Source organism: Tursiops truncatus, chromosome 4, assembly GCF_011762595.2.
Source record: "Tursiops truncatus isolate mTurTru1 chromosome 4, mTurTru1.mat.Y, whole genome shotgun sequence".
Lineage (NCBI taxonomy): Eukaryota > Metazoa > Chordata > Mammalia > Artiodactyla > Delphinidae > Tursiops > Tursiops truncatus.
In genome coordinates, this window is record NC_047037.1 from 85,400,332 (window position 1) to 85,529,384 (window position 129,053).

The 129,053-nt window shown below is 36.7% G+C and overlaps 1 protein-coding gene and 1 non-coding gene across 2 annotated transcripts; both read left to right on the plus strand.

Annotated features, from left to right (window-relative positions):
• Positions 1-19,261: 19,261 nt before the first annotated feature.
• On the plus strand, positions 19,262-121,392 carry SLC9C1 (solute carrier family 9 member C1). Its single transcript, XM_073804229.1, has 29 exons — positions 19,262-19,324; positions 24,069-24,271; positions 25,427-25,527; positions 28,268-28,396; positions 37,893-38,058; positions 40,865-40,993; positions 45,926-46,087; positions 50,606-50,705; positions 54,696-54,839; positions 56,482-56,656; positions 69,516-69,597; positions 72,024-72,190; positions 74,063-74,188; positions 77,605-77,699; positions 81,003-81,122; positions 89,704-89,899; positions 93,359-93,547; positions 94,606-94,755; positions 96,670-96,721; positions 97,945-98,093; positions 101,796-101,921; positions 103,058-103,156; positions 103,685-103,858; positions 106,667-106,798; positions 106,932-107,117; positions 108,589-108,712; positions 116,893-116,942; positions 119,167-119,254; positions 121,247-121,392. Exons 2-28 carry the CDS (start codon positions 24,112-24,114, stop codon positions 119,245-119,247), a joined length of 3,564 nt encoding a protein of 1,187 aa, XP_073660330.1. The 5' UTR covers positions 19,262-19,324; positions 24,069-24,111; the 3' UTR covers positions 119,248-119,254; positions 121,247-121,392.
• On the plus strand, positions 76,132-76,204 carry TRNAR-CCG (transfer RNA arginine (anticodon CCG)). The gene has a single exon. It is a non-coding gene; the product is annotated as a tRNA-Arg (tRNA).
• Positions 121,393-129,053: the final 7,661 nt, after the last annotated feature.

Consider the following 129,053-nt stretch of genomic DNA (forward strand, 5'->3'; position numbering starts at 1 on the left):
CTCCTATTCCCATTTTCTTAATTGTTCGGGGTTTGTTATTGTAGGTCTTTTCCTTCTTTTGTGTTTCTTGCCTAGAGAAGTTCCTTTAGCATTTGTTGTAAAGCAGGTTTGGTGGTGCTGAACTCTCTCAGCTTTTGCTTGTCTGTAAAGGTTTTAATTTCTCCATCAAATCTGAATGAGATCCTGGCTTGGTAAAGTAATCTTGGTTGTAGGTTTCTCTCCTTCATCACTTTAAATATGTCCTGCCAGTCCCTGCTGGCTTGCAGGGTTTCTGCTGAAAGATCAGCTGTTAATCTTATGGGGATTCCCTTGTGTGTTATTTGTTGTTTTTCCCTTGCTGCTTTTAATATGTTTTCTTTGTATTTAATTTTTGACAGTTTGATTAATATGTGTCTTGGCGTATTTCTTCTTGGATTTATCCTGTATGGGACTCTCTGTGATTCCTGGACTTGGTTAACTATTTCCTTTTCCATATTAGGGAAGTTTTCAACTATAATCTCTTCAAATATTTTCTCAGTCACTTTCTTTTTCTCTTCTTCTTCTGGAACCCATATAATTCAAATATTGGTGCGTTTAACATTGTCCCAGTGGTCTCTGAGACTGTTCTCAGTTCTTTTCATTCTTTTCTCTTTATTCTGCTCTACAGTAGTTATTTCCACTATTTTATCTTCCAGGTCACTTATCTGTTCTTCTGCCTCAGTTATTCTGCTATTGATCCCATGTAGAGTATTTTTAATTTCATTTATTGTGTTGTTCATCGTTGCTTGCTTCATCTTTAGTTCTTCTAGGTCCTGGTTAAATGTTTCTTGCATGTTGTCTATTCTATTTCTAAGATTTTGGATCATCTTTACTGTCATTATTCTGAATTATTTTTCAGGTAGACTGCCTATTTCCTCTTCATTTGTTAGATCTGGTGGGTTTTTATCTTCCTCCTTCATCTGCTGTGTGTTTTTCTGTCTTCTCATGCTGCTTACCTTACTGTGTTTGGGGTCTCCTTTCTGCTGGCTGTAGGTTTGTAGTTCCCATTGTTTTTGGTGTCTGTCCCCAGTGGTTAAAGTTGGTTCACTGGGTTGTGTAGGGTTCCTGGTGGAGGGGACTAGTGACTGTTCTGGTGGATGAAGCTGGATCTTGTCTTTCTGGTGGGCAGGTCCATGTCTGGTGATGTGTTTTGGGGTGTCTGTGGACTTATTATGATTTTAGGCAGCCTCTCTGCTAATGGATGGGGTTGTGTTCCTCTCTTGCTAGTTGTTTGGCATATGGTGTACAGCACTGTAGCTTGCTGGACGTTGAGTGAAGCTGGGTGCTGGTGTTGAGATGGAGATATCTGGGAGATATTTGCCGTTTGATACTATGTGGAGCTGGGAGGTCTCTTGTGGACCAGTGTCCTTATGTTGGTGCTCCCACATCAGAGGCACAGCACTGACTCCTGGCTGCAGCACCAAGAACGTTTCACCCACACGGATCTGAATAAAAGGATGAAAAAATAGAAAGAAAGAAGGAAAGAAAGAAAGAAAGAAGATAAAATAAAACAAAGTAAGATAAAATAAAATAAAGTTATTAAAATAAAAAATAATTATTAAGAAAAAAAATTTTTTTAAAAGAAAGAAAAAAAAATTGGACGGATAGAACCCTAGGACAAATGGTGAAAGCAAAGGTATACAGAGAAAATCACACACAGAAGCATACACATACACACTCACAAAAAGAAGCAAAGGGGAAAAAATAATACATCTTGCTCTCAAAGTCCACCTCCTCAATTTGGGATGATTCATTGTCTATTCATGTATTCCACAGATGCAAGGTACATCAAGTTTATTGTGAAGCTTTAATCCACTGCTTCTGAGGCTGCTGGGAGAGATTTCCCTTTCTCTTCTTTATTCACACAGCTCCCGGGGCTCAGCTTTGGATTTGGCCCCGCCTCTGTATGTAGGTCTCCAGAGGGCATCTGTTCTTCGCTCAGACAGGACAGGGTTAAAGTAGCAGCTGATTCGGGGGCTCTGGCTCACTCAGGCCGGGGGGAGGGAGGGGTGCGGATGCGGTGTGAGCCTGCGGCGGCAGAGGCCGGCAGGACGTTGCACCAGCCTGAGGCTCACCATACGTTCTCCTTGGGAAGTTGTCCCTGGATCCTGGGACCCTGGCAGTGGCGGGCTGCACAGGCTCCCCAGAAGGGAGGTGTGGATAGTGACCTGTGCTCGCACACAGGTTTCTTGGTGGCGACAGCAGCAGCCTTAGTGTCTCATTCCCATCTCTGGGGTCCGCGCTGTTAGCTGCGGCTCACGCCCATCTCTGGAGCTCCTTTAAGTGGCTCTCATAATCCCCTCTCCTCGTGCACCAGGAAGCAAAGAGGGAAGAAAAACTCTCTTGCCTCTTCAGCAGGTCCAGTCTTTTCTCTGGACTCCCTCCCGGCTAGCCGTGGTGCACTAACCCCCATAGGCTGTGTTTACGTCGCCAACCCCAGCCCTTTCCCTGCGCTCTGACTGAAGCCCAAAGCCTCAGCTCCCTGCTCCGGCCGCCCCGGTGGGTGAGCCGACAAGCCTCTCGGGTTGGTGAGTGCTTGTTGGCACCGATCCTCGGTGCGGGAATCTCTCCGCTTTGCCCTCCGCACCACAGTTGCTGCGCTCTCCTCTGTGGCTCCAAAGCTTCTCCCCTCTGCCACCCGCAGTCTCTGCCTGTGAAGGGCTCCCTCTTTTTCTTGATGAATCTGGCTAATGATTTATTTATTTTGTTTATCTTCTCAAAGAACCAGCTTTTAGTTTTATTGATCCTTGCTATTGTTTTCTTTGTTTCTATTTCATTTGTTTCTGCTCTGATCTTTATGATTTCTTTCCTTCTGCTAACTTTGGGTTTTTTTTGTTCTTCTTTCCCTAGTTCCTTTAGGTGTAAGGTTAGATTGTTTATTTGAGATTTTTCTTGTTTCTTCAGGTAGGCTTGTATAGCTATAAATTTCCCTCTTAGAACAGCTTTTGTTGCATCCCATAGGTTTTGGATTGTCCTGTTTTCATTGTCCTTTGTCTCTAGGTATTTTTTGATTCCCTCTTTCATTTCTTCAGTGATCTCTTGGTTATTTAGTAACATATTGTTTAGCCTTCATGTGTTTGTGTTTTTTACATTTTTTCCCTGTAATTCATTTCTAATCTCATAGTGTTGTGGTCAGAAAAGATGCTTGATATGATTTCAATTTTCTTAAGTTTACTGAGGCTTGATTTGTGACCCAAGATGTGATCTATCCTGGAGAATGGTCTGTGCGCACTTCAGAAGAAAGTGTAATCTGCTGTTTCTGGGTGGAATGTCCTATAAATACCAAATAAATCTATGTGGTCTATTGTGTCATTTAAAGCTTGTGTTTCCTCATTAATTTTCATTTTGGATGATCTGTCCATGGTGTAAGTGAGGTGTTAATATTCCCCACCATTATTTTGTTATTGTCGATTTCCTCTTTTATAGCTGTTAGCAGTTGCCTTATGGATGGAGGTGCCCCTATGTGTGGTGCATATATATTTATAATTGTTATATCTTCTTCTTAGATTGATCCCTTGATCATTATGTAGTGTCTTTCCTTGTCTCTTGTAACGTTCTTTATTTTAAAGTCTATTTTATCTAATATGAGTATTGTTACTCCAGCTTTCTTTTGATTTTCATTTGCATGGAATATCTTTTTCCATCCCCTCACTTTCAGTCTGAATGTGTCCCTAGGTCTGAAGTGGGTGTCTTGTAGACAGCATATAGATGGGTCTTGTTTTTGTATCCATTCAGTAAGCCTGTGTCTTTTGGTTGGAGCATTTAATCCCTTCACATTTAAGGTAATTATTGATATGCGTGTTCCTGTGACCATTTTGTTAATTGTTTGGGGTTTGTTTTTGTAGGTCCTTTTCTTCTCTTGTGTTTCCCACTTATAGAAGTTCCTTTAACATTTGTTGTAGAGCTGGTTTGGTGGTACTGAATTCTCTTAGCTTTTGCTTGTCTGTAAAGCTTTTGATTTCTCCATAGAATCTGAATGAGATCCTTGCTGGGTACAGTAATCTTGGTTATAGGTTCTTCCCTTTCATCACTTTAAGTATATTATGCCACTCCCTTCTGGCTTGTAGAGTTTCTGCTGAGAAATCAGCTGGTAACCTTATGGGTGTTCCCTTGTATGTTATTTGTTGTTTTTCTCTTGTTGCTTTCAATAATTTTTCTTTGTCTTTAATTTTTGCCAGTTTGATTACTATGTGTTTTGGCATGTTTCTCCTTGGGTTTTCCTGTATGGGACTCTCTGTGCTTCCTTGACTTGGGTGGCTATTTCCTTTCCCATTTTAGGGAAGTTTTCAACTATAATCTCTTCAAATATTTTCTCAGGTCATTTCTCTCTCTCTTCTCCTTCTGGGACCCCTATAATGTGAATGTTGTTGCATTTAATGTCCCAGAAGTCTCTTAGACTGTTTTCATTTCTTTTCATTCTTTTTTCTTTATTCTCTTCCACAGCAGTGAATTCCACCATTCTCCTTTCCACGTCACTTATCCGTTTTTCTGCCTCAGTTATTCTGCTAGTGATTCCGTCTAGCGTAGTTTTCATTTCATTTATTGTATTGTTCATCTCTGTTTGTTCTTTAATTCTTCTAGGTCTTTGTTAAACATTTCTTGCATCTTCTCCATCTTTGCCTCCATTCTTTTTCCGAGATCCTGCATCATCTTCAGTATCATTATTCTGAATTCTTTTTCTGGAAGGTTGCCTATCTCCACTTCATTGAGTTATTTTTCTGGGGGTTTATCTTGTTCCTTCATCTGGTACATAGCCCTCTGCCTTTTCATCTTGTCTATCTTTCTGTGAATGTGGTTTTTGTTCCACAGGCTGCAGGATTGTAGTTCTTCTTGCTTCTGCTCAAAATATCTTTTCAATAATATTTTTGATCAATGGCCTTTAATAATATTTTGATATGATTTGTCTCCTTGGAAAAAATCCCCTCTATATTCCCAAGTTGATACCTCTGGTCCTTATCTGCTCTGTAAATTACAGATTCATAAATCTGGATCCTTCTACTCCCTTGCTTTAATTACTTCAATGGATTGATATTGCAGACACTTAAAAGCCCAAATGTCTTTCCAGGCCTATGGGCCTTACCTGTTCTGGCCCTCACTGCAATCTCAAAATTATTGTTCTACTCATGTTGACTTTCTCATTTTTCTTTGGACACACCAAGCTCATTCCCACCTTGGGACTTATAGTAACTCTTCCTTTTTGTCTGGACTACTCTTTGCCAAGAACTTTACTCACAACTTTTTTTTTACCCATTTCTCATTTTAAAATTCACCTCCTCAAAGAGACCACTCAACATAAATTGGCCCCATCATCTCTTTCAATTATATCATTCTACTTTATTTTCCAAATAGTACTTATCACTACCCAGTATTTTCTCATTTCCTTGTATCTTTCCTTGATTGCCTCTCCCCACTGGGACATAAGTTTCTGAAGGCAAAGAACTTGTCGGTTTTAGTTTTGACTCTGTCTCCCACACTGAGAACAATGCATAGCAATGTATAGGCATTCAGGAAGTATTTGTTGAATAACTGAATCAATATTTTATTATATTAGTCTTGTAAAGTAAGACCACTGTCATCTTACTGTGGCTTTGTCAGGTACATTTATCTCAAGTTCCCAATCTCAACCTTTTTGTGTGTGTGTGTGTGTGTGTGTGTGGTACGTGGGCCTCTCACTATTGTGGCCTCTCTCGTTGTGGAGCACAGGCTCCAGACGTGCAGGCTCAGTGCCCATGGTTCATGGGCCCAGCCGCTCCACGGCATGTGGGATCTTCTCAGACCGGGGCACAAACCCGTGTCCCCTGCATCGGCAGGTGGACTCTCAACCACTGCGCCACCAGGGAAGCCCCAATCTCAACCTTTTTTTACCACCCAGAGGTCAGCCTCCCACCAGTTGTCTGAAGTCCATATGCTCTCTCCTATCAAAATCTGTCCTCAAGAAAGAATCTTAAACTCAATTTATCATAAGCATGAATGATTACTAATAGCCTACCTCTATTACAATCCCAAGTAGCATATCATTTTAATAAGAATAAACCCTTGAGTGCAAAAATTACCAGGGATATACAAAGGAGTTTTCCATGATGATTCTTTCCATGATGAATTCTTCCAGAGCCCTTGGAATTTTTCTGTGGTTTTTATTTTTCAGATTTGAAACTATATGTGTTTAATCCATCTTTTCTATCAAAGCAGGTAGTAATACAACTTACTTTTTCTTTCTCTGAACAATACAAATGATGATAAATAACATACATGGAACAGTAATGAATGCACCAACTATACACAGCCAACTATAAGAAAAACCAGCAGTACCTAAAAAACACAAATCAGAAACATGTTTTTTGGGACTATACTTCTTTATGTACACTGTACTGACATTTTGGCACCTTTAATCTGTAATGCTCTTTTGATTTACCATTGCTTTGTTGACATGCAAATTGATACGGTAAGATTATTTGTCACATTTCATTTTGTAAAATAATATACTAATATATGTTAAAATTGAAGACAGACAATATTTATTTTCATCCTGCTACTCTCAGGAATTTAAAAAAGTATAGCCACCTAAATATCCACTTATATATAATCACTTAAAAGTGATTAACCAAACTATAATATAGTCACTTGATGAAATATTATCCAATTACTAAATGGAATTTCCAAAGAGCCTGTAATAACCTTAGAAAACAAAAATAATTAGTATTTAAGATTAATGTTCTAAGTAATGTGATAAACTTTTTATAAGGCTTATGTAGGGGAGCAGTATTTGCCACACCAAAATATATCTCTTTCACCTAAGGATTATTTCAGGCTGATTTTTTTAAGAAGCTGCAAACACAGGAGAAACATTGAAAACCAAGTGGAAGTTACCCTTTTGTAAGAGACATGTTCATGTATAAGAGAGATCTCCATTTGTACCAGGAAGAGGGAGATGACTCTAAATCTCTAGAAACTCTTATCAATTGAGAAAACAACAACTTAAATCTGCATAACAACCTTACCCTTGTTTACTGTGCTTTTTCTGGTAACCTCCCGTAACTGACTCTCCACCCCTAACATCTTCTTTCTTTAAAAAGCTGAAGATGGTACTTAAGGTGATGGCTTCAATATTTTTAAAGATTCAGTTTTTGTGGGTCTCTCCCATGTATACATATATTAAACTTCTGCTTGTTTTTCTCCTGTTAATCTGTCATACCATTTTAATTATTAGACTAACCAATCAACCTAAAAGGGAAGAAGGGACAAATTTTCCACCCCTATAATTATTTACATCAACTAGGTGAGCACAATTATTTGTTACGAGATGGAAAATGGGGGCTCTGAGATGTAAGAAAATTGCCCAAAACTATATGGTGTTTTGTTGGCAAAACTTGGAAGCAAGTGCAGTTCTGTCTGAATCCAGGGCCTGCACTCTTAAGAAAAACACAAATGGTAAAATTTTTAATAACAATGAAAAACAGATCTCCAGGCTGGAGGCAGGAGGTCAGTGAGAAGCCTGCTGCATAATCCAGGCAAGAAGTGGAAGTGGATCAGAACAGGATAGTAACATGCTGAGAACACACAGAGAGCAGACAGCAGAAGCAGGGAGAAGTACAATCCTGCAGCTTGTGGAACAAAAATCACATTCACAGAAAGACAAAATGAAAGGCAGAGGGCTATGTACGAGAGGAAGGAACAAGATAAAACCGCAGAAAAACAACTAAATGAAGTGGAGATAGACAACCTACCACAAAAAGAATTCGGAATAATGATAGTGAAGATGATCCAGGACCTTGGAAAAAGAATGGAAGCAAAGAACGAGTAGATGGAAGAAATATTTAACAAAGATCTAGAAGAATTACAGAACAAACAAAAAGACACAAACAACACAATAACTGAAATGAAAAATACACGAGAAGGAATAAATAGAAGAATAACTAGGGAGAAGAACGGATAAGTGACCTGGAAGACAGAATGGTGGAATTCACTGCTGCAGAACAGAATAAAGAAAAAAGAATGAAAAGAAATGAAGAGAGTCTAAGAGACAACTGGGACAGCATTAAATGCAACAACATTCACATTATAGGGGTCCCAAAAGGAGAAGAGAGAGAGAAAGGATCCAAGAAAATATTTGAAGAGATTATAGTTGAAAACTTCCCTAACATGGGAAATGAAATAGCCACCCAAGTCCAGGAAGTGCAGAGAGTCCAATACAGCATAAACCCAAGGAGAAACATGCCAAGACACATAGCAATGAAATTGGCAAAAATTAAAGACAAAGAAAAATTATTGAAAGCAGCAAGGGAAAAATGACAAATAATATACAAGGGAACACCCATAAGGTTACCAGCTGATTTCTCAGCAGAAACTCTACAAGCCAGAAGGGAGTGGCATAATATACTTAAAGTGATGAAAAGAAAGAACCTACAACTGAGATTATTCTACCCGGCAAGGATCTCATTCAGATTAGATGGAGAAATCAAAAGCATTACAGACAAGCAAAAGCTAAGAGAATTCAGCACTACCAAACCAGCTCTACAGCAAATGTTAAAGGAACTTGTCTAAGTGGGAAACACAACAGAAGAAAAGGACCTAAAAAACAAACTGAAAACAATTAAGAAAATGGTCATAGGAACATGCATATCAATAATTACCTTAAATGTGAAGGGATTGAATGCTCCAACCAAATGACATAGACTGACTGAATGGATACAAAAACAAGACCCATCTATATGCTGTCTACAAGACACCCACTTCAGACCTAGGGACACATTCAGACTGAAAGTGAGGGGATGGAAAAAGATATTCCATGCAAATGAAAATCAAAAGAAAGCTGGAGTAACAATACTCATATTAGATAAAATAGACTTTAAAATAAAGAATATTACAAGATACAAGGAAGGACACTACATAATGATCAAGGGATCAATCTAAGAAGAAGATATAACAATTATAAATATATATGCATTCCAAATAGGAGCACCTCCATCCATAAGGCAACTGCTAACAGCTATAAAAGGGGAAATCGACAGTAACAGAGTAATAGTGGGAGACCTTAACACCTCACTTAAACCAGTGGACATATCAACCAAACAGAAAATTAACAAGGAAACACAAGCTTTAAATGACACAATAGACCAGAGAGATTTAGTTGATATTTATAGGACATTCCATCCAAAAACAGAAGATTACACTTTCTTCTCAAGTGCACATGGAATATTCTCCAGGATAGATCACATCTTGGGTAACAAATCAAGCCTCAGTAAATTTAAGAAAATTGAAATCATATCAAGCATCTTTTCTGACCACAGCACTATGAGATTAGAAATGAATACAGGGGAAAAAATGTTAAAAAAAAAAACACATGGAGGCTAAACAATACGTTACTAAATAACCAAGAGATCACTGAAGAAATCAAAAAATACCTAGAGAAAAATGACAATTAAAACACGACAATCCAAAACCTATGGGATGCAGCAAAGGCAGTTCTAAGAAGGAAGTTTATAGCTATACAAGCCTACCTGAAGAAACAAGAAAAATCTGAAATAAAAAATCTAACCCTACACCTACAGGAACTAGAGAAAGAAGAACAAACAAACTGCAAAGTTTGCAGAAGGAAAGAAATCATAAAGATCAGAGTAGAAATAAATGAAATAGAAACAAAGAAATCAATAGCAAAGATCAATAAAACTAAAAGCTTGTTTTTTGAGCAGATAAATAAAATTGATAAACCTTTAGACAGACTCATAAAGAAAAAGAGGGCGAGGACTGAAATCAATAAAATTAGAAATGAAGAAGGAGAAGTTACAACAGACACCACAGAAATACAAAGCATCCTATGAAGCTACTACAAGCAACTCTATGCCAATAAAATGGACAAACTGGAATAAATGGACAAATTCTTAGAAAGGTATAGCCTTCCAAGACTGAACCAGGAAGAAATAGAAAATATGAACATTTATGATAAAAACTCTCCAGAAAGTGGGCATAGAGGGAACCTACCTCAACATAAAAAAGGCCATATATGAAAAACCCACAGCAAACAGCATTCTCAATGGTGAAAAACTGAAACCATTTCCAGTAAGATCAGGAAGAAGACAAGGATGTCCACTCCTGCCACTATTATTCAACATAGTTTTGGAAGTCCTAGCCACAGCAATCAGAGAAGAAAAAGAAATAAAAGGAATACAAATTGGAAAAGAAGAAGTAAAACTGTCACTCTTTTTAGATGACATGATACTATACATAGAGAATCCTAAAGATGCCACTAGAAAACTTCTAGGGCTAATCAATGAATTTGGTAAAGTTTCAGGATACAAAATTAATGCACAGATATCTCTTGCATTCCCATACACTAATGATGAAAAATCTGAAAGAGAAATTAAGGAAACACTCCCATTTACCAATGCAACAAAAAGAATAAAACACCTAGGAATAAACCTACCTAGGGAGAAAAAAGACCTGTATGCAGAAAACTATAAGATACTAATGAAAGAAATGAAAGATGATACCAACAGATGAAGAGATATACCATGTTCTTGGATTGGAACAATCAATATTGTGAAAATGACTATACTACCCAAAGCCATCTACAGATTCAATGCAATCCCTATCAATTTACCAATGGCATTTAATACAGAAGTAGAACAAAAAATCTTAAAATTTGTATGGAGACACAAAAGACCCCAAATAAACAAAGCAGACTTGAGGGAAAAAATGGAGCTGGAGGAATCAGACTCCCTGGCTTCAGACTATAATACAAAGCTACAGTAATCAAGACAATATGGTACTGGCACAAAACAGAAATATAGATTAATGGAACAGGATAGAAAGCCCAGAGGTAAACCCACGTACCTATGGACAACTAATCTATGAAAAAGGAGGCAAAGATATCAGTGGAGAAAAGACAGTCTCTTCAATAAGTGTTGCTGGGAAAACTGGACAGCTACATGTAAAAGAATGAAATGAGAACACTCCCTAACACCATACACAAAAATAAATTCAACATTGATTAGAGACTGAAATGTAAGACCAGACACTATAAAACTCTTATTGGAGGGGCTTCCCTGGTGGCACAGTGGTTGAGAGTCCACCTGCTGATGCAGGGGACACGGGTTCGTGCCCTGGTCCGGGAAGATCTCACATGCCGCTGAGCGGCTGGGCCCGTGAGCCATGGCCGTTGAACCTGCACGTCTGGAGCCTGTGCTCCACAACAGGAGAGGCCACAACAGTGAGAGGCCCGCGTATCGCAAAAAAAAAACCCAAAACAACAACAACAAAAAAAACCTCTTAGAGGAAAACATAGGAAGAACACTGTTTGACATAAATCACAGCAAAATCTTTTTTGATCCACCTCCCTGAGTAACGGAAATAAAAATAAACAAATGGGACCAAATGAAACTTAAAAGCTTTTGCAAAACAAAGGAAACTACAAACTAGACGAAAAGACAACCCTCAGAATGGGAGAAAATATTTGCCAACGAATCAACAGACAAAGGATTAATGTCCAAAATATATAAACAGCTCATGCATCTCAATATTATAAAAACAAAAACCCAATCAAAAAATGGGCAGAAGACCTAAAGAGACATTTCTCCAAAGAAGATATACAGATTGCCAACAAACATGAAAGTATGCTCAACATCACCAATTATTAGAGAAATGTAAATCAACACTACAATGAGGTATCACCTCACACCAGTTAAAATGGGCATCATCAGAAAATCTACAAACAACAAAGCCTGGAGAGGGTGTGGAGAAAAGGGAACCCTCTTGCACTGTTGGTGGGAATGTAAATTGGTAGAGCCGCTATGGAGAACAGTATGGAGGTTCCTTAAAAATCTAAAAATGGAATTACCATATGAACCAGCAATCCCACTACTGGGCATATACCCAGAGAAAACCACAATTCAAAAAGACACATGCACTCCAATGTTCATTGCTGCACTATTTACAATAGCCAGGCCATGGAAGCAACCTAAATGCCAATCGACAGACGAATGCATAAAGAAGATGTGGTACATATATAGAATGGAATATTACTCAGCCATAAAAGGAACGAAATTGGGTCATTTGTAGAGACGTGGGTGAATCTAGAGACTGTCATACAGAGTGAAGTAAGTCAGGAAGAGAAAAACAAATATCTTATATTAACGCATATATGTGGAACCTAGAAAAATGGTACAGATGAACCGGCTTGCAGGTCAGAAACAGAAACACAGATGTAGAGAAGAAACATACAGACACCAAGGGGGGAAAGCAGCTGGGGGTGGTGGTGGTGGTGTGATGAATTTGGAGATTGGGATTGACATGTATACACTGATGTGTATAAAATGGATGACTAATAAGAACCTTCTGTAGAAAAAAATAAAATAAAATTCAAAAAAAATTTTTTTAATATTAACACTTTTTACAGCAGGTATTATGACCACAGTGTACTTAAATTGTACTATAAATGTCACTTCTTTCTACATAGTCTTCTGAATATAATTTATATTTTACGTTGCAACTTCAATTCAAAAAATGGCCATCATTATGATTATCAATGATAGTTCTTAGGTGTAACATAAAAGTGAACCTATACCTTGTGGATGGACCTTAAGGAAATTTGCACTTATATTAAGTGGCATGAACTACTGTGCATTTTGCATTCTTAGGTCTTCTCGTGAATGGTTGTTTTTGTCCTCTTTCTGATTGTCAGATTGATGTCATTTGTCTGCTCACTGTAACCTCTTTTTCCTTTTTAATTTGCTGCTTTAATTTTCCATTATCATTGAAGAAAAAGATAAATTCTTGTTAGCAATTACTTCTTCCCTGAGATACTATTAGAAAGTCCATATTTAATTGAAAAACTTTGTGCTATTTATTTTTGACTGTTCAGGTATCACTTTGCCTCAGTTTCTACTTTTAACTATGTTCTTTTTCAACGAGATATTACATAGCTCATTCAAAATGTGTGGAGGAAGTTGAATGGGAAGAATTTGGCACAAAAATGTGAACACAGCCGTGAAGTCAATGGCAACAGAAAAAGGGAGGAGGGAGGGAGCTCTATATAAGATTTCAGCAAAATCAGGGATTTATATCCCAAATACTTGTTATGAAGCTAAGCAAGGAAGAATCCTCTTTTGAATTGATGTTACTTCTTTACAGACGTTTGTATCTCAGTGATAAGTGAAGTTAACCATAATAATCTACCCAATAGATTGAGAGGACACACATATACTATTCAATTGCCATAATTCAATCTCATGATTTGGGGAAACTTACCAGGGGAAAAAAGCTGATTAACTTTCGTTTTAAGAGATACATGTGGGCTTCCCTGGTGGCGCAGTGGTTGAGAGTCCACCTGCCGATGCAGTGGACACGGGTTCGTGCCCCGGTCCGAGAAGATCCCACATGCCGCGGAGTGGCTGGGCCCGTGAGCCATGGCCGCTGAGCCTGTGCGTCCGGAGCCTGTGCTCCGCAACGGGAGAGGCCACAACAGTGAGCGGCCCGCGTACAGCAAAAAAAAAAAAAAAAGAGAGAGATACATGTAACAGAAATACTTACCTCTATTCTTTCCTGAAACTCCATTAAAGTAACAGTAACAAAAATAAAATGATTAAATGAAAAATAACAAGTAGACAGAAGAGAGACCTTCATTAGCAAGAAGTTTAAACAAACTTATGAAAGGTGTAAAAAGGTTAGAAGAATAGCCTATGAAGGTGCCGGATGAAAGAAGCTGAAGGTTCATTTATGTACAAAGCAGACTATTTCTGCAGAGAGAGCCCTGCAGAACCTGGAGAGGCCGAGGATTCAGACAACAAAGGAAGGAATATTCTGAATCACAGAATAAAAGAGTCGAAAGCATCCACTTCCATGGACATAGAAACTGTCATACAGACTGAAGTAGGTCAGAAAGAGAAAAACAAATATCTTATATTAACATATATATGTGGAATCTAGAAAAATGGTACAGATGAACCGGTTTGCAAGGCAGAAATAGAGACACAGTTGTAGGGAACAAACATATGGACACCACTGGGGGGGAGCAGGTAGTGGTGGTGGGATGAATTGGAAGATTGGGATTGACATGTATACATTAATACATATAAAATAGGTAACTAATAAGAACCTGCTGTATTTAAAAAATGAATAAATAAAATAAAATTCAATAAATAAATAAATAAGCATCCACTTCCATAACCCAAAGCACAACTTTGGACAGCCAAGTGCTTTTGCCAACCACTCAGGCAAAAAACATGAGGTGGTAGTTCAAGTAATTTATTAAACATACAAAATAACCAGGGTAGAGGGGGTCAGAGCACCAGAGTAAAGGCCTCTGCATTCCAGCTTTTAGACTCTCCTGGCTAATTGCTACCTACTCTCTACAAAAAAAAAGTTTGTCTCTTCACAAGATGCAATAAACCAAATAAGGATTCTTTAAACTCCCAGTGAAGGCTCACTAGACTTTGAAGAAAGCCTGTAATCAAAGTGAAAAATACTGAGTAAAAGAAATACAAAATTAAAATGATGGTAGCGGAGGTGAGGAAGGGACTGGTGAAGATAACTAAAGATAATTATAGCACCTCTAAATTATTATTCCTAGATAGATTTGAGGGGATATTTTTTCCTTAAAATAAGAAGATAAGGGTATGAATTAAAGCAATTTTAAATTGTAAAATTAATTTTAAATTGTAAAAGCAATTCAGAATTATAAACCTGATTATCAAAAGAAGGAAACATTTAATGAAAGAGTTTGAAGACAAATTTTTGAAACTCAGATAGTCTGAAAAAAAGAAAAAGAAATGTGAATATTAAAGAAAAATAAAATAAAATCCAATCTAAATACTTTAGTGACCACTTAATCAAAGTTTATCAAAAGAGAATGTTAGATGAACAAAGGGGAAAGTCTCAAAGATATGAGAAGATAGTCAGAGTTGAAGGATTTGAGTCTCTAGATTGAATGAACTCACCAAATGCCCATCACATTAAAGGATTAAAAACAAGACAACTAAAAATAGCACCAGGAAGTTTCAAAACTCTAATAATAAAGAGAAGATACAATGTTACCACTGAGAAGTAATATTTACTATTACAATTATCAGATTGACATTTGGCTTCTTATTAATAATAATAGATAGTCAGGGTAATGGAGAAATACTCTAGAAGTTCTGAGGGCAGAAGGATGATTAAACTAAAGTTGTATAACAAGCAAGCTATCAATCACATGTGAAAGCATTCTAAGACCATAGGATAGATCCTGTGGCCTGGTAGCATGACCACCAGAGTCACCAGGGAAATTGCTAGTTTCCCTACAGCACTGAGTTTTGAACTCTACTTGAACCAGGTTGTGTAGCCTGGAGAGGCTGAAAATGACAGAAGAGGGTAGTTTTTGGTGGTCTGAGTGTATTATGTTTTACAACCATCTCATTTGGTGCTAGCCTTCATTTTGTGCTTTATTTAGATTAGCCCAGAGGTTAATTCAGAGATTGATGAGATTTCCTAAATGAGGTTATGTTTAGCCCATCTGGACTGCTTACTAGACTACTCATTCCAATACTCCTGTAGTTGGCTATGTACAAAAACTGTTATATTTCCAAAAGACGTGATGTCTCCTTCACTCATTCAAAATTTATCATTCAACATCACTGAAGGCTAGTGATGCTTTTTGTTTCTTGGATGAATGTGACAACTTATGGAGATACTTTAATCTTCTCATCGTTTTCCTGAGTTTATAAAAACCAAAAGTATAGATATCTTAATAAAAGATATCTTTAAAGATATCTTAATAAAATAGGATAAGTTAAAGATATCTTAATAAAATAGGATAAGTGGGCTGACTAACATGACTTACTTAATGTTCTCACCAACTCTGAACATAGCAATTTTATGAAAACTGTCAAAATATAAGACTGGGAATTAAGATACCCTAAGTTCTACTGAAAGCTGTCCCATCAAATAAGATTCTGGAAAAGTCATTAGATTGTGCTTTCTGCAAAAGATATGCAGAGGTACTCTAGTCTTATTTCTAAAATGATCTGTAACTAATGACTTGCCTTCTCAATGTGTATTTTGGGGAAAGAAAATATTTCACTCTCATTATAAAGTCTAGGATTTGAAGCATTACTATCTGAATACTAAGCACCTACAGTAGATATCTTCTGCAGGAAGAGATGGAACCTCCAGTTGGCAGATAAGCCAAGAGCTCTTCTCTATTTCTATAAAAACTATTTAAGGCTGTGTAATGAGGGCAAGAAACTGTACTTTCTTGAATTTCTGAAAACTGGGTCAAAGCACATTAATTACTGAACATGGTTAGAAGAGCCCTGTTGACAAGGAAGCTATGGAAATGCAGTTACAAAAGATGAAAAGATGGGACTTCCCTGGTGGCTCAGTGGTTAAGAATCTGCCTGCCAATGCAGGGAACACGGGTTCAAGCCCTGGTCCGGGAAGATCCCACTTGCCACGGAGCAACTAAGCCTGTGCACCACAACTACTGAAGCTGCGTGCCTATAGTCCATGCTCCGCAGCAAGAGCAGCCACCGCAATGAGAAACCTGTGCACCGCAACGAAGAGTAGCCCCCGCTCGCCTCAACTAGAGAAAGCCTGCGCACAGTAATGAAGACCCAATGCAGCCAAAAATAAATAAATAAAATAAATAAATTTTTTACAATACCCTAAAACTTTCCAGATTTGATTAAAAATATCATTAGTCTACATATCCAAGAACATTTATTCTGTAGAATAAATACAGAAAGATCCACACCGGGGCTTCCCTGGTGGCGCAGTGGTTGAGAATCAGCCTGCTAATCAGGGGACATGGGTTCGAGCCCTAGTCTGGGAAGATCCCACATGCCGCAGAGCAACTGTGCCCGTGAGCCACAACTACTGAGCCTGCGTGTCTGGAGTCTGTGCTCCGCAATAAGAGAGGCTGCGATAGTGAGAAGTCCATGCACCGCAATGAAGAGTGGCCCTCTCTTGCCACAACTAGAGAAAGCCCTTGCCCAGAAATGAAGATCCAACACAGCCAAAAAAAAAAAAGATCCACACCAAGGCACATCATAATCAAACATAATCAAAGACAAACTTGAAAGTAGAAAAGGATTTTCAATAACATTAACAGCTAATTTTTATCAAAAACCTTTGCAAGGCAGAAATAGAGACACAGATGTAGAGAACAAACATATGGACACCAAGGGGGGAAAGCCAGGGGTGGGATGAATTGGGAGATTGGGATTGACATATATACACCAATATGTATAAAATAGGTAACTACTGAGAACCTGCTGTTAGAGCACAGGGAACCCTACTTCAATTTGTTGTACAGTAGAAACTAACACAACATTGTAAAACAACGATACCCCAATTAAGATGAAAAAGTGCTAAGAGGAGTGGCCAAGATGGAGGACTATGAAGACCCTGAGCTCACCTTCTCTCATGGGTACACCAAAATTACAATTATTCACACATAAATTATTGATGAGAAAAAACTGGAAGACTAGCAGAAAATATCTTGCACAACTAAAGATATAAAGAAGGAGCCACAATGAGACGTATAGGAGAGGTGGAAATGTGGTACAGTCAATGTGGTACCCCTGGGTGGGTAACCCACAAATGTGAGGATAATTACAATTGCAGAGGTTCTCCCAAAGAAGCAAGGGGTTCGAGACCCAAATTGGGCTCCCCAGCCTGGAGGTACTGCACCAGGAAGATGGTTCCTCCAGAACATTTGGCTTTGAAGGCAGGCAGGGCTTGCTTTCAGGAGAGCCAGAGGGCTATAGGAGATAAAGGGCACACACAGAATCTCACATGCTTCGGGAACCAGGGCAGAAGCAGTCATTTGAAAGAAGCCTGGATCAGAGCAACATGCTGATCTTGGAGAGCCTCCTGGAGAGGCAGAAGGCAGCAGGGGGCTTGCCCCAGGGACATAGACACTGGTGGCAGCCATTTGGGGAGCTCATTCTGCCATGTGGCCCGGGTGCTGGCAAGACCCATTTTGGAGTCCTGCCTCTAGCTTATAAGTGCCAGGACTCAGCCCCATCCATCAGCCTGTGGGCTGGGACACCTTAGGACAAGCAATGAGCTGAGTGGAGACACAGCTGTACCCACCAGTAGGCTTGCTGCCTTAATACCGCACAGCCCGCACCTGCCTCAGGACCTGGCCCTGTCCACCAGAGGACCCTGGACCCAGGGGTCCTCTGGCACTATCACTGAACGGAAGGTAAATACCAGATCTGAGACAACTTGGACACCTCAGCCAGCCACCATGGGATCTACCCCACTCACCAGTGGGCCAACACCAGCTTTGGGACAGCCCAAACCCAACAGCGAGCCATGTCAAAAACCAGTCCTACCCACCAGCAAGCCAACTCTAGATCTGAGGCTGCCAGCCCCACATTCACCCACTGCAGCACACATCTCTGCCCACCAGTAGACCAGAACTACACCAGGACCTCCTGAGGCCATGTGGCCAGCAGGTGACCTGAGCCTGTCTTCCAGTGGCTGGGAGCCTCCTTGCAAGGCAAGGCATGGCAACCAACCAAACCAGAGGCCAGAAGGACCCATATAGGCAAAATAGGGAGCACCTCTAGAGCATAGAGCCAAATAAGAATCTAGATTTCAAAATCATTATAGAATTCCTTCCCAAACATTTTATGATGAGAGTGGGAACATGAAAATTGGCTCTATGGTAGTATCACTAAGTAATTTCAATGAAAATATCCTTTTCACATTATGTTTAGAAAAAAGAAATGAGTCTATCATTATTCCAAAAAATTTCCCTAGATAAAGGACTCAGAAGATAAAATCTATCTTGCCTGTCTTGATTGCATTCTCCTACATGGTTAGAATAGCCATTGTCTCCCTCTGTCTCTTTTTTGTTTCCTAACCCAGCAACCTGTATCCTCATATTTCAAAATCTCTATCACTCTATCTTATGTAGGAGTCTCATTCCCACCAGAATTCTGGGAAAACAGTGTCTATTGGCTCTTTGCCAGAAATCCACTGTTCCTAAGTTTTAAATTAATAGAGCAATACAATTTCTGGAGGTTCCTTTTCATCCTTGTTTATTTATTTATTTATTTATTTAAACGTCCTTAAGGCTTCAAGGGTTGCCGTAGATGTGCAGGGGCAATGATGCCGTGTAGCACCTTCTAGGACTGTATTTCATCAGCCAATCAAGTCAGGGGTTGTGAAGCTGAAGCCAATGGGTTCAGACCAGGGGCGGGGCTTACAGCAAGTAACTGTCAGTGAGATAGCAGTTAGTTGCGGCTGTTCTAGGGTGAACGGATTAGGTAGCCTCCACTTCTCACCTACATACCACACGATACTCCTCCTGAGGCTCTAGATGGTGAGTCCTCCCTTGGCTTCCCCTTCAGGAAGTTGCCCTTCTCCTTGGGTACTTTCTTCCGCAAAGAAGAACAAATGCTCCCACAGTATTCCAGCTACAGATTCAGCCAGCCACTCCCTCTTGTAGTTTCCAACTTTCCTATGGCAGCCAATCAAACACTTTTCCGAAGATCAACCAGCCTTTCAGTGTGAATTTCTGTCCCTTAGCCCCTGCCCCTCCTCCATTACACTTCCCATATCAACTTTCCAGACTGTGGTTCACCTGCCTGGTGATTGTTCCCTTTTGCCTTATGAGCACCAAGAGGAAAGCACACTGATGCCGTGGTGAATCTCCTCAGGTGTATGCAGCAGAGCCGAGAGGGAGGAGGGGCTCGTTCTGAGTGAAGAAGCCTTAGGAGGGCAACAGACTGCCCACCTTCGGAGTCTGTGAGTAAGGCCCCGCTGTATTGTGTGGAGAGTCTTCTGAAGAGACAATCCAACCCCAGTTCTGTATCTGCCATAAATCAATGAGAGCTTTACAGCTAATGAAGATTACTGGGATCCCACAGCTCTCTTTTCAGGATAATTTTGTCACCAAATTCCTGCAAAATGTGGTGATTAAAAGGAAGAAAGATTTCCCATTTTCAAGTACAGAGTGAATCAGTACGATTTCCACTCCATGAGAGAGAATTTCTCAAGGCTAAGTGATGTTCAGGACAAATCCATATGCCATTTTTGAGAGGACAGTTATTAACTCCACACAGAAAGAGATTTGAGGCATTATTTAATTTATTGATAAGTTACTATAGGAAACCTATGTGGCAATTTCAAGGCAAATCAATATTTTTTACCTAATGAGGCATTAACTCACAAACTTATTCAAAATTGTCAAAAGTCAATTTAAGCTGAAGAGGAGTTTTAATTACATTGAAAATCTGTTTAATCTAAACTGCTACTTCTTTACCCATATCCTTTAAAGTATCAAACTAGAATGATATTAGCATTTACATGCTAACTTAACATGAGATCATTTTGGTCAGGGGAAAGGTTTGTTAGGAGAATTTGGAGTAGAGATTGAAGAAGCCAAATTGAGTATTTACAGCCAAACAGGGAAATTCTGTTGCACTTGATCATATATGTCCCTAAAGTTCAAGAATAATTAAGATTTGCAGTAATTTTATTCTTTTATGAAAGAGATTTATTAGGATTGAATGTATAAACACTTATTAAGGTTTTCTTTTTTAATTTATTTTTTTATTGGGGTATAGTTGTTTTACAATGCTGTGTTAGATTCTACTGTACAGTGAAGTGGAGTTCCCTGTGCTATACAGTAGGTTCTCATTAGTAATCTATTTTTTACATATTAGTGTATATATGTCAATCCCAATCTCCCGATTCATCCCACACCCCCTTTCCCCTTTTGGTGTCCATACATTTGTTCTCTATGCCTGTGTCTCTATTTCTGCCTTGCAAACAGGTTCATCTGTACCATTTTCCTAGATTCCACATATATGCGTTAATAATATATGATATTTGTTTTTCTCTTTCTGACTTACTTCACTCTGTATGACAGCCTCTAGGTCCATCCACATCTCTACAAATGACCCCATTTCATTCCTTTTTATGGCTGAGTAATATTCCATTATATGTATGTACCACATCTTCTTTATCAATTCATATGTCGATGGGCATTTAGGTTGCTTCCATGACCTGGCTATTGTAAATAGCGCCACAATGAACATTGGGGTACATGTGTCTTTTTGAGTCATGGCTATTAAGGTTTCAAATAAACAATTTTAGAAATGAGAAAATGCTTATGGGAACATGTGTCCCTGCTTTTAGTTTGGAAAACAATAATTTCCTTAACTGTATTAAATTCTGAGAGCCTATAGGAATGTATAACTATGATGCAGAAAATAGTTTTCCTTTTTTGGTCAAACCCATTTGCTCCAGAACATTTAGTCCAGGAGTAACAGTGAGAAAATTAATAGGTGAAATTGACAATGTTTTCCTAAATAGTTTGATGCTGGGAGCAGATACCATCAGTCTATCACAATGTTCTTCCCTAATGGCACAGATTTCTCCTAGAGCAGTGCTTCTAAATAATGGCTGATTATTAGAATCACTGGGAAGTTTTTAGGTTCCTAATACTCAGGTTGCACCTTAGACCAATTAAATTAACCTCTGTGGTACCACCCAGGTATCTGTATTTTTAAAACTCTCTGATTCCAATATGCAGTCAAGGTTGAAAATCTCTGTCTTAGAGGGATAACTGAGCTTGCTCTCCTCTATCACTTAAATTACTATCAAGAGCCCTTGGTCTACTTTCAGTTCTTAACATGTTAAAGTGAGGTTAAGGAATTTAGAAATCCTTTGAGGAAAAATGAAACAAATCAAAAATAAGCAGCCCCAAACATCAGGGAACTGGTCTGACACCCAGAGCTAGGTGTCACCTAGTATTACTACAAGCTGGTCTGATGCTCACAGCTAGTCCATGCTGTTCTCCTACCGGACATATAATCTCACAGAACATCAAAATCAGATGAGTTCACTAGGAGACCGTAAATAAAGTTGGACAAAAAGAAGTCACCATGCAACCCATACAGTACCAAACATCCCCTCCCTCATCTAAAATGAGTGGCTGCTGCTTCTGTACTCATCACAGCTTTATCCCCATTCTAGTCTGCTTTCTCTATACGTAAGATTTATTGAGATACCCAATCACAGAATTGTCCTTGCTTTTTTTTTTTCGCGGTATGCGGCTTCTCACTGTTGTGGCCTCTCCCGTTGCGGAGCACAGGCTATGGACGCGCAGACTCAGCGGCCATGGCTCACGGGCCCAGCCGCTCCGCGGCACGTGGGATCTTCCCGGACCGGGGCACGAACCCATATCCCCTGCATCGGCAGGCGGACTCCCAACCACTGCGCCACCAGGGAAGCCCTGTCCTTGCTTTGTGACAGCACCCAAGTTATAGCAAACTTTCACTTCCTTAGACCTTCTCCAAAATTACCCAGATCCACAATTAGTTCTTTCTAACATCCTTTTACTGAACCTCCCAACAGTTCCCCAGGGTGAATGGCCTCCCTCACTGAGACACATTATAAACCAAACTTGTCAACTACAGTTGTGTTTCTGGGGTCTTCACCAGAAGGGCATTGATACCCTTTCTCAAAATATCTGACTCAAGAATATTGAAAATAAGCTGGCTTTGAGACTGAAAACTGAGCAATGTTGCCTTTGAATTGGGTGAATCACAGTGGTTACTACCATTGGCTACACATTAAAATTGCCTGGGGAGCCCAAGCTGCCACCTAGACTGATTTAAATAGGAATCGCTGAGGATAAGACTCAGGCAATAGTATCGTTATAGCTCCCCAGGTGATTTCAAATAAAATTATAAATACAGGGAGAGGAATTACATAGACTGGGAAACTATACAGATTAGAAAACTGAGGCCAACAGCAAGTTGCTCAGAGTCTTTTGCCCTGCAAGCAGCAGCCCATCAGATCTTTGCGTGCAGAGAGTCGCAATCTGACCAGAGAATCGACACTTTTACATCGGTGCTAATATGGTACAACGTTTGTAAACAGTGTTCACAAGGCCCTTTGATGCTGGTGTTACAATACCATGTGGAAAGAAGTAGAAGGTATAATTATATAAGGATGAACAGAACTATATAAATAAAATATATAAAAGCCACTAGATGACATGACTGTGCATATTTTTTTTTGTTTTTGAAATGCTTCTTTACATATTTATTTCAAAAATATTCACAATAAGCATGTACTCATTTAATTTTCTTTCAAAAGGTTGTTTTTATAGTCAGTAAAGAGCATATTATAAAACATATGTATGTGAAATATGAAACTGAAAAAGACATTGCTGGATTGTGAGAGGAAGTTTAGTAATAACTGATTGCTTAGCGGGGCAGCCAGATGAGATGCTAATAGACATGAGAAAAGGTTAAGCTAATATTATGAGAGAATTGGAAGAGTTCCCTGCATGAAGTTTAAGACCCCGACGTAAAACTTTCCTCACCATGGGAAGCAAGTGGGATTGGCAGACTGCAGCTATTACCTATTTCTTCAAACCAAGACACACCATGGCCTTTGTTCCTTTTCCAAGAAGTAACAGTAGAAACATGTAACAACTCCCTTGTTTTAAATCATCTTGTTTTCAATATTTTTCTTAGGTCCTTGGTTGCTATAAAAATATTTAAAAGTTAGAGAAAACATGGCCTATCAATGTCTCAGAGGAGATAAAAGAAGGCTGTTATTAAACATCATCATAGTCTATTCATTTCTGTCTGGATAGAACAACAAAAGAGATCAGAATATTCTCACCACCACCACTTCTTACTTTGGAATAGCTGCCGGAACATGCTTCCAGAGGCTCAGATAAGCTGAGAGCAGACCCCTGGTTGTCCATCCTCAGAACTAAGTAACCTGCACCAGCTTGTGGTCCTGGTGACTGGTTAGATGAAAAATCCTCTTTTCAGCTGGATAGATACAGGACGAAAATAGCTGAGTAGTGCTTGGCATCATAAGAACACAGGATGACACTGGCTCGTCTCTATCACTTGGGGTTGTAATTCTTCTACCATCTAAATTGAAAACATCATAGAAGAGGGAGGCATCCCTAATTTGGGCACACCTTAAGAAATCACTAGAAATAACTAAAGAGAAATATAGGCTTTTTATTTATTTTTTAAGAAAAGCTGTAGAAGGCCACCAAGAAGGAAAATCTTATGTTCTTTTGGTCCTAGGTGAGTTTTGCAGAGAGTCCTAAGAGTTGGATTCAGACGGCCTATGAGAAACCACAGGATGAGTGGCCCTGTTTCTAATTTCACTTTTCTTAACAAAGGATTTACCAACATATGGCTGGATATTTTTAGGACAACATTCACAAAAACTTCTCAGGACCTCCCTGATATCATTCTAATATTGTCTTTGATCTGTACAATTGGAGGTAGGTGTAATTCTTTTTATTTAAGTGTGTTTTGTGCTTGTATTTTGTAAATGTCATCATAGAGAATTAAGAAAAGTAGCAATAATAGGAAATTAGATTTTTTTTTCTAAATTCATACCTCTATACCAAGATTTTCAATCAAATGAATCCAACGGTAATCTGCCCCTGAGGAGAGACCATGTAGATCTGATCCACATTCTTCACCTCTATTGAGTTCAGAGTATTCATACCTTCTTACTTGCTAGGTCGTGGTTAGATTTAAGTGATGTGGAGAATTGAACCAGATAAGCAGAAAATCAAAGGTTAGGGATTTTATTGTTACCTGCATCATCATAAACTAGAGTTTCATTCATATTTTAAAATTAGGTGTCCCACAGATTTCTTCACTTGGAAAAAGAATTTTCAAAGTGATAGGTCTTCTGAATGATTCAGTTACTTTTTAACCCCTTGGTAGGTGCTCCCTTAGGTTTTGTCCAAATGGTAAATTATGCCCAGCTTTTATGAGAAGAAAAGAACACTGTAGAAATCAAAAGAAAGCACATTTTTTGCATGTGCTTTTGACCTGATTAGGAATTGTATTACAAAGAATTAGAAACATTAAACTGAAGGAAATGCTGTGATACTACTTATTGCACCTTGAAAAAAATTATAAACAAAGTTAAATATTCATTTTATAGGCTTTCTAATGGGTAGTAGGTAATTAGTAATAGGTAGCTAGTTTTTCTCATTATTAAATTATTATACTAATTCCTCATTGCTATCTTGGGAATCAGCCAGGATATTTCATTTAAGGTTAGTAATTTATTAATCCCTCATTGCAGGATTGCTAAAGAAATGAATATCTGATTTATAGCATGTACATAAACTGCTGCAAATATTTTAGTAGGAACACAAGAACGAACAATTACTAGCAATATTTAATAAAGATTCTAAGAAAATGATAGACTTTGTAAAAGAAGTAAAGCATGAATTTAGTGGATGACCAATTATACTGATTCTATATGCTTAAGTGTGAGGGAGGGTTTCGGTTACAGGAATATAGCAAGTAAGGAGTGGTGCAGTATTTCATTGTCCTCAGTATTAAGAAGTCATGTCCAATTAAAGTTCTATAAATGTGGTATTTCACTGCCTTTCAATAGACATATTTTTTTGCAGCATTTTTGAACCTACACTTGAAAGACTTTCCAATTCCTCTCCCTGTGATATTATTTTTATTTGGATGCAGTTTTGAAATGTTCAGTTTTACATCTGACCAGGTGTGTATAGTAAATATGAGTAAATATAGTAAATATTTTATATATCTGACTATATCTAAGATTCATATAAATACAAAGATGGCTTAAGAAAATTTGTAAACATATTTCTTCACTGCTGTGCCGGTTGATAGAGGCTTATGATGTGGATAACGTCATATCAGCTGTGTAGAAGAAGGAACCAGGCATGAAAGAGCTGAAATCCAGGTAACATAGTCAAAACAGAGCCTAGGTCTGAAACTAGGTAGGCAATTCAGAATGAGTACATGTACAGCTGCTAAGAATGTGAGTAGCTGAGTATTTAATCATAATTCAAAACCTTAGACAAGAAATTGGTAAAGAAGATAGAAGCCCAGAGAGACTTTGAGCTACTGATACAGGACTCTAGTGGCAAGAGAATTCTGACATTGAACAAATCTATTGCCTTGGGAATGTTTCATAGTGTTCCCATTAGAATAGAGGCTACTCTCTAAGTGCACCTGCCTTAGAATATTTCAAGAAACATACACTGAACCTCTTACATGGAGCTGGAAGTGAGGAACAAGACAAATTATATAGTCAAGGCATATACAGTATTACTAAATAGTTGGGAACAGCCGGAGTCAGGTAAAGGAGAGACAATATGCTTACTACAAGGAATATAGAATGCATTATTGACACATTAAATAGTCCTCTAGCCCAGGGGTTGGCGGCAAAGTGTTTTCTGTAAAAGGCCATATAGTACATATTTTAGACTATGAAGGCCATATGATCTCTGTCACAACTACTCAACTCTGCCATTGTAGTTTAAAAGCAGCCATAGACGATACATAAGTAAATTGGTATGGCTGTATTCCAATAATACTTTACTTATGAAAACAGGCATTGAGCCAGATTTGTTCCCAGGGCCCATAGTTTGCCAACACTTGCCCTAGTTAATCAGTATATAAACACGAACATGTGTGAAAATGATTGACTTTCCCAAACAAATTTAACCAGTGATGTTAAAAACCATAATGGAAACCATGTATCCATGCCAGAACCAGAAGCAGATTACTCCTTCATTTGTCATGAACAGGTTTTATAATCATCTGATTTTTGACATAAGTGCAATTTTAAGTACTTCTATAAACTTTACTATTTGTCAACAACTCTTTAAAGGAAGAGACCATATGTTGAGAACTGTGAACGGTCTAAGATTTTACTCAACTTTCAATCTAATAATTTTGCTTGCCACAGTTTCATCATCCTGGCAAAAGACACGGGACTCCTGGGCTAGAAACAAAGGACTTTATTACTCATAGCAATAACAGAAGCCAGAGTCTCCGCATTTTCTTGCCCCTGTTCCATGAGCCCCACAGGGAGAAGTAAAGAGGGCAAGGTGAAACCTGCATACACAATGGGTTGCATTATAGGAGAAGAAATCTGAGCTTAGAGAACTTGAATATTTTATGATGGGCAGTGAGCTCATCTGCCCTCTTGCTCCAGAGAGAGATAATATCTTTATAACACTGGACAGTATAGTAAACCTGCCTTTTTCTCTGGAGGGAGACACTTGCTTTATCTTCCAAAGCTGTTAGCCATACAAATATTCTTGAAAGAAAATATTCCTGGAAGAAAAGCAGTCAGTGCCCCCATCCATAGCATACAGAGAAACACAAGAGACCCATGAAGAATCATTTCCCAAATGCAAGGAGAGAGCCTAACACAGTAGGTACTCAGTGTTTCCTTAATGAGTGAATGTTGAATGGATGTGTTAACGAACCAAACTGGGTCTGCTTGCCCACGGGCAGTAAAGCCAATCTACTGACAGTGGGTTGTGGTGAAGGAAAGTGCAGCGTTTATTGTAAGGTGCCGTACAAGGAATATGGGACAGCTAGTGCTCAAAAAGCCTGAACTCCCCGATGGGTTTCAGCAAAGCATTTTTAAAAGCAAGGCCAAGGAAGGGAGTCCCAGGGTATATGATGAGCTCATGCACAATTCTCTGACTGGTTGATGGTGAGGTAAAGTAGAAAGATCAAAAATTGTTGCAAATATTTCCTGGTTCCAGCCAGACTCCTGAAGGGATGTGTTAATTTCTTTCATTTGGTGCGGCTGGCGGGGGGGGGGTTTGCATCTGTAAAACAACTCAGGAAATGTGCATGAGATACTATTATCTAGGTACTTCAGAGAGGACCTAAAGCAGAGGATATAAGGGAGACATCTCTCTGGGGAAGGCCCCATAGGGTCCTGCTTGGTTACAGATGCCCATATAGGATTTAAAACTATCAACTAAATATTTTATGATAAACACCATTAATTGGTTATTTCATAATCTGCATTACCTTCCCAGTCTCTATCCCTGCTATTCTTCCATACACATCTTCTGTATAATCCATGGCTAATTACGTAGTTTCTGGAAATTGATACGATTGTTTACTCCTTTGTGGATTTTGTGCATGATGATCCGTCTACCTGAAATCTCTTTCTTTCTCTTGTATGCCTGAAAATCTGCTACATACCCTTTAGTACTTTTGTCAAACTGTTTCCTATATCTATTCTTAAAAAAAAAAAAAGAAAAAGAAGCATAGAGATGTTCATTAACCTTTTGCTGTAGTTGGTAATGATCTGATGCAAAATTATGAAAATCCAAGAGTTAAGACTTCAGCACTTACTATGTTGTGATTAATCTTTCTATCTTGTGCTAGGCATAGGAGTGCCTGGCATGTATTCCATGCTAATAGACCAACAGATAAATGAGAAAATAACATTTTTATATTATTAGGTCCAAAACTATGCAGATGCCGTACAGTGGATGGATCCACATTTATTTTTTGATATATTTACACCAATAATTCTCTTTAATGTTGCATTTGACATGGATGTTTACCTGCTCCACAAGTTATTCTGGCAGGTAAGAAGTGTTATTTTCAATAATATTATTCACTCATGAACTACTACATGTTATCTGTGTTCAGATTTTTTTACAGTTTTAAAAATCAACTATATTTAGGTATAATTTATATGCAATAGTATGCATACATTTTGAGAGTACAGTTTGATGAGTTTTGACAAATATCAACCTATCAAGATATAGAAATTTCCATTATCCTAGAAAATTCCCTCAGACTTCTTTGAAGTCAATCCCTCATCAATGCCTCAGAGAGGTAAGTACTGATCCAACTTTCTCTTTTTTAATGATTCAATTTCATTTGATTTACCTTAGAAATTCTGTCCAAATATTATGTAATTTTTGGTACAGATAGTCATTTGCAAGGTCATGGGGTACAAGTGCAAAGACTAACTTTCTCATTACTTGTCATTTCTATATAGTATATTTCTTTTGAATATTAATTCAAAGAGAAAAGTAGGAAATCATTTCTATAGCCTTATTATTAAAGTCTCAAATAGATGCCAGGTGAAAAAATTTACATAGTGACTATTACAGGCATTATTTTCAAAAGTCATTCCTAAGCAAGATAAATTATATTCAATTAAATTGATTAAAAAATCCATTACATATTGTTTTTAGCAGGTTCTTCAAGATTTACATAACAGTGTCATTGTCTTCCATGTATGACTTAGATTCACAATCAAAAATAAGTCTCCACTTTGATACCACTGTAGTTTTCTTTTTTCCAAAAATTTTTACTTTTGATGAAGCTCAATTCATCAATTTTTCTTTTAGAATTTGTGTTTTTATGTCCTATTAAAAATTATTTGCCTATTCTAAGGTCACTAAGATCTTTTGCTATGTTTTCTTCTAGAAGTTTAATAGTTTTAGATTTCACATTTAGGTCTAAGATCCAATTTGAGTTAATTGTTTTATATGATGTGAGTTGGGTGTTCTGTTTCATTTTTTTTCATATGGACATTCAATTTTTACAAAATCATTTTTCTTCTTCCAGTTTTATTGAGATATAATCAATGTAGAGCACCATATAAGTTTAAGGGGTACATCATGATTTGACTTGTATACATCATGAAATGATTATCATAATAAATTTAGTGAACATCCATCATCTCACAGATACAAAATTAAAGAAATAGAAAAAAATATTTTTCTCTGTAATGAGAACACTTAGGATTTACTCTCTTGACAACTTTTGTGTGTAACATACAGCAGTGTTCATTATATTCATCATATTGTTGTACATCACATCCCTACTACTTATTTATTTTATAATTGAAAGTTTTGTACCTCTGGACTGCCTTCATCCAATTCTCCCTCTCACACCCCCTCCCACCCTGCCTCTGGTAACCACAAATCTGACCTCCTTTTCTATGAGTTTGGCTGCTTGTTTGTTTATTTTTGAAGTATAATTGACCTATACCACTGTGTTAGTTCCTGTTACACAACACAGTAGTTTGATTATTTATATACTTTTCAAAATGATCATCACAATGTCTAGTTACAATATGCCACCATACAAAGATGTTAACTAGTTATTGCCTATATTACCCACACTGTACATTTCATACCTGTGAATCATTTATTTTGCAACTGGAAGTTTGTACGTCTTAATCTCCCTCACCTATTTCTTTCCTTCTCCCAACCCCTCTCCAGGTGGCTACCTGTTTGTTCTCTATATCTATATAAATCTGTTTCTGTTTTGTTACATTTGTTCAGTTAGTTCTTGCCACAGATGGCAAGATTCCATTCTTTTGTGGTTGAGTAATATTCCATTGTGTGTCTGTGTGTTGTTTGTGTGTATATATATATATACACACACACACATATATAAACCGCATCTTCTTTATCCATCTATTGATGAACATTTAGGTTGCTTCCATACCTTGGCTATTGTAAATAATGCTGCAATGAACATAGAGTGCACATATATTTTTGAATGAGCATTTTCATTTGCTTTGTGTAAATACCCAAAAGTGGAATTGCCAGATGATAGGTAGTTCTATTTTTAATTTTTTGAGGAATCTCCATACCGTTTTCCATAGTGGCTGCACCAATTTACATTCCCATGAATGGTGCATGAGGTTTCCCTTTTCTCTACATCCTCTCTAAAACTTATTTGTTGTCTTTTTGATAATAGCCATTCTGACAGACGTGAGGCGATATCTCATTGTCGAAATCAGGGATTTGCATTTCCCTGATGATTAGTGATGTTGAGCACATTTTCATATGCCTATTGGCCATTTTTCTGTTTTCTTTGGAAAAATGTCTATTCAGATCCTCTGCCCATTACTTAATAGGTTTGTTTGTTTGTTTTTGATGTTAAGTATTATGACCTCTTTGTACATTTTGGATCTTAACCCCTTATTCAATATATTGTTTGCAAGTATCTTCTCCCATTCAGTAGGTGATCTTTTTGTTTTGTTGAGAGTTTCTTTCCTTCACTATGCAAAAGCTTTCTAGTTTCATGTAGTCCCATTTATTTATTTTTGCTTTTGTTTCCCTTGCCCAAAGAGACATAGCCAAAAAAAACGTTACTAAGACTGATAACAAAGATCTTACTACCTATGTTTTCTTCTAGAAGTTTTTCAGGTCTTACATTTAAGTCTTTAATCCATTTTGAATTTATTTTTGTGCAGGATGTGAGAGAGTAGTACAGTTTAATTATTTTGCATGTAGCTATTCAGTTTTCTCAACACCATTTTTTGAAGAGGCTGCCTTTCCCAAATCGTATATTTCTCCCTCCTTTGTCGTAGATTAATTGCCTATATAAGTGTGGGTTCATTTCTGGGCTTTCCATTCTGTTCCATTGATGCATGTTGCTGATCTCTTAAGCTCAGATGCATTTCAACAACCCTGCATTTTTATTGCCCCCCTCACATTTACTGTTTTTGACATCATATTTCACATATTTTTGCTTTATGTACCCCTTTACTGCTTATTGTTGATATAGATGATTTTACTACTTTGGTCTTTCTACCTTCCTACCAGCTTTTAAGTGGTTGATCTACTACCTTTACTGTATATTTGTCTTTACCAATGAGATTTTTCCTTTCATAATTTTCATATTTCTAGTTGTAGCCTTTTCCTTTTCACTTAGAGAAGTACATTTAACATTTCTTGTAAAGCTGGTTTGGTGGTGCTGGACTTTTTTAGCTTTTGCTTTTCTATAAAACTTTTCATCTCTCCATCAAACTTTAATTAAAGCCTTGCTGGGTAGAGTAGTCTTGTTTCTAGGTTTTTCTCTCTTATCACTTTAAATATATCATGCCACTCCTTTCTGGCCTGCAGAGTTTCTGCTGAAAAGTCTGCTGACCGTCTTTTGGGAATTTCCTTGTACGCAGGCCTCTCACTGTTGTGGCCTTTCCCATTGCGGAGCACAGGCTCTGGACGCGCAGGCTCAGTGGCCATGGCTCACGGGCCTAGCCGCTCCGCGGCATGTGGGATCTTCCCGGACCGGGACACGAACCCGTGTCCCCTGCATCGGCAGGCGGACTCTCAACCACTGCGCCACCAGGGAAACCCCTCCCTTGCTGCTTTTAATATTCTTGCTTTAACTTTATGATCATTACCTTGAACTCTTTATCAGGTAGGTTGCTTATCTCCACTTCACTTAGTTCTTCTGGGTTTTATCTTCTTCCTTCATTTGGAACATATTCCTCTGCTGCTTCATTCTGCCTAATTTGCTGTTTTATTTATATGTATCTGGTAAGTTAGTTACATTGTCCAACCTTGGAGAAGTGGTCTTTTTTAGAAGTCCTCTGTGACCCAGCAACATACTCTCCTCTCATCACCAGAGTTGTATCCTCTAGGAGTTCTTCCTATGTGGGCTTTGTGGGTCCTTCTGTTGAAGGAGGATGACCACTGTGTGCATTCTGGTAGATGTGGCTGACACCCAGTCCAGTCGGTTGCCAGGTTCTGCCTTGTGTGGGTGCTGTCAGCTGCTGGTGGGCAGGGCCAGGCAGCTGCCTGCAGAGCCCTGGGTGGTCCTGGGGCTAGGGTTGGCCCACTGGTGGGCAGAGCTGGGTTCTGGAGTGGGTGGTTTTGGGACCTGGTATCCTGGGTCTAGTGTCTGCTGCTGGTGGGTGGGCCCAGTTCCTGACACAGCTGATTACAGAGTCTGGAGTACCCCAGAGTTCATGTTGGCCTGTTGGTGAGTAGGGCTGAACCCAGGGGTGGGGAGCTGAGGGGTCAAAGATATCTCAGAACTGGTGTCAGCTTGCTGACGGGCTTGGTGGTTGGGTCCCAGAACTGGTGTTGGCCTACTGATGGGCAGGGCCATGGTCTAGGGGGTCCTGGAGCAAGTGCTGTCCTTCTGATCTGGATGGCTTTGGTGCTCTGGTGGCCCCTGGGCTCATGTTCACCCACTGGTGGATGAGGATGAGTCCTGGGGCTAGTGCCAGCCCACTGGTGAGTGGAGCTGTGGCCTAGGTTCTCTGGCTGCAGGGCCCTGAGGGTCCTGGAATTGGTGTGTTGGCCTGCTGGTGGGCAGAGCTGGGGCCTGGGTTGTCCTGGAGCTAGTGCCAGCCCGTCGGTGGGTGTGGCTTGTCCAGGGGCTAGTGCCAGCTTGATGGTGGGCAGAGCCAGGTCCTTACAGATGGCTGTGGATATGCAGGGGATCCCAGGACTAGTGCCAGTGCATTGGTGTGTGGGGTTGGATCCTAGGCCTTTTGATGGACAGGGCTGTGTCCCAGGATAGTTGTACACTCAGAGAATGTTAAGGCAATTGGCCTGCTGGTGGGTGGGGCTATATTCTCACCCAGGTAGCTGCTTGGCCTGAGGCGTCCCAGTACTTTCCCAAGGTGAGCTCCGGTTGCATCCTTCCTTTCTGAGAGGCGCTCCGAGATCAGCAGGTGGGTCTGACCCAGACTCCTTTCAAATCACTCCCTCTGCCCTGGGTCCCAGAGCATCTGAGATTTTGGGTGTGCCCTGTAAGAGGGGAGTATCTATTTCCCACAGCCATCTGGCTCTCCCAAAAGAAAGCCCTGCTGGCCTTCAAAGCCAAATGTTCTAGAGGAATCATCTTCATGGTGCAGTACCCCCAGGCTGGGGAGGCTGATGCAGGGCCTGGACCCCTTGCTCCTTAGGGAGAGTCTCTGCAATTGTAATTATCCTCCTAGTTGTGGCTCACTCACTGTGGGTATGGATTTTGACTATACCGTGTCTCTGGCCCTTCTACACATCTCATGGTTTGCTTTTTTGTGTTTTTTTTTTTGGAAGTATAGCTGATTTAAAATATTTAAAATATTATATTAGTTTCAGGTTTACAATGTAGTGTGATTCAGTATTTTTGGAGAACATACTCCATTATAAGTTATTATAAGATAATGACTATAATTCCCTGTACTATACTATTTTATACATGCTAGTTTGTGTCTGTTAATCCCATACACTTAATTTGTCCCTTCTCCCTTTGGTAACCACTAATTTGTTTTCTATGTCTATGAGTCTGTTTCTGTTTTGCATATACATTCATTTGTATTAATTTTTTTAGATTCCCCATATAAATGATATCAGACAGTATTGGTCTTTGTCTGGCTTATTTCACTAAGCATAATATTTTCTAAGTCCATCCACATTGCTGCAAATGGCAGAATTTCATTCTTTTTTGCATTGGTTGTATAGTGGTGAGCATAGGTGCCTTCCATTCTTTTTATGGCTGAGTAATAGTCTATGGAATACATATACCACATCTTCTTTATCCATTTATCTGTTGATGGGCACTTGGGTTGTCATGGTTTGTTCTTTATATAGTTAGTTGTAGAAGATCATTTCTGCTAGTCTTCTGGTCTTTCTCAACAAAAGCTACTCTGTAAATAGTTGTAATTTTGATGTGCCAGTGGGAGAAGGTAAGCTCGAGGTCTTTCTATGCACCGCGCCCCCCCGTCTTTGCCACTGCCCTCTATATTCAAAAATTTTAAAACTTTGCTCCAAATTGTAAAACAAAGTAAACAAGGAAAAAGTATAAAGTGTGGGAAAAGTAAATTCAGCTCTACATTTTAGTGAATAAACTATATCTTTTCAATTGTCTAGCATGTTGAAGACTCAAGAAAGAAATTATGGAGGAAAAAAGTAACAAAAAAATCTGACCGGCAAAACTTAACGCCACTTATGATTTTAACTCTGATACTATAAGAAAGCTATTATTAAATATACTAGGTCCAGTAAAAGGAAATTACTGATAAAAGTTGTGTTTCAAATACCCACCTTCTAAAATTTCCCACACACACACATAAAAGAACAGCACAGAGAAGACTACTCACAGAAACAGCAATAATCCTAATTCACAAGCTATTATGATTATTTTCTAATCATGTGATATTTGAACCCCTCCAGGAAAGACCTTGAGAAAAAATACTCTAGATTATAAGCAGGATGTGCATTTCTTTCAAAGTAATCAATACAGTTTTGCAAGTATAAAGCTGTTACCTAAAATACATTAGAATCAAAACTATTAAAATAACTTACACTTGAAACAGAGTCCAGGCAAATGAAATTCAGACAAATTACAAAAAAATGAAATTGAAAAGAATAGAGATATAATACTAGTTTGAGCTGGTTCTAGTGTTCCCTGTCAAGCCATCTCCTGAGTCTCTGTTCAACTGGGGGGTCAGCTGAGGTAGGATGAGCTAGATGGCTCTGCTCATATGTCTTTTGGTTGGTACTGTTAATATTGGCTATAGGCAATGAGTGTCACTGTACATGTATCTCATTATCCAGGCAATTATTCCAGGCTTCTTCACATGGTGATTTCAGAGTCTCAAACATCAGTGGGAGAGGGCAAACTTGAATTTACTAGTGCTTTTTAAGAGAAAATTTTTATTGAAGTATAGTTGGTGTATAACATTTTCTAAGTTATTGGTGTACAATATGGTGATTCCCAACTTTTTAAAGTTATACTCCATTTATAGTTATTATAAAATATTGGCTATATTCCCTGTGTTGTACGATATATCATTGTAGCTTATTTTATGCATAATAGTTTGTATCTTTTAATCTTCTACCCCTATATTGCCCCTCCACACTTCCCTCTCCCCACTTTTTAAGTCTCTAGTTACATCATGTTTGCTCCTGTTCAGTCAGTATGGAAGATAGCTACCCAATGGTGTGGATTCAGGGAGCAGAATTACTGCAGCCATTTTTGCAAACAATATACCATGTGATTTATTGAGGTATCAACAGCTATTTGGTGGAAGAACAAAGATTTGGATATCCTGACCCTCAATCCTCTTGTCTCAAAGCCTCATTTTAATTTGTTCCTTTGAACAGGAGTTAGTAATACAACTCCCTTGACCACCATAACCTTAAATTGAGAAATCAGCCACCCTAGAGGTAAATTACCTAGGGGACCTTGATTTTCTTTCACCATTCTGATGCTGTTATCAAGCTTTATCTACCAAAGACTCCCTCTCAATAGTGTCAGGCCTCAGTAATGCCGTATAAGCACTCTGTCATTGTTCTGTCAATTTTAAGATTGGGTTAGAAATGTCTGATTAAGTGACAACCAAAATCACTCAGGACTAGCACCCAGGCCTCCTGAGTCAGAGGCCAGTTATTTCCCAACTGGACCCTAACTCTCCGCAAGAATGTCCCTGTACAGACAAAAGACTAAAATAATCAGAAGGAAGATAGCTTTTAATATTTTAGCTCTTCTGAATTCTCTTTTTCATTAACTGCATTAGGTATGTCTTTCTCCAGTGCCTATTGCAATGCCTCATTGCATAGTAGGTAGTGAATAAATGTGTAATAAATAAGGGGGTAAGAACTTGTGCTTTTTCATTTTTCTTGATGTAGCAAAAGTTGAGACAGGAACCTGGGGATTTTATTTGATTTTACTTCTCTGGAGAATTGTTTTAAATGGGAATGATTAGTACACTGCTGGTGGCTGTGTTTGTTGGTAAAACTTTTTGGAGGATATATTAGTAATCTCTATGGAAAGTTCCCAAATGATGCATGTCTTTAATTTTACTCATTGAAATTCTAAGGATATAATGAAGGATGTATGATATTGCTGTTTTTAATTTTATATTGGCAGTAAGAGCATTTTTCAACATCATTATGAAATTCTTAGTTATCCATTTTTATTTCATTTTATTTTTAAATTGAAATATAATTGACATATAACATTATTTAGTTTCAGGTGTGCAACATAATGATTTGATATTTGTATATATTTCAGAATGCTCACCAAAATAAGTCTAGTTAACATCCATCACCACACATAGTTACAAATCATTTTTCTTGTGATAAGAACTTTTAAGACCTACCTTCTTAGCAAATTTCGAATATGAAATACACTATTGTTGTTAACTATAGTCACCATACTGTATATTGCATCCCTATGCTCTATTTGTTTTATAACTGGAAATTGGTATCTTTTGACCCCTTTTACCCATTTCACACCTCCAACCCCCCACCCCACCCCACTGCCCGCCTCTGTTCTCCGTATCTATGAATTTAGTTTTTTGTTTTTTTAGATTCCACATATAAGTAAGTGAGATCATATGATATTTGTCTTTCTCTGTATGACTTATTTCACTTAGTATATGCCCTCAAGATCCACCCACATTGTGGCAAATGGCAAGATTTCTTTCTTTTTCTTATGGCTGAATAATATTCTATATAGATACCACATTTTCCTTATCCATTCATCCATAGATGGACATTTAGCTTGCTTCCATGTTTTGGCTATTGTAAATAATGCTACAGTGAACATGAGGGTGTAGTTGTGAATTCTCATAGGTACTTTAAGGCACAATCACCACATTTTCCCAAGTGCATTTGGTAATAAAATCTTGCTAGATAACCACCACAGGTAGAATAGGAGAAAGTAGAAGACAATGGTGGGAAGGCAGAAGGCCAGGATCCAGTTGTAGAATAACAGAATGCCCCTTCCCATCTTTTTTCTGGTCCTCTGCCCTTTCTATACATTCCTTCTATTATTTTGTTTTCTCTTTTTTCCCCTCTTTTGTAACTTCTTTCTAAATTTGTGTTCTTTTTTCTATGTTAATAGGCTATGTCTCAGTTTTTATGCATTGTTAAATGTGTATATATATATATATATATAATATATATATATATGGTATGTATGTATATACCTTCACACATATACATCTATATTCAGTGGCCTTATCAAGAAAATTAAAAGTTCATTTTTTTTCCATTATGGTTTATTACAGGATATTGAATATAGTTCCCTGTGCTTTAGAGTAGGACCTTGTTGTTTATCTATTTTATATGTAGTAGATTGTATAAAAGTTCCTTTTTAACTATAATGTGGTATTTCCTGTAACTGGTATTTCTTAGGTCCTAAGAATCTCATTGCAATATTTGTTCCTTATTTCCAGAGTTGCAATCACATAGTTGTTAAATAAGATAATTTAAAATTTCCCTTTAATGGATTGCATGTGATTCTACATCTCCAGTATCCTGATTATCTGCATTTAAAAATGGAATACAAATGCCATCTGATTTTTCTATCTGTAAAATTTCTTTGCAGATACTTTTAATTACAATTCCTGGCTTTTTGATTAATTATACCTTAATTCTTTGGTATTTGGCATCTGTGAATAAATTAGTTTTGAAAACCACCACATGGTTATTATTTTCAGCTATCCTTGTGAGTTCAGATCCTATGCTGACTTCATCTTCTATAAAAGACCTGGGTAAGTATATTTTTCTCTTTTCCTATATTTAAAATATATTCCATGCTTAAACTGTCTAGTTTTAAGATCTTTTGTTCACTATAGCTTTTCACTATGTGAAGTGGGGTGCTGGGACATTGGGGATTGAGCATAGAGATTCAGGTGGTGATGCTTAGAAAAGAAGGAAATGCCAGTGATGGGCTTACTGGCATTTTAAGTCTTACATTCAGTTGTGGAATAGGGCAGGGGATTATTTGTAATCCTTGACTTTATACATGCTTCTATCCTGAGCCAACAGAGTAGTTCTGGGAGAATCACAATATTGCATGTACATTGCGGTGACATTTCTATTGCCCCAAACCCCTTTTCTGTTGAAAACACTGTCATTAAGATAATGCTATTGGAAAAAAAAAAAAAAAAAAAAAAAAGAAAGAAAAAGTCGTTGGAGTGTTTGTCACCATTAAGACCAAAAGCCTAAAAAGTCAAAAACAATAAAATCATTAATGATACAGTGTGTACTATTTTAGGAGAAAGAAATCTATATTTAGAAGTATAAAATATCAAGTCAATGTAATCCAGAAAAAAATCCAAGAGCCTCATTCAAAAAAAAAATTACCTAATTTGTATTCCCTCAGCTATTTTTTAGTAATGAGAACAAAAACATTTGCTTTAAAGTAGAATTAAAGTATAATTTTAATATGGCACATACATGCACATACACACACACATACTTTTTATGGCCACTTGAAAAGGAAAGAGCTCTCTGAGGCAAGTAGAAACAGAGTAGTGCAGAAACCTCAATTGTACCTATGTGAATAAAGAAAAGCCATATCTTTAAGACAAGGAGATTTGTCTGTCCCTCAACCCTGCTTCTATGAGACTCTGTCAATGTCAGGCCCTTTCCTACTCAAAAGATTTGGAAGAGTTCTATGCTACCTGAGAGAATTCCATACTCCTCTTAATTGGAATCTAGTTACTTATTCCACTGACTTCCTGGCTTACCATTGTTGAATTTAAATAATTTCTTTGGGTTGAGTTACAAGGTTGTTCTCATAAACTTTGGCCATCTTGTCGTTACTTTTGGAATTTTATTTTTCTCCTCAATTTGCATCTTAAAAAAAATTTTTTTAAATAAAGTATCTTTCTCTTGGCAACATTTTTGTCTGAGTTTTCAAAACAAGACTTTTATATATTTTTTACTTTATTCTCAAAAATAAAATCTGCCCAGGCCAATGTCTGGAGTACATGAATACATTCACATTGTTTTGAGCTTTTTAGGGTCCACTGACTTCTCTTATGTTCCTTGTCTGTTATTTATTTCTAAATACTCACATTTTGTTATAGCCCCATTTTCTAAAATGGAATAGTTATACAACAGTGTCAGTTAGGGTTTGTCTTTGTCTTTGTTTTTGACTAAAAAGCCACCACCAAAACATAGTGGCTTAAAACTACAATTATATATATATATATATATATATATATTTTTTAAACATCTTTATTGGAGTATAATTGCTTTACAATGGTGTGTTAGTTTCTGCTTTATAACAAAGTGAATCAGTTATACATATACATATGTTCCCATATCTCTTCCCTCTTGCGTCTCCTTCCCTCCCACTCTCCCTGATGGCATAGGCTGGGCTCCACTGATTGTGGCTAGGCTTACTAATGAATCTCCAGTCAGCTGGAGGGTCATTTGGGGACTAAGTGATCTAGGATGGCCTCAACTAGGAAGATTCACCTTTCTTCCATGTATTTCTCACATTCCTCCAGAAGGGTAGCCAGGGAATGCTGCCATGGTGGTGGCAGGGATCCAAGAGAGAGGAAGCAGAAATCTTCCTCAAGCCTCTGCTTTCATCAAGTCTCATTAAAAAATAGTATTTTTTTTTAATTTAAAAATCAGAACTCTTTGGTGAGAGAAACTGCAACTTCTTACAGCAGAGGGCCTGGATGAAGGGAGAGGTGAAGAATTGGACCATCAAGGCAATTGAACTTCCACAGGAACAGACTGCCTTGGCTTTTCTTCTCTTCCAACAGCATACTTACTGTATTAGATTGTGATCACAACTATAGAGTGGTTGGTTCACAGGGAGGGCTTTTACCATTTCCTTAATAATATTTCCTTTCTATGGACATTTTGAAAACCATTAAAGGTGCTCAAAGTTATAGTTTTCCCCTACAGGCACATTGAATAGCAAAGAAAAATGATAATTGATGGATATCTAAACTTAGAATATCATCATAAATAGAGGAGGATGAGGATGGAAGTAGATTATATCAGGGTGCTCTCCATTAATGGAGCTTGATTTCTAAAACCATCGAAAGTGATGTATGAGAAAGTCAGACAATGTCTAATTATAGTGTGATTATCAGGACAATTGCCTTAATACTTTGATTGGGTACCATGGTATAAAGCCTTAGTTTATAAATATACTTTATTCCTCCACCATCAGTTTTTCTTGTCTTAAATGCATGATGTATGTATTTATATAAGCCAAGTCTCAGAATTAAAAGTAATAAATTTTATGTTTTCATCTGTGCTTTGAAACAAGGAATGAGAGCTCTAATTGATTATCTTACTTACATAAACTATAATCAACCACAATTAATTTGGTAACTAATCACGGTGATCTAGACTTAACTTGTAGTTGATACATAATGAAATTTCCTTGAAGGGAGTTTACAAACATGACTAAAGTATACTTAAGTATGTAGGAAAAGTATGTGATATAAATACATAGCTGAATATCCTTCTAATTGTTGATAAAATTTTATTCTTCAACATTGATGAAGTTTTTCCCACCTTAAAAAAATATTTTTCCTTCTGCAGGTCTTTCTAGAGGCCTCGTCAATTTAATTAATGGAGAAAGTCTGATGACCTCTATAGTGTCTTTAATAGTGTTTACTAGTATTATGGATATTAACTTTGGCTTGCAAAAAAAAGTAAACTATTCCTTAGGTAAGGACTTATTTTTTTCTTAATTTCTTAAAATTAGAATCCTGTATTTTCTGAAAGTTTACATGGATTTTGTAACACCTTACCATAAGTTATGCTTATACAAACATAATTGTATTAGTATAATGATTTACTCTTTACAAAGCACTACCACACATCCCTTATTTAATATCTGTTGTAGTTTTGTTGTGAGGCTGAGTTGGGACTTTTCACGAGGATGCATATAGAAGCAACATTCCACAGGCCTAGGCTGAATCAGAATGCTTGATAACAAGAATGAGGGATGTTGTTTTTTATGCGTTGAAGATGAACTCAAAAGATAAGCCAAGTAGTGCATCCACCAGTGGCGAGAGGAGGTGGCTTCCCTTCCCTTCCCCTGGGACTATCTCCCTGCAGGCAATACAGAAAGCTGTCAGCTCAGGGAGGAAATGTGAGTTATACAGCCATCTACAAGGCCTGAGCGCAGTGCTTGTAAGCAAAGAGACTGTAATATGCCTGGAAGCTCATTTACCACATTCAGATAGCCCTGAACAATAAGTATTTTATTTCCTTTATCATATGTGTATGTGTGCATTTGTGTGTATGAAATAAATGATATATGCACACTATAATGAGTGATTATAAAGTATTCATAAAGTATACAGATGAGTAATTATCACTCAGGACCAGAAATACAGTTACCGGCACTCCCATGAGCATCTTATATGTCCCTTCCCCATGCTTTCAGTGGTGCTCAGAGTGTAGTCTCAATAAAATTAGAAATTAAAAAGGAGAAGTTACAATCAACACCACAGAAATACAAAGGACCATAGGAGACTACTATAGGCAACTGTATGCCACTAAAATGGACCCCTAGAAGAAATGGACAATTTTTTAGAAAGGTACAATCTCCCAAGACCAAACCAGGAAGAAATAGAAAATATGAACAGACTAATTACAAGCACTGAAATTGAATCTGTGATTTCAAAAACTCCCAACAAACAAAGGACCAGGACCAGATGGCTTCACAGGGGAATTCTACCAAACATTTAGAGAAGAATTAATACCTATTCTTCTGAAACTATTCCAAAAAATTGCAGAGGAAAGAACACTTCCAAACTCATTCTATGAGGTCACCATCACTCTCATACCAAAACCAGACAAAGATACAAAAAAAAAGAAAGAGAATTACAGGCCAATATCACTCAATATCACTGATGAACATAGATGCAAAAATCCTCCACAAAACACTAGCAATCCAAATCCAGCAATACATTAAAAGGATCATACCCCATGATCAAGTGGGATTTATTCCAGGGTTGCAAGGATTTTTCAGTATCTGCAAACCAATCCATGTGATACACCACATTAACAAATTGAAGAATAAAATCCATATGATCATCTCAATAGATGTAGAAAAAGCTTTTGATAAAATTCAACATCCATTTATGATAAAATCTTTCCAGAAAGTGAGTGTAGAGGGAACCTACCTCAATATAATAAAGGCCATATATGACAAACACACAGCTAACATCACATTCAATAGTGAAAAACTGAAAGCATTTCCTCTGTGATCAGGAACAAGACAAGGATGTCTGCTCTCCCCATTTTTATTCATCATGGTTTTGGAAGCCCTAGCCACAGAAATCAGAGGACAAAAAAAAAAAAGAATTAAAAGGGATCCAAATTGGAAAAGAAGAAGTAAAACTGTCACTGTTCACAGATGACATGATACTATACACAGAAAATCCTAAAGACACTACCATAAAACTACTAGAGCTCATCAATGAATTTGGTAAAGTTGCAGGATACAAAGCTAATACACAGAAATCTGTTGAATTTCTATACACTAACAATGAAAGATCAAAAAGGGAAATTAAGGAAACAATCCCATTTACCACCACATCAAAAAAGATAAAATACCTAGGAATAAACCTACCTAAGGTGACAAAAGACCTGTGCTCTGAAAACTGTAAGACGCTGATGAAAGAAATCAAAGATGACACAAACAGATGGAAAGATATACATGTTCTTAGATTGGAAGAATAAATATTGTCAAAATGACTATACTACCAAAAGGCAATCTACGGAGTCAAGGCAATTCCTATCAAATTACCAATAGCATTTTTCACAGAACTAGAACAAAAAAATTTTTAATTTGTATGGAAACACAAAAGACTCAAAAGCAAACTTGAGAAAGAAAAACAGAGTTGGAGGAATCAGGCTCCCTGACCTCAGACTATACTACAAAGCTACAGTAATCAAAATGGTACAGTACTGGTATACCATACTGTTTTGATTACTGACTATTCTTTTCCAAAAAGAATCACCCCTCTCATGTCTTCCTCTAGGGAGCTGGTTCAAGTGGTGGACAATTAATTACCCTACTTGTGCATAAGAAGCACTTGCTTTCAGCATTGTTCTGTATCCAATTATTTTACCCAGGCCATGGCAGCTTGGAACATCAACTGGAACCCCAGTTTAGCACAGGAAGGTACATTCTCTTTAAATTCTTCATATATGCCATCTGTGGTGTATAAGAAAACCAAACCAACTACCTACATACAACCTTTTCCAAAATCCAGAATACAAAACGAGGTGACACCATACAGCACTTAGAGAGTTTTTACCATAAAACTTGCTGCAGATAAGGGCTTCCTGAAGATGAATAAGGTGAACAAAAAAGAAATGTTTATATTCAGAAGCATCTTAAAAACTCAAGAGCCACCCTTGGGGGAAACTGAAAAATGTAAAATGTAGTCATACATGCTGGTCAGAAGGATCCAAGCCCAGCCCCTATACCTGATCTAGTATTCTACCAGGTCCCATTTAAGATAGTAAATACTGATCACAGAATTTCAGGGAACTTTATCAGAGGCAACATCTACAATCTAATCAAAAGAACTTTCTTGATATTCACTGAGAAGCAAAAAAAAAAAAAAAAAAAAAAAAGAAAAGTAAAAAGAAAAGTACTGATTTAGAAGTTAATTCATTCATTAATCCAACAGTTACTTGTTGATGTGTACTATGTGATAGCTCCTATTCTAGGCCCTGGTGATTCAGCCATGAACATAATAGTCCTTGCTTTTTTGGAGCTTGCCTCAAAATTTTGACTATAATCAATGGAATAGAATTTTGTTTTTGATTAGATTTCAGAGGAGTACAAACTTTTAAGTAATCACTGTTAAAATGATAATAGTAACAACATTTTATTACAAATGTCTGCTGTAGAAAGAAGAGAAAAGTGAACTTATTTTCTTCGACATCAGGACTTTCTCTGAATTTTTAATAGGAGAATTTCCCCTAAGAAAGGTTCTTGATAAGTTTTACTGGTATTTCATTTATATCAGTTAACACAGCTGTGAAACAGTAATTTTCATAGTAATCATTATTTTACAACATGTGATTATTTAAACAGTAGTGCTCTATCTTTGAAGTGAACACATATTTCATAATAGGGAAAACCAAGAAGTTACTGCACTCAGAGGTTCTTACCTTTTCCTATTTGTATATTAGAAGTTTAAGAACATTATAAGAAATAATGGATTTGCTTTGAGGCTTTTCCTAACCTAATAAATCCATTCAGCATATATTGTACTCATTAAGAGCTATTTTTCTTTCTTAAAGGGGAAAGCAACTTTTAAACTGGGTCTTTTAACTCCAGTTCCCTGCATTTTTCTGAAACCAGAGTTGGCCTCCAGCCTATGTTTCATTTACAGGAGGTGCTGGATTCCCAAAATTATCATCATGGTCAACTTCATACCTAGAATGGATGTGACTTAGAGGGTCATTCATGAAATTCTCCTCCCAAGTTCACACTATCCCTACGGATGTTAAATCTTTCTGCTTGGCATATCTAGAAACCGTGGCTCCCTTTCAGCCATAGGAATGAGACTAGGTAGAGAAGGAATCTAAATAGCCTCAGTACTCTTAACAGTGCCCTCTCCACCAGTGGACATGATTGAGGATTCATAAATGGATTCTTTCTCCTTCATTTTACTATCTAAGAGCATAGTTCTAGGATTTACTTCCCCAAATTTAGCCTTGTTTTTTGATGTGGTTGCTGTTGCTGTTTTCTGTTGGCCATTCTTTGTTTCGATTTTGTTCTTGCTCTTCACATATTCTGTTGAAGTTGACCCTTCAGGCTTTCCTGACCCCAAGACCCACTCTCATCTGTAATTCAAACTTTGCTCCTCTGTTCCTCACCCTGCAAAGGTGGGAAGGACTTCCTCACCCACTGAAAATGCCTGATTCCGGCAATCAAGGCTATCAAGGGCTTAGGTCTCCTGTTTTCCTGGGGAGGGCATCATAACGACTGTAGAAAGCAATTTGGCAAGATATAATAATATCGATAAAGGATCAACTATCCTTTAGTGTAGTAATTCCACTTCTGGGGACTAAGGAAGTAATCAGAGAATTACAAAATAATTATGTACAGAAATACACACTGCAACATTGCTTATCAGGGAAAAAACTGGAAACAATGAAATGCCCAACAATAAGGAACCAATTGGATCGGTTTGGCAGGCCAAGACAATACAGGAAATTCACTCAGCTGGGACTCAGAGGCATTCCTTGTTTTGTATTTCTTTGTGTGTATTATGTTAGACCTGGAAAATAAGTTCCATGGGTTTAGAGAATTTCTACTTCTTGTTCATTACTGTTTTTCCAAAATGTATTACAATTTTGGCACTGAATAAATATATATTCCCTAATGGGGACTGAAAAAAGCTCTTAAACTAAACTGATCAAATTTTACAAATTTGTGTCTGACTTTTAACATTTGAAAAGAAACTCTTTCAATTTAAGAATAAGAAAATACCCTACATCTACCCCAAAAACTATGAGCTATTTTTAAAGAGAATGACAAAAAGAAAAGTTGACCCAGATTATCACTTAAAATTAAGAGCAAGTAAGTTCTATTAATTATTTCCTGTTTACTCCCCTTTCTTACAGCTCATAGCATCATGGATAAAATTTGGTCATATTGTATAGAAAGTCTCTTGTTTGGAATTCTAACTTCAAAACTGGTACAATTGTGGTTGTCTACTGTTTTTGGAGATGATGTGAATCATATAAGTCTCAGCCTTTCAATTCTATACCTCATCTTTTATATTTGTAAGTAAGAGGGATATGCCTAAAATTAAATGATGTAGAAAAATTGAAAATAAAGATATGGGAAATATTTAGGCCAAAAAAGAACATTCAACTGATCTAGAAGGAATATTTTTGAAAACAATGTATCAAAGGAGATTAAAAATATGAATATGTATACAATGGAAAACAATGTGCCAAGATATATAAAGACAATTATAAATGACAAGAGAAATTTGACAAAATCATTACAATGAGATACTTTATCATGCCTTTCCTAGATAATTTCATAACCAAGTGGACAAAAAAATGACTATGGCTATAAAAAGATTTAAATAAAAACTCAAATGCTTGGCTCACAAGATATATAAAGAGTTTTATCTTCCAAAACAGAATACTTATCCTTTACATAGACATATAGACATTAACAGAAATAAACTAGACTAGAAGAACATTACAATAAAATTTCAAACATTGCTCAACCACAATGCAATTAAATGCTAACTTCAAAAGGAGGATCTTTAAAAATAAACATTCTAACTGCCTGAAATTTAAAAAAACTTTTCTTGGTAACTCTTCAATCAAAAAGGAAATAAAAATAGAAGTTACAGATCAAGGAAGGCTAAACATTAGAAACTCTATCAACATTACTAATCCATTTACCACAACTCCCTTCTCAAAGAAGTATGGCAGGCAATGATAATTAGCCATATCACTGTTCCCTGACAGAGCCTCAGAATCACTTTCAACCCAGCCCTTTAGACAGCTCCACAAATGATTTGGAGTTGGCATGTGTGATAATACTTACTTCCCAAATTACACTATGTCTTTCCATTACACTTAGGAATAAGAGTGTTGCCTAGCCTCATATCCGTGATTAAACACAGATGTAGAGAATGGACTTGAGGACGTGGGGAAGGGGAAGGGGAAGCTGGGACAAAGTGAGAGAGTGCACGGACTTATATATACTACCAAATGTAAAATAGATAGCTAGTGGGAAGCAGCTGCATAGCACAGGGAGATAAGCTGGGTGCTTTGTGACCACCTAGAGGGGTGCGATAGGGAGGGTGGGAGGGGGAGACACAAGAGGGAGGAGATATGGGGATATAAGTATACGTGTAGCTGATTCACTTTGTTATAAAGCAGAAACTAACACAGCATTGTAAAGCAATTATACTCCAATAAAGAGGTTAAAAAAAAAAAGTTCTGAAAGCTCTAGCTAATATAATAAGAAAAAAAGAAAGATGTTTATACATTTTAAAGGAGAAAATGGTTACATTAGTCACAGCATTTTAGATTATATAGAAACACCCAAGAGAATTAATTAATAAACTAAGACAAAACATTTTAGATTATATAGAAACACCCAAGAGAATTAATTAATAAACTAAGAAAACAAGGTTCTTTAATAGTTTGATATAAGGCAAATATACAAAAATTAATAAATCAAATAGCATTCTTATAAAGCAGCAGTAACTAGTTATAAAATATAATGAAAATTGATTCTCTTTACATTAGCAAAAAGTTATAAAATATCAAGGAATAAACTTAACAAGAAGTTTGGACTTAAACAGAAAGCTACACATTTTATACTTCTGAGAAATATAAAATTTAAATAGACACAAAGAAAAGCTTCTTTTTAGAAATGCTAGAGTAACAGGATTCACTACTTTCATGTCTGAGGAAGGAAAGGCAGAACATAGGGATGTGAGGTTTCCTAACTAATCTGGATTTAAACCAATTATAATCTAGTGAGGTTGCACAATCGTTAATGAATTAATAGACAGTGAGAGAATAATGAGTCAGTACAAGTACATTCGTTACATACTACTTTAATGGTGTATTCCTAATGCTACAAAATTTATATTCCAGCAAACATAATTTCCTCTAACATCATTAAGTAAGCATAGCCTCAAGATTAAGAGTTACACTCAAGGAAATAATTTTATCTATTTTAATTTTAAAAATTGAATTATCATTGATTTACAATATTATATTAGTTTCAGGTGTACAACATAGTGATTCAGTATTTTTACAGATTATACTCCATTCTAAGTTATTACAAAATAATGGCTATATTTCCTTGCACTGTACAGTAGATCCTTGTTGTGTATTTATTTTATACATGATAATTTGTATCTCATAATCCCCTACCCTATCTCCAAGAAAATTATTTTAAATTTTTAGAGTCAAGATGTCTCAATAAACATTTTAGCAAAAAAAAAAATCCTAGGACAGAATTTCATGAAAACAGATAATGAGTAAATATAAATCTAATGTAAAATAACTTTTACCCTGACCTAGCTTATTGTTTATATTAATATCTTCAAGGTAGTCATCATAAATATTTTCCAAATTTTACCATTACTTAACAAGTTATAAAGAGTAGTCCAGGATTTGATCTCAAAGCACATGCATCCACAGTTTCCTCTTCCTTCACGATTCAAAACTGACTAAGTAAAGTGTTCGTTTCTGGCTTAGGTATCATTCCTAGCCAGAACTAAAATAAAGAATATAAAACTTGTAATTTTCCATCTCTAGAAAGGAAGACTCAATAGTGTGATAATGTTGTACATTTCATCAAATTAAGATTATCACAATCTGAATCAAATAATGATAGAATTTTGGAGGGAGGTGAAATTTTACAGAATAATTTTAAAAATTCATCTGGAAACAAACTGTGAGACTATGCATGACAACTTTTTTAAAGTGAAGAATTTTACAATTAGGTAAGTATTAAACATTTAAAAAGCCTATAGTAATTAAAATACAACTGCTATTAACAGGGAAATACAAAGTAAACCAAAGAAACAGAAGGGGCACAAAACAGATCCATGTATGACAATTTGATAAACATGGCCATAATGGTCAAAGTGGCATATCCATAATATTCTTCGATATTAAAACAAAAATTTTAATTTGTACTTGTTAACTAGAACAATGTCTAGTTCAGAGAAAAAAAAAATTAAGAGAAAAAAAATAAGCCCATTACAGAACTGTATTGCTGTATAATCCCTCTGTAGTTTTTCTTAATGTGTGACTGTATATATGTATGTTAGAAGAAAGCCTCTGTGAGTGTTCACAGGGTACTCCACTCCTCTCTAAGATCTTAATCCAATTATCTTAAGCTTCCAATTCTATAGTCTATGAAAACCCAAAGATATCTCCTCACAATTTCTGAAAATTTCTGGAGTTTTCTTCCTCATAATCTCTGCTGCCTCCTCATAAATATATAGCAATTTCTTCTTCTTAGTAAACTCTAGTGAAGATGGAGACAAGGGGAGCTCACAAGGAAAATTACGTTGTGTAGTTCACAACTCTATGAGATCTAACAGCTACCCATATCTCCTCACTTTTCCATGTTTCCCGCTTAATTTTTACCACTTGTCTCCAGTATAGAAATTCAGCAAGCAGCCTTTAATGCTTGGAGTTGCCTTCTGGGTGTCTCATTCTGTACTTTCAAGTAGCTTATCTTATGATTTTTTTCTAGGCAAATATAGTCCTCTCTTCAATAGAAATTTCAATCAAAATGTTCTTTACTATGCGGCTGCTTCCCACTAGCTATCTACCTTACATTTGGTAGCGTATATATGTCCATGCTTTGTGACTGCCTGGAGGGGTGGAATGGGGAGGGTGGGAGGGAGGGGGACGCAAGAAGGAAGAGATATGGGAACATATGTATATGTATAACTGATTCACTTTGTTATGGGGCAGAAACTAACACACCACTGTAAAGCAATTATACTCCAATAAAGATGTAAAAAAAAAAAAAGAGGAAACAAACAAACAAACAAAATGTTCTTTAAAACTATACCTGAAGTCCTGGCAGTGGAATTATGGGTATTCCCTTTTTCTAAAAAATATAATCTCTATACTGTATCATATTATTTGAATTTTTCACAGTGATAATATATCACTTTTATAAGCTACTTTCAAAATTATTTTTCCCTCTAGCTCATGAAAGCTATGAGAATGTTTAAGAATATTCCACAGTTTTGTACACTTTTCGGTCCCTGACAGTAAATTCACCAAACCAAAATTAAACTGGGGGAGTAGATCCATATTAGGTTTCTATTGGCTCCACTCCCTTAGTCTTGTCACAAGATCAAACCATTTCTATCTCCTACTGTCTTCTAAGAAAAAGTATGTGAAGTGAGCTAGTCCATAGAGAGCTCATCAGCTCACTTCTATTTAATTCATCCAGAGCCCCTCTGAAAAAATTAGACCTGTGAAGGGTGCTCTAGCCTCACTAGGGCACATGAAGAGATTTGTGAACTCCACATTGTTGCCAATTTTCAGAAGCCAAAGCAGTGCAAGGATGTTCATTACAGACTTTTCTGCACAGTTGGGTATGAATCTAAGGAGGAAGAAGGACAATGGGTGGTGATAATAATTTGTGATATTATCCAGTTGAAACCAAGGGGGATAGCCTCTCTATATGAAGTCACTGCTATCAGATATCTGATGTTTTCATCTCTGGCAAAATTTGTGCCACTGTTGATGTAAAATTAATATTTTATATTTGTTTCTTTAAAAACATAGGTAAGCTAGTTGGAATGTCTGGAATATTTACCATCGTCGTTATGGGACTTTTTTTAAATTCTACAAGTTTTAAACCAGGAGTTGAAGCACTTCTTCTTGAGTGAGTGGCTAGCATATTTTCACTTTGTTTCGTACATTAGAAGTTATAATATTGTAATAGTAACTACATCTACGTCTACATGGTCAAAATAAGACACTGACTTGAAAACTAGCTAACTAAAAACCCGTTCTAAAAACTCTGTTGCCTATGTCCTCTAAACCTCCATCTTTAAGCAAAATTTGTAACCTCACTTTGAGTTCATGTTGACTCTATTTCACCACTAATTCCCTTAAGTCTGACCATATTACTCAGTAATGTTCAGTCTAATCCCCTAGACAGGGGTTAGGATTAAGGTAAGGCAACTGAGGCCTTCATCTCAGGCACAAAATTTAAGAGGGTGCCAAAACACTCAGTAATCAAAGCAAATATTTTAATGCAATATTTTAAAATTGAAATTAATACAAAAAATCCATGGTGAAAATACAAAATTTTAAAAGAAAGATCAGTATTACTAACAATTCCTTTTGCCTCAGGCTCCAATATGGGTCAGTTTGGCACTGCCACTAGAATGGAAGACCAATATTTTAAGGACAGTGAAGAGAGGCCATGCAAAGCAAATTAAAAGATTAAGCTGGGGCATTTAAATACAATTGGCAGTGTTAAAAAAGAAAATAGAAGAGTACAAATTGTGCCTTGCTCAAGGGCACCCAGCTGAGGGGGTGAGTGGAATCTGTGTCAGTCTTGAAGAAGGGGTACTTTCTGTAATGTTCCAATACATGGGATGGGAACTTGGCCTAAATCACACAATGGCAACATATTAATATGTGTTAACAGAGGCCCTGAACATAATCAATGATTTTTTGGCTTTTGGGAGATCATTATGGAAGATGAAGTAAGTTCAGAAGTCAGAAGCTGAAAAGTATAGGATTTTATAGGATTTGAGAGCACGTCACTAAAATTTCCTGTCAATTACAAAGGAAGCCAGTTGTACTAGCAGCTAGGCAGCATTAATTGGGCCACCATTGTAAGAAGAATTTAAAATGTTATGCATGTATTTATATCTATGGGAAGTGATTCTGAAGGCTCCCTTCATTCTTGCTGTAACTGAAAGCTGGATCTCCCCTGAAGACATTATTTCCCTCGTGTTCCTTAAAGGTTATAGTGTCTTTCTCACCTGCATCCCTGGTGCTATAAGACTAGGGTTGAGGTGGGTGATTTTTCTGTACCTCAGTCATTTCTATATTATTTTTCTTATTCTTCCCCAGAGGAGCCCAGTTTTGAAGCTCATGCCATCAGATTATACCATCGGCCACCCTCTTGGTTGTAGTTATCTCTAGAACTCTGAGTCACACTCTCCATTTTGTGAAGATCTTGGCCGCTGTCTCACTGCGACTCTCTCCAACATCATGCTATCACCATCCTTAGTGGCATCAATCAATATTCACACAGTTGATCCTACTATTCCCTCACCTTTCAATTCCAAGACTTCATCTCCTCCTGTGAGCACATCTATCACTCCGCTTCAGCCACCCACTTTATGCTCATAAAAATAATAACTTCATAATCTCAATTTCAAGAATCTTACTATCTAAAATATAATATGTGGCAGCTCCTACTCTCTGAGACAGTAGAAATCTAAGATAATAATGGTAAATCCTATAAGAGTCTACAGCAGGTCCATGCTACTCTCTAAGAGAGGAGGTGCACCATCTCCCATCTTTTCAGCTTAACCCCCTAGGACCCCAATTCTAACAATTCTGTTGTCACACTGAGAATATAACGCATTGAACCTATGATGTTTTCTGACCCTCACCCACCTCATTTCCTCCTTACCCAGATCATTTCTTTTCTTTAAAACCATCTAATAACTTCTCATTTGGCTACAAGTCAAAGTTGTTTCACTGGCAAACAAATGATGTATTTGTCCCCCTGTTACTTCTGTGATTCATTTCTACCACCCTCACCCTCACCCACCCTGCTCTAGCCACACTTGTTATTCCTCAAATATACCAAACAGGCTTCCTGTTTGGGCTTGTGTTCTTGTGCTTCTGCTCTTGAAATGTGCTTCCTTTACATATTGGCATAAGTAGCTGCCAATTTCATGCTTCTATTTCATGCTTCTATTCATACATCACCTTGTTAGAAAGAAATTCCCCAAATAAGAGATACTTCCTTGTCAACCCATATAATTCTTCTTAAGTCATATAGTACTACTTGGTTTATTTTTATTTTTTAAATTTTATTTTAATTTTGTTTATTTTTGGTTGCATTGGGTCTTCGCTGCCGTGTGCGGGCTTTCTCTAGTTGCCGCGAGTGGGAGATACTCTTCATTGCGATGCGAGGGCTTCTCATTGCAGTGGCTTCTCTTGTTGCTGAGCACAGGTTCTAGGCACGTAGGCTTCAGTAGTTGTGGCACACGGGCTCAGTAGTTGTGGCTCACAGACTCTAGAGTGCAGGCTCAGTTGTGGCGCTCGGGCTTAGTTGCTCTGCAGCATGTGGGATCTTCCCGGACCAGGGATCGAACCCATGTCCTCTGCATTGACAGGTGGATTCTTAACCACTGTGCCACCAGGGAAGTGACAACCTGTATAATATTTTATTCTTGGCAAATTGATGTCCCTAAAATGTCCAGGCCATAAGGTCTTATCATTCCTCTAGGCCAAGGGCTGTGCAACATTGAGATATAAAAATGATACAGATGCCTAGATCTATAGTATCAAAATCTATGAGGGTGAGAGCATGGGATATCTGATTTTAAAAAACTCTTCCAAGATGATACTTATATACAGAAAGGGTTGTGACCCTTTGCTCCCGTAAAAGGTCTAGATTTGTTAGGATAACTCATGATCACCAAATAAAGGAAACAGACTTTAAAAAAAAATTCAGAAGCTTTTTTCTGTGTGCCTGACTGATTGAACACACACACGTACATGCGCACGTCTATTAGATGGATTTGGAGCTTGGTTATTCAGCTCATATCCACTCTGAATTTGGTGGGCATTGATTCCTTACAGAATCTGGTTTCCTCCTCATAAGATTTCTCCCGTTAATTTCTACCATATATGAAAGAGTCTTGATAACTCTTCAATATATGTCACTTAATTGATTTGATTACATTTTGTGCTAATCTCAACAAGACTGAGATTTTTGATATTTGGAGACATTTTCCCACAGCGTTTCATGTTGAAATTTTCTCTGGTAATGCCTAGGTATTTGTGTTTCAGGGACAGAGTCTGGCAGCATATGGGTAAAACCAAGCTCTTTTTCCTCTCATAAAATGGTGTTCATGTGCCCTTTTAATCTTTTCCATTTATTTTGCTACACATATAATGTCAACCTTAAAGACATGAAATATACAGAAAGATAACATGAAGTTTTAAATAGCTATGGTCCCAACACCCAAAAATGACAAATACTCGTGTCTGAGTGTACTTTTTCAAACTGCTTTGCCTGCAGCTGATGAGAACGTGAGCTTTGGGAATGATGCAGAGTTTTCCTAGGCTCTGGAGTACTTGAATAAGTACAGACTCAGAAATCACAAAAGGAGAATCTACAAAGGGCATTCATGTGAATAAAAGATTCATTCACATATTCTAAGTGCTAGCTAGATTTTGGGCAAAGGCTTAATTCTATCACTATGTAAATCAGACTAGTAGTTCAGTATTTCCTTTTAAAATAAACAATTTTAGATCTTCCTAATGATACAAGGACTTCACAATCAGTATTTTCCAGCTACTTGAACCATAGTGCCTGAATGAGTTCTGTCAAATAGTATAGCTACAACCTAACATATCTTTCAAAGTCAACCCAAATAGAAAGACACTAATTGACATTCAGTGTAAACTGGTTAAAATTGCTTTAGAAGTATTTGTTTACTTGCCTTAGTGCTCCTTACTCCCCAGTTAAATTATAAGCCCCTTGAGTGTTGGTGAATGCCTTATTCATCTTTATTTTCTTTATAATGCCTAGCACAATGCCTTACATAGGTAAGTCTTGCATTGAACATGTTAGATTAATTAATTATATTTAAATTTTTTTCTAAAAATGCAGATTCTGGAGTTGCCTATCATTTGTTGCTTTTCTTATGGTGTTCACTTTCATTGGACTTCTAATTCCTGCACATACATATTTATATATATCATTTTCTGATATATATTATTCATTAAATATCTGCTTAACACTTGTTGTTTTCAGGTAAGAAAGTCATTTGAATATTTCTATTTATAAGACATTGACTAAGCCTGAAGACATTCTTTAAATGACAGAGATGTTTCATACCTTAGAATGAAAAATTCACTCAAACTTTCCAAGGAATCATCAGCAAGTTAGCACTCAGTGTTTTATTCAATTTTTAACTACATTTCAAAGAAATGCAAACATGTTGTAAAATTTTTGAAAATTAGAAAAAAGAAAAAAACTTCTCATAATCTTACTACCTAGAAGCAACCACTATTAACATTTCGTATATTTCCTCCAGTGTTTTTTATTGTTTTTTATTCTATGAGGTTTCATGAAGTTAAACACCTATCATAAATAAAAATGTTATCTTGCTTTGTTCGCTTAATATTATATATTAATATTATATATATATTATATAACAAATAACTTACTCTTAATAAAGTATAGTTGGAAATTGCTTTTTAAAAATCAGGGAGGGACAAATTGGAAGACTGGGATTGATATATACATGCTACTATGAATAAAATAGATAACTAATAAGGACCTACTGTACAGCACAAGGAACTCTACTCAATGCTCTGTAATGGCTTATATAGGAAAAGAATCTAAAAAAGAGTGGATGTATGCATATGTATAACTGATTCATTTTGCTATACACCTGAAACTAATACAGCATTGTAAATCAACTCTACTCCAATAAAATTTTTTAAAAAAGAAAGATAACCTTTCTTTCCTCCTAAATTATTATTCACTATTATTTGATATCTGCTCTGTTCGGTGTTCTGACGATTCTGGCATTCTGCCATGTTACGTTATGTTATGTGATGTTATGTTTAGTTACTTTTAGGTTACATTTTTCTAGCTTTGATTCAAAAAAATTAAAAATAAATTAAATGATCACATGTCTAATAAATAAATAAAAATCATATGGAAGTTCTCCTTGTAAATGTCTTTTTTTACCTAAATAATTTTTGTAGCCCCCTTTCCAGTGTTAAAAGGCAGAAAACAATCTGCTTATGTAACTGAAAAGGAGATAACATAGAAGAGGAAAACCACCATAACAATTCTTTAATCTCCATCACCAAAATTGTTAACATTCTAATTCCATCTAGGAAGATTAGTTGGGACTCAACATCAAGTCAGCCAGTGCCAAGTAAATGGAAATTAGCCCCAAATTGTCAGATACAGTTAGTGTAAAATATAAGAATGATCTGTTATTAAAAGAAGAAATAGAAATGAATTAACTGATACTGGGCAGATTCAGTAAGATTAAAATCTACAAAGAAAAAGAAAGAGAGGACATTATTTTCTCTCGTATTTATTAGATTTGCTTTTATTTGTTTTTGAGATCTAGAATAGAGTATATCTACAAAATGTCTCTAACACTTTTTTTTCCACCTGGAGAAGCACCACTCAAAGGTGATGTGGAATTACTCCACTACTTTCCTAAGAGAAAGAAAGAAAAAGAATAATACCATTCTCTTGGTATGGAATGCCCTTCTGCCTTCCTTTCGTGCCATGCCAACAGAGTGTGAAAGATGGTTCATTGGTCTGAGAGTTGGCAGTTCCACAGGGAATAGATTGGAATAGCATAGAATGGGATGGAAAGAAATTTCTATAACAAAAATAACTTTTTAAAATCTGTTTTGTCTTTTAGACTTCTGGTCTTTCTATTATTGAGCCCTCTTTTGTCTCGACTTGGTCATGGTTTCAGCTGGCGCTGGGCATTCATTATGGTCTGGAGTGAAATGAAAGGGATTCCTAATATAAACATGGCTCTTCTGCTTGCCTACTCTGAATATTCTCTTGGATCTGAGAGGGAGAAATCTCAAGTAAAGAAAGATGTGGTTTTTTATTAGAATATTTTATGAAAACTGTTTCTGTGTACTAAAATATGCTTTTGTAGTGAGATCGCTCAACCCCACTTGGAATATGGGAGTGATTTAGCTATGATGGTAAAACTGGGGAGGGGAAAAACAACTGGCAACTTTCCTCTTCTCCATTCTAGCTTAAGGATTCCTAAATCCCTTCATCACACTCCTAAAAGATAGGTTTATTGTACAAGTTAAGAGAATTAAAATTTATAAGTCATTTAAAATATTACCTGATACAGAGTATGCACTTAATAAATGTTTCTATTTTTATTTACTTCTAACACCTACTCAAGAAAAGCAGAAACCTACTTATAATTGGCTCTATTGCCTTCTGTAACTTTATGAGGCCACATTTAGTAATGCTAGGAACCGAAACATTTTGTTTATTAACGGAAGTTATCTCTAAGATAGAACCCCCAAACTCTGCCTAACAGAACATAATGGGTATGACTCTCCCTCTACCTCATCTCAAAATAAGATAATTTCAAGGAGCTCTTTAAGAAATTTTCTATGCAGACATCACAACACATCTAATACTTCCATCGTGGCTTTTCTTTTTACATAAATTCCAAGAGTAAAGGGAACAGTACAAAGGCCATTATTATGTATAATCCAAACATTAAAAAACTAAATATTCAAACACTGCTTTCTAAACCAAAGTATCTAATATTACATGACCTCCTCCTTCTTTTTAACCTATCTCCACCTGCCTGAATAAAAATCAGCGGCATCATCATACATCCTGACCAGTATAATGGTGAACGTTGCACGTGGATATGGGTTCCGAAATTTTTAGTTGGTTGCTATTTACTGTGTGACCATCCACAAGTTATTTAATTCCCACCACCTCACCCAAGGTGTCAGTTTCCTCACTCCAAAACAGATTTAGTAATAATACCAATCGTTTGCTAATAAATATTTAACAAGTAACTTTCTCAGAGAGGGGGAGACCCTAAGTTGTAGTGTTTGCCAGTTTCTGTTGTGTAATCACTGGCACCAACAGGAATATCAATCTGCTCATAAACTTCCTGAAAATGTAATGATCAGCTCTCACAAACTTGTATGAGCCAGGTCTATCTGGCTATATCACTATCTCCACTGTCTCAAAGGGTTATTATGATAAATTGAAAATATACCTAAAATGCTTAACACATTGTTTAGCATATAGTAAATGTACAATAAATCTGAGCTATGATGATGATGATGATGATGTTGCCATGTAGACTTGCTTTCAAATAAAACTTTGGTAGATAAAATCATTTGAGAGATGTCTCAGTAGTAGTTAACTAGTTGAGAAGAAAGTAGCACTCCTTACTTAATTTAATTTAGCTGAATCTTACAGCTAATTTATTAATACTCACAAAGAGGCACTACAATGAAAGCTTAATATTTTAACTTAATCCTCTCTCTACTACTCACAAGTTCAATGACTGAACTGAATATGTTCCAAACAAGTACATAAAAATATGTGAAGCCAAAACTGAGAACTAAGAGGAAAAATAGACAAACTATATTTGGAGACTTTAACACTCCTTTTTATAATTTGTTCAACAAAGTGTAGAACTAGTAAAAAAATCAGCAAGGATATGGAAAAACTAAGCAACACCATCAACCAACAGGATCTAATTGACATTTATAGAATCGTATCAACTGATACAGAAAAAGCACTTAACAAAAATTAATACCCATTTATGACAAAATCTCTCAAAAAATAGAAATAGAAGGGAATTTCCTAATGTTGATAAAGAACAGCTACAAAAAAATTTACAGGTGGCATTATAATTAATAGTGAAAGACATTTTCACCCTATAATTGGGAAAAATCCAAGAATGTCTACTCTTAGTTTTTTTATTAAACATCATGATGGAAGTTCTAGCTTGCTTCATAAGACAAAAAAATAAAATAAAATTAATGAAAAAAAACACATGAATATTGAAAAGGGAGAAATAAACTATCCTTATTTGCAGATAATATTATCTATATAGAAAATTCCAAGGGTCTTCAAAAAGAAGAGAAAAAAAGCTCTACTAGAACTAATAAGTGAGTTCAGCATGGTCTCAGGATACAAGATAAGTATAAAAAATCAAGTATTTCTATATACTACCAATTGATACAAGGAAATGAAAATTAAAGATACAATTCCACATACAATCATTCAAGAAATAAAAAGCAAAGGAAGGGCTTCCCTGGTGGCGCGGTTGTTGAGAGTCCGCCTGCCGATGCAGGGGACACGGGTTCGTGCCCCTCCAGGAAGATCCCACATGATGCGGAGCGGCTGGGCCCGTGAGCCATGGCTGCTGAGCCTGCGTGTCCAGAGCCTGTGCTCCGCAACGGGAGAGGCCACAACAGTGAGAGGCCCGCGTACCGCAAAAAAAAAAAAAAAAAAAAAGCAAAGGAACTAAAATAACGAAAACAAGTTTGAAAGAGAAGAAAAAATGGGAAAAATCACTATACCCAATTTTAAGGCATTATTACAGTTATAGTCATGGAGATTAGATAGTATTGTCAGAGAGAGAGAGAGACACGTGGAACAGAACAGAGAACCCGGAAATAGATCCACACAAACATCCCCAACTATTTTTTTTTTTTTTTTTTTTTTTGCGGTACATGGGCCTCTCACTGTTGTGACCTCTCCCGTTGCGGAGCACAGGATCTGGACACGCAGGCTCAGCGGCCATGGCTCACGGGCCCAGCTGCTCCACGGCACGTGGGATCCTCCTGGACCGGAGCACGAACCCACGTCCCCTGCATTGGCAGGCGGACTCTCAACCACTGTGCCACCAGGGAAGCCCCCCAACTATTTTTTGATAAAGGTGCAAAAGCAATTCAATAGAGGATGTCTTACAAATGGTGCTGAAGAATGGGTCATTCATAGGCAAAAAAAAAAGAACATTGACTCTAAGTCTCACATCTTTTACAAAAATTAATTATAGTGGGTCACAGAATTAAATACAAAATGTAAAACTAGAAAACTCTTTTTTAACTTGGAATAAAATCTTTGGGACCTAGCATAAGGCAAGGACACCAAAAGCATAATCCATAAAAGAAAAAAAAAAGAAGAAATTATACTTCATCAAAATCAAAAACTTTTAACAGTCCAATGGGCAGAATACAGGAAGAGACATTCCACAGAACAGGATATACACATGACAAATAAGCATAAAAAGATGGTCAACATGATTAGCCACTGGGGACATGCAAATTGAGACCACAAAAATGATATCTCTCTATTAGAAGGGCTAAAATGAAATATGGTGATGAAACTAAATGTTGGTGAGGATGCAAAGAACCTGGACCACTCATACATTACTAGTAGGAATATCAAATAGTACAGTCACTCTGGAAAAGAATTTGGCAGTTACTTAAAAAAAAAAAATACATACGCAAAGGAAGGGACCCAAAGGGCCTGGGATAGCATGGGCGCTTCTGGCCCGGACACATAGAGCTCCCAATGCTAAGTCTGTCAAGGTCAAGGCTATAGCAACTCAACAAGACTTTCCACTATCCTCAAGTCAAGCAGTTATTGCTGGGAGCTTGGAGGTATCAAAAATTCGTGCCAGAAGACAAACTGTGCCTGTCCCTTAAACATTTGCCTTAAGGGCAGCTTCAGAGCACTACGCTCTGTTTCTGAACCAGCCCATCTGACAGCAGCCTGGTGAAGCTGCCTCCTCCATTCAGCCTCCTCCATCAGGAACCATTTTCTTCTTTGAACACCATCAGGGACACCCACAACAGGGGCTGGGGGTCCAGTCCAGCAAGAACCCAGGAACTCAGAGATTTCTCCTGATTATGTCACAGAGTGCTAAGGGTAGGACTAGAGCCGTGTGGCTGACAGGGTCTTGTTTCTCCAGCTGGGTGTCAGCCCTGAGCCTCTGAGGTGGGAGAGCCAAGTTCAGGACATTGGTCCACCAGAGAACTCTCAACTCCTCATAATATCAATCGGCAAGACCTCTCCCAGAGATATCCGTCTCAATGCTAAGACTCAGCTCAACTCAACGACCAGCCAGCTCCAGTGCTGGACACCCCATGCCAAACAGCTTACAAGACAGGAACACAACCCTACCAATTAGCAGAGAGGCTGCTTAAAATCATAAGTCCACAGACACCCCAAAACACACCACCGGACACAGTCCTGCACACCAGGAAGACAACATCCAGCCTCATCCACCAGAACACAGGCACTACTCCCCTCCACCAGGAAGCCTACACACAACCCACTGAATCAACCTTACCCACTGGGGGCAGACACCAAAATCAATGGGAACTACTAACCCGCAGCCTGCAAAAAGGAGACACCAAACACAGTAAGTTAAGCAAAATGAGAAGACAGAGAAATACACAGCAGATGAAGGAGCAAGGTAAAAACCCACCAGACCAAACAAATGAAGAGGAAATAGGCAGTCTACCTGAAAAAGAATTCAAAGTAATGATAGTAAAGATGATCCAAAATATTGTAAATAGAATGGAGAAAATACAAGAAATGTTTAAAAAGGACCTAGAAGAATTAAAGAGCAAATGAACAATGATGAACAACACAATAAATGAAATTAAACATTCTCTAGAAGGAATCAATAACAGAATAACTGAGGCAGAAGAACAGATAAGTGACCTGGAAGATAAAATAGTGGAAATAATTACTGCACAGCAGAAGAAAGAAAAAACAATGAAAAGGATTGAGGACAGTCTCAGAGACTTCTGGGACAACATTAAATGCACCAACATTCGAATTATAAGGGTCCCAGAAGAAGAGAAAAATAAAGAGACTGAGAAAATATTTGAAAAGATTATAGTTGAAAACTTCCCTAATATGGGAAAGGAAATAGTCAACCAACTCCAGGAAACGCAGAGTTCCATACAGGATAAAACCAAGGAGAAACATGCCAAGACACATACTAATCAAACTATCAAAAATTAAATACAAAGAAAAAATATTAAAAGCAGCAAGAGAAAAGCAATGATTAACATACAAGGGAATCCCCATAAGGTTAACAGCTGATCTTTCAGCAGAAATTCTGCAAGCCTGTAGGGACTGGCAGGACATATTTAAAGTGATGAAAGGGAAAAACTTACAACCAAGATTACTCTACTCAGTGAGGAGCTCAATCAGATTTAACAGAGAAATTAAAACCCTTACAGACAAGCAAAAGCTAAGAGAATTCAGCACCACCAAACCAGCTTTACAACAAATAATAAAGGACCTTCTCTAGGTAGGAAACACAGAGAAGGGAAAAACCTGCAATAACAAACCCAAAGCAATTAAGAAAATTGTAATAGCAACATACACATCGATAATTACCTTAAATGTAAATGGATAAATGCTATAACCAAAAGACATAGACTGGCTGAATGGATACAAAAACAAGACCCATATATATGCTGTTTACAAAAGACCCACTTCAGACCTAGAGACACATATAGTCTGAAAGTGAGGGGATGGAAAAAGATATTCCACACAAATGGAAATCAGAAGAAAGTTGGAGTAGCAATTCTTGTATAAGACAAAATAGACTTTAAAATAAAGACTATTACAAGAGACAAAGAAGGACACTATATAATGATCAAGGGTTCAATCCAAGAAGAAGATATAACAACTGTAATTATTTATGCACCCAATATAGGAGCACCTCAGTACATAAGGCAATTGCTAACAGCCATAAAAGGGGAAATTGACAGTAACACAATCATAGTAGGGGATTATAACACCCCACTTTCACCAATGGATAGATCATCCAAAATGAAAATAAATAAGGAAATGCAAGCTTTAAATGATACAATAAGTAAGATGGACTTACCATCCAAAACATACCATCTAAAAACAACAGAATATACTTTCTTCTCAAGTGCTCATGGAATATTTTCCAGGATAGATCATATCTTGGGTAACAAATCAAGCCTTGGTGAATTTAAGAAAATTGAAATCATATCAAGTATCTTTTCCGACCACAGCATTATGAGACTAGATATCAATTACAGGAAAAAATCTGTATAAACTACAAACACATGGAGGCTAGACAATACGCTACTATATAACCAAGAGATCACTGAAGAAATCAAAAAATACCTAGAAACAATTGACAATGAAAACACAACGACCCAAAACCTATGGGATGCAGCAAGAGCAGTTCTAAGAAGGAAATTTATGACAAAATACAATCCTACCTCAAGAAACAAGAAACATCTCAAATAAACAACCTAACCTTACACCTAAGGCAGTTAGAGAAAGAAAAACAAAAACCCCAGTTAGCAGAAGGAGAGAAATCAAAAAGATCCGATCAGAAATAAATGAAAAAGAAATGAAGGAAACAAGAGCAAAGATCAATAAAACTAAAAGCTGGTTCTTTGAGAAGATAAAGAAAACAGATAAACCATTAGTCAGACTCATCAAGAAAAAAAGGGAGAAGACTCAAATCAATAGAATTAGAAATGAGGAAGGGGAAGTAACAACTGAGACTGCAAAAATACAAAAGATCATGAGAGTTTACTACAACCAACTATATGCCAGTAAAATGGACAACCTGGAAGAAATGGACAAATTCTTAGAAAACCACAACCTTCTGAGACTGAAGCAGGATGAGATAGAAAATATAAACAGACCAATCATAAGCACTGAAATTAAGATTGTGGTTAAAAATCTTCCAACAAACAAAAGCCCAGGACCAGATGGCTTCACAGGTGAATTCTATCAAACATTTAGAGAAGAGCTAACACCTATCCTTCTCAAACTCTTCCAAAATAGAGCAGAGAGAGGAACACTCCCAAACTCATTCTACGAGGCCACCATCACCCTGATACCAAAACCAGACAAAGATGTCACAAAGAAAGAAAACTACAGGCCGATATCACTGATGAACATAGATGCAAAAATCCTCAACAAAATACTAGCAAACAGAATCCAACAGCACATTAAAAGGATCCTACACCATGATCAAGTGGGGTTTATTCCAGGAATGCAAGGATTCTTCAATATACGCAAATCAATCAATGTGACACACCATATTAACAAATTGAAGGAGAAAAACCATATGATCATCTCAATAGATGCAGAGAAAGCTTTTGACAAAATTCAACACCCATTTATGATTAAAACCCTGCAGAAGGTAGGCATAGAGGGAACTTTCCTCAACATAATAAAGGCCATATATGACAAACCCACAGCCAACATCGTCTTCAATGGTGAAAAGTTGAAACCATTTCCAGTAAGATCAGGAAAAAGACAAGGTTGCCCACTCTCACCACTATTATTCAACATAGTTTTGGAAGTTTTTGCCACAGCTATCAGAGATGAAAAAGAAATAAAAGGAATCTAAATCAGAAAAGAGGAAGTAAAGCTGTCACTGTTTACAGATGACATGATACTATACATAGAGAATCCCAAATATGCTACCAGAAAACTGCTAGAGCTAATCAATGAATTTGGTAAAGTAGCAGGATACAAAATTAATGCACGGAAATCTCTGGCATTCCTATATACTAATGATGAAAAATCTGAAAGATAAATTAAGGAAACACTCCCATTTACCATTGTAACAAAAAGAACAAAATACCTAGGAATAAACCTACCTAAGGAGACAAAAGACCTGTATGCAGGAAACAATAAGACACTGTTGAAAGTAATTAAAGATGATACAAACAAACGGTGAGATAGTCCATGTTTCTGGATTGAAAGAATCAACATTGTGAAAATGATTATACTACGCAAAGCAATCTACAGATTCAATGCAATCCTTATCAAACTCTCAATGACATTTTTCACAGAACTAGAACAAAAAATTTCACAACTTGTATGGAAACACAAAAGAACCCGAATAGCCAAAGCAATCTTGAGAAAGAAAAATGAAGCTGGAGGTATCAGGCTCCCTAACTTCAGACTATACTACAAAGCTACAGTAATCAAGACAGTATAATACTGGCACAAAGACAGAATTATAGATCAATGGAACAGGATAGAAAGCCCAGAGATAAACCCACACACATATGGTCACCTTATCTTTGATAAAGGAGGCAAGAATATACAATGGAGAAAAGACAGTCTCTTCAATAAGTGCTGCTGGGAAAACTGGACAGCTACATGTAAAAGAATGAAATGAGAACACTCCCTAACACCATACACAAAAATAAACTCAAAATGTATTAAAGACCTCTTATAAGGCCAGACACTATAAAACTCTTAGAAGAAAACATAGGAAGAACACTCTATGACATAAATCACAGCAAGATCCTTTTTGACCCACCTCCTAGAGAAATGGAAATAAAAACAAAAATAAACAAATGGGACCTAATTAAACTTCAAAGCTTTTGCACAGCAAAGGAAACCATAAACAAGACCAAAAGACAACCCTCAGAATGGGAGAAAATATTTGCAAATGAAGCAACTGACAAAGGATTAATTTCCAAAATATACAAGGAGCTCATGCAGCTCAATATCAAAAAAAAAAGAAAAACCCAATCCAAAAATGGGCAGAAGACTTAAATAGACATTTCTCCAAAGAAGATATACAGATTGCCAACAAACACATGAAAGGATGCACAACATCATTAATCATTGGAGAAATGTAAATCAAAACTACAATGAGATATCATCTCACACCAGTCAGAATGGCCATCATCAAAATAGCTACAAACAATAAATGCTGGAGAGGCTGCGGAGAAAAGGGAACCCTCTTGCACTGTTGGTGGGAATGTAAATTGGTACAGCCACTATGGAGAACAGTATGGAAGTTCCTGTAAAAACTAAAACTAGAACTACCATATGACCCAGCAATCTCACTACTGGACATATACCCTGAGAAAACCATAATTCAAAAAGAGTCATGTACCACAATGTTCTTTGCAGCTCTATTTACCATAGCCAGGATATGGAAGCAACCTAAGTGTCCATTGATAGATGAATGGATAAAGAAGATGTGGCACATATATACAATGGAATATTACTCAGCCATAAAAAGAAACTAAATTGAGTCATTTGTAGTGAGGTGAATAGACCTAGAGTCTGTCATACAGAGTGAAGTAAGTCAGAAAGAGAAAAACAAATACTGTATTCTAATGTATATATATGGAATAAAAAAATGGTTCTGAAGAACCTAGGTGCAGGACAGGAATAAAGACGCAGACATAGAGAATGGACTTGAGGACACAGGGAGGTGGAAGTGTAAGCTGGGACGAAGTGAGAGAGTGGCACGGACATATAGACACTACCAAATGTAAAATAGATAGCTAGTGGAAAGCAGCTGCATAGCACAGGGAGATCAGCTCGGTGCTTTTTAACCACCTGGACACGTGGGATAAGATGCAAGAGGGAGGGGATATGTGGATATGTGTATACGTATAGCTGATTCACTTTGTTATACAGCAGAAGCTAACACAACACAGTGAAGCAATTTTACTCTAATGAAGATGTTAAAAAAATAAAATAAATAAAATGATAAACTTTAAAAAAGAGCAAGAGAGGGAGACAGAGACAGACAGAAAGAGATAGGGAACAAATTACTGATATCCGTAATTAAAAAGAAAACATGCCTACAAGTTATACAGTTATTAAAATAGTAATAAATAGAAATTATGCATAACTTTTTGTCAGAATAATTCAATACCTTAGATGAAAATGGTTAAACTCCTCAAAAACACAACTTACCCAAAGTGACACAAAAGAAAATAGAAAATCTGAATAGCCCTATATCTGCTAAAGAAATTGGGTATATAAATTAAAACTGTCTCACAAACTAGAAGCCCAGATGGCTTGACTAGAAAATTCTGCCAAACATTTAAGGAATAAATGATAACAATTCTACATAAACTCTCTCATAAAATAGAAAATGATGGAACACTTCCTAATTTTATGTGGCCAGCCCACTCTGATACTAAACCCCAGCAAAGATAATTACAAACAAACAAAACCATTAAGTAAACATGATGCAAAAATTCTTAGAAAATATGTAGCCAATTAATTTTAAATATATAAAAAGTATGACATTATGATCAAATAGACTATCAAAAAAATATGTCCAGAAATATTAGTTTAACATTCAAGAAACTATTTGTGGAATCTAAGAAAACTGAGCTCATAGAAACAGAGAACATATTGGTGATGGCCAGAGGTGGTGAGAGGAGATGGAGGAAATGGATGAAGGCAACCTAAAAGTACAGACTCCCAGTTATAAGGCAAATAAGTTGCCAAAGAAAGTAAAACCTTCATTTTTACCTCACACCATATGTAAAAGTGCTTAGAGATGCATCATAAACATAAATATAAAATCAAAAGCCCTAAAACTTCAGAAGAAAACATAAGAGAATACCTTTGCAACCTTGGAATAGACAAAGGGTTTTCAGATCAAAAAAACAATAGTAATTGGAGTTCTCAACATTAAAAATGTTTGCTTACCAAAAGATAGCTTTACATAAATGGATAATGTAAGTCACAAACTGAGAAGAAATATCCATAACACATATATCTGATAATGCACATTTTTCTGTATTTTTCTAGTGAAATATAGCTAATTCATAATGTTGTGTTAGTTTCAGGTATACAGAAAAATGATACTCTTTTCCAGATTCTTTTCCATTATAGTTTATTACAAGATATTGAATATAGTTCCACGTGCTATACAGCAGGTCCTGTTACTTACCTATTTTATATATAGTAGTGTGCCTATGTTAATCCCAAACTCCTAATTTATCTCCCCCCACCACTGCTAAACCCATTGGTAACCAGGGGTTTGCTTCCTGTTGTGAGTCTATTTCTGTTTTGTAAATAAGTTTATTTGTATCATTTTTTAGATTCCATACATAAGTGTATCCTATGATATTTGTCTTTCTCTGTCTGATTTACTTCACTTAGTATGATAATCTCTAGGCCCATCCAAGTTGCCGCAAATAGCATCATTTCACTCTTTCTCATGGCTGAGTAATATTCCATTGTATATATATATAACTTCTTTATCCATTCATCTGTGGATGAACATTTAGATTGCTTCCATGTATTGTAAATAGTGCTGCAGTGAAGATTGCTGCACATGTATCTTTTCACATTAGAGTTTTCTCCAGATATATGCCCAGGAGTAGGATCATATGGTAACTCTATTTTCAGTTTTTTAAGGAACCTCCATACTGTTCTCCATAGTGGCTGTATCAATTTACATTCCCACCAACAGTGTAGCTGGGCTCCTTTTTCTCCACACCCTCTCCAGTATTTGTTATTTGTAGACTTTTTAATGATGGCCCTTCTGACTGGTGTGAGGTGATACCTCATTGTAGTTTTGATTTGCATTTCTCTAATAATTAGTGATATTGAACTTCTGTTCATGTGCCTGTTGGTAATCTGTATGAGAATGCACTTTTATCCAGAATATATTTTTCAAAATTTCTACAATTTTATAATAAAAGAAAAATGACCCAATTTAAAAAATAGGCAAAGGGCTTCCCTGGTGGTGCAGTGGTTGAGAGTCCGCCTGCTGATGCAGGAGACACGGGTTCATGCCCCGGTCTGGGAGGATCCCACATGCCGTGGAGCGGCTGGGCCCGTGAGCCATGGCCACTGAGCCTGAGTGTCTGGAGCCTGTGCTCTGCAATGGGAGAGGCCACAACAGTGAGAGGTCCGTGTACTGCAATAAAAATAAAAATAAAAAATAGGCAAAAGAGTTGAACAAATGTTTCAAAAAGAAAGATATATACCACTAAGCACATTAAAATGCTTAACATCATTACTCTAGGGGAATGCAAATTAAAACTACAATGAGAAACATAATATTCAATTTAAATGAAGGTTTTAGAACTGGCAAATCTCACCTATAGAAATAGAAATAGAAGAGTAGTTGCCTCGTGTCAGGTGGGGATTGATTGGAGCAGCACTGGAGAAATTTGGAGGGATATGAGAATATTCTACATCTTGATAGGACTGAGGTTTATATGGGTGTATGCACTGTCAAAACTTATCAAATGATACATAAGTACATTTCAATGTGTGTAGATTATACCTTGGTTTTTCTAATTACCAGTGTTTGGGCTGCACCCTTGAAGAATTAAATCAGAATATTCAGTGGCACCATCCTGGGCACCAATATTTTAAAGTTTCTCTGGTGATCCTAGTGTGCAAACTTGAAGGCCTCTGGTGTGGTTTCATGCTCTGTCTCTAACCTTTCTTTGTAGCCAAAGAATAGAGGACTGGCTAAGAGTTTAAAATAAGTTCTGGAAGTTAGAATTCCATAAAACGATGGAAGTATGTAGTATCAAATTGAAAAGTGTCGCTTCATCTGTCCATGGAGATTAACTTGGGATATAAATGGAGAAAAGAAACAGGTGGCACCAAAGACATCAATTGCTCCTCCCTGCTGGCAATGAGATGCCAGAGAGGCAAAGTATGAGGTGGAGCAAACATACCAAGACCTCTGAGTTGTCCTCTTTTCCTAAGTGGAGAGAATTATTTCATACAGATGTGCTGATAATGTTGAGCAGAGAACTGTGTGGCTGTGTATATGGAGGTGTGTATGGTGGATGAGAACTGGTGAAGCACAAGTATATTTCCAGGGCTCAAGAAGTGCAGTAATAGAATTTAAGAACAAGTATTTTCCCCTAATGTCTTCATATGTACATAAATATTTGTCAAACCATGTGTCCTGATTTTTGGTTTGGTTCCAAAATGTGAATGAAGCACATGCAAGAAGATAGAGAATCCCCAGAGTACTTTCATCATGTCTGACATCCAAATTCCCCTCTGCCATGAGTATCTATTGACATAGTACATCCTAGCTTAATTTACATTGGTAAATATAGAGTATATTATATGACATTGTGATGAAAACTTACTTTTTTTTTTCTATTCCAGATATTATTTCATGGAGTGTCAGTATCCTTAATTAGCCTGATTGTCAATAGATTTATTTTGCCAATGGCAGTTACTAAACTCGGTAAGCCCTGCAAATTCATATTCTGAGTGAAGAGAAAAATATTCCAAACATGCTAAAGAATTGTTAATAATGAAGAAAGAAGCCATATAAATACAAATCAATGGTGTCTAATTGAAGAGGAAATTGGATCTCTATGTAAAGTCATATGAATTGTTTAGGCCAATAAGCTTGTTAGGCCAATAAGCAATAATCTTGTACCCCAGTGTTCATTGCAGCACTATTTACAATAGCCAGGACATGGAAACAACCTAAATGTCCAACGATAGATGAATAAATAAAGAAGATGTGGTACATATATACAATGGAATATTGCTCAGCCATAAAAAAGGAATGAAATTGGGTCATTTGTAGAGATGTGGATGGATGTAGAGTCTGTCATACAGAGCCAGAAAGAGAAAGAGCCAGAAAGAGAAAAACAAATATCGTATATTATTAACACGTATATGTGAAATCTAGAAAAATGGTACAGATGAACCTATTTGTAGGGCAGGAATAGAGATGTAGACATAGAGAACGGACATGTGGACACACAGGGGGAAGGGAGGGGTACAACGAATTGGGAGATTAGGTTTGACATAAATACACTACCATGTGTAAAATAGATAGCTAGTGGGAACATGCTGTATAGCACAGGGAGCTCAGCTCCATGCTCTGTGATGACCTAGATGGGTGGGATGGGGGGCAGGGTGGGAGGGAGGTCCAAGAGGGAGGGGATATAGGTATATATATAGCTGATTCACTTCATTGTACAGCAGAAACTAGCATAACATTGTAAAGCAATTTTACTCCAATTAAAAAAAAAGATTACTTATTTACATTAGTCCAGTTTAAGTAAAATTATACAATAAGTTTATTCAGTTATTTGACAAACTTTTTGTTAAGAGCCTCTTATATGCCAGTCATTATTCTAACTGATAGTGATGCATTATGAAGACAAAAAAGATTTCTGAGTTGATGGAGAGAGGAGAAACAGGCAGTAAACAAGTCAAATAAGGTAATATCAGAGAGTCATTTTTGTATAAAAATCAACAAACCACATATAAATAAAATAGAAAACACAACAGGTAATAGATTCCTGAGGAAATTAGAAAATGAGTGTGTTCAAAGAAAGAAGGTAAGGTGCTGGGACCTTCGAGAACAATGCCAATAGTGAAGGAAGTTCAGATGGGAGAGGTAGGGAAAGAGTTAGATAATGAAGGACCTTAAATTTTAAGATTTTATTCTAAGGGATAAATGGATTTCTTGGTTGGTTTTAAGCAACTAAGTGTAATTTTATGAATAAGGTCCTTAAAAAGACAACTCTCGTTCTGTGGATAGCTGATTGGGAGCTATGAAGAGAATAGAAGCAGAAATACTAGTTTTAGGAGGCAACTGCATTATACAATATGACTGTTTCAATCCCCTACTTTTTAACAATTGATAAATTGAAATCTAAAGAGTTAAAAGTTCTCGTCTAAGGTCACATGGCTTGATAATGACAGTTAAAGAACTAAAAACAAATTGCTCTAATGTTTTTAATCCATTGTATTCTTAACTGCTTTATCACCCTTTCTTGTTACACGCAGAGTTTTCATTCATATGGCATTTTGTAACCAATCTTAAATTCTATGTTTATTGATAATATTGCACCTTCATCCTCATATTTGCAACAAAATCTTTCCTTTCATTTACTTTTTTTATTTTCTGAGCCTTAACATAGTAAAATGGAAAAAACAGATTAAAGAGGTAAAAATTTTCAATTTATCAGATGTTCTACTTAGTAGCTAAATAAACCTAAAATTCTTATTGTGGAGCATCTGTTTACTTGCACTGAGAGCAGTGAACATTTGCTCATGGAACATTATTGCTTTCCAAAGAAACTTCTATGGCTCAGAAAAAGGGAATTTGTGTCTGGTAGTAAGATTCCTTCAAACATTGAGGTCTGGAGATATATATACATACACACACACACACACACACACACACACACACACAGTTAATCCTTGATCAACATGAATTTAAACTACACCAATCCACTTATAAGTGGATATGAATTTTTTTTAATTAAAAAAAAATTTTAATATATACTTCAGTATAACACAAACCTGCTTATTGAATCTGAGGATGCACAACCATGGATATGAATGGCCAACTATAAAGTTATATGCGTGGAGGGTTGGCACCCCTGACTCCCATATTGTTCAAGGGTCAAATGTATACATCTGGAGATAAATAAATATATATCATAAATACTTATATATATGACCTTATGTATAGGTGGGAAATATATGTATATATCTACACATACACTGAGTACATATATGTATATGTATATCTATACCTCCTGCATATATCTCCTACACATCTATATGTATATATGTATATTTTATATATATCATTAAAATGATGATGTCTACTATTTATAAAATGTGTTCTTTGTATCAAAGGTCTTCATGATGTCACATCAACAAAGTATAAATCACTGTATTATACATTTCAACACTTTCAAGAACTAACCATATCTGTAGCCTCTGCACTCAAATTTGACAAAGATCTTGCTAACGCAGATTGGAACATGGTTGAGAAAGCAATTATGCTGCAAAACCCATATGCAGTAAGCAAGTAATATCTTTTGTTTATTCCTTCAAAGTGGATATGATTGCCCTTAAATAAGTATAAATGTTATAAATATTAATTCACAGTTCTTCGGGATTTTTGTGACCACTATGGGGCAAAGTAGAACTGACAACCCCTTTGAGTATAGCAAGTATGTACTGTAAATTCAAAAGAAGGACTAGTGTATTGGAGCTGCCTTTAAAAGACAGCGTAGGGCTTCCCTGGTGGCGCAGTGGTTGAGAGTCCGCCTGCTGATTCACGGTACACGGGTTCGTGCCCTGGTCCGGGAGGATCCCACATGCCGTGAAGCGGCTGGGCCCGTGAGCCATGGCCGCTGAGCCTGCGCGTCCGGAGCCTGTGCTCCGCAACGGGAGAGGCCATAACAGTGAGAGGCCCGCGTACTGCAAAAAAAAAAAAAAAATTATACATATATCTATATATATATTACTTTGTAATATAAAATAGAATTCAAAGCCAGTGTCATACGATTAGATGTCGTGAAATGTCACCTCCTGCTTCTGAGATATGCTTTAGAATCTCCATGGTCAGACTTCTAATTCATATATGAGTTCATAATTCATTAGCTCTCATGAATGCCACAAGGAGAAATAATAAAAGTTGTCCTGGTATCTGCTCAATGCTTCTTCTGGGTTGCCATCTCCTACATTAAGTCCAATTTTCACTGCAATGTTTTTCTGCATCAAACAATATGAGGGGCCAACTTCTATGACTGTAGACATAAGATAATTGGTTGCTATGAAATAGGATTTCTAAAACTCCATTTTAAATTCTCTAACAGGTGCTTGAAGCTCCAGGTGGGGGCTCAGAATCAAGCCTTGTGTCTGCAGGAATATTGCCAGGATTTCTGGATAAGAAAAGTACCAAGTCAAATCTAAGGATTTTTTATAGTAGCTCCCAATATCTGATTGTGGCCTTTTGTTAATCTGGCTGCATCAGAATCACTGGGAAAGCTTATTAAAAAATACGGATTGATTTCCCAGCCTCTGCCCAGGAGATTCTGATGCAGATGGTCTGAGGAGGGTCCCAGGAATATATATTTTTAATCCATTTACCCAGCTAATTCTAATGCAAAGTCAGGGTTGAGGTCACCACTCTGGTATTTGATCTGTTTCAGAAGGCAGATAATTAAACAACTACATTCTCCTCTTTATGTTGCTGACATGAGGGATATTCTAGTGTTATAGATAGAACATTGGCTTTAGACTCAGAAAATCTGGGTTCATATCCTAGATTTATCACTTAATAGATGCTTTGTGATCTTTATATAAACCTTTTATTTTATCTAAGCTTCAACTTTTTTCATCTATAAAATGGAGTTATCCATATACCCATTTCCTAACAGCCATGTTCACTTTTTATTCTACCTTAAGTGATTAGTTTAAAGCAGTGGTTGTCACACTTTAGCTGTAGCAGAATCATGGAATGGGTTTGTAAAAACACAGACTGCTGTCCCATCTCCCCACAGTCTCTGATTCAGCAGGTCTATGGTGGGGTTTGAGAATGTGCATTTCTAACAATACCCAGGTGATGCTGCTGGTGCTGGGGAACCACACTTTCAGAACCAGTGGTTTAAAGTGTGATCAGCAATGTAGTAGCTTTTATAAACTTTTACCAATGCCATGCAAAGGTAAAAATATGATATAACTCCTTCCCCCCAAAACTGGCAATTATGTTACCTTCTAGATGACTGTGCAAACGATGAGAAAACTCATCTGAACATTTTTCTGTATCTAGCAAAATTTCTATACTTTTTTAAACCAAAATGGTATGTGAATTGCTTGAGGTTTATGCTAAACAATATGTTAATGTTCAAGTATTATTTTTTGGTTTTGATTTGTGTTTTATTTAGTTGGGCCAAGAAGAAAAAGCAGAACATCAAAAAGTGAAATGTATACACTGTAACAAGGAAATAGATGAGACCCTTAATATTGAAGCAATGGAGCTGGCCAAGAGGCGTCTCCTGTCAGCACAAATAGTTAGTATTTTATTATACGCTTTTTAAATTTTTGTCCTATCATTTATATCATTTGCAAATATTATTTTACCATTCAGTAGGTTGTCTTTTCATTTTGTCAATGGTCTCCTTTGCTAAGTTTACTTAGGGCCCATTTGTTCATTTTTGCTTTGTTTCCTTTGCCTTAGGAGACAGATCCCAAAAAATATTGCTACGATTTATGTCAAAGAGTGTTCTGCCTATGTTTTCTTCTAGGAGTTTTGTGATTTCCAGTCTTACATTTAGGTCTTTAATTCTGAATTTATTTTGGTTTGTGTTGTGAGAAAATGTTGTAATCTCATTCTCCTACATGTAGCTGTACAGCTTTCCCAGCACCTCTTATTAAAGAGACTGTCTTTTTCCATTGTAAATTCTTGCCTCCTTTGTCATAGATTAATTGACCATAGGTGCATGGTTTTATTTCTGGGGTCTCTATCCTGTCCCATTGATCTACATGTCTGTTTTTGTGCCAGTACTATACTAAAAAAAATTTGAATTTAAAAAATTAAATTATTGGCTAAAATTATACTGAAAAGTTTCTCCCTTGCTTAAGACATCTTGGTTATTCTCACCTGCACAGCTTAATAGATTGCTTACAAAGGCAAAGGGAAGTTTGGCATTGTCTTAGGAATCTGCTTGAGTGCAAAGAGAAAAAAGAAAAGGACAAAAAGAAAAAGAAATCCACTCAAATTAGTTTAAGTAGAAGGTGTTTTATTTTGAGGAACTTGGAATTTCACAGATCCCAATGGCAGGAATTACAGCTGAGCTCTACCACCAGATGCGTTATGCAGTCAGTTCCATGACACTGCCTATCTCTGGACCGAACCAGTTTTTCCCGAAAGAATACCACCAAGTCCACTAGTAACTGCAGGTATAGGTTAGTATGTTTTCATATCAAATCTTGGGTAAAAATTAAAGAAATTCTGTAGCACAGTAGCATATAGGATTCTGTGAGGAAATGCTAACAGCCCAGTTACCATTTTCTATCCAGGTCAGAATCTTGACCAGTTGCCATGACTCATCCTCTCAAAATGTTCATGTTGGGCCTTCCTCACTGCCTGTGGAACTGTCATGGATTTCTCTTCTGTTCCATGCATATAGGATTCTGCTTGCTCAGTCTAACTTGGGAAATGGAAGATCTTTAGGGTATGATTATTCCCTCCTCAGCAGTAGTCCTGGCAGACAAGCTGAGTCTCAAAGACAGCTTTCCAAGGACCCAAATAACTTCTTTAAGCAATTGAGGCAGTGCCATGAAGGGTGAACTTATGCCCATATCATGCTTTGTTCCACCAGCAGATTTTATGAGATCATGTCTTTGAGTCACTTCCAGATTTTTAATTTATTTCAGGAAAATATAGTATTCAGGAACCCTTAAAATCAATGCAGGAGACTCCATTTTGAGTCTTGCTTTTATTATTAATATGATATGTGACTCAGAACATATTCTTTTAAGTTATTATTCTCCCCATCTGTAAAAGGGGAAATTATGCTACCTGAATGACCTCTTAGATTCCTTCCACTCATGATAGCCTGTTTTCTGCAATATATACTTCCTGTACCTTTTTGATTTATTGCCTTAAACTTTTTTTTTCTACTATTATATCTTCATTGATTTTGTGCTGTGTGTTAGGTCTTAATCCAGAAATCCTATTTTTCAAAGTATATTGGATCTCTCTGTTCTATTCTCCAGATCTTCATCTCACCTCATATATTTTTAGTCTTTCTTTGTTCTAGACATATTTTCATGTGTATCTTAGCTTGTTGATTTGATTTCTGCAATCTCAATACTAATGTTCACTGTTCCCAACAGTATTAATTGGTTATTGCAGTTTTCAAAGCTCTGAGGGTTTTTATTTAAATCTCAGCCAGCTCTTGTTAACAGGAGCAATATCTCCTCCACTACTGTATGTTAGAAGAGGGGGACTTCCCTGGTGGTCCAGTGGTTAAGACTCCATGCTCCCGATGCAGGGGTCCCAGGTTTGATCCCTGGTCAGGGAACTAGATCCCGCATGCATGCCGCAACTAAAGATCCCACATGCCACAAGGAAGAACCCACACAAGGCAACGATGATTCTGTGTGCGGCAACTAAGACCCAGAGAAGACAAATAAATTAATTAACTAATTAAAAAAAGAAAGAAGAGGAAGCACAGCATGGTAAGACAGTGGCACAGGAGAGCAGCACAACATAATGGGGGAAAAGAGAGGCAGGCTTTAAATTCAGAAAGAACTGAGTTTCCAATGTGATCTTGAAAAAACTGCTCAACTCCCTGAGGAGCCTCATCTTTCTCATCTATGCAGATTCGTATACCTTCCTCATAAAGCTGTTGCAAGAATTAAATAATTTTCTGTAAAACATAATTATGTTAATTCAATAGTATAACAGAGAGCTCAGAGATGGCAGTTATTGTTAGGAATCAACCATTCTCTAAATTCTTCTTACATTTTGGTATGAAGGATCACTTAAGAGTTAACATTTTTCTAGTATCTAACTGCTTTGTCACTTATGTCACTAAGCTTTCGTGAGCTCCATATGACTTTCAGCTTTCTTATTTTCCCCACAAACTACAGTGTTTATCTTTGAGGATACTGAAAATATTTTAATGCTACATTATTTTGCAAATATTTTAATGAAGTTTAAGGAGAAAATGATACTCTATAGAATTCCTTTCATTACTGACAAATAACCTTTTGACCATTCATCCTTAAATTTAGTTCTGTCCCTTTCTAGGATCCCCCAAGAGCAAAACCATGTTTCAATGTCTGTAAATAATTGTGCAGACAGAGTGTCTTCTATGGAACCAGGAATCTTTAGTCATATCACACATCCCAATTTAGGAAGTTGATTCTCAACAATGTTCAGCACACAGAAGTCGAGTGGGCTCTCAGTATATGGATTGAATGAATGAATGTCTGTGTTCTGCACCACAGGAGCAGCTCATTTCATGCTGGGAATCGATTGGAGACAAGAGAGTTCTGTTGTCAAAATATTGGGGGAAGTGGAATTAAATAAAGCTATAAATCAGAATTCCTTACTGTAGAATTTCTCAGAGTTTTTAATATTCTAATATGCATTATAAACTTTTAAGATGGGGATAGTTTGCAACAGTTCCCACACTTATTTGGCCACAGAACTCCACTTATTTTTGAAAACCTAATTAACATCTAGAGGAACCTAGTTTCCTGCATAACCATTTTCATTCCACCCAAAACTCAGACCTACCTTCTGCACTGACCTCATGGTCTGGACTCCATAGGAGAAAAAACTTTTTTTATATAAAGATACCAGATTATTTGGGGATTTTGACTTCTTTCTCACAGATTATTTTTCCATAAAGAAAATAATATATTGTCTCTGTTACCCATATTATAGAATGATTTGATTCAACATTTCTTTTAGGCAAGCTACCAGAGACAATACAGGAATGAGACTCTGTCCCAGAGTGCAGTCCAGGTGCTGGTAGGTGCAGCAGGAAGCTTTGGTGAGAAAGGAGAGTAAGTATATTTTCAGGAGAAAGCTTCCAGCCTAAGCCACTGCATTTAGGAAATTGTGCAAATGAGTTTCCCGCTTTTGTCCGGTAACTTGAGATCATCCAGTATTATGCGTGCAAGCCACTGCCTGCTCTCCACCCCACAACCAGGCCAAATCACCTGCTTCCAGTTTCCCAAACTTGCTCCACTCATTCACACCTCTGTGCATTTGAACCAGCTGCTGCTTCTGACTGAGATGCTCTTCCCTTTCTCCTTTTGCCCACCCCTGCAAAGCTAAGCTGTGGTAAACCACTCCTCCTTCTAGGCTACTCAGATACCTCACTGAGGTCAAAGACTTCCTTAGTTCTTCCAGGCACATCTTCCCAACGCACAACCTCTCCTCATATACTCATAATGATTTCCTTAGATGCAAGCCTCCAGAGTCGACAATGAGTTCCTCAAAGTCAGCATGTTAGGGAGTACCCTCAGATCATCCCCTGTGGAGTGGAAGGATGAAGGATGTATGATTGGGCAGAGGATGAGTTAAACTGCAATGCAGTTGCGACAGTGACCACCCAAAACCCAGACATACCTTCTTGTTCTAGATCTCACTTCTGGTACTGCGGACACCAAAATTTCCTGCTCAAGTGGTCCTAAGCTTATTTCTAGGATCGCTTGGGCCTTTTCCCTTATGTCATGATCTTACAAGCAAACTGGGCCCTTGGTGTGCACCCCTCAAAACCTAAGACATGTGCCAGCCTGGTGTCCACTCACATGCACCGGCTTGAGGTACAGTGAGAGATAAAGCTGTGTGTGGGAAGAGAAACAGCCAGATACTAGAGCATGCTCTCACTGCAGTGTGAGTACAGATTTTCAAAGAGTCTAAGAGTTTTAATTTCAAGCCTAGCCATGTAAATCATTATGACATTATCTTTCCATATATGGTGCAAGTCCTCCACCTGCCCTTTTGCTCTAGGGCCCTCAAATGCTTAGGGGACCTGAGCGATGTTAGTGAAGTAGAGGGAGAAGGCTGGGCCGATGTGATCAATTTAAAACAATATGATTCATACTTTAAAGACAGATGCACTATGTACAGTGGAAGTTTTTAAATGAATGAACAAATGGCATGCTGAAAAGTAGTATCACTGCATTGTCCAGGAGAGGTTAACATATGTAGAATACATATAAAACAGTACCTATATAGAGCAATTCAGCCCACCACCTTGATTTTTCCTCTTAAAATCCACGAAGGCAGAAGCAACATATGCCTCTGAGGACCCAGAGTAAATGGGGTTAAGGTGTGAAAGGACTCGTAGTGGGCAACAAAGGCAAATTTTGAAACATTTATTACATTTTCATTTATACATGCAAGAGATAAATATTGAATACTAATGTGTGCAAAACTATATGCCAGCACTGGGGAATATCAAGATCAGTGAAATGGTGTTCATATCAGAGAACTTTCTCTTAATTACACTTGTGTTCAGTGATAACTGCTTTGCTGTGTTGCTTTGGAGTTGATTTCACCATCTGCTGATCATTCCTATCCATAGCCCCACCTGTTGGGGTACCCTGTGGCAAGAAAACAAGTCTAAAGATAAAAACAGTAGGGGGTTAAATAGAGGTACCAGGACCTGTGCTAAGTGCCTGCGTAATTGCCTAAGAAGCAATACTTTGAATAGAGCTTATATTTATTGTCTTGTGTCAGATACAGTTTTAAACATATTACATGTATTACCCATTCAATGTCATAAAAATCCTATAAGTGCTATTATTATCTTTATTTTGCAGATGGGGAAAGTGGGGCACAGAGAGATTAAATAATTTACCCAGGGTTATTTAACTAATGAATTACAGAGCACGGGTTCAAAGCTATCCTACCTCACTATCCAGTTAGAGAGATCATACTCTTTTCCTAAATCAGGTCTAAACAGTGAACATGTTGATATAAAATAGGAACTCAGGAGCCTGAAAAACACAATAATTTGGCCTGTAAAATATCACACACATTGATATCACAGAATTTTAGGATTCATAGGAACTTGTGAAATGATCAAATCTTAGCTTAGACATTAATTCCTTCAGGAAGGTTTCCTGATTCCCCAAGACTATATTCAACACCCTCCTTTGTGGGTCCAGAGTGTCCTCTTATTGTCTCTGCAGAACGCTTACTACACTTAACTGCAACCGTTGTTTGCATGTTTTACTCCACTAGTCTTCTGGATTCTTGAGGGCAGAGACCAGTATTAATGGTTTATCCCATGCATTTATCAAGCATAAAAGGTGCTCAATCAAATGTTTTAAAAATCAGAAATGAATCAAGTCATATATACATTCATGATTTTCCATGTAATTATCACATGATTATATTGAATCACAGAGAACGGAATAACTTCCTTCTTTTTAATTATATCAGTATCCTTGTAACAGAGAAATTGCCCAAATTTTAGGCTGAGAACATCATAATCCATAGGAAGAACAAGGTCCACCTTTGTACTTAAGTCACCAATGCCCTTCCATTAAGCTGCATTTTAAGGTAGGGCCTCAGATCCAGGGATGGAGCCCCATCCTCCTTCTGATGAAGACAATGTAAGTATCTGGTCAGCAGCAGGTAAGTTCCTCATGAAACCAAGGGAATTTGCTGAGCAAGACCAAATGATAACATATAGATCTGAACTGCCTCAACAAAAAACCCAGAAGAAACCTACAGGCAACCTGGGGCAAATGTCTTTTGGCGGTTTATGAGCACCAACTTCTCCAAGTAACCATTTTTACTCTTTCACTTCTCCACTTGTATTTTCCCCATAAACTCCCTGATTACTTGCGCAGAAGGTGCAAGAAAAGAGATGGGTGAATGTGTGAGTTGGGCTGGATGCCTCATATATGCTTTCTCATTTAAGTTTCCCAGGCTGACATAAGTATTTTTACTTCCATTCTGAGTGCAAAGAGGTTAATGAGGTAATTTGTTCACTGCCACCCAGATAATGGAGGATCAAACACAAAAACCCACATATATTTGAATCCCAAATATTTGAATCATGGTATGCTTTCTCTCCCTGAAACTTGACTTCTCTATTTTGAAACATTTGTCTCCATTTTTTTTTTTTTTACTCTCTGTTTAATGATGAGTCCCACAATCTAACTTCATAATTATATATCCACCTTCATCTACATCTTCATGACTTGGACCTATGCCCATGAAAGTGTCTCATTTCCTGTCGTCACTGGACAAAATAGTTTTCCTGCCTCCTGACAATACTGCATTAAACTTATCTCAAAAATTTTAAAGCATATTTAAAGGTTCTTCTTCTTTTTTCTTTTTTTTAGATATATGAGTGCAGAGACAATAAAGAATTATTCTGAAAGCAAAAAAATTCTTGTCTTTACTAGAAAAGTATTGCTCAACTGGGTGTATAATACGAAAAAGGAAAAAGGGATCCCATCAAGGTAAGTGCTTTTAAACCTTACTAGAAATGTTATTATAATCATTTGAAATTTCCTTCTATTTATTTTTAAAAATTTATATCCTGAATACTTTGTAAAATATTTTGAGGTGGTTTACAACGAAATTACTTATATACATACAAAAAGTTACTTAAAGAAAAAAAGATATAGTGTAATAACTTTTATTATAGAGGTAAATTTCATACAAGATTAAACATTAACCATTTTTAAGTGTACCATTCAGGGTTATTTAGTATATTCACGTTGGGCAACCAACTCCTCTGTCAAATTCCACAGCATTTTCATTGCCCCAAATGTAAATCCAGTACCCATTAAGCAGTCACTCCCCATTCTCTCTTCCCCCCCAGCTCCTGGATAGCACTAGTCTGCTTTCTGTCTCTATGAATTTACCTATTCCAAATGTATTATATAGATAGAATCATATAACATATAGCCTTCAGTTTATGGATTCTTTTTTTTAACATCTTTATTGGAGTATAATTGCTTTACAATGGTGCATTAGTTTCTGCTTTATAAAGAAGTGAATCAGCTATACATATACATATATCCCCATATCTCTTCCCTCTCGTGTCTCCCTCCCTCCCACCCTCCCTATCCCACCCTGGAAGCAACCTAAGTGTCCATCGACAGATGAATGGATAAAGAAGATGTGGCACATATATACAATGAAATATTACTCAGCCATAAAAGGAAACGAAATTGAGTTATTTGTAGTGAGGTGGATGGACCTAGAGTCTGTCATACAGGGTGAAGTAAGTCGGTTTCTGGATTCTTTCACTCAGCATAATGTTTCTTCCACATTGTAGCATGTATCTGTAGCATAAGGTTCATCTACTTTGTAGCATGTATGAATACTTTATTTCTTCTAATGGCTGAATAATAGTCCATTGTACAGACGTGCTGTATTTTCTTTATCCATTCAACGGTTGATGAGTATTTGAGTTGTTCTCAGCTTTTGGTTATTGTAAACAGTGCTGCTATGAACATTTATGTACATGTATTTGTTTGAATTTCTGCTTTCCATCTTTTGGGTATGCACCTAGGAGTAAAACTGCTGGATCATATGAAAATAACATTTATTTAATTTAATTAATTTATTTAATTTCTTGAGGAAACACCAAATTGTTTTCCACATCTGCTAGATAATTATGAAATCAGGAAATGTGAGTCCATCCACTTTGTTTTCTTGTTCAAGATTGGTATAGCTATTCAGGGTTCCTTGCAATTCCATATGAATTTTAGGATTAGCTTGTCTATTTATGCACATAAAAAATGTCATTGAGATTTTCTTAGGGATTACATTTAGTTTGTAAATTGCTTTGAGTAGTATTACCATCTTAAAATATTAAACTTTCTGATTCATGAACATGGGATGTCTTTTCATTTATTTAGATCTTTAATTCCTGTTAGGAAAGTCTTAAAGTTTTCAGTGTACATGTCTTTGGTAAAATTTAATCCTAAATACTTTTATGCTATTTCAAATAAAATTGTGCTCCTGATTTCATTTTTGTAGTGTTTATTTCTAGTGTATAGAAATACAAGATATTTCTGTATATTGATCTTGTATCTTGAAGCTTTGCTGGATTCATTTATTAGCTCTAGTTGTTTTTTGTGAATTCTCTAGGACTTTCTGTATTTAAGAGCATATCACCTAGGGATAGAGATAATTTTACTTTTTCCTTTCCAACTGGGTTGTCTTTTATTTCTTTTCTTAGATTCAAGAGAGGTCTCCCTCTTCTCAATAGGAGTATCAGTAAATACCAAATGGATATTTCTGTACTATGGTTCTTTTAAAACCTTCAATAGTGACTTAGGCTACAACTTTCTAAGTACTTACTTCTGTTGATGTAACAAAGAAATGGAGATTTGAAAAACTAGGATTTATAGTCGTCTACCTTTTAGGCTGTCTCTTATGTATCACTCATCTCAGAGTAGGTAGTACAGATTCTGGAGTCAGATGGCTTAGTTTAGAATCCTAGTCTTTATCATTTATTAGCTGGATAAGTTTTACAGGTCTCAGTTTTCTCATTTGAAAAACGGATAAAGTAATATCGATGTCATATTCTGGAGACTGATATATGTAAAGCATTTGGCAAAATAACTGGCATATAGTAGGTACTAGTATATGCTAGTTGGGTTCACCTCTGCCTACATTATGGGATTGTTGTAAAGATTACATAAATAGTGTGTGTAGAAGCACTTAGTCCAGAGACTAGCACTAAGTAAGCACTTAAATGTTAGCATTTATTATTGTGCTAAATAAAAATTGAGTTCTCTAACCAGTGGATGAAGTCACTATCAAAGATGAACAAAGACACAAGGAAACAAATAATCATGAGAGTGAATCAGCAGAAATAACGGCAGATTTATATCCCTAAGACTTCAGTTATTAAAATTATCCAATATGGACTATAAGTATTAATGAAATGTTGATGTTAGTAAGTGATGGAATCACAAACATGAACAAGGCCAATCACCAAAAGAAGATTTATATAATGAAAATGAAAAAATATATAATTTATATAACATGGAAAAAATATATATAATAGTTTCTACCACCTTTTCATTGCTTCCAAGGTAATTACCCTGGTCAGGTCTCAACACAGTTGGAGGGGAAAATATAGTGGCTGCTTCAGGAGACTACAACTTGTCAGCTGACGGAATTACAGGACCTGACATCAGCAAATACTAGTAGAACATATAAGGGGATGGGTCTTGAGGATATGGGACCAGAGGGCTGCAACATAAGGCCAGATTGGGGAGAAATTTATTGGCACAGAGGTCTTATCCATGATAATTCAGGATTCAACATTCTATCTAGGACACTTGGAGCTGGTGCTATTATATTCCTGAGATGGTTCTTTGAAGCTTGACCAGGCCAATAACCTACAATAAATGAAGTGCAGATGATAAAATTGGAATATTTAACCAGATTTATTATATTAGAATGAAGAACCAACCTCATGATCTTGTTCCCTGCGAAAGAACAGAGGATATTTCCCTTCACCAAGGCAACAGTGAGAAACTCAATGATAGATGTCCTCTGCAGAACATGGTTAACCATCATTAAGTCTGCTGTGGAACTGGCCTCTCTAGTATCAAAAGGAAATGGGAATGGCAGAAGACAGATGGCAACACTTAAATGTCAGAGGCAAGGTGGGCATACTTTATTTTGTGGACAGCAAACCTGGAGTAGCAGTCAGAGTGTTTGACCTAAGGATGGGTAACAAATATTGTATATTAAAAGACAATATAGACAAACAATTAACTATGTTATTACTTGACTTTTCTAAAGATAAAAAGGGAGAGCTGTTGAGCAAAGGGATGAAGTCAATTACTGCAAGATAGCTAAGTCAATTCTCAGAACCAGAGTCCTTGAGAAAGAACTGAAGCACCACAAATATGTAGAATAAATATTTCCTCAATCTTCTCTCAAATGGACATTTAATCATTTTACCAGAGTTCCTGTGCATTGGGAAAAGAAAATACTCAGACTCTGTTAGGACTTTGGGTTATGGCATTTTAAATGATACTGATATCAAAGGCTTGGAATACTATTGTGTTCCTCAAGTTAAACTGGGAGCTTTTAGGCCAGATAATTTATGGAGTTTCTGACCCAGTCTGTCTCATAGAAGTCCACCAGGTCCACTGTGTGGTTATTTCCCTAAGTCCCTAAGTGTATAATTGGGATGAATATACTTAGTGTCTAGCTGAACACAAACATCACCTTGTTGACCTATATTGTAAGAATCATGGCAGAAATGGCCAAGTGGAACCCTTGGCCAAAATAGTAATGAGAAGCAATATAGCATTCCAGGAGGAGTTTAAAAACTAACGCCAACATTAAAGATTTAAAGGAATTGTAAGTAATTCCCATCATATCCCCTTTAATTTATCTATCTGACATAAACAAATCAGATTATAGTCAATTATCAATTTAAGCAAAAGGTAACCTCAAGTGTAATGCTGTGCCAGATGTGATTTTATTGCTGGAAGAAATTTTAAAAAGCAGTCTGTTCTCTCAACCAAGATGGTGGCATTGAGACTCCTGAACTCAATTCCTTCCATGGACACACCAAACCTACAGCTAAACATGGATGAGTTCTCCTTGAAAGAAATCCAGAAACTATCTGAGCAACTCCTACACATCAAGCTAATGAGAAAATACCTACTTTGAAACAGGTAGGAAAGGCTGAGACACACTTTCACCATAAAACTCACCCCCTAGCACAGACATACAATTGGAAGGGAACACACAGCTCCCAGTCTCTCCCAAGAAGCAAAGGGCTTGAGCCAATATCTAGTACCCCAACTTTTAAGACTTCACCCTAGGGGATGGGCCCCCAAAATACCTAGTTCTGAAATCTAATGAGGCTTATAACCACAAAATACACAAGACTAGAGCAGACAAAGAAACAGTTCTTAATGGGTTCATGAGGATGTTGTCTCCTTGGAAGGAGCTTGTGTAAAATTTGGCACCCTGGATTTTGTGGCTGCCACACAAAGGACACACCTCTTGATTGCCTGGCTCTAGTGGCCAAGGGGGCTTGTATTTTAGGACCCACAGGACTGTAGCAAACAAAGAAACACTTCTTAATGGACTACACCTCCAGGATTCAGTGCAGATGGAGCAGATAGAAATACCCATCTCCCAGTCTTTCCCTGAAAGAAGTCTATTTGCATACCTCAAAAGCTGCTACCTGAGGAGTCCAGTTTCCAATCAGCTTGCATCTAGGTGATGAATGATACTCTCCACAATGGGACACAAACAGGTCTTGGCACATCCTCAACTACTGGGAGCCACTAAGAGCAAATAAGGAAGCTTGGACAATCACGAAGGTCTGAGAGACAACCAAGAGCTCAGGCTAGGCTGAATGATAAGGTTTATCTACACAAGACCAGTCCATCAAGACTGAAAGAGGTGGCTGTTTTATCTAATATGCAGAAACCAACACAGAGCATGAAGGAAAATGAAGAAAGAGAGGAATATGTTCCAAACAAAAAAACAGAATAAAACTCCAGAAACACCTTAATGAAATTTAGATAAGTGATTTATCTCTTAAAGAGATCTATTAGAGTGATTTATCTGTTAGAGAGATCAAAGATGCTCACTAGGGTCAGAAGAAGAATGTATAAACAAAGGGAAAAATTTAACAAAGAGATAAACAATATAAAAATGTCCCAAACAGAAATCACAGAGCTGAAGAATAACTGAGCTGAAACATTCAATAGAGGGGTTTAACAGCAGACGAAATCAAGCAGAAAAAAGGATAAGCAAACTCAAAGACAAGGCAGCAGAATTCATCCAATCAGAGGAGGAAAAAAAAGAATGAAAAAGAGTGAAGATAGCTTAAATGACTCATGGGACACCATCAGGTGGACCAGTATTTACATTATAGGGGTCCCAGAAGAAGAGAGAAAGAAAGGGGCAGCAAACTTATTCAAAAAACTAATGGCAGGAAACTTTCTTTACATAGGGAAAGAAACAGACATCCAGATCCAGGAAACTCAGTAATTTCCAAATATGATTAATCCAAAGAGACCCACACCAAGACACATTAGGTAATTAAATTGTCAAAAGTTAAAGACAAGGAGAGAATACTAAAAGCAGCAAGAGAAAAACAATTTGTTATATACAAGGGACACACACACACCAATAAGGCTATCAGCATATTTTTCAGCAGAAGCTTTGTAGGTCAGAAGAGAATAGCATGATATACTCAAAGTACTGAAAGAATAAAAAAAGAAAAAACTACCAACCAAGAATTCCCTACCCAACAAAACTGTTCAGAATTGAAGAAGAGATAATGAGTTTTTCCAGGCAAGAAAAAGCTGAGGAATTCAGCACCCTCAAGACCAGCCTTACAAGAAATGTTAAAATGGACTAAAGTCCCTTTCAAGGTAAAATGAACGGGAATTTTTTAATAACAGGAAAACATATCAAAGTATAAATTTCATAAGTAAATAAATATATAGTAAAATTCAGAGTACTCTAATGTTGTAATAATGGTGAGTAAGTCACTTATAAATCTAGTATGAAGGTTAAAAGGCAGAAGTACTAAAAATAACTACAATAACTTGTTAATGGATACACAAGGTAAAAAGATGTAAATTGTAACATCAAAAACATAAAATGTGGAGAGGAGGAGTAAAAATGTAAAGATTTTAGTATGTATTCAACGTTAAGTTTATCTTAAAATAGACTGTTATAAATATAAACATGTTTTATGTAAACCTCATGGTAACCACAAAGCAGAAAACAATAGTAGATACACAAAAGATAAAGAGAAAGGAATCTAAGCATACCACTACTGAAAATCATCAGTAGATAGGTATGGATTTACTATTGCCATTTGATAATTGTTTTCTTGCTACTTTATATAGTTCTTTGTTCATTTCACATTCTCTTATCTCTTAAATTGATGCAGCCACTGTGGAAAACACTATGGAGACTCCTCAAAAAATTAAAAATGGAACTACCACATGATCTAGCAATCCCACTTCCGAGTATATATCCAAAAGAAATAAAAACAAGATATCAAAGAGATATTTGCACTCCCATTTCACAGTAGCATTATTCACAATAGTTAATATACAAAAATAACGTAAGTGTCCATCAATGGATGAATGGATAAAGAAAATACAATGGAGTATTATTCAACCATGAGAAAGAAGGAATTCCTGCATTTGTGACAACATGGTTGGATCTTGAGAGCATTATGCTAAGTATAAACCAGACTGAGAAAGACAAATACTGCATGGTATCACTTATATGTTAACTCTAAAAATAAGTAAAATGAAAAAAATGAAATAAAATAATAGATTTTAGAAAGTCAACTCATAGGGACTTCCCTGGTGGTGCAGTGGTTAAGAATCCGTCTGCCAGTGCAGGGGACATGGGTTCAAGCCGTGGTCCAGGAAGATCCCACATGCTGTGGAGCAACTAAGCCCGTGTGCCACAACTACTGAGCCTGCGTGCTGCAACTACTGAAGCCTGTGTGCCTAGACCCCATGCTCCACAACAAGAGAAGCCACCACAATAAGAAGCCCGTGCACCACAACAAAGAGTAACCCCTCCTTGCCACAACTAGAGAAAGCCTGTGCACAGCAACAAAGACCCAACACAGCCAAAAATAAATAAATTAATTCATTCATTAAAAAAAAATAGTCAACTCATAGAAACAGAGAGTAGAAACCAGAGCTGAGGGTTTGTGGAAATAGGGATTGGTAGAAGGTTACAAACTTTCAGCTATAAGGTGAATAATGCCTGAAGATCTAATGTAAGACATGGTGACTATAATTGAGAACACTGTACTTTATAACTGAAATTTGCTAGAGAGTAGAACTTAAATGGTCACACCCCCAAAAAAGAGTTATGTGAGGTGATGGGTGTGTTAATCAACTAGATGGGGGGAATCCTGTCACAATGTATATGTATATACATTGTATTGTATATATACATGTATATATGATGTACACTTTCGATATCTACAATTTTTTATGCCAGTTATACCTCAATATGGCTGAATTTTTAAAAAAATAGAAAAGGAAAACAGTCTGGAGAGAGGGCTGAGAAGGGCAAAGGCAGTGTTACCATAAACTTAACAAAGCTTACACTCTATGGCTCCTCCCTCACACTGGCACTGCCTGAGGCCTTGGAGGATTTTTGCAATTTGATGACAGCATCATATATGTATTCATAATTTCATCTTCTTTTCCTTAAACAGGGGTCCAAATTGTAAAAATTTCAGGTCCTGCGTAACACGGATCTACCTCTAAGAATAGAGAAATAATCCAGCACTTACCCACTCTTCAATCAATAATTGATTAATAATTTCATTTGAGTTTTAGCAATAATAATGCATTATTATACTAGTTGAATAATTTAAAAATAAAATTAAAAATACATTAAGTAATTCCTCTCACCCACAATTCTGTCTAGCATACTCAGTATAAAAATAATTTTTCAAAGCATGTACATTAAAGTTTTTGATAAAATATGACCTAACCTGTTCCACTACGACACATGCTGGGATTTGTTCCAGATTATATGCCTTGACAAGGAAAAATGCTCATGATCCATTGCTAAGAGAAAAAACAGGTTATAGAACAATATGTATGATATAATTCCTTTTGTATTTATAAATATGATTATATAAACAAAAATATTGGAAAAATATTCAAACTGGTAATAGTAGCCATCTCTGAGAAGTGAAATTATTAGAAGGTGGGAGAGATTTGCTTTGTTTTTTTTTTTAATATTTCCAATTTGAATTATCCCTGTCTTATGATCTGAAGTATTTCTACTAAAAGTATAAGTAAAAATGAATGAGAGGTGAGGAAAGTGAGAAAGAGGGGAAACCAGCCTGAAGATATTTAGCAGAGGAAGAAATTAAAGGAAAGTATATGAAGTAGGATGCCAGAAAGTGTATGGTATTGACAGCTACTTCTCAGAATTAAGCTGGGCTTTGTAGCTGTTGATGATTAGGACAGAACTGAGCATATATTGAAATTAATTCAGTGTAATTATTTTATCAGATAAAACTATCTTTTTTTTTTACAGCCATTGCTTTCTTCGTGTATGTCATAAAATAGTATTTACTGATGAATTTGAGTATGTCGGATATCTTGTGATACTAATGAATATATTTCCTATTATAATTTCTTGGATATCTGTGTTAAACGATATCTATGAGCTTGAATTAGCATATGCTAACTACTCTTTTCTTGCATTTTATATCACGGAGGCACTGCTTAAGGTAAGCTAAAATGTGATTTTGTGTGTGTGTTTGTGTGTGTGTGTGTGATATGTCTAACAGGGAGATTTCCTAATTTCATTTTTCAACACTAGCTACAGACAGTTTTCCAAAGGAGTGTATAAAATTCTCCCTCACTCCTCAAACAAATTTATTATTTAAAGGTGATTTTAGGGTGACAATAGAAAATATTCATACTTTAAGGATTGATTTTGTATTTGCAAATTTTTAATTAGTGTGTGTCAAAGAGATGCAGAGTGAGTTAAAAAGGTATTGGCAAAGTTCTTTAACTTAGCAGAGAGGTGAGCACCTGGATGTTCATTTTATTATTTTTTTTTTAATGGAAGATTTTTTCTTTCTTTCTTTCTTTCTTTCTTTCTTTCTTTCTTTCTTTCTTTCTTTCTTTCTTTCCTTATTTTTGGCTGCTTTGGGTCTTTGTTGCTGTGCACCGGCTTTCTCTAGTTGTGGCACGCCGGGGCTACTCTTCGTTGCAGTGCGAGGCCTTCTCATTGCAGTGGCTTCTCTTGTTGCAGAGCACAGGCTCTAGGTGTGCAGGCTTCAGTACTTGTGGCATGTGGACTCAGTGTTGTGGCACATGGGCTTAGTTGCTCCACGGCATGTGGGACCTTCCCAGACCAGGGCTTGAACCCGTGTCCCCTGAATTGGCAGGTGGATTCTTAACCACTGCGCCACTAGGGAAGTCCCATTTTATTGTTTTTATACTAGATAGATAAACAGATGGATAAGTAGATTGATAGAAATTCATTTATACTTGAAAAATATTTCATAATTTGATTTGTTAAATCCAGTATAAAGGTAGCTGTTAAATGATGGAAATGTATTGATGGGTCCACAAACTGATAATAGTATTGTGTCATATGGATCAAGTTGTAATATAAAATATTTTTAGCCAGACGATTTAAATAGAAGAATTATATATGATATTCAAACAAAGTGGATGAAATCTCGAATCGTTACTGGAAAATTAAAATGCTACTGCAGAGCTGTGATTGGTGGGGAGAGGGGAATGGCTTCACATTCAATCACATTGTATGTAATAAATTCCAATTAGTTGGAACGACCATAGGAGATGTCACCTAATTAAGAAGAAATAAAGCAATTAGGGTTAGGGTTAGTACCAGGGTGAGTGTGAGTAAAGGATTCCCTAAAATCACTTAATATGTACTATAGTGGAAAGAACACCGAGTTATGATGCAGCAGACTTGGCTCTGGTTTTGGTTTTCTCTGACAGACAGTTAGCTGTTCACCAAGTCACTAAACTTTTCCCAACCTTAGTTTCTTCTTCTGTAAGATATCAGGGTTGGCCTAAATGAGAGGAAATGATTCCTCCAGCTCTGTGGTCTTTGTACTTTGCCAAGTTTAAGCTTCTGTCACAACTGTGCATAGCCATAGCTCCTTCAGTCAGGTCCACTTAAGAGAGCAGAAAAGGACTGCAGAGACTTCGCTACACTTCATAGCTAAGAGGGTACTCCCAAATGTGCAACTCTGTTCTTGTCTCTCCCTTCTATTTAACTCAGGATTCATCTTCACTGCCCGATTTACAAGCTTGCCTTCACTTACTTTCTTTGCTGTCTTTTCTACACAAGTTCAGTTCTGCCCCCTTTGTACTATGCCTATTAAAAATTCATTATGTTAATAACAACAATAATAAATGATCACTAAGGTACCAGGTATCATTGCAATTATAACATTTCAAATCCTTAAGTTAGCCCTTTAATGTAGATATATATTATGACTTGCATTTTACAGATGAGGGACCTGAGTCTCTGAGAAGCTGTTTAAGGTCACATAGCTAATGATAATAGAGTTTGGATCCAACCCCTCAAAGTTTGTGTTCTTTCTAATACACAATTCTACCTTAAACTTTCCTTCTTGTATTTTCAAACTTTTCCCAAAACACTCCTCAACCTATTAGAGTAATGGATCTTTTGAAACTTTCTCAGAGGAAGAGTAATCACTCTTCTATATCTGAGTGCTGGAGGCTTCCATTATCTGAATTTCTAACCATTCTTTAACAACCTTATATTTAACAAACCCTCTTCCTTTGAAGCCTACACTATCCTTTTATACCAAGCTCTTCCTCTCCTGTGGCTGTATTCTATTGACCTCCAAAAAACTCCTTCACGTTTCCAAATACTGGGCATCTGGATAAAGTCTTACTGTTGATACCAGTTCTTTCAAGTTCCTAAGAGAATGATCTAACCTATATTCTGTTTCAATAAGAAGGAAATGAGACATCTACAGTAGTTGAATGGTGCCTTGAGCAGGACCTCACAAGACCAGGATCTGGTCTTCTGCTCCCTAGATTCAGACACTGAATTTCCTCAGCCCCGCCAAATGTGAGCAGACTCAAGGGAAATGACTCTCTACCACTAAACACACAACAGTCTGTTTACAAACAAGCATGACAGTTTCTTAATTTGTAATCGAGCTTACACTTTCCCTGGCGTAAATAGGTCTGTCTCCTACAGTCTCTGAATCATAGTGAGTAGGGGGATCAGGCTGCTAAAAAAGACAAATTAATCAAATTTACAAATCAGTATCTTAAGTGTTATGATAGAGACCTACACAGGGTGCTATGGGAAAAAAATGGAGTTCCTTACACAGAATAGTAGGTTTAGAGAAGGAAGGCTATTAAGGAAAGGAGATGCTTGAGTTGAATTCTGAATAATGAATAGGAGTCAAAGTAGGGAGTATGTGAGTGGACAACAAGAATAAGGGAAAACGTAGAAGCAACAATGTGACACATACAAGGAACAATATTCCTAATGACAGGAGCTTAGGGATGGGTTGGTCACGATGCAGATTGGAGAGATGTTAAATCTGTGAGGAGGATATGGAAAATGAGACAGGAGACACAGACGTGAATTAAATAATAAAGGGCCTCATGGGTCAGGCTATCTCAACAACTTCCCTGGCATCAACTACCATTCATAGTCTAATGATTCCCAAACTCATGTCTCCAGCTCAGATTTTATTCTGAGCCTCAGATCATATAGACAACTGATGACTGGATCTCTTCAATAAAATACTGTGCAAACATCTCAAACAGCATATTCAAAACAAATGTATCATCTCTAAACCTACTCTTGCTTCAAAATTCCCCTGGAAACCTAATTTCCCAGGCTGGATTCCACAATCATTTTTGACCGCTCCTACTCTCTTAGTTATAGTAGGTTTTCAATAAAAATTTTTTAAATAAATAAAGAATGAATTAATAAGTTAGTAGGTATTTTGAATATTTTATCTCTTGGAATAGATATTTCAATATTTTAACCATTTAATTTCAAGTTGATATGATCACTTCCTAGTATTTTAGACAAGTAGAATCTTAAGGTAGATCAGAGAAAAACCTAACTAGTAATGTTTCAGTTATTATGGAAAATGGTGTAGTAAAAGCAAAAACAAATAAGATAATATAATTTCTTTTTAAATCGACAGATAGCAGCAATGAAGAAGGAATATTTTTTACATGCCTGGAATCTATTTGAGTTAACAATTACATTAATTGGCATCATAGATGTAATGCTTATTGAGACAAATTCCATTAATTATCATACTTTTGATTTGATTCAAACAGTGGCCTTTATAAAAGTTGTTCGATTTCTTCGCGTTCTACGCATTTTGAAGGTAAAGAACTATTAAATCATGCAGTTTCGAACTGCTCCTGACTGCTTCATGAAATATGGACTAAAATCAGTTTACTAGTGTTATGGTTTCCACTTTCTGTTGGGCTGATGTTTATATTTTAGATCCCTTTGACAAATTAAATTTTATAACAGATTATATTATGAATATCCAAGTTATATTAGAAATTTGTTTAGCACATGAAAGTACAGAAATACTCATCACAGCTTCTCCTTTGAATAGAGAGCACATGAAAACTCCAAAGTAATGTTTATTCTTATGAATACCTGAAATAAATGATGGAAATCAACAAAACAAACCATGTAGCAACAAAGCAAATAGTATACGTTCATACAAATTAAGAAACCGAAAAATACACATTTTGTGTTATATAAACTCATAATATTATAAAATCACAGCATCAAAAATGACCTTTGACTGTCTAATTAATGTCTTCCTATAACAAGTATAATGAGTAGTTATTTATTTCTATATGAGTGTGGAGATTATGGAGCATGGACTTAGGGATCAGCCAACTCTGCTGAAGTTAGGAGACTGTACAAGGGTAACAGATAACCTGGGGACTTAAACCCTCAGCAAAGAAACAATGAAAAGTTAATTGTGGGGCCAAACAGGGAGTATAGTTGTGGTGGACTCTCACTCAAATGAACCATCTAGTGAACAGTTTAGTGGGAGGTTTAGCAGGTAAAAGTGACAGTACTTTATAGACGGTCATTTTATGGCCTAAGCCCAGAAGATTAATCACATTGTTTTCCAAGAATTTAAACCAGTTGAAAATAGCATGCAATTCTCTCTAAGGGAAATAAGTAAAGAATAAAGTCTTAACCTCACAGAGACATCTAATATTATTAGTTACGGGGAAATAGCTCTAGCCATGAAATTATAGAGATACTATGAATAAAATAACGAAGAATCTTGACAAGTTACTATAGTTACCATTGAGAGCATGTCATTTTTTATTAATACCTATTTTAAACTAACCAACATAAAATCAACTATAATTTGTACAATTTATATTAAATAGTGGTCCTGTTTTTTAGCTCGTAACACCAAAGTTGCTGCAGATATTAGATAAAAAGATGAGTCATCAGCTGTCCTTTAAGTATGCTATACTAAAAGGATATATCCAAGGTGAAGCAGACATAATGACTATAATTGATAAGATTGCAAGTTCTAAACAGATTAAACAGGTGAGGAAAACTTTAAATACTAAGAAAATGGTTTATGTTCCTCACCCATCAGTCTCCCTCACCCATCATGTCTTCTGTCTATATATGACCTTTGATTCCTGGTTTGCTAAGAATTGTCTGTAAAAACTGAAACTGATCAACATTTAGATTACTCAAAAGGCTCCTTACTGAAGTGTCTATGCCATATTAACAAGTTATGAGGCTCTTGGAGCACATCCTTTTGTCCTTGTGGAGCTGTCATGAAACCTGTGTGCAGCGGTCAGCTTCTCTCAATGCAAGTTCCAGGATCTGTCAGGCTACAGATGCATTAAATAGGAAATATTGGAGGACAATAAGTGATGGCAGGGTTGAGCCAACGGACCTTCCTCATAATTCCCAAAGGCTCCTTCTATTTCTCTATATCCCTGATTTTCCCACAGTAAATAATGAAAGAAGTAAAGGATGGGGATATGGCAAATGGAAAGGAGTACCAATAACTTACTTAGAGGGAAATCACATCTAATTCTCTCATTATACAGATGAGAAAAATGAAGCCAAGAGAGGTTAAATGATTATGCCAAAGTCACACACATAGCTAATAAACAGCAAAGAGAATGCTAGGGCCTAAGTTCTAGACCTTATTTTTCATTTTCTCAATTAGGCAGATTATATGTCCCCACAAATTTGCCAGCTATGTGGAATTAAGCAGTCACCTTTCAAGATAATTTAGAACATTTGAATGCTATAGTCTTTTTTTTTTTTTTTTTTTTTTTTTTTTTTTTTGCGGTACGCGGGCCTCTCACTGTGGGGAGAGGCCTCTCCCGTTGCGGGGCACAGGCTCCGGACGTGCAGGCTCAGAGGCCATGGCTCACGGGCCCAGCTGCTCCGCGGCATGTGAGATCTTCCCGGACCGGGGCACGAACCCGTGTCCCCTACATCGGCAAGCGGACTCTCAACCGCTGCGCCACCAGGGAAGCCCTGAATGCTATATTCTATATGCTATATGTCCAAAGCTTTGTAGTTGAGAACATTGACACTCAATATGTAGTTGAATACAAAGAGCTGTATCTTTTCTCTCTTCACCACCTGTAACTATAAAACTATTTTGCTGCATTTTATTACCTTTATAACCACTCATATTGAGGATACACAGTAGAAAATACAGAAGGACTTGAATCTCTAAGATATTGGCCAGTTTCAGTCCTCATTTCTGCTCCCACATAGTTTGGTTAAAACTTCTATCTCATTTAAGGTTGAAAGCCACACCTGTTTCCGAAATTTGGAGGCTATCAAAAATTGAATGGGAGAGTACTAGCATGCCTGCAGTTTTCAGAGTCAATAATATCCTAAAGTAAGTTACTTTAAGAAAAAATATATGACTTACCTTTAGGCTTCTCAAAATTAGCCTAGGTAATGCCGCTTCTTATCCTCTCCACCACTCTTGCTAGAGTAAAATAAAATTCATTGCACAAAATTCAATTCTAATTCCTGAAAAGTTCCCCATCATATTTTTCTTTAAAGTTATTTTTTTAATTCAGTTTATTTATTTATTTTTGGCTGCGTTGGGTCTACATTGCTGCTTGCAGGCTTTCCCTAGTTGCAGTGAGTGGGGGCTACTCTTCGTTGCAGTGCGCAGGCTTCTCATCGCAGTGGCTTCTCTTGTTGCGGAGTACAGGCTCTTGGCACAGGGGCTTCAGTCGTTGTGGCACGCAGGCTCAGTAGTTGTGGAGCATGGGCTTAATTGCTCCACAGCATGTGGGATCTTCCCAGACCAGGGCTTGAACCCATGTCCCCGGCATTGGCAGGCGGATTCTTAACCATTGCACCAACAGGGAAGCCTTAAAGTTATTAATTTAGGTTAAAAATTCATCAGTTGCAAATGTAAAGACATTTTATAACAGTTTTGTTTCCCAAAACATTTCTTTTGTTCCGTAGATGTTATTAAGGAGGATAACGAAGAATACAGGACATGCTATGGAAGAGCTAGGTAGGTACCTCTCACCCTAAAGATCTAACATGACCATCTCTTATCATCGTTTCTTCAGAGAGGCAATGGTTTTGATAACGAAACTGATCTTTGAGGAGACCTACTTACTATCAATAATAAAATGAATAACTTCAACAATCAACATGATCGTATCTTTGGCTGGATGAGAATAGTGTAATATTACCCCTCCACATTTGTTCTCTCTGCCTTATACCACAGTGAAGGACTTTTAATTTCTGTTTAAAGAAAACACATTTGCATGCCATGGTTATGCATGTCTTTATCACCTTATAAATTCTGTTTTCTTCCAAACATACCTTCCTGAGCAACACAAGGAAAGAAGCTATTTTTTCCTCCGTTTGCCACAGAGTTGCCATCTGACAATTTAGGCTTTAAAACGAGTTGAAATCAGAACAGAGCCTCACAGATCGCTGATGTGACTGCTAGGAGACTCAGTGCCCAAACGTGACAACAGCCTGTTCTCTGAATCACACCAATTCATGGTCCTAGTGCAGCACAAATCCTGGGAGTGAGACAGACACAACCCTATAGCACAGTGTTTACATGTATGGAGAAGAAGGGGGTTTGGTACCAGATGGTGGACAACAAAAGAACACAGCAAGCCTGGGAATGAGGCCAAGCATGAGAGATCTTGCATGGCAGATGGTTGTCAAGCCAGACAAGAGGTCATGACCAAGAAAAAGTCCTAAGTGGATGAAACTCTCATGGGCATCCAGGAATCCACATCAGACAGGCAGGAGAACATAGATGAGTGATCTAGATGCCCAGGCAGGACAGGTGGAAATGACCCAGGAGGAGTGAGAGAACTTGATCAGAAGCCATATTTAAGCACACAGTCTGTAGTCAGAAATCTTCATTTAAACAGAATGAAAAATTGGGTCATGAACTCCAGACCTAGAGCCCAGAAGAGCCTCTCAGTGTCCAGCATAGGTGCTTCAGTATAATTTTGATCCTAGGACTAGGGCTGTCTGTCCTTCACGGGCTTAGACACAGGTATGGGCTGCCAACAAGAAAATGTCAGGCAGAATTCTGTAACTACTGGTGAATTTTGATTGATTGTAGAGACCTCTTCAGGGAGAGATACATTTCCCTGTGGTGAGGGTTATACTCCATGAGTTTAAAGAAGAAATATTAGCTTACTGTCCACATGAAATATTTAAGCAATGTCCTATTTCCTCTGAAAATATTTTGTTATTTTTCAGGCTACTTAGAGTATGACCACCCAGAAATCGCTGTCACTATGAAAACAAAGGAGGAGATTAATGTCATGCTCAGTTTGGCTAGAGAAATTGTTAAAGTTTTCAGGTTAAAAGGAATTCTTCATAAAATTGAAGGTTTTGAAATTAATAAGGTATGATAGAATATTTTCAAAACAAATATACTTACTTGATATATAGTTATTTATGATCATCAAACCTACTTTTGGCTCTTTCCAATATAGGCCATTCCTGCAATATAAATATATAACTTAAAATAGTTGTCTAAAGAAAAGCACCTATCAGAGAGAGTTTCCTTCCTGCAGTTCTATTGGTCAACTTCCCTTTCCTTTCTTGCCATAGTGAGGGACAACTTCTTTCTACGCTTTGCACCCAGACTAAAGGTATAATGAAACTATTCCTCATCCTAGGCTAAACTGGGTATCAATATGTTCCTGGGAGTTACCTGTGACACTCAAACAACTTTTTCCATAAAAACTATGATTTATAAGAACACTCAATTATAGGGTAAGAATTAATTACATTTCCTTTCTCTAAGTTATTTAAATGGTACTGTGACATGTAAAAAGTTAGAGAGGGTCCCAACTCATTCTGTAAGTATAAAATTTATTCCCCAAATCGAGAATAGTATAAGGGGAAAAAAGTTATTATACTTGTGAATACATATATAAAACTTTTTAACACAATAGTAGCTAGTTGAATCTGGCATAATACACTATGACTAAGAAGGTTTTGTCTCCCAAAATAGCTATATAACTCACTTATTAAGAGATCAAAGAAGAAAAGTCATTTGATAAAATCCAACTCTCATTCAGAATGTTCAAAGGCTAATAAAAGAAGTAACATCCTTAACTGGATAAAAAGTATCTATTAAAAATCTGAAGCAAACATTGTATTAGATGGCAAAACATTTAGAATTATTCCCATTAAAGTCAGAACAGTACCATTCCAGGTAGTGAATGCTGTGCTTGTAAGTCTTAGCCAGATCAAGAAGAAAAATAAAAGGAACTTGAGAGATGGAAGTTTTGGAAAAAGAATAAAACTGTTATTTCCTATTGATTGTTTAATCTAAAACCCTAGAGAATTAACTTAAAATTAATAATATAGGATCAATAAAATAATTCAATAAGGTTTCCAGAAACAAGATCAACTTTCAAAATTATTCCACAACTAAAGAAAATGTGGAAAAATATTGTATTCACAATAGCAATTAAAAACTCTAAATCCTTAAGAATGAACCTAAGGTAAAATATGTATAACACCACATGGCAAGAACTAAAAGGCATAAAAAAAATAAGTCTCCTTGAAAACAGGACCATGGAAATTATAGCATCTGAGGAATAGAAAGTAAAAGATAGAAGAAAAGTCAGCAGAGTCTAAGGGACCTGTGAGATACCATCAAGTGGACCAACACATGCGATGTATATGTCCCAAGAAGACAAGAGAGAGAGAAAGGAACAGACAGGAAATTTAAAGAAATATTGGCTGAAAACTTTCTAAATTTGATGTAAGGCATGAATATTAACATCCAGGAAGCTCAGTGAACTTCAAGTAGGGTGAACTCAAATAGACCCACATCAAGGCACATTGTAATCAAATTGCTGAAAGATAAAGAGAGAATTTTGAAATCAGCAATAGAGAAAAAATTCATCACATACAAAGGATCCTCAATAAGATTATCAGCAGATTTCTCATCAGAAACTTTGGAGACCAGAAGAAAATGGGTTGATATATACAAAGTACTAAAAGAAAAAATAGTCAACTAAGAATCCTATATCCAGCAAAAATGTCCTTAGAAGTGAGAGGGAAATTAAGACACTTTCAGACAAACAAAATCTGAGGGAGTTCATTACCACTATACCTGCCCTGAAAGAAATTCTAAAACATGTCATGAAGATTGAAATGAAAGGACACTGGACAATAACTCAAACCCATAGGAAGAAATAAAAATCTCAGTAAAGGTAAATACATGGGCAATTATTAAAGCTAGTATTATTGTAATAATTGTATCTGACTCCATTTTTTTTTGTTTTCTACATGATTTAAGAGAGTAATATATTTTTAAAGTAATTATTAGTCTAAAAGCTAGAATTATTACAGCTTTGGCTTGTAATGTCATATTTAAGAGATGAATGCATTTTTAAAAATATTTAGTTTGTGTTTTGGACAGACAACACATAAAGATGTAATATTATGACATCAACTGCAAGGGGTGGGGATGAAGCTGTTAAAGGAGCAGAGTTTTGTATGTTATGGAAGTTAAACTGTTATAAATTCAAATTAGAGTGTTATATTCTAGGATGTTAAATGTAACCCCTGTGGTAATAGAAAAGAAAATAACTAAAGAATTACATATAAATAAATGAGAAAGGAGTTTTAAGTGTTTCACTACAGAAAATCAACTAAATACAAAAGAAGAGAGTAATGCAGAAAATGAGAGACAAAAAAGGATACAAGATAATGAAAAGATGATCCACAAAAAGGTAGAGGAAATTTTCAAAATAAATATATCCAAAAAAGTGCTCATGTTCAGAATATATAAAAATATCTTACAAATCAATACGAACAGGACAGAAAATTCATTTTTAAAAAAAAAATCAGCAAAAGATATGAACAGACACTTCCTAACAGAGAATATTCTAGAGGCCAATAAACATAAGAAAAGATGCCAAATATCATCATCATAAGCTTAATGCAAATTAAACCCAAAAGTAAATACAAATACACAACCATCAGAATACTTAAAATTAAAATAAAAACAAAAATACTGGCAATACCAAGTGTCGGCAACTGGAACATTAGAGTGGGAATATAAACTGATGCAATCACTTTGGAAAATTATTTGGCAGAATCTACTAAATTTGGACATATACATATCTTAAGACCCAGAAATTAGATTATATAACCATATATACAACAGAAATGAGTACATATGTACAGCAAACAAGTATTCACTGCAGCATTTCAAAAGTCCAAAACTGGAACAGCCCAAATGTCAATCAACAACAGATAAATAAAGCTGTGGTATATTCATAAAATATAATACTACACAACAGTGAAAATGAAATGAATGAATGTTTACTCCTTGCAACATTATAGATGAATCTCAGAAACATAATGTTGAGCAGATGAAACCAGACACAACTAAGTACATACTCGTTGATTTCATGCAGATAAAGTTCAAAACCAGACAAAGCTAAACTATGGTAATAGAAAAAGAGTGATTAATTTGGGGTAGAAGTAATGACTAGAAGAGAACATAAGGGAGGATTCTAGGGTTCAATAAATGTTTTATTTTTTAATCTGGGTGCTGGTTACGCAGATATTTTCATGTGGTAAATGTTCTTTGATGGACATTATGATTTGTGCACTTTTTGCATATGTGCTATACTTCGGTAAAAGATTTATTTATTTTTCTTAGTTTCTGCTTTATAACAAAGTGAATCAGCTGTACATATACATATATCCCCATATCTCCTCCCTCTTGCATCTCCCTCCCATCCTCCTTATCCCACCTCTCTAGGTGGTCTCAAAGCACCGAGCTGATCTCCCTGTGCTATGCGGCTGCTTCCCACTAGCTATCTATTTTACATTTGGTAGCTGGGACGAAGTGAGAGAGTGGCATGGACATATAAGATTTACTTTTAAAAGTAATCTGTGACTTCAGAATAATGATAACATAGAAAAATGCTATAACGGGAGAGGTTGAAGGTTTCCATGGAAGAACAAAAATCTTAGAAGAGCAAGAAAAGGAAATAGTATAAAACCATAATTGTTTTAAACATTCTGTGAACACCAATTTTGTTCATCTCCTTTCTTAACTTTTGTGGTTTTAGTTAATAATGGCCAGAAAAAGAGAGATACTTGATCTTCAACCTATGTACAAACCTCTTACTGTTGACAAAGCACTCTATCATATTCCATGGCTAGATAAAGACCAAGACTGTATAAGCTTTATTCAGGTAATATTTGTATTTGCTAGTAATACTATCTCTAATGTATCAGCAAATGATATTTTAAAAGGTAAAGATTTAACCATGATACTCTTCAGTTTTAAATTACCTAAATGTCATTGATTACCTGTAGGATAAAATCAAAATCTCTTTGAATGACATGCAAAGTTCTCCCACAATCTGCCTCCTGCCTACCTCTCCATCTTTACTTTCTGTTACCCATGTGTCATATACCCCATACTCTATTTATACTGAACCACTCATGGTACCCCAAGAACTTTATACTGTTCTTTAAGTCCATTCCTCTGTGAGTGCTATTTACTTATCTTGAAATGCTCTTTGCTTTCATTTTTTCCCCCAAAACCTCCTCTGCTTATTGCTTCTCTGGAAACACCCCCACCACAGGTACTCTGAAAAGCAGGCTTTAGAGTCAAATACCCCACCAGTAGAAGAACATCCTATGGTCCATCCAGAGTTTGGAAGACCAAAGGAATCACCACTGTTACTGTATATCTTTATTATAGCATCATTACATTATATTACAATTATTATCTTTACATCTCTCTCCCCTACTATAATTTTTACCTCATCCAGCTTTTGAATACTCAACTCCTACCATGTAGCATCTCACATAGCGGGTGTTCAGTAAGTGTTTGTGGGATGAACAAATAAAGAGATTTAACCTGTTCTATTAACATCTTTTTCTATATCAAATAAGTAACAAAAGACAAATTATATTTTTTTCACCTGCTTAAAATATTTTGAATGAATGAATTTTTTTATTACTTCATCAGTTGTTTAGAGCACGAGTATGTATAAGACACATATGTGCCATTAGCTTCTATCTGTCCTATCTTTCATCCAAATGAAATATTTTCATCCTTCTACTACATTCTTATTCCTAGATTAGATTGTTTTTTAATCTACATATGAACACCCCATCTGAAATTACATATACCTGTGAATATCCACCTTCTTCTGTTAGCCATAATTCCTATTTTCTCTTACAAATTTATTACTAACACAAAATTTCAGATATTTTAAAGTAACATTTACTTTAAAAATGTACAACTTTTTAAAAAATGTAAACTCCAATCACCACTAAAATATTATTTATGGCTTATGTATTTGGTGATATTTTTTAGGAAAGATCCAGAGTTGTAACATTTGATTGTGGAAATGATATATTTGAAGAAGGTGATGAGCCCCAAGGAATTTATGTAATTATTTCAGGCATGGTAAAGGTAAGGCAGAGACATTTATAAATGCCCTTGTGAGCACTAGTTAAAAAGTTACATAATACAGAATAAATACCTTTCAATGTTAAGAACTCCATTATTCCTTTTTTTGGACAGCAGCTGTTATCCAAACAACAATTTTCTTCCTCAGACACAATGATAATACCAGCCATCACCTTTAAGTCATACGTTGCTATTGATAACAAGAAACCTCAAAGGATCAGCATTAAGATGGAAAATTATAATATACATTGTTATTTATCTTATGTTTGAGTTGGGCCTTTAGCCATTCTAAGACAGGTATAGGTTGAGTGAGTAGGTGGGATCAGAAAGATCAGAGTATTTAAGAATGCTTTTTTTCCAAGTCATTGCTAATTTAATAAATTCACTTTAAAAGTTATGAGTAATACGTGTTCTCAAACAATATATAAATATTAAAACTGTTAAAACCAAAGGGGGAAAAAGCCATAAATTAAATAGTTTTGGTAAATTAACTGGCCTATGTATTTTTTTTCTTTCTTTGTTCCTGAACAGCTTCAAAGATCAAAGCCAGGTTTGGGAATTGACCAAATAATCTGGGAGTCAGAGGAGAAAGATTACCAAATAACTTACACAGACTTTGTGATCAGTGGGGCAATAATAGGAGAGCTAAACTGCTTGACTAATGAACCTATGAAATATTCTGCCACCTGCAAAACTGTAGTGGAGGTCAGAAAACATCACCTAATGTCTTACTGTTGTACTTTGTTAAATATCTAGTACAAAATTTAAGGTTATTTTTGTACTTGTATATGTTTACAGTCTAGCGACAATTTTTTAAAAAATAAGGATGATAAAGAAATAAAACTTGTTATAAAATTTTATGAACACACTATAATGTCCTAACAAAATGGTTTGTAAAAGTTAACCTACCATATTGAAACAAGGATTTAACCAGAAAAACTGGTTATATGAGATCTCTCATGGGAAAATTAGATGGGATATGTTAACTATCAATACCATAATTTGGAGGGTAAGGAAGGGAACAAGTCAAAGAGCTGGGGTTTATTACTAGAAAAGTTGAGCAAAGTGGACGGAAGTTTCCTGACACACAATTGAGGACAAAATCCTCAAAGCAGCAGAGACTTCCACTGGCCTAATGTGAACTCAGAAAAAATAATGACTGTAAATAATTGAACCTCCAAAATATATAAAAACCCATAAGTCGATAATGACACCTATTTTTTTATTCCATAAAGGTTGCTAGGATATCAATTTATGTCTCTGAAAATGGATTGCTTCTTTTTTTTTAAAGGACCGTGTTTTATTTATTATTTTTTTTACTATATATATATATATATATATATATTTATTTATTTTTTGGCCATGCTACACAGCTTGCGGGATATTAGTTCCCCAACCAAGGGTCAAACCCGGACCCCTGGCAGTGGAAGCCCGGAGTCCTAACCACTGGACCACCAGGAAATTCTGGATTGCTTCTTTTAAAAAAGAAAAAATTAAACATTTATCTTGCCTTTCCTCTATGAACTCTTTCAAGGAAGCTAAAAAGAAAAAAAAAATGATGAAAAATTCTTCTGTGTAAAAGAATTCCAGCTAACAAATATAGAATGACAGAATTAGAATATCTCCATTTTGCCATCCCTAATGAAGTAATAAAACCTCTGTCAGAATGTCTATCATCAAAAAGTCTACAAATAACAATGGGACTTCCCTGCCAGTCCAGTGTTTAAGACTCTGTGCTTCCACCGTAGGGGCTCCAGGTTTGATCCCTGGTTGGGGAACTAAGATCCCACATACTGCAAGGTGTGGTCAAAAAGTGAAAAAAAAAAAAGTCTGCAAATAACAAATGTTGGTGAGGATGTGGATAAAGGGATGCCTAGTACACTGTTTGTGGGAATGTAAATTTGTGCCACTATGGAAAACAGTATGGAGGTTCCTAAAAACTAAAAATAGAGCTACCATATAATCCAGGAATTCTGCTCTTGGATAGGTATATGAAGAAAATGAAAACATTAATTCGAAAAGATACATGTACCCCAGTGTTCACAGCAGTATTATTTATAACAGCCAAAACATGGAAGCAACCTAAGTGGTAATATATATATATATTATATACATATATATGGTAATATTACTAAGCCATAAAAAAAGAATGAAATTCTGCCATTTGCAACAACATGGTTGGACCTGGAGGGTATTAACGTTTAGTGAAATAAGTCAGAGAAAGACAAATACTATAAGTTATCACTTATATGTGGAATCTAAAAAAAGAAAACAAACAAATTAATATGACAAAACAGAAATGGACTCACAGATACAGGAAACAAATTAGTGGTTACCAATAGGGAGAGGGAAGGGGTTGGGACAAAATAAGGGTAGAGGATTAAGAGGTACAAACTACTATGTATAAAATAAATAAGCTACAAAAATATATTGCACAGTACAGGGAATAGAGTCAATACTTTGTAATAACTTTAAATGGAGTATAATCTATAATAATATTGGATCACTATGTTGTACACCTGAAACTAGTATAATATTGTAGATCAACTATGCTTTAATTTTAAAAATTGGGCAAAGGATTTGAACAGATACTTCACAAAAGAATATACAAATTGCCCATAAACACATGAAGAAAATAATCAATATCATTAGCTGTCAGAGAAATGCAAATTAAAATCATGATAAGTTATCACTACACACCTACTACATTGGCTAAAAATAAAAAAACTGAACAGTGTATTAGCAAGGATGTGAAGCAACTGAAATTCTCATACATGGCTAGTTAAAGGGTAAAATGTTACAACTTCATCTGAAAACAGTTTGGCAGTTTCTCATAAGGTTAAATACACACTTACCCTATTACCCAGCAACCCCACTCATAGATACTTACTAAGAGAAATTAAAACCAACATACACAATGTCTTCTGTATTCATAGCAGCTTATTCCTAATAGCCAATAGTCTGTTCATTGTTCGTATCCGCATTTTATTATTGACCAAAACACTCGCTCCCCTCAAATAATGTGTTTTTAGAAATACTTATGTCTTTAGAAAAGGTTAAATGATCTTTGATACTTGGTTTTCTATTTTTTTCAGAATCTGTAAGAATAATAAAGAACCTCTCATTGGATCATGTAGTCTTTTAGTGCTTAGTGTATGACAAGATTGCACAAATATTTACTAAATAGATACATTTTATTAGGTTTCCAGGAAATAACATGAATCTATATAATTGAAATTATTAGCTTTAATGTTACATATATAAATGGGAAAACCTCATTTCATTAAATCATGGGTGCACAGGATGAAATGTTAAACTGATATCCTCTGGGACTTCCCTGGCAGTCAGGTGGTTAAGACTTCGTCTCCCAATGCAGGGAGTGTGGGTTCCATCCCAGGTTGGGAAACTAAGATCCCACATGCCTCGTGGCCAAAAAACCAAAACATAAAACAAGCAATATTGGAACAAATTCAACAAAAGACTTAAAAAAAATTGATATCCTCTTCTTTCCAGGCATACTTTATTCCCAAACATCACTTGTATGAAGCTTTTGAACAATTCTGTCCTCACATTGAATATAAAATGTGGCTAAAACTTGGACTTTCTATTACTGCCAAAAAAATCAGGGAACATTTATCTTATGAGGTAAGAGGTGTTTATATAAAATCGTATTTCTCTCTGAGTGAAATAGCCCTAAAGTTTTGCTAGAAATTAACTATTTAAGAATTTATATTAAACTTTATAAACAATAGACTATGAAATTGTGTTTTTCTTATAGGATTGGAATTACAAGATGCAGTTAAAACTCTGTAACGTTTATGTAAAAAATATACCAAAGAACACCAAAACTGATATCTATGGTGAAACTGTAATTTATGTCATCCTCATTCATGGAGCTGTGGAAGATTGTCAGTTACGAAAAGCTTATAAGGCTCCTTTCTTAATTCCTATAACATGCCATCAGGTAAAGAAATATTGATTCAAATCTTCAGGTCAATATGCCATTTGTCCAATGTGTTAATGTTAGAAAAATTGTCACTTTTCCACCTTCCCATTCTCTCCCTTTCCCCCACCACCTCCATACCCCCCCCACACACACACACACCACACACCAAATTAATTGATTGCTTTTGCACTGGGTAGCCCAAACACCAAGCTATTCCTATTCACTGTCAATGAATTGGGCCAAGCTATACATTTTGACCACAGTTAGATTTTGGTGCAACTGTAAATAGCAAAAGAGGACCTATTAAGTTCATGTACATATTGCAGAAGGACTACTCTCTCTGGACTGTAACAGCAGTGCTCTAAAAATGTTCTGTCAGTCCCATGCTGAAGTGAGTACCAGTGGTATTTCCCCAGATACTTTCAAAGTGAATGTAGAAATGAAGGACTTCTCATATTTAAGCTGTTGGGTTACCCTTCCAATTAAAATGAGAAGCTGTGCCATGAGAAGAAAGAAAGAAGTAAGACTGTATTATGTGTGTGTCTGTGTGTGTGTGTAGAGTAAGAGAGGCACATGTCAGGAGGAATCAGAGGACACATAAAATACAGCTAAAGAAAGTAACTTGAAAGAGGGACCGAGAGTCAATTAAATCAGGTACTTTTTAAAAGCAACTATGACAGAAACAGTGCTAGATGCTAAAGTGGTCAAGATGAATGAGACTTTAAGCTTGCCCTCAAGAGATCTCTCAACCAAGCGAAAAGAAACATCTATAAATAGATTAATAAACATTTACAGCTATGGTAGAAGTGCTTAAAAGGTAGATTTGGGACACAAGGAAAAAACTGAGGTGGGAATAAGAGGAATTCTAAGCTGAGAAACAGTCACAAGAAAATTTTCTACGTGGATGCCACTAGCATCAATTTGATGCCAAGTGAGAGGAAGTAAAACATTATTCTTACCTATGGTGCTCCCCAACTCTATTCTTGAATACATAACAATAGAGCTTAGTTGGGGGGTTCTGGTTGGGAATTTAGATGACCAAGTAAGAGATTCTCAAGGCAGCCCAAACCTGCCCAACTCTGTCTACTCTCCTAGGCATAAAACTCTGCTCACTGTGGATTTGGGCACCAATGTTATTCAAAGCACATTGAAGACACTCACAAGGTTGGAAGATTTCTTGAAATCCATTGATTTTCAAACTTTCTTCCTGCCACATAGAAAAACTTTCTGGGTGATATTTTAAAGGGTCATTGATGATTAACTCGATTATTTTTCTCATTTGTAATAAAAATGAGCAAAATAATTAAAAATCAGTGAAAGTATGTAGAATATTGACTCTCACAAAACTAACATATCCAGGTATTTAAAGATATCTAATATCTATTGCTACTGTCAATTTTCAGGCCCAGATATTTAGAGAGGGTCTGAGATAGTAGCCTAACAGAAACATTCAACTGTATGATATAGCTTGTAATCTGTCAACTTTCAGATACAAGGCACTGAAGATTTCACAAAGGTAACAATTGTTCGAACTGCGATTGATTCAAAAAAATTCAGGTGGAACACTAGAAAGTATATAACTTCACGTAAACGTGCTCATCCTGTAGCATCAGGTATGTTAGATTTCTTTGAGCAATTGGGAACTTACTTTCCTTTTGTAAAATACTCCTATATGTATTTGGAAACTTGTATGCATTCTACCTAGAGTACTGAGGAATCCTTTTAACTGCCATATTTGATATCCAATGTGTGAATTAAAACCGAGAACATCTAAGTTATTAGAAATTTTAATATTTAATCTATAAAAACAAACACATATAATAGTATTATATATTATACACATTATTTGTGTATAAAAGTAATTAATGAGGGAATTCCTAATTCATCCCAAAAGTTAAAATATTTTATATAGCAGTAATAGTGAAAATATTGTTGCACTGTCTGAACAACAGAGATATAAATCACGTGACTAAATGAATAACTTTACTATTTTTAAAAAATTTTTTAAATTTTTTTATACAACAGGTTCTTATTAGTCATCCGTTTTATACACATCAGTGTATACATGTCCATCCCAATCGCCCAATTCATCACACCACCCTCCCAACCCCACACAGCTTTACCCCCTTGGTGTCCATACGTTTATTCTCTACATCTGTGTGTCTATTTCTGCCTTGCAAACTGGTTCACCTGTACCATTTTTCTAGGTTCCACATATATGTGTTAATATACGATATTTGTTTTTCTGTTTCTGACTTACTTCAGTCTGTATGACAGTCTCTAGATCCATCCATGTCTCCACAAATGACCCAATTTCGTTCCTTTTTATGGCTGAGTAATATTCCGTTATATATATGTACCACATCTTCTTTATCAATTCAGCTGTCGATGGGCATTTAGGTTGCTTCCATGACCTGGCTATTGTAAATAGTGCTGAAATGAACATTGGGCTGCAGATGTCTTTTTGAATCATGGTTTTCTCTGGGTATATGCCCAGTAGTGAGGTTGATGGATCATATGGTAATTCTATTTTTAGCTTTTTAAGGAAACTCCATACTGTTCTGCATAGTGGCTGTATCAATTTACATTCCCACCAGCATTACAAGAGAGTTCCCTTTTCTCCACACCCTCTCCAGCATTTGTTGTTTGCAGATTTTCTGATGATGCCCATTCTAACTGGTGTGAGATGACACCTCATTGTAGTTTTGATTTGCATTTCTCTAATGATTAGTGATGTTGAGCAGCTTTTCATGTGCTTCTTGGTCATCTGTATGTCTTCTTTGGAGAAATGTCTGTTTAGGTCTTCTGCCCATTTTTGGATTGGGTTGTTTGTTTTTTTAATATTGAGCTGCATGAGCTGTTTATATATTTTGGAGATTGATCCTTTGTCCATTGATTCATTTGCAAATATTTTCTTCCATCGTGAGGGTTGTCTTTTGGTCTTGTTTGTAGTTTCCTTTGCTGTGCAAAAGCTTTTAAGTTTCATTAGGTCCCATTTGTTTATTTTTGTTTTTATTTCCATTACTCTAGGAGGTGGATCAAAAAAGATCTTGCTGTGATTTATGTCAAAGAGTGTTCTTCCTATGTTTTCCTCTAAGAGTTTTATAGTGTCTGGTCCTACATTTAGGTCTCTAATCCATTTTGAGTTTATTTTGTATATGGTGTTAGGGAGTGTTCTCATTTCATTCTTTTACATGTAGCTGTCTAGTTTTCCCATCACCACTTACTGAAGAGACTGTCTTTTCTCCATTGTATATCCTTGCCTCCTTTGTCATAGATTAACCATAGGTGCGTGGGTTTATCTCTGAGCTTTCTATCTTGTTCCATAGATCTATATTTCTGTTTTCATGCCAGTACCATATTGTCTTGATTACTGCAGCTTTCTAGTATAGTCTGAAGTCAGGGAGTCTGATTCCTCCAGCTACATTTTTGTTCCTCAAGACGGCTTTGGCTATTCGGGGTCTTTTGTGTCTCCATACAAATTTTAAGATTTTTTGTTCTAGTTCTATAAAAAATGCCATTGGTAATTTGATAGGGATTGCATTGAATTTGTAAATTGCTTTGGGTAGTATAGTCATCTTCCCAATATTGATTGTTTCAATCCAAGAACATGGTATATCTCTCCATCTGTTGGTATCATCTTTAATTTCTTTCATCAGTGTCTTATACCTTTCTGCATACAGGTCTTTTGTCTCCCTATGCAGGTTTACTCCTAAGTATTTTATTCTTTTTGTTGCAGTGGTAAATGGGAGTGTTTCCTTAATTTCTCTTTCAAATTTTCATCATTAGTGTATAGGAATGGAAGAGATTTCTGTGCATTAATTTTGTATCCTGCAACTTTACCAAATTCATTGATTAGCTCTAGTAGGTTTCTGGTGGAATCTTTAGGATTCTCTACGTATAGTGTCATATCATCTGCAAACAGTGACAGTTTTACTTCTTCTTTTCCGACTTGTATTATTTTATTTCTTTTTCTTCTCTGATTTCCGTGGCTAACACTTCCAAAACTATGTTGAATAATAATGGTGAGAGTGGACATCCTTGCCTTATTCCTGATCTTAGAGGAAATGCTTTCAGAATTTCGCCATTGAGAATGATGTTTGCTGTGGGTTTGTCGTATATGGCCTTTATTATGTTGAGGTAGGTTCCCTCTATGCCCACTTTCTGGAGAGTTTTATCATAAATTGGTGTTGAATTTTGTCAAAAGCTTTTTCTGCATCTATTGAGATGATCAAATGGTTTTTATTCTTCAATTTGTTAATATGGTGTATCACATTGATTGATTTGCATATATTGAAGAATCCTTGCATCCGTGGGATAAATCCCACTTGATCATGGTGTATGATCCCTTTAATGTGTTGTTGTATTCTGTTTGCTAGTATTTTGTTGAGTATTGTTGCATCTATATTCATCAGTGATATTTGTCTGTAATTTTCTTTTTTTGTAGTATCTTTGTCTGGTTTTGGTATCAGGGTGATGGTGGCCTCATAGAATGAGTTTGGGAGTATTTCTTCTGCTGCAATTTTTTGGAAGAGTTGAGAAGGATGGGTGTTAGCTCTTGTCTAAATGTTTGATAGAATTCACCTGTGAAGCCATCTGGTCCTGGAATTTTGTTTGTTGGAAGATTTTTTTTTTTTTTTTTTTTTTTTTTTTTGCGATACGCGGGCCTCTCACTGTTGTGGCCTCTCCTGTTGCGGAGCACAGGCTCCGGACACGCAGGCCCAGCGGCCATGGCTCACGGGCCCAGCCGCTCCGCGGCATGTGGGATCCTCCCGGACCAGAGCACGAACCCGTGTCCCCTGCATCGGCAGGCGGACTCTCAACCCTGCGCCACCAGGGAAGCCCTGTTGGAAGATTTTTAATAACAGTTTCAATTTCATTACTTGTGATTGCTGTGTTCATATTTTCTATTTCTTCCTAGTTCAGTCTTGGAAGGTTATACCTTTCTAAAAATTTGTCTATTTCTTCCAGGTTGTCCATTTTATTGGCATAGAGTTGCTTGCAGTAGTCTCTTAGGATGCTTTGTATTTCTGCAATGTCTGTTGTAACTTCTCCTTTCTAATTTTATTGATTTGAGTCCTCTCCCTCTTTTTCTTGATGAGTCGGGCTAATGGTTTACAAATTTTGTTTATCTTCTCAAAGAACCAGCTTTTAGTTTTATTGATCTTTGCTGTTGTTTTCTTTGTTTCTATTTCATTGATTTCTGCTCTGATCTTTATGATTTCTCTCCTTCTGCTAACATTGGGTTTTGTTTGTTCTTCTTTCTCTAGTTCCTTAGGTGTAAGGTTAGATTGTTTATTTGAGATTTTTCTTGTTTCTTCAGGTAGGCTTGTATAGCTATAAACTTCCCTCTTAGAACTGCTTTTGCTGCATCCCATAGGTTTTGGATCATTGTGTTTTCTTTGTCATTTGTCTCTAGGTATTTTTTGGTTTCCTCTTTGATGTCTTCAGTGATCTCTTGGTTATTTAGTAACATATTGTTTAGCCTCATTTAATCATGTGTTTCTGTTTTTTACATTTCTTTCCCTGTAATTGATATCTAGTCTTATAGTGTTGTGGTCATAAAAGACACTCGATACAATTTCAATTTTCTTAAATTTACCAAGGCTTGATTTGTTACCCAAGATATGATCTATCCTGGAGAAGATTCCATGAGCACTTGAGAAGAAAGTGTAATCTGCTGTTTTTCGATGGAATGTTCTATAAATATCGATTAAATCTATCTGGTCTATTGTGTGATGTAAAGCTTGTGTTTCCTTATTAATTTTCTGTTTGGATGACCTGTCCATTGGTGTAAGTGAGGTGTTAAAGTCCCCCACTGTTATTGTGTTACTGTCAATTTCCTCTTTTGTAGCTGTTAACAGTTGCCTTATGTACTGAGGTGCTCCTATGTTAGGTGCATATATATTTATAATTGCTATATCTTCTTCTTGGCTTGATCCCTTGATCATTATGTAGTGTCCTTCATTGTCTCTTGTAACATTCTTTATTTTAAAATCTATTTTATCTGATACGTGTATTGCTACTCCAGCTTTCTTTTGATTTCCATATGCATGGAATATCTTTTTCCATCCCCTCACTTTCAGTCTGTATGTGTCCCTAGGTCTGAAGTGTGTCTCTTGTAGAGAGCATATAGATGGGTCTTGGTTTTGTATCCATTCAGGAAGCCTGTGTCTTTTGGTTGGAGCATTTAATCCATTCATGTTTAGGGTAATTATCAACATGTATGTTCCTATGACCATTTTGTTAATTGTTTGGGGTTTGTTTTGTGGGTCCTTTTCTCCTCTTGTGTTTCCCACTTAGAGAAGTTCCTTTAGCATTTGTTTTAGAGCTGATTTTGTGGTGCTGAATTCACTTAGTTTTTGCTTTTCTGTAAAGCTTTTGATTTCTCCATCAAATCTGAAAGAGATCCTTGCTGGGTATAGTGATCTTGGTTGTAGGTCCTTCCCTTTCGTCACTTTAAGTATATCATGCCACTCCCTTCTGGCTTGTAGAGTTTCTGCTGAGAAATCAGCTGTTAACCTTATTGGAGTTACCTTGTATGTTATTTGTCATTTTTCTCTTGTTGCTTTCAATAACTTTTCTTTGTCTTTGATTTTTTCCAATTTGATACTATGTGTCTTGGCGTGTTTCTCCTTGGGTTTATCTTGTATGGGACTCACTGCACTTCCTAGACTTGGGTGGCTATTTCCTTTCCCATGTTAGGGAAGTTTTTGACTATAATCTCTTCAAATATTTTTTTGGGTCCTTTTTCTGTCTCTTCTCCTTCTGGGACCCCTATAATGCGAATGTTGTTGCATTTAATGTTGTATCAGAGGTCTCTTAAGCTGTCTTCATTTCTTTCCATTCTTTTTTCTTTATCCTGTTCCACGACAGTGAATTCCACCATTCTGTCTTCCAGGTCACTTATTCGTTCTTCTGCCTCAGTTATTCTGCTATTGATTCCTTTTAGTGTAGTTTTCATTTCATTTATTTCATTGTTCTTCTCTGTTTGTTTGTTCTTTAATTCTTCTAACTCTTTGTTAAACATTTCTTGCATCTTCTTGATGTTTGCCTCCATTCTTTTTCAGAGGTCCTGGATCATCTTCACTATGATTATTCTGAATTCTTTTTCTGGAAGGTTGCCTATCTCTACTTCATTTAGTTGTTTTTCTGGGGTTTTCTCTTGTTCCTTCATCTGGTACATAGCTCTCTGCCTTTTCATCTTGTGTATCTTTCTGTGAATGTGGTTTTTGTTTCGCAGGCTGCAGGATTGTAGTTCTTTTTGCTTCTGCTGTCTGCCCTGTGGTGCATGAGCCTATCTAAGAGGCTTGTGCAAGTTTCCTGATGGGAGGGACTGGTGGTGGATAGAGCTGACTGTTGCTCTGGTGGGCAGAGCTCAGTAAAACTTCAATCCACTTGTCTGCTGATGGGTGGGGCTGGGTTCCCTCCCTGTTGGTTGTTTGGCCTGAGGCAACCCAACACTGAAGCCTACCTGGGGTCTTTGGTGGTGCTAATGGCGGACTCTGGGAGGGCTCACACCAAGGAGTACTTCCCAGAGCTTCTGCTGCCAGTGTCCTTGTCCCCACGTGAAACGAAGCCACCTCCCACCTCTGCAGGAGACCCTCCAACACTAGCAGGTAGGTCTGGTTCAGTCTCCTCTAAGGTTACTGCTCCTTCCCCTGGGTCCCGATGTGCACACTACTTTGTGTGTGCCCTCCAAGTGTGGAGTTTCTGTTTCCCCTAGTCGTGTTGAAGTCCTGCAATGAAATTCCACTAGCCTTCAAAGTGTGATTCTGTAGGAATTCCTCCTCCTGTTGCCGGACCCCAAGGTTGGAAAGCTTGACATGGGGCTCAAAACCTTCACTCCAGTGGGTGGACTTCTGTGGTATAAGTGTTCTCCAGTCTGTGAGTCACCCACCCAGCAGTTATGGGATTTGATTTTACTGTGATTGTGCCCCTCCTACCCTCTCATTGTGGCTTCTCCTTTGTCTTTGGATGTGGGGGTATCTTTTTTGGTGAGTTCCAATGTCTTCCTATCGATGATTTTCCAGCAGCTAGTTGTGATTCTGGTGTTCTCGCAAGAGGGAGTGAGAGCACGCCCTTCTACTCTGTCATCTTGGTTCAGGGACCCAATAAATAACCTTAGTATAAAGCCTATTCATACAAATTTTGCATGAATAAAGTTGAATCAGAACATAAATGATTATTTAATAAATACTATTAAGTCATTGATTCAAATTTAGAAAATGAGTTTGAGGTAGATTTAAAAATTAACTGGTAAATGATTAAATTATTGAATAAATAGTAATATAATTTAATATTTATCATTTCACTGAAAGAGACATAGTTCTAAATTTAGAAATATAGAAATTAATTTTAAAATTCTGTGTCAATAAAAATATTACCAATCAAGAGGTCAGCAAAGGACAATTCATGGAAGAAAAGTTACATTGAAAACAAAATGTAAAAGAGTTCAACACTACTAACATTTATAGAAACAGAAATTAAATATTGCTCTGTTTAATTAGTGAGATTTTTAAAGAATTATAATGTCTAATGCTCAAAAAAAATGTTGCGAATCTGATATACATTCTTACCTTGATACCAGCACTAATTGATGAAATAAATTTATCACAAGATTCCAAAAGCCGTAAAGGTTTTTATATCCTTTGCCTAAATAATATAATTTTTATATATGTCAATTATACCTCAATAAAAAATTAATTAATAATATAATTTCTAGACATTTATTGTAAAGAAATAAATCAAAAAATGTGATAAGGGTAATTGAGCATTATTTATAAAAATAAAAAGTAGAAGTTATCAAAATGGTTAATGATAAATGAATGGTTAATTAAATTAACACATTAGTCAACATGATTAAATGCTAAATAACCATTAACCAATTAATTTCCCATGTAGTAACTTGGAAAAGACCAATGATACATGTCAAGTAAAAATACCAATGATACAACATTGTGTTGCTAACATTAAACAAATTTTATCTTTATTATGTTACAATTATATACCTTTGAATCCATGTGGACACACAATACTGTCATCACATGAGTCTCCTCTCATCTTTAGATTAAGCAGAAATGGGACATGGTATTGAAACCTTCACCATCTTCTCTTTTTTCAGCCATCTCCCCTCCCCACTCTCTAAAACGTAGCCATACCAAACAGCTAATGGTTCACATAATCTGGGAGACCTCATGTTTTCTCATTCCTGAACTTTTGCACATTGCTTCTTTTCCTTCTGCCTGGAACTTCTAAACATGCCTCTCCCCACATCTCCCCATTCCACGGAGCTAACTTCTTATTCTTCAAATCTCAGCATCACTGATACATTCCAAATTCACAACACTTCACTCTCCTGTGTGCTCCCATAGCCCGCTATGCAGACAATCCTATTTTCCCATTTTGTATTTTTTTTTGCTGGCCCATCTGCTCCAAGAGGGCACGGATCATAACTCATTTGTTTTCTTATGTATCCCCATTGCTTACCAATGGGCCTGGCATGCTCAATAGATATTAATATAAAAGTATTTTGGGGATGGTGGGACAATAGATGATTTTGTCTCTCTACTTTCCAAACCTTCTGCACAATTGTTACACAATCTTTATAATAGAGGACTTTTAATCCCTTTTTTGAAAAGTGACCCCACTTGCTACCAGTCAAAATTACCACCAATTTCAGATCACATGTCCTGGGTGTAAGTGACTTGAACATGGTTGACTTTGAGAGTCGTACTATTTGATACAGTCCTTTGTTTCAGTGCTTGAACTAACACAGTCTTTTTTGAAGCAGCTGCAAGCAGAACAAATGAAGAACACCCTCAAGAAGAGACAAGTACTCAGGTAAACTGAGAAATAGAGTGAAAGTACAGTCAGCCCTCCATATCCTAGAACACGGAACCCATGGATACTGGGCGCATACTGTACTATGCCACTTTATATAAGAGACTTAAGCATCCATGGATTTTGGTACTTGTGGGAAGAGGGAATGTGGTCCTGGGACCAATCCCCTGCCAATACCTAGGGACGACTCTACCTCACTAGATCTACACCAGCCTACCTGTAGACTGGATTTTAGGGAGTTCCAGGTGGGGTAGAGAGTTTATTTATTTATTTAATAAATTTTATTTTTTAAAATTGAGACATATTTTTAAAATTTATTTATTTTATTTTTGGCTGTGTTGGGTCTTCATTGCTGCACGTGGGCTTTTGTCTGGTTGCAGCAAGCGGGGGCTACTCTTCATTGTGGTGTGCAGGCTTCTCATTGTGGAGGCTTCTCTTGTTGGGAGCACAGGCTTTAGGCACACAGCCTCAGTAGTTGTGGCACACAGGCTCAGTAGTTATGGCACATGGACTCAACAGTGCAGGCTCAGTAGTTGTGGCACACGAGCTTATTTGTTCCACGGCATGTGGGATCTTCCCAGACCAGGGCTCGAACCCATGTCTCCTGCATTGGCAGGCAGATTCTTAACCACTGCGCCACCAGGAAAGCCCAATTGAGGCATATTTGATATATTAGTTTCGGGGAGAATTTATTTTTAATTCTTGTCTTTTCCAAGCTGGTTGTATTTTTCCAGGAGATGTTGATTATCATGCCCAGAATCTGAGAAATATCTACTACAAATACATCAGAAAATTGTATATTTGATTGTTAAAAATGTTTTACATCAGTTAAGTCTATTTGCTATATTAGCAGTAGGCATCAAACTCAAAACACATGCTCCCTTTCCCCCGAAACTCTCCTCATGAGTGTATGTTGAATGAAAGTTAATTATAGGTTCCATGGGGGACGTTGAAGGTGTTTTTCTCATGTCCATCTTAAACTCAAATGTGTCCAAGTTCTCAGATCTTCAAGAGGCCAATACTCTTCTTTAACACAAATGTTCTCATTCTGCATAAAAGCAGGAAGTTCACTTTCTCCCTAAGTATTTTGGAGTCTTCCTGGGGAAGCTTTTCCTCAAACCTTCCCTGGTTGTTGCTTGTTACCTAGAACTCCTGACCCAATAGCTTTGGGGCTAAGAGTATGGGCTCTAGCATGAAATTCTCTGGTTTGTCTCCTGGTTCCATCATATATTAGCCATGTGACCTTGGACAAGTTTCTCAACCTGCCTGAGCATCACTTTTTCCCTGTCTATAAAACAGGGATAATAACAATGCCTATTTCATATAGTGCGACCACATGGGGATTAAAGAAATGGGAAGTACACTGCATAGTATTTGACATATAACAAGCAATACATACACAGAATGTCTATTATTCTTTGTTAACCCCTTCTTAACATTGTAAACTTCGTCTCCAAACCTCTTTTGCTCTCCCCATATTAATTTTCTAAAAAAAAAAATATGGACACAGTCACCTCCTCTAATTCTCGCAAACACAGTTGCTGCTGAAGACTAGGAAATAACAAAGGGAAATTACAATTAAAAAACAAAAAAAGAGGAGTAAGACACTTAAGATAAAATATTAGATGGCTTCGTCTAGCTTACCGATTAAGCCATCTTTCTCCTTAGCCCTGGCAGGCTGACAAGCCTGTAGGATTCATCTTAATAGCATATTTGAGGGGATGGAGGGAAGAGCCAGGGAAGCTAGTGCTCTCCTGGTACACTTTGCCCCAAAATGCTGCTTTTCCTTAATTAAAGAAAAGGATTGCATGATGGTTGCTAACATAGAGGAAGTAGTGTTAAAGTGAGAGACAGTCCATTAAATGGTAGAAACATCAGCTACTGAGACATACAGAGATCAACAAAGTGTGTTATGTAGTAAATTCTCTTTTCTCCCTGATGTCAGATCTTGGCTATGTTTCTGAGCCAGCTCCCTTCCTACTCCCCCCAAACCTTTGCCCTACTACTACCACCCCAGAACTGTAGCTTTACCTTTACATAATGAAAAAGGCTGACACAACATAAACATCCTTACAAAATGTTTTGGTCCGCACACAGTGCTGTCACTGGCAGAAGTCCCAGTTCTAGCTGCCCTGATCTACAGACCAGATCTGACACCAGCTTTGCTTTATAAATCTGCCCCTTATTAACAGTCTCAGACTTTGACTCCTATCTCCATTTTTAGAATCAACAGCCTACAGAATCAATTGTTAAGACCACGGAGGATAAGAACTTCTATGAGGATGCCTATAACAAGCCTAAATGAAAGTCTGGTAAGCTGCCTCAGTTTCTCCAACGTGATCAGGAGCACACCTGTCCCCAGAGATGTAGAAGGAAGCCAGTTTATTTGCCTTTGTGTGATAGTATGATTATACTACCTTCCACTAGCCAGAGATGCTTCTAATGGCACTAGCTCTAAATTCTAATTTGGAAAATTAATTTTAAAATAAGATTCCTTTATCTGGATTTCTGAAAACTTTGTAGTCTCGTGGTTCCCTCTCTATATTCTGCTATTTAGTCTCACATGCAACACTGGTTGCTCCCTATTTGGCAGGTCATTTTTCAGGCAGCCATGCACTGTGGAAGATGTAAACAGGCAATAAGCTATGACTTCATGTTCAAAAGTTTATGTTCTAGTTAAGGAGACAAAACATACCACACAGAAGGCAATTAAAATAACAATACGAGATACACCATGGACAGTGTCAACTGAAGCTAAATGAATTCAAAAGAGGAAAAGTAGCTACTGAGCATAAACAAAGTCTTTGTAGAGAAATGAAGCGGACGCTCAGAATAGAAGACACAAGAGAGCAAGACTTTGGGGGAAAAATGAGTAGACCAGCCTGACTGTTGACCATTCAAAATGTGGTATCTCTGGGGAAATATGTGTTCATAAGTGCTTTATATGACTCTATGTTACATTAAGAATATCACTGGGTTAAAAATGACCTTCAGATAAATCTTATCTCCATTTAAAAAACGTTAGCTCTTGCATACCACTTCCTATGACAAAGATCATATTTAAAAATAGATTTAAAAGCTAACAATGCACCATCGAAAAGGTGTTTGCAAGAATTATTTGCAACACATGGGAAAAATTTATACAAAATGATGAGGAAAACACTATGATTCCAACAGGCAAACTAATGAACAGCCAGTTCAGGGAAAAGACAATACCCAGAATATAGAGAAAATAAAAAATGCAAAACTAAACAACAATGAAGTATTAACATTTGTTTTTTTAAATGAACAATTTTTATTCAATGGTAGAATTATTGCCTTTGAAATAACTGAAAATAGAGTGATACTTGTTTTCTCATATTTAGCTGGTGGATAAGTAAAAGTAATTTGTTAACAAAAGTCATAAAAATGCTTACACACTTGGGCTCAGTGTTTTTTGAAAAAATCAGTCTGAAAATTGAAATCCTAAGAGAGTAAAAATCAATCCAAAGAGAGAAATCCGAAGTATTCAAGTAGACATATGTACAACATGTCTAGTACACTACTATTTCTAGGGGCAAAAAATTTAAAAGAGCCTAAGTGTTCAACAATGAGAAAGTGTATAATTTCACTGCAGAACATCTATACACGGACTATCATAAAACCATGAAAAAGACTGGTTGAGTCGTCCAATGTAAAATATAAAAGCTGAAGGCGAAACTGTACTTATACCTTGTTTAGCATAAAACAAGGCCAGAAAAGATAAATCCAAATGATGTAATTAAGTGGAAAGGTGAGAGTAGGGATGGTCTTATTTACCTTTTTTATTTTATGCAGTTTTATTACCCTTATAACGAAAAATATGATTGTAAAACTATCAAGCATTATTCAAATATAAATTACTTTAAAGTTGTCTTTTCTTTTTTACCACCGTTTACACTCAGCAATCCATAGTGTTAGGAAATGGAGTGGTAATAGCCAGAGCTGAAACTCAGTGAGTGACTCAGAAATGACTCCAGTGAAGTTATTCCCACAATGGAAAACCCTCCTCCTGACAATGCATAAAATACCCCTGTCCGGTTCGGCAGACGCCAAGGGCTACTTGGATTCAGACTCCCAGTTTAAATCACGCTGCCACCCCTTTATGAGATGAATGATTCGCACTTCCTTGCTCAACTTCCTTCCTTGGCCTCATCAATAATGACCAGATGTTTCTTGTGAGAATGAAAATGACCCTCCAATACATCCTATCCCAGGTTGTGGGTCAATGTTGAAAGATTCCAAAGTTCTTTTGCCTTTGTTTTCTTTCCTTTCCGTTTTTTTAGAAATGGTTGACAAGGCTGTTTTGAAGACTGACACATGCATTAGTACTGCTGTCATGAGATGCCTCCTGTTTTTGAAATGCATTTCCCTACCTCAAGAGGGAGCAACTTCGAGTTGGATCCTGTGCAAATGTTCTTGGTGTCACAAGGAAAGAAGTTTGGACCTTGCAACTGTTCCGTTTAAAATACTTTTTTGCAAAATTTCCTTGATTTAAAATATCTATTATTTAAAATATGTAAAACACCCCAGAAATTTTAGAGTGAGTTTTAGTTTTAGAGCCAGAAAATAAGCTTATGCCGCTTCAATAATTTGCATATTACTCTTAAAGCAAAAATGGTTTGCTTCACTTTATGAAAATTAAATGCTATTAAAATGTATTTTAAATGTTGCTCTTGAACCAAGTATTGATTTTTTTCATTCATTGCACTTCACTCATCTTGCAAGCACTCAGTGAATTAAAATAGCAAAGCATAGAAATTGATTTAGACTGAACCATGTAACTCAGTCCTAAGCGAAACTGCCAGTGTCCATTTTGTTCATCATTATATTTACAATAGTGACCACAACACCCAGCACATAATTTTAAAGGATAATCTTAACAGTGAATAGATATTGTGTGCTTTCTGTATGCTGGTATATGACAAATGCTGTACAGTTATGAACTTACATAATCTTCACAACAACCACGTAAGGTAGGTACTATTATTTCCAATTTACAAATGAGTAAATTGAAAGAGTGAGTGTGAGCAATTTGCCAAAAACCTCCCAGCTAGTAAGAGGCAGAGCAGAGAGTTGAAAACAAGCCTGTGATTAGCTATTTTACCATATATACCTCCAGTATGGTAAGTCTTAAATAAGTATCTGAAGAATTTATAAAAATTTAAATATATGTCTTTAGGATCATGCTTCCACCCAGGGGTTGGGAAATGTTATTCCAAACTTTTTTCTTGCTACAACTGGTGGGAGGCACAGTTTTCAGAAGCCAAGTGTAGAGACTCCATTCACAAAATGCGCTTGTGGAGAAGACAGTTTGGTTTGTTGCTGTTGGGAAAGTCAAATCAAACTGCTATCCTTCTCTCCAAAACTAAACTCAACCAGTTCTTTTCCAGTGATAGTTACATGACAGCTCTTTTAATGTCTGAAGGGACATTATTTTTTATTACTGAGATGTAGTTGATGTACAATACTATACAAGTTACAGGTGTACAACATAGAGATTCACAATTTTTAAGGTTATACTTCATTTTTAGTTATTATAAAATATTGGATATATTCCCTGTATTGTACAATATATCCTTGTAGCAGATTTATTTTACACATAACAGTTTGTACCTCTTAATCCCCTATCCCTATATTGCCCCTCTCCCCCTCCCCACTGATAACTACTACTTTGTTCTCTCTACCTGTGAGTCTGTTTCCTTTTTGTTATAGTCACTAGTTTGTTTCAATTTTTAGATTCCAAATGTAAGTGATATGTATTTGTCTTTCTCTGTCTGACTTATTTCATTTGGCATAATATCTGAGAGATCTTATTAATGAGTACCCTTCCTCTCCTGAGTTCCGAACCAAGTGAAAATTAAGACGGAGGATTAAGGCACTTAGAACCTAAAACACACACATCCCACTCTCCCCACACCAACACACACACCTTTATTAGTGACTGAGCTGACATGGAATACATGGTTGCCTTTTGACTCCCAGATTTGGACAGATTTACCACTTTAGACATTTACCATTAAGCTTACTGCATAGCTGAGAACAGTAGAAAATAAGATTTCTAAGGGCAAGTTCACCCCCAAAAGGAACCAGGAAGAAGGGACTGGACAAAGAACATCCAGACTCTGCTTCCAAATTCGTTAACCTGATAAGTCACTGCACCTCAGCAGAATGAATGAGGAGGTATGGTGACAGGCCAGGAGTGTTAAGGCAATGGAGAGTGAAGCCCTCAATCTGGAACCAGAAATCAGGAGAGGGAAGAAGTGCTCTCCACCAGTAGCCATCACTGACAGCGAGCTTAGTGTGCACCAGGCACTCTTCTGAGGGTCTTGCCCTCATTTCAGCTTGAGCCATCACTACACTTTAGGTGGTAGGTACTATCATCATCCCATTTTAAAGAGAAAGTAATGGAGCTTAAAGAATTCAGAGAATTGCTCAAAGTCACAGCTAGACATGATGACACTGGTACTCAAATCGCCCAAATACATTCAGAATAATTTACAATGCTTTTTAAGTTCTCTAGATTTTTTCTGGTGGGGGGGAGGGGGTGGAAATCTAAGCCAATGGAGAAGAGAAGGATACACTCCAAAAAATATTAGTCATTGTCAGTGTCTGACTAGGTCCGTGTGCTTGACGGTAAACATTTCCACGTGGGGAAAGAAGCCTGAACAAGGCACCGAGATATGAAATAATTGCAGCACCTTGCAAGGTGTATACCCACCCTCCTCATCAGGGTATGGTAATTGTGTGCCCAGGACTCCTCCTTCACCAGAAAGAATGTAATGCTGATTTTGGCCTGAGAAGGGTGCTTAGAGCTCATTTCCATTTGACTACTCGGGGGAAGCCCACGTAATTGCTTACAAGGCCCAGAATATTGTCTGCTTTTAATATTTTTAGATAAGGGCTTTACTTGGTCTTTCGACCCTTGGAACTTTATTTTTAACTTAGCTTTTAACTGTTACAGTGTTTAAACCTAGTTTGTATTATTTTTTTTCCCTCCAGATACATAACTTAACCTTCTATAGTCTATGTTAGTCTTACTAATTAAAAACAGAAAACTTTGCTGATGAAGGAATATTCTTCCCAAGGGTCATTCATTCTGAAACAGTAGTCCAAGAAATGACAGGGAAGAGTGCTGTACCATCCACCTGCCTGGGTACATTGTAGGAGCCCTCTCAGTGAGCTGAACAAATTCCCATTTTGTTTCAAATAGTTCCCTTACCATTAAAAATAATCTTCTGTTTTAGTATTGCCCCCAGCAAGTCATATGTTAACATCCCTCCCACAAAGCTCACTTAGAGAGGTATTGGAGATGTGTTCCTACCTACTTTTTGAAACCAAATACTCCTTATATAAACAAACGATCCTTTTTAAAATTGCATCAAAATAAATAAATTAATTAAATACTTAGGGACAAACCTCACCAAGGAAGTGAAAGACTTATATGCTGAGAACTACAAAACATTAATAAAGGAGACTGAAGATGATTCAAAGAAATGGAAAGATATTCCATGCTTCTGGATTAGGAGAATTAATATTGTTAAAATGGCCATACTACCCAAAGCAATCTACAGATTTAATGTGATCCCTATCAGATTACCCATGACATTTTTTACAGAACTAGAACAGATAATCTTAAAATTTATATGGAACCATAAAAGACCCAGAATTGCCAAAGAAATCCTGAGGAAAAAGAACAAAGCAGGAGGCATAATCCTCCCAGACTTCAGACATACTGCAAAGCTACGGTAACCAAAACTGTGTGGTATTGGCACAAAAACAGACAGATCAATGGAACAGAATAGAGAGCCCAGAAATAAAACCACACACCTATGGACAATTAATCTTTGACAAAGGAAACAATAATATACAATGGAGAAAAGACAGTCTCTTTAGCAAGTGGTGTTGGGAAAGTTGGATAGCCTCATGTAAGTCAATGAAGCTAGAACACACCCTCATACCATGCACAAAAATAAACTCAAAATGGCTTAAAGGCTTAAACATAAGACAAGGCACCATAAAACTCCTAGAAGAGACCATAGGCAAAACATTCTCTGACATAAATCATGCCAATGTTTTCTTAGGTCAGTCTCCCAAGGCAATAGAAATAAAAGCAAAAATAAATGAATGGGACCTAATCAAGCTTATAAACTTTTGCACAGCAAAGGAAACCATAAAATAATGAAAAGACAACCTACACACTGGGAGAAAATATTTGCAAATAATGCAACCAATAAGGGCTTAATTTCCAAAATATACAAACAACTCACACAATTCAATAATAGAAAAACCACAAACAATCCAATCAAAAAATGGGCAGAAGACCTAAATAGAAATTTCTCCAGAGAAGACATACAGATGGCCAAGAGGTACATGAAAAATGCTCTTCATCGCTGATTATTAGAGAAATGCAAATCAAAACTACAATGAGGTACCATCTCACACTGATCAGAATGGCCATCATTAAAAAGTGTACAAATGATAAATGTTGGAAAGAGTGTGGAGAAAAGAGAACCCTCTTACACTGTTGGTGGGAATGTAAACTGGTGCAGCCACTATGGAGAACAGTATGGAGACTCCTCAAAAAACTAAAAATAGGATTGCCATATGATCCAGCAACTCCACTCTTGGGCATATACCCATACAAAACTGCAATTTGAAAAAATATATGCACCCCTATGTTCATAACAGCACTATTTATAATAACCAAGACATGGAAACAACCTAAATGTCCATCGACAGATGAATGGATAAAGAAGATGTGGTGTATATATGTAATGGAATATTACTCAGCCATTAAAAATCATGAAATAATGCCATTTGAAGAACATGGATGGACCTAGAGATACTAAGCAAAGTAAGTCAGAAAGAGAAAGACAAATACCATGTGATATCACTTATATGTGGAATGTAAAATATGATACAAATGAACATATCTATGAAACAGAAACAGACTCACAGACATAGAGGACAGACTTGTGGTTGCAGGGCAAGGGAGAAGTATTGGGAATTTGGGATTAGCAGATGCAAACTATTATATATATAGGATGGGTAAACAACAAAGTCTTACTATATAGCACAGGGAAATATAGTCAATATCCTGTGATAAACCATAATGGAAAAGAATATGAAAAAGAATATATATGTGTATAACTGAGTCACTTTGCTGTATAGAAATTAACATAACACTTTAAATCAACTATATTTCAATACAATTAAAAAAAATAAAACCAAATACTCCTTAATGAGGAATATCAGCAATTAACAGTCATAGTTTTCAAACACATAACTCTTTGACATTAGGCAGGATTCCTAATCAACTCATATTATGTACCAAAAAGTAAGTAGTTAGAAAATTATACTCAGGAAGACCTCTCAATATTATCCCATCATGCAGCCTTCACCCTCTCTTTGAGACTTTTTGCAGGGAAGGCAGAATGGTGATGTCTTAACTAAGCCATTATATTCCTGACTCTACAAGAATTCTTGAATAAACCAGTTCTTTTCCTGTCATAAAATGCTCCAAAATGATTTTCCTTAGCATAAATAGCTCTCCCAGCTCCCATCTCTAATCACAAAAGTCTAAAAAGGACTACCTAGGGCTTGATTTATACCATCTGTTTTTTTGAGACTGAAAAAGTTCAAAGAATCACTCTTATCCAGAAGACCTCTAACCAGCCTTGGCAGCTGAAGTCAGTCTGAAGTTGAAAGTGCCAACTAAATGTCACTCACCATCTGGTTCTACAAGGATTGAGTCATTAGCCACTGCAGTCGCTGACTTTGAACACACCCTGAAAGGAGCTCAGGGTGGAGATAAGGAATGAGACACTCTGTGCTTTGGGAAAATTGGCATATATTTTCAGGAGAAAATTTTATAAACCTAATTTCTTGTATCTTCCTGTACTTAGAAAAATCATTAACAGAGATATCTGTTCTTTGTGACTAGCAGCAACCTTCTAGTGAGATGTGTGCTTGACTGCATGTACCCCTTCTCCAAAAATCACATATGTACTGACCTCCCTCCTTACATCTCCAGAGCAGCTCCTCAGAGCTATCCCCAGGCTATAGTCCTCAATAAATCTCCAAATAAAACTAAACTCACAGCTCTCATGTTGTGGTTTTTTTTGTTGTTGTTGTTGTTTTTTAGTTGACAAAAGCCACACAAGAACTGGGAAGCCATGACACACTCAAGACATGTAAATATGTTTCAGCCTTTCTGGACACATTGCAGTGATACAGACCTAAGTTCAAAGTCAAGGCCATCTTTCTACAAGTACTCATTGAATAGGAAAATGAATAAACTGCATGGCCTGTTTGCACTTATATCCTAGATTACTACTGGGGTGTCTTGAGCAAGTCCCTTGACTTCTGTAAGCCTAGTGTCCTCATCCATAATACAGAGGAAATGGTATTTATCCCATAGAATTCTTGCATGAACTAATAAGAAATTATACCTAAAACATTTAACGCAGTACGTAGATTATAGAAAGCTCTCAAAAAATGATTATTCTGATTATACTATCCTATGATCTTAGAGATATAGCAAAACAGGCTTTGCATTAGTAATTAACTCTCTTACAGTAATGCTTAAGGATAGGAAAGTTAATTTAAAGATTCCAACTGAACCTTCCTCTGATTTCACAGTCATCTGCTTACAAACATTCAGGCTTTTATTTAGAATTTAATTCATATAATTTCTCATATGTATTAGGCACTGGAGTAAGCACCAAGAAGGACAGAGAACGTATGATTCAAAGATTTGTTATTTTGGCTTCTTTGTGTGGGTGTGTATATTTCTGAACTTTCATTGGTGGAGCAGAGGTAGATTATTTAGTCCAGAGTTGTTTTCACAGCAATAAATGTGCATATTATACGTGTCCTGCTCCTTCCTGCTACCTTACACAATCATAAGAAATTTTCATGATCAGTAGCTAACGCTTCCACAGCTCAGCTTCTCCATCTAATGGCCTGAGTAAAACTCAAAGTTGAAAGTTAGGGAGCCATCCCCAGCCTTTTCTTAAATTATAATGGAAGGTTGATTTCCAACACTCACCCCTATGGTGTTGACTCTCTGAACGCAAAGAAGGCTTTGCTCAACACTGGAACTAATTAAGCCACCCTTGGGGCAGCGTCCAAGCTGTTTGCTCAAGCTGCCCTACCCAACGTCTAGGATAACTTAATTTATACTGGTGAGGAGTCAACAATTGCCCTACTCACTGGCTAACTCCCTTGTCCATTTTTTCTTTCCTCCATGATGCTGAAAAACTCTGGTTCCCTGCTTCTGACCTCTAGGTGGTACAACACGTAGAGAGGCCACTGAGGAGAGGGACTTTAAAGTAAATTTTTAATTTTTTCCTGAAAGTAATAGGGAAGAGAAAGGTTATTATAACAGTGTGTCAAGACACCTTCATACTCTCTCTCTCACACATACACACACACACACACACACACACACCACTTTCTTCACACACAAAATGGCAGACCATTGGCTGTTATCTCAGATTCCCTATATATGGTGTAGGGGAACAAAACTTGCCACCCTAGACTATCCCTTTAGCTTGAGAATTATTTGGATTGGAGATTTTTTTAAAAAAGCAAAAGGCTCAAGAACGCTTTCTTTTTACCCACCTCCTCCTTAACTGCCTAAAAGAATTTAGACAAAGAGCCTGGTCCAGGAAGAGCACTACCACCAGAGATACCTACAAAGAATTTGGGCTACGTGTGGTATGGGGAGCTCAGCAGAGCCTGGAAACCAAATTCCTGTCTGTGTCCCGTTGTCTCTGCATGGCCCAGCAAACATTTGTTATCCAACATTTACATCTCCATCTCCATGTGAATTGCCTTCCTCCCCTTTGAAGTCTCAGGTCCCTACCCCCTTCTTCTGCTCTCAGAAGGCATATTAGCCTCAACTGCCTAACTTGTCCTTGGGCCTCATATTCTTATGGAACCCCCGTAAGTATATAATTAAATTTGGTTTTTTTCCTGTTAATCTGTCTCCTGTGGATCTAATTCTCAGACGAGCCAGAAGAACCTAGAAGGGTAGAGGAAGTTTAGTTTAGTTTAGTTTTTTTTCTCCCCACAACAGAATAGAAA

Excerpts from the sequence above, each read along its gene's own strand:
- SLC9C1 (XM_073804229.1), top strand. The coding sequence starts at position 24,112 with ATGAGAAACCACAGGATGAGTGGCCCTGTTTCTAATTTCACTTTTCTT. Across the intron at positions 94,756-96,669 it reads GTTCTAAACAGATTAAACAG|ATGTTATTAAGGAGGATAAC; the intron begins GTGAGGAAAACT and ends TTTGTTCCGTAG. Across the intron at positions 106,799-106,931 it reads GGGAACATTTATCTTATGAG|GATTGGAATTACAAGATGCA; the intron begins GTAAGAGGTGTT and ends TTTTTCTTATAG.